Genomic DNA, 126,172 nt, shown 5'->3' with positions numbered 1-126,172 from the left:
GAAATACAGTAGAAGAAGAATGGGTAGCTTTGAGGGATGAAATAGTGAAGGCAGCAGAGGATCAAGTAGGTAAAAAGACGAGGGCTAGTAGAAACCCTTGGGTAACAGAGGAAATATTGAATTTAATTGATGAAAGGAGAAAATATAAAAATGCAGTAAATGAAGCAGGCAAAAAGGAATACAAACGTCTCAAAAATGATATTGACAGGAAGTGCAAAATGGCTAAGCAGGGATGGCCAGAGAACAAATGTAAGGATGTAGAGGCTTATCTCACTAGGGGTAAGATAGATACTGCCTACAGGAAAATTAAAGAGACCTTTGGAAAAAGGAGAACCACTTGCATGAATATCAAGAGCTTTGATGGAAACCCAGTTCTAAGCAAAGAAGGGAAAGCAGAAAGGTGGAAGGAGTATATAGAGGGTCTATACAAGGGCGATGTACTTGAGGACAATATTATGGAAATGGAAGAGGATGTAGATAAAGATTGAATGGGAGATATGATACTGTGTGAAGAGTTTGACAGAGCACTGAAAAACCTGAGTCGAAACAAGGCCCCGGGAGTAGACAACATTCCATTAGAACTACTGACAGCCTTGGGAGAGCCATTCCTGAAAAAACTCTACCATCTGGTGAGCAAGATGTATGAAACAGGCGAAATCCCCTCAGACTTCAAGAAGAATATAATAATTCCATTCTTTACAGATGAATGGAAAAACTGATAGAAGCCGACCTCGGGGAAGATCAGTTTGGATTCTGTAGAAATGTTGGAACACGTGAGGCACTACTGACACTACGACTTATCTTAGAAGAAAGATTAAGGAAAGGCAAACCTACATTTCTAGCACTTGTAGACTTAGGGAAATCTTTTGACAATGTTGATTGGAATATTCTCTTTCAAATTCTTAAGGTGGCAGGGGTAAAATACAGGGAGCGAAAGGCTATTTACAATTTGTACAGAAACCAGATGGCAGATATAAGAGTCGAGGGACATGAAAGGGAAGCAGTGGTTGGGAAGGGAGTGAGATAGGGTTGTAGCCTCTCCCCAATGTTATTCAATCTGTATATTGAGCAAGCAGTGAAGGAAACGAAAGAACAATTTGGAGTAGGTATTAAAATTCATAGAAAAGAAATAAAAACTTTGAGGTTCGCCGATGGCATTGTAATTCTGTCAGAGACAGCAAAGGACTTGGAAGAGCAGTTGAACGGAATGGATAGCGTCTTGAAAGGAGGATATAAGATGAACATCAACAAAAGCAAAACGAGGATAATGGAATGTAGTCAAATTAAGTCAGGTGATGCTAAGGGGAATTAGATTAGGAAATGAGACACTTAAAGTAGTAAAGGAGTTTTGCTATTTGGGGAGCAAAATAACTGATGATTGTCGAAGTACAAAGGATATAAAATGTAGACTGGCAATGGCAAGGAAAGCGTTTCTGAAGAAGAAAAATTTGTTAACATCAAGTATAGATTTAAATGTCAGGAAGTCGTTTCTGAAATTATTTTTATGGAGTGTAGCCATGTATGGAAGTGAAACGTGGACGATAAATAGTTTAGACAAGAAGATAATAGAAGCTTTCGAAATGTGGGGCTACAGAAGAATGCTGAAGATTAGATGGGTAGATCACATAACTAATGAGGAGGTATTGAATAGAATTGGGGAGAAGAGGAGCTTGTGGCACAAATTGACTAGAAGAAGGGATCGGTTGTTAGGACATGTTCTGAGACATCGAGGGATCATCAATTTAGTATTGGAGGGCAGTGTGGAGGGTAAAAATCATAGAGGGAGACCAAGAGATGAATACACTAAGCAGATTCAGAAGGATGTAGGCTGCAGTAGGTACTGGGAGATGAAGAAGCTTGCACAGGATAGTGTAGCATGGAGAGCTGCATCAAACCAGTCTCAGGACTGAAGATCACAACAACAACAACATGCTATATAGCAAGAACAATACAATTTACGGAACTTAGTACTTTGTAGAGCAACACATAAGATACAGTAAAGTACAGGTTGTGCGTAGCACTGAGAACATTGACTGGAAAACAGTAATACAGGTTACAAAATACGCTGAGCACTCATTTGTGATCACTTCATTAATAGTATTTCTTTGGCAGCTGACCATAGTGCACCAGGGAGCTGACCCAGGTGACCTCTATAAGCGGGCCTATGAACTATACAGTCATGCAATCTGTGAAATTGCATGCGTCATGAATGAAAGTACATCATCTTACATACAGTTGAATAAATGTTTTATTGAATTAATAAATATATAAATGTGTTCCATACTGTAGACAATAAAAGAAAAATATGTTGCACTATGAGGTTTTGAAATAGGCAAAAGAAAATTCTCTCAGATCATTATGATCCAAAGAGTGCTCCATCCAAGAATGCAGTTACAGGATTTAAGAAACATAACAGCTGTGTCTGTGTTGTAATCACATATCAACTAGAAAATCTGACCTTGAAAGAAACTATAATGCAATATATGTAGATCAGTACATACACTCAGCTACACATTTTGCAGAAAAACATTTTTTTTAGTCCAGTTGGTCCTAAACCGGATATATCCTCCATCCACAACCCAATTTTTCTTTATGATTGCAGTGCCTTCACTCATAAAGGATCAGTTTTCTCTATTTTATTTTACACTCTCAAATCTCTACGTAGCATCAAATAATAATAACAGCACGAAAACCTGCATGGCACACCCAAATCACAAAAACAGTTTAGTGACTGACAAGCTGTGTTAACAATCCACACTGCACAAAAAAATAAGCAATTCATTGATGTCAGTGTCTCAAGTATATGGAAGAATAATTTTTTTACATGCAATTTTTTAGTGATGAAATGCATGTACACATGGAAAAGGGTCAAGACCTGTCCAAACCCTCTGTACTTGCCAACCTGCGTGTGCGGTCACCTTACCATTTGGCTATCCGAGCACAACTCACGGCTAGACCTAAACTTCCATATGTTTCAACCATTTGTCTACAACCTGTACTCATACAAGCATTATATATATTCCTAAATGCAAGAGACATTTTAGTTGAAAGTTGCTTGCCTGTCATCAGCAGATAAATACAATATTGCAGTGCTTGTGTTATTCGAAAATACAATGCAATGTTCTTTCAGACATGCGTGCCCCTCTTACTTCTCCTTCAACCCTTCTGCCAGAAGGAGGAGCCACTGACTTTGAAAGCTTGCAAACTTTAATACATTTTATACGTGTGCTCTCCTGCTGCCACTTGGTGTGTAGATATTTTGTCTATCCAATTACATTATATTTTCAATTATTTAAAGAGCTGTCTACAAGAAATTCTAGAATTAAAACCACATATTATCCTCAGTACACACTTTTATGCAACAAACAGTCTCTCTCTCTCTTTTTTTTTTTTTTTTTTTTTTTTTTTTCAATGACAAGTTACATGAATATGATGTCATAAACCATACCCACAGTTCTGGGTAAGTGCAATGCATACATTAGTTCTAAAGAAAACCACCTTGTGTTATGACAAATTTGTGAAATGATTTTACATTGCAGTTTATCTCTCCACTAATGAGTGTAATGGAAGCCTATTAGTCCAAAGGATAAATGGCAGTGATGGTATGTTACGTTCTGGCAAACGGAAACAACCATGCTGAAAATATCCAGAATGCAGTATACCATCTCCACAACTATTCAGCCATGTTTCCCCTGTGAGTGAAAAGCTCCAACAACGACAGAGTGTGGAAGACCTCACACCATTCATACTCCCAACACGCAGATGAAGAAGCAAGGCATCAGCACCAGTTTTCAGTTAATGTATGGGTGGGAATGATTGGTGATAGACTAACAGGACATTACACACTATTAAACAGGTTGACTGTTGCGAGCTATCACATGTTCCAATAAAATGACTTGCCTATCTTGCTTGAGTAGGTACCATTCCAGCAGCTGGAGCTGTGGTTCATGCATTAAGGAGTCAGCCCACTTTCTCTGAAATGTTCAAGAACACCTCACTCTGACATTTAATGGGCAATGGATTGGTCAGGGAGTTCCATTTTGTTGACCAGTACATTCCCAGTTTTCACCCCTTAGATTTTTGTCTGTGGGGGCACTTGGAATCTCTGGTGTACAAACACTAAGGAATGCATCGTCAATGTGTGCAAGCGCATTGATGCTCAACTTGGAGTTTTTCAAGTGAATGTGATTCCCTAAGGCATTGGACAAAAGCATGCCTTACTATGAACGGACACTTCACCGAGCCCTCCTTTAGCATGGCTCACAATTGCAGGTTATATGTAATCACAAGCCGATAACATTAGAAGCTCTGCTGTTTCATAGTAGCAGAATAATGTGCTCATTTGTTTAATGCATTCTGTAGGTCATTCATATTACCAGGAAAAAACCTTGCAATATAAGAGATGTGTTTCACAGTAGCAAAGATGAACAAGGATCATTGTTGCTCTTAAGATCAGCATTTTACAGGCCATACTTACTGGACTTTTTTTCTTGCTTTGGTCCATACTATCACCTCATAGAATATGGAATATTTTATTTCAACACCCAGTATATAACAAGAACAAGAGCAGACCCAGTATCAGTCCCTGTGGTACACATGTAGTGCTTATTCTGCATTCTGTAAAAGCAATTTCATTGTGTGCACTCACTGAGTTTCTTAATGCAATACTCTGCATCCTTTCTCTTACATAGGATGAAAAACTGCTATGAAGATCTCAGATACCATGTTATTTGAGCTTCTATGGGAGAATACTGTGAAGTCTGACAACAGGGCAGCAATGTGTCTGGTTAATTATCTGGCTTTTGTTTTACATAACAGTGAAACTAACATATGCTGTCAATACTATAACACAAATTAATGGATAAGAAATATTCCTGGGTGTCAGAGTGGCTGGTTCACCCATATTTAGTCCAAGTTCAGCCAACAATGTTTATCTTAATTATAGTTTTACAGTTTTGACTGCTTGAGCATTCATCTTTTAAGTTTTAATAAAGATACAGGTTTTTCATAAACATCAGACATCAGACATCAGACATCATCATCATCATCTACATATTTACAGCTAGCTTTCAAACTAAGAAAGGTAATGCTGTGAAATGAGTGCTAACTTCTTGACAGCAGTAGATCAAGCAGAATTGGCATTAATGAGGACTGAGAGTCTCAGCATTTCTTGCACATTTAGCCTCGAGTAGCAGCTGTCTTCACCTTCCTAATCATCAATGTTGCTATGTAGTCTCTAAAATATGCTGCTATACGAAATTGTTAATGTGATAAATTTTAATTGTTCTTAAACATCTTGATTATCCAGTCCTCACTGCAGTTTTGCTATTGGTGACACAGAGTTACGAAACTACAGTGCTACTACTGATACCACTACCACTACCACCACCACCACCACCACCACCACTCTGACACCTCTGTTACAGGCAGTGTTGGCATTGGTAGGATTTGAGATCGTCAACTCTCTACGCTGTTGTCTAACAGGGGTGCATGGCTTCTATACCAACATGGGACACAGTCATAGCAATGTTGCTTGTGAGAAAACTCTTCTTTGTTCAATTTACTAAATTTGCATGCACATCATAGGGAAAATGGGTCAATTCCAGCACAGTGTCTTAAATACCATCTACCTTTTTCACATTGTATCAGCTCCTATGCTTCATCTTAAGTATTTTCTCTCTAGCTGCTTCCAAGTCAGACAGGTTGTATACAGCATTAAATAACTTCATGGAATATAAAGAACTTCTTCTGTCATCAGAGGAGTATCATTCTATTAATCCCAACTTATTCATGGATTTTCATGGTGTTCTCTGTGATTTGCACCTTTCAGGGGTGTCAGAAGGTAGGGTGTTCAAATTTTTATACAATTCTACATCTACATCCATACTCACAAGCCACCACATGGTGCATGATGGAGAGTATGTTGTACAACTTTTAGTCACTTCCTTTCCTGTTCCACTCACAAACAGAGTGAAGGAAAAATGATTATCTATAAGCCTCTGTACAAGTCCTAATTTATGTGGTTCTTAAACAAAATGTATGTTGGCGGCAGTAGGATCGTTCTGCAGTCAGCTTCAAATGTCAGTTCTCTAAATTTTCTCAACAGTGTTCCTCAAAAAAATGTCTCCTTACCTCCAGGGATTCCCATTTGAGTTCCCAAAGCATCTCCGTAATACTTGCATGCTGATCGAATGTATCGGTAACAAATCTAACAGCCCGCCTCTGAGTCACTTTGATGTCTTTCTTTAATCCCACCTGGTGGAGATCCTAAGTACTTGAGCAGTACTCAAGAATGGGTGCACTAGTGTTTTATGTGCTATCTCCTTTTCAGATTACACACTTTCCTAAAACTCTCCCAATAAAATGAAGTCACCCATTCACCTTCCCCACTAAAATCCTTACATGCTCATTTCATTTCATATTGCTTTGCAAATTGCACCTACATGCTTAATTGACATGACTGTGTCAAGTAGCACACTACTAATGCTGTATTCAAACATTATGAGATCATTTTCCCTACTCATCTGGTTTAACTTACATTTTTCTACATTTAGAGCACGGCATCATTCATCACCCCTATGAGAAATTCTGTCTCAGTTATCTTGTCTCCTACAGTCACTCAATGATGACACATTCCTGCATGCCACAACGTCAGCAGCAAACAGTTGCAGATTGTTGCTCATCCTATCCATCTGATTATTTATTTATATCTAAAAACAAAGATGATGTGACTTACCGAACGAAAGTGCTGGCAGGTCGATAGACACACAAACAAACACAAACATACACTCGAAATTCAAGCTTTCGCAACAAATGGTTGCTTCATTAGGAAAGAGGGAAGGAGAGGGAAAGACGAAAGGATGTGGGTTTTAAGGGAGAGGGTAAGGAGTCATTCCAATCCCGGGAGCATAAAGACTGACCTTAGGGGGAAAATAGGACAGGTATACACTCGCACACACACACACACACACACACACACATATATATATATATATATATATATATATATATATATATATATATATATATATATATATATATATATATATATCCATCCGCACATACACAAGCAGACATTTGTATAGGCCTTTACAAATGTCTGTGTGTGTGTGTGTGTGTGTGTGTGTGTGTGTGTGCGAGTGTATACCTGTCCTATTTTCCCCCTAAGGTCAGTCTTTCCGCTCCCGGGATTGGAATGACTCCTTACCCTCTCCCTTAAAACCCACATCCTTTCGTCTTTCCCTCTCCTTCCCTCTTTCCTAATGAAGCAACCGTTTGTTGCGAAAGCTTGAATTTCGTGTGTATGTTTGTGTTTGTTTGTGTGTCTATCGACCTGCCAGCACATTCGTTCGGTAAGTCACATCATCTTTGTTTTTAGATATATTTTTCCCACGTGGAATGTTTCCCTCTATTATATTCATATGATTATTTATTTATGTAGAGAACAACTGGGGTCCTAATACATTTCCCTGGGGTACTACAACTGTCTCTCATGAACACTCACCATCGAGGACGACATACTGGTTCCTATTACTTAATAAGTCTTTGAGCTACTCATGTACCTGGAAACCTATTCTGTATACTCGTACCTTTGTTAACAGTCTGCAGGAAATCTAGGAACTTGGAATCTGCCTGTTATCTTTCATCCATAGTTTTCAGGATATCACGTAAAAAAAGGGCACGCTGAGTTTCGCATGAGCAGTGCTTTACAAATCCATGCTGAGTTGTGGACAGACACTTTTCCATCTTAAGGAACTTTATTATATTGAGCTGAGAATATATTCAAGAATTTTGTGACAAACTGATGTTAACGATACTCAGTTGTAATTTTGTGGTCAGTTTTTTTACCCTTCTTATATACAGGAGTCACTTGCACTTTTTTCCAGTCACTTAGGGCTTTGTGCTGGGTGATATTTTCAATAAATGCTATCTAAAGTAAAATTCTATGTACCGACTTGACAGAAAATCCTAGGAAGTTCTGGTCTTACGTTAAATCAGTAAGTGGCTCGAAACAGCATATCCAGACACTCCGGGATGATGATGGCATTGAAACAGAGGATGACACGCGTAAAGCTGAAATACTAAACACCTTTTTCCAAAGCTGTTTCACAGAGGAAGACCACACTGCAGTTCCTTCTCTAAATCCTCGCACAAACGAAAAAATGGCTGACATCGAAATAATTGTCCAAGGAATAGAAAAGCAACTGGAATCACTCAACAGAGGAAAGTCCACTGGACCTGACGGGATACCAATTCGATTCTACACAGAGTACGCAAAAGAACTTGCCCCCCTTCTAACAGCCGTGTACCGCAAGTCTCTAGAGGAATGGACGGTTCCAAATGATTGGAAAAGAGCACAGGTAGTCCCAGTCTTCAAGAAGGGTTGTCGAGCAGATGCGCAAAACTATAGACCTATATCTCTGACGTCAATCTGTTGTAGAATTTTAGAACATGTTTTTTGCTCGAGCATCATGTCGTTTTTGGAAACCCAGAATCTACTATGTAGGAATCAACATGGATTCCGGAAATAGCGATCGTGTGAGACCCAACTCGCGTTATTTGTTCATGAGACCCAGAAAATATTAGATACAGGCTCCCAGGTAGATGCTATTTTTCTTGACTTCCGGAAGGCGTTTCATACAGTTCCGCACTGTCGCCTGATTAACAAAGTAAGAGCCTACGGAATATCAGACCAGCTGTGTGGCTGGATTGAAGAGTTTTTAGCAAACAGAACACAGCATGTTGTTATCAATGGAGAGAAGTCTACAGACGTTAAAGTAACCTCTGGCGTGCCACAGGGGAGTGTTATGGGACCATTGCTTTTCACAATACATATAAATGACCTAGTAGATAGTGTCGGAAGTTCCATGCGGCTTTTCGCGGATGATGCTGTAGTATACAGAGAAGTTGCAGCATTAGAAAATTGTAGCGAAATGCAGGAAGATCTGCAGCGGATAGGCACTTGGTGCAGGGAGTGGCAACTGTCCCTTAACATAGACAAATGTAATGTATTGCGAATACATAGAAAGAAGGAGCCTTTATTGTATGATTATATGATAGCGGAACAAACACTGGTAGCAGTTACTTCTGTAAAATATCTGGGAGTATGCTTGCGGAACGATTTGAAGTGGAATGATCATATAAAATTAATTGTTGGTAAGGCGGGTACCAGGTTGAGATTCATTGGGAGAGTGCTTAGAAAATGTAGTCCATCAACAAAGGAGGTGGCTTACAAAACACTCATTCGACCTATACTTGAGTATTGCTCATCAGTGTGGGATCCGTACCAGATCGGGTTGATGGAGGAGATAGAGAAGATCCAAAGAAGAGCGGCGTGTTTCATCACAGGGTTATTTGGTAACCGTGATAGCGTTACGGAGATGTTTAGCAAACTCAAGTGGCAGACTCTGGAAGAGAGGCGCTCTGCATCGCGGTGTAGCTTGCTCGCCAGGTTTCGAGAGGGTGCATTTCTGGATGAGGTATCGAATATATTGCTTCCCCCTACTTATACCTCCCGAGGAGATCACGAATGTAAAATTAGAGAGATTAGAGCGCGCACGGAGGTTTTCAGACAGTCGTTCTTCCCGCGAACCATACGCGACTGGAACAGGAAAGGGAGGTAATGACAGTGGCACGTAAAGTGCCCTCCGCCACACACCGTTGGGTGGCTTGTGGAGTATAAATGTAGATGTAGTAGATGTAGATGTAAGTAATGAGCCTGTGGCATTGAGTACTCTCTGTAAAACTGAACTGGGTTCCATCTGGACCTGGTGACTTATTTATTTTCAATTCTTTCAGTTGCTTTCTACACCAGGGATCCTTACTATTTCCTGCTCACCTTAATTGGCTTAACACTTAGCAACAAGTGCTTCACCTTGTGGGGAAAAGGAGGAGTGGAGGGGGGATGGGGGGGGGGGTGGGGGGAAGCAAACATACAAACAGTTCGGGGTTACAACCCCATGGGAACCAGGATAAGTCCTTCCTAGGCCAACCTTTTCATGGGTCACCTGTGAGGGACAGGGAAGCGGGCCCTTTCCTGAGTTCCATAAGCCATCAGTGCGTGGTTTGGTTTAGATACATTGATGACATTTGCGGTGAGACTGACCTGTTAAAATTCCTGAAATCTCTAAATACTTTTTCCTGGTCCTATTCCAAATCCCATGCCATTTTCATTGATGTTGAACTCACTGTCACCAAAGGCCAGCTACACAATTCTGTCTGCAGTAAACCTACTAACAAACAACAGTACTTAATTTCAACAGTTCCCATCCTTTCCATGTCAAACGTTCCCTACCATACAGCCTTGGCACTCAAGGCAAACGAATATGTTCAGATGCAGACTCTTTACAGCATTACACCGACACTCTCACTTCAGCCTTCACTGGATATAGATTTCCCGGGCCATCACATCCAATCCTGGTACTGCTAATCCCTCCAAAAAACAACTTTGGAGAACACCACTTGTCACCCACTGTTATCCTGGTCTTGAATGTATCAATCGGCTACTTCGACAAGACTAGGACTTCCTAAAATCATACCCTGAAATGAAATACATTCTGTCTGAGATTTTGCCCACCACTTCTAGAATAGCTTTTTGTCAACCTCCGAATCTCTGCAATATCCTGGTCAGACCCTATGCTACTTCTGCAACAATCTCCCTACCCTGAGGCTCCTACCAGTGTGACCTCTCCGCTGCAAGACTTGCCCTTGCCTACCACCACCTATTTCAGCCCTGTAACCGACAAAATATACACTATCAAAGGGACAGCCACCTGTGAAACAACATGTCATATACCAGGTGGTATGTAATCAACATTTGGCCTTTTACATTAGCACGACTACGACCATGTTATCATTTAGGATGACTGGGCATAGGCAGACAGTGTATACAGGTAACACACAATATCCTGTTGCAGAACATGCTCTACAACATGACAGCCTTGATCTTGGTGCCTGTTTCACCAAACACACCATATGGATTCTTCCCCAGACACCAGTTTCTCAGAACTCCACAGGTTGGAACTAGTGCTACAACATGTCCTTGGTTCTTGCCACCAATCTGGCCTTAATTTACGTTAATTTTGTCTGTTGCAGCATTTCTTCACAGTAACTACTCCTTTCTTCACTACATTTCGGTTTTCTACATCTTTCATGTTCTATTTTAGTTTTCTACATCTTTCATGTTCTGACCATTCTGTCGTCCCCCCTCCCACCTCTGTTACATACAATGCACTCAGCTTTTCACTCTTATTAACTCATGCACTATGTTTTAGCAGTAATCTCTGTCTTGTATACTACCCTGCTTTCCACCTTTAAGCTCTCAGGTATTCAAATCTTGTTCAGTGCAGTCCCCAACAATCAGTGTTACCTTCTCATCCCATCTGGTAAGTCTCCCTAGACCTGGGGTTCTGGGTGGCTTTTCCGAGCTCTACCTCTTTTTCTAAACCTCTCCAGTCCTTTTCCTTCACCCCTCTTCCTTCCCCTTCAACCCTTCTGCTTGAACAAGAAGTCATTGGCTCCAAAAGCTTGCATAGGTAAAACCTTTCTTTATGTGTATGTTTTCCTGCTGCTGCTTGGCGAGTAGATTTTTTTATCTATCCAATTATAAAAAACAGTTCTAGGATTATTTAATGGAATCCCTTAAGTATAGCAGAAATAATTCTCTTCTTTGTAATTTTATTACATACTAGTAACATAAAATTTGCTCTATTACAAGACTACTGGAGCGAATATGCATTGTTCGAAACTAGAAGAAAAGTGATCAGTACTAACAGAGAGACATGTACAAATTATGCTCTTTCACATTTTACTAAAACGCTGTATCTAAGATACCCAAAACCATACTGCATTATTCCAATAAAAGAATGTGTCTGGTTCATTACATGAGGGGCAACCTATTGTTAGATAGACCGATTCATTAGAAAGGGACATTTATCATTTGGGCAAGTGTGTCGTATAGAATATGGAACTGAGTACCAGTAATGAGGTCAAGGTCGTAGAGAAGGACTAACACTTCCCTTGGAATGTTCATTGAGTGTAGTCAGAAGTACAGATGGAGCTGGGTTGCCTGCCTCAGTAGTGTGTGCTGCTAGTTATGTATACATAAAATGTTTTAGGATAGCAGGCTCTTCCCAAAGTTATTTAATCTGTATATTGAGAAAGCAGCATAGAAAATCAAGGACAAATTTTGAAAGAGGATTAAACTTTTGGGAGAAGATATAAAAACTTTGAGGATTGTTGATGACACTGTAATTCTATCAGAGACGGCAAAGGACATGCAAACTTGCAAGATCAGTTGAACAGAATGGATAATTCCAGAATGAGATTTTCACTCTGCAGCCAAGTGTGTGCTGGTATGACACTTCCTGGCAGATTAAAACTGTGTGCTGTACTGAGACTTGAATTTGGGACCTTTGCCTTTCGTGGGCTAGTGCTCTACCATCAGAGCTACCCAAGCACGACTCACACCTCATCCTCACAGCTTTACTTCTGCCAGTACCTCGTCTCCTACCTTCCAAACTTCACAGAAGCTCTTGCCTGTGAAAGACAAAGGTCCCGAGTTCAAGTCTTGGTCCTGCACACAGTTTTAATCTGCCAGGAAGTTTCACAATGGATAACGTCTTTAATGTCTCAAAAAGTGATTATAAGATGGATAGCACAATAGTAAAATGAAGGTAATGGGATACAGTCAAATTATATCAGGTGATGATAGAATTAGACACTAAACATAGTGGATGAGTTTTGAGTTTTGTTGTTTGGTACTGAATTGAATTGGTGGAGGGTGGAAAGGAAGAGTGGGTGGGGCAGTGGGGGGGGGGGGGGGGTATTTGTGGCAAAACCCGGCTGAAAGAAGAGGATGTCCTGAGGCATCACGGGATCATCAATATGGTAGTGGAATCAAGCGTAAGTGTTAGAAACTGTAGGGTACTTCCTGAACAATCTGAATAGTTTTATGAATAATTGTGTTGTGTACTAGGGGGATTGCTTCATAAAATCATGCAGGAAACATTATTTTGCAATTGTAGTAGGAAAAGCTGCATATTGGCCATCATAAAGGTTGGCCTTTTGTCATCAAATAAGATACATCTGGAGTATATACACTATTGCTCAAAAGTTTTTGAACATTAGGGATTCTAAGGAAAAAATGCAGGTTGGAACTAGAAATGGTAGAAATATGCTTACTCTCAACGTAGTCTTCTTTGGCTTTAATCACTGCTCTGCATATGACACATTCTTACTGTCAGCTTCATTAGGGGTTGCTCGGTGATATGCTGCCATTCCTCCTGTTGTCTGGTCCAGAGGTGATGAACATTGGTAACAGGCCTTAGTTTAACTGCTCTATCCAAGTGATCCAAAAGCAGTTCAATAGGATTCCAGTTGGGGAATTGGGGCAGTCAGATCATATTTTTCAGTTCTTTCTTTTTTTCTAAATTTTCCAAATACACCTTACACAGTTTTGAAGCGTGTTTAGGGTCATTATCTTGCTGTAGGACAAATCCCTTGCCAATTAATTGTCTTCCACTTGGTTATGCATGATACCATAGATTGAAGTGGTAATCCTCATTTTTCATTATTCCATTTATTTGTACAAGATCACCAGTCCTACCATCTCCAAAACCTCCCAGATCATGAGGGAACCCCTTCCTTGCTTTAAGGGGAGTTGGAATGCTCTGTCCCAACAATGTTAAATTTAGTGACTTGGCTTCCCTGTATTTCAGGAAGGACATTATACTGTATGTTCTGAGTCTACTGAAGAACAATAATTGCATTTCAGCCACTGCTTTCAGAAATACAATTTTTTAACTACATTGTTAAAATTTTGTGTACTTTTTTTGTACATTATCCCAAATAATTTTAATTATACATAACATTATGTTCTTCTTTTAGTTCAGTGGACTCAGCACATGTATGTTATTACTCCCTGAAAATTTGAATACTGTACTCGAAGTGGTTTCTTAGATTTAGGGAGAATGCAACAGAAAATGTAAATTTTCAGGAATGGCTTCTAAAGTTTCAAAAGACTGTAACTCACTTAATATATGCTTAATTTTTTATTTTTAGTCACTCAGAATCGCCCTGCACGATACTTTATATCATCCTCTTGATCTTTTTCCAAGTTTTTTCTTCTTTTCTTCTCTCTGGACTACTTAGTGTCCAACTGTGCTGCATACTCTGCTTTATCAATGCGAACCTTGTCCATCCGTTCGAGTTCTCTGATGCAGTTTGCTCCAGGATTAATTCCCATATGCTGCAGACTTTCACCCTACCAATGTTGCCATTATTATAACAGCATCACTGACCCCCCACTTTAGTGTCTTCATTCCAACAAAAACATTTTTTGGTAAGCGAGTACATATAAGATTATTGAACGACTCATTGGGGTTTTGAGTCTGACCATGCACACTCTTCTTCAGTAATTCAGGATTTGCCAGGTCTCTGTAAATAGGTTTTATGATATCCATGACTGCTGCTGGGATGGAATGTTTATGGCTGTATAAACTGTTTGAGTACTGGGCATTGACATAATTGCACCATGGATCAGGTCCAGGAGGGCACAGGTGGTGTACTGGTTTTTCATCAGTTGACAGTCTGTAGAAGAAGGGAGCCCATACTGCCTGCTTCATTTTCAACAAATTCTCAGTATTATTTCTAATGGCCATCCCATAATACTGCTGTAGTTCATTTTGTCTGTCAGCCTGCCTCTTTTGTTTTACCATCAAAGTTTCTTGTCTCTCAAACTTTGTTTCAACTTCCTTAACCTGGTGCCCATCCTCTTCTGGACATGACCTTTATAACACAGCAATCCACAGCCTTCTATATAAAAAATTACCGATTTTATTGGATCTTGAAGTAATGCACGTAAAAATTTTAACATTTTCAACCGGTGTAGATTAAATTTAAAAAAATAAAATAAAATGCTTCCCATGTGAGTTCCTTACTTCCCGAATAGTCCTCGTACTATGCTTATTCTAACAAGGAAGACGTTGCTTGAGAAACAGTTATAAACTTTTAATGATTTATTTTCATAGAGAGAAACAATTTCAAACACTGCATAAGATCCAGAATGAGATTTTCACTCTGCAGCGGAGTGTGCGCTGATATGAAACTTCCTGGCAGATTAAAACTGTGTGCCAGACCGAGACTCGAACTCGGGACCTTTGCCTTTCGCGGGCAAGTGCTCTACCAACTGAGCTTCCCAAGCACGACTCACGCCCCGTCCTCACAGCTTTACTTCTGCCAGTACCTCGTCTCCTACCTTCCAAACTTTACAGAAGCTCTCCTGCGAACCTTGCAGAACTAGCACTCCTGAAAGAAAGGATATTGCGGAGACATGGCTTAGCCACAGCCTGGGGGATGTTTCCAGAATGAGATTTTCACTATGCAGCGGAGTGTGCGCTGATATGAAACTTCCTGGCAGATTAAAACGGTGTGCCGGACCGAGACTCGAACTCGGGACCTTTGCCTTTCGCGGGCAAGTGCTCTACCGCAGAAGTAAAGCTGTGAGGACGGGGCGTGAGTCGTGCTTGGGTAGCTCAGTTGGTAGAGCACTTGCCCGCGAAAGGCAAAGGTCCCAAGTTCGAGTCTGGGTCCGGCACACAGTTTTAATCTGCCAGGAAGTTTCACTGCATAAGATATCAGGTTAACTTAAAAATATCGTTACCTGCATTTATGTGCTGATACTGTATTGCAAATTTTATAATGAGATAAAAATTCGAAAATGTATTTTTTTTTTTTTTTTCGTTTTTTGGTTCTAACTCCCCTTAATGTTGGCGATACACACTGGTGTAACATTCATTCACCTGGCAACCAGCGAACAAACTTACGTCACTTTGCGCAAAAGACCTCAGATTTGGATTTGGATCACAAGCTCGGATTACTAAAGAATGTAGAAGGTAATTGGCTATGCCCTTTACAGAAGAACCATTCAGATATTTGTCAGGAGCAATTTAGGGAAATCATGGAAAATGTAAATCTGGATGGCCAGCACTGACTTAAGTGTCATCCTCCAAATGCGAGTCCAGCATGCAAACCGTTGTGCCACCTTGCTCGATTACATTGAAAGTGGTACTTAACAGTTTCCACATACTGGTTGTTCATCACGCTCCATCATAGTGGTTACTCACCAATAAAATGAACCACATTGTTGTATGCAACACCACATATGATGCTTCCACTACATGGTTCCATGGCGTTTGCATCATTTCCCTGTATTTCAACATGTCCTGGTATTCAGCAGATTGGCATCCCTTTGCCTTGATTTTGTCTCTGCTGTATACTACCATGGATACCCTGTATCATTATCTTTGACAAGATCGTTTGCTGCGTTGATTTCACAGCACCAAGTTAAAGAAGGTAATACATTTTGTGTTGTTATGGGTTCTCGGGGGGTTCAGTGTGCAATTGTGGCGAGAAACTGCTTATACATCAATGTCATAAATTGTAGGTGTTGACGAAGATGAAATGTGAAGACATTACCAGGGAAAACAGTGTAGCAGTGAAAAGTTTTTTCTGTTCTGATCCAGCTCCATGAGACGTTCTTCAGCATGATTTTTACTTGATTGCACATGACCGATTTCTGAACATACACTCAAAAACATTTGGATAGTCAACCACTCTAAGCAATGCTAATACTTTCAGGTTTGTCTCATCAAGAGAAAGAACAGCTGCGTTCCGAACAGTTGTTCTCAGTCTCTGTGAACCACTAACTAGACTAATAGCTTTTTGACACCATGAAGCTTTTGCAGTGTATAGCACATAGTATCCTGAGACAGAAAGTATGTGCTGATATGTCTTTCCACATACTTTTATTAAATATGTGAAAAAAAACTCTGTGGCTAAAGTTTGTCTGCAGACAACTTTTATAGTATTCAACTGCTTAACTCACTTGATTCTCAAGTTTTTCAAGTGTGGTAAGCAGGTCAATTTGATCCAGAAATCTCACAGATTAATAACATTTGCCCCCCCCCCCAAATTCAGACCCCCAGACGATTAAAATTGCTGTATGAGTAAATAAAATCATTTCCTCAAATGAAAATCTCAAGCCAGTTTTTTTTTTTGCCCATTCTTCTAAACCCTTTGATGGTCATCAGTAACGGGCAGGATTTCTTATTGCAGGTTAAATGATGTTGACCATTACAAATTATTTTCCACTTAAAATGCTTCCTTGGAGGATACCCTCCTCCAGAATAAAATGGTCTAATAGGTCCTCACCAGTTATGTAGTGGAAGTAACACTCTTCTTAGGTCCAGTTATGAGATTGGCAGAGATGATATAGCATCTCAGTGCTATCACATACCTTTTCCAGGCAAAAAACCACACCACCAAAGAGATTTAAACATAGTACAGTCTTGTTGCCTCCCCCAAATAGGATTAGGTAATCTCCAAATGAAGTGACAGTTGAGTATTAGCTCAAGAGCTTGCAGATGAGAGCATCAATCCAGTAACTTTGGAATGGTATAGCCTTGTTTTTATGAAGGAAATCATTACCACCTCACTCCAAGTGCTGAGATATTAACTACAAAACCAGTTTTAGTTAAAATAATCAAACGTATGTCTTTTGAGTCCAACCATAGACGACACACCATAACTGCAATGAATTTAATCTGGTCCTAGTGCCGTTTCTCATACTATAAGTAAAGCAGATTTTCTTGTTATTGGAGAAGCTGCTAACATTTTCGCCTTTACGGTTCTGGAAATGGCCTCCAGAGTAGAAGTTTGTTTGCCAAGACAATGATGTTATAAAAGTGCTCCACCATTGTCTGGGTCATCTCTCTACGTGTATCACTGACAAGGGAACCTCCCCATCGCACCCCCCTCAGATTTAGTTATAAGTTGGCACAGTGGATAGAACTTGAAAAACTGAACACAGATCAATCGAGAAAACAGGAAGAAGTTGTGTGGAACTATGAAAAAAATAAACAAAATATACAAACTGAGTAGTCCATGCGCAAGATAGGCAACATAAGGAATATAGTGACGTCAGGAGCACCGTGGTCCCGTGGTTAGCGTGAGCAACTGCGGAACGAGAGGTCCTTGGTTCAAGTCTTCCCTCGAGTAAAAAGTTTAATTTTTTATTTTCAGACCATTATCAAAGTTCGGGCACTCACGCATAATCAACTTCGCACTCCAAAATTCCAGGACATGTTCAGATTTGCTTGGACATATGCAGGATTTGACGGTCTACACACAGAAAAATTTGAAAACGTTAAAAACATATGTTTTGAAAGAGCACAGGAAAAACTGTGTGACTCTGAAACTGTTGCATTCATTTGTTGCAGTTTATGTGATGAACCATCATGTTTTCCTCACTTTTTTGGGAGTGATTATCACATCCACAAGAAAAACTAAATTGGGCAAGGTAGAAAAATCTTTTTACCCATTCGCCAAGTGTACAAGTTAGGTGGGTCGACAACATATTCCTGTCATGTGACGCACATGCCGTCACCAGTGTCGTATAGAATATATCAGACATGTTTTCCTGTGGAGGAATCGGATGACCAATGACCTTGCGATCAAATGTTTACGTTCCCATTGGAGAGGCACGTCCTTTCGTCTACTAATCGCACGGTTTTGGGGTGCGGTCGCAAAACACAGACACTAAACTTATCACAGTGAACAGAGATGTCAATGGACGAACGGACAGATCACAACTTTGCGAAAATAAAGAATGTAAAACATTTCAGCTGAGGGAAGATTTGAGCCACAGCTGCTTACGCTATCCACGGGACCACGGCGCTCCTGAGCTCACACTATCCTTGATGTTGCATATCTTGCACATGGACTACTCAGTTTGTATATTTTGCTTATTTTTTTCATAGTTCCACACAACTTCTTCCTGTTTTCTCGATTTATCTGTGTTCAGTTTTTCAAGGCCTATCCACTGTGCCAACTTATAACTAAATCTGAGGGGGGTGCGATGGGGAGGTTCCCTTGTGAGAAACTGTTTGTCAATGTGGTCATAAGAGAAGATGGACTTTGGCCAAGACCTGCCTCATCAACTTTCATATCTGTGTAGTTTGTGAACAATTAACACTGGAGACACACAATGTAGTTTTAATGTCACATGGATTCAACTCCAAAAAGACAAGTGACATGCCCAGAAGCTGAAAAAAATGAACTTCTGTTTGCAGATGACACCATGTGTTGTTTGTAAAACAGAAAAACACTATGCATATTTCTTTTGACAATAAAACAAAACGAATGCATCTAATATCAATGCCTGAACAAAATTAGGAATGGTAGAGAAGATGGAACTCAACTGTATTTTGGATTATAAATAAAACAAAGCTGATGCAGACCACAGTGGCCAGGTAATGGGCTACTATACTTTTGAGTGAATTAACTTCCACTCAAAATAGTTCCATCAGCACCCAGACTCCATGGAAAACATTTTCCTAGTTTATACCAGTTACATAAATGTCAAAATGGTCTCTTAGCAGGTGTAAGACTTGTGCAGAACAAAGCAGAGCAAGATATGGGAAAGTGGCAAGAAAAGATACAGGTCCTACCGTGAAAAATGTGATGTAGGCTTGTTTCTCAAAAAGCTTCAAAATTTTCCATACTAAGCCAGATGTAACTAAATAATTACCAATAAAAGAAACATATTTTCAATCAGTTTTATTTTTCATACTAACAACTGGTAATCCTATCTACATTTAGGAAATGAAAGAAAAAATAAATTTCCTTTGTCGTGAAAAGAACACATTTTCATTTCAATATAAAATAACTGTCACTTATGTAATTCTAAGTTTCTCTGCAGTATTTCATAGAAAAAGATCCCTCTCTGAACTGCAACAGATTGATTTTACTTTGTGTGCTGTAGAACCTGCAACACAAAACTCAGAAAAAACTGTGAAAAATCTTGGTATCAGTCAGTTGAAGAACACCCTATTTGCCCAGTAATTAAAAGTGTTAATGAAATTTAGGAATTCTTTCCAAGATTGCTTCTTGCTCTGCATTATGACAGATTTGGCCTTTGCTCTTGCAATACGAAAGGTTATGAGATTTCCTGCTGGTGAGCTACATTTAAATTTCAGTACAACTATATGCCTGCCCCGATAGCTAAGTAGCATTTCCTGATTTGTTAAGGAATCTTCTCAAGGCAATTATAATTTGTTTTTCCACATTGTCTCCTGCTTTGTAAATGCATTTGTCCCAGCGTATGTGCAGCTTTTTTATGCCCTCATCATAAAAAGAACCGGGTCATGTCACCAGCCACTTGTGCACGAAATCTTACACACTCACGTCATCTTCAAGTCGTTGCCCTCCTAGAGCTTCTTTAAATGGTCTGAATAAATGGAAATCACAAGGTAATAAGTCCAGGCTGTAAGGAGGATGATCAAGTGTAGTCCAGTGCATTTCCTGGAGCCTGGAGACAGTTAGAGCTGCAGTATGGGGTCGCGCATTGTTGTGTAGGAGGATAACCTGTTGAATCAATTTGTCTTGTCTTTTGCATCGATATGCAACTCTCACTTTGTTCAACAGTTCGCAGTAGTAAGCAGCATTGATTGTGTGTCACTCGTGCAAAAAACCAGTTGGAAAAATGCCTCACTGATTAAAAAAAAGCAGTTTAAAGAACCTTGCCAGCTGACACTTGAGTCTTGGCTTTCACTGGTGCTGCCTCCCCTTTCCTGCGCCACTCCTTTCTGGTTTGTTTGGATTCTGGAGTATAGTGGTGAACCCATGTTTCATCGCAGGTGACAATCTGACTCAAAAATATATCTTCTTCTTCTGCAAACCTTGCTGTAAGCCTCTGACATACCTCCAAATGTCTCAACTTCAGATTTTCGGTCAAAAGTTTATGGACCCATCAGGAACACACTTGGGTACGAAACTGTAGGTAGTTTGTGATTATTTCTTGACAGCTCCCATAACTGATTCAGATTTTTTGTGAAATTTCTGATACTCTCGCCTGGCAATCGTCATCAATAATGTCTTTAACTGCATGAATGTTTTAGTCCGTAATGCTGGTCCGAGGACGGCAATCATGTGGCTGATTTTCCACACGTTCTTGTCCTTCCTTGAAATTTTTATGCCCAGCAAACACACGCGTCCTTGATAATGTTTTATCACCAAACTGCACATTCAATCTATGACAAATTTCCGCAACTGGAACTCCTGCGCGAGCAAGAAATTTGATAATTATGCGTTGTGCAATTTTGGGGGGGGGGGGGGGGGGGCACCTATTGCTCAGACATCTTGAGCGTTACTGACAAAATGTCAGTAAATATCTAACAGCATGCTCTCCTCACTTCTAACAGTCCCACGTAAGCACAGAGAAGCGCAGGGCCAGTCCTACCAACTGTTGATGTTCAGGAACAAAAGTCTCGTTTATATTTGATCCCCACTCATATATTAAATACATGCAAATTCAGGAAGAGCCCCATGTACTTGACCAAGTCTGGTACAACTGGGGAGTGGTAGGCACCCTGTAGATTACCTAATACTGACTTAATTTGCCTGAAATGTCAGCCACAACACCGAGGAGAAACTCACCCTGATTGAAGCAAAATTCAACCTGATGTTGGGGGATTCTTGACAAGAGGTTTGCAAATTCTTGGCAATCCAGGCAATTAAACCCAAATTTGCCACCAGCTAAGATACTGATAGAATCTTGTAAGGCATCTTATCAGAGTTATGAGCACACACAGCAGTGGCAATGAGGCAAACTAGAACTGATAATCACTCATACTGACAGTCTTTGAGATAAGAAAGAAAACAATTGAAAGTAAATTGATGAACAGCTTCATCCATGAAGAAAAGAGGAGAAGAAAAACTCTGAACTTCCTCCCCTCCCTCTGAAATTTTATGTCACGTTTTATTTACCACCACTGTTGGTTTGATCTGATGTCTACGAGGAACATACATTCTAGAACTGTCATTTCCTACCTTAGCAGTCGACATTACATGTATTAAGTAGACCCAGTTTGGCAAGAGCTGTTTACAGATGTTTGGCCACAGCTTGAGATCACATCTGTATTATTAAATAGCTAACCCGGTGCACAGTCATATGGTTTTACTTGCAGTATGCCTATCTAGTAGCTTTCCGAGGCAACAAATTTTGACTTTCAATGTTTCATATGCCATTGATATCTTTTACAGCAACATCATTTTTAATGTTATTGAGACTTATCATATAAAACTACATATCTTTCACTGCATTTTCAGAGTAATTATTGGTTATAACGTCCAACGTTTATTTTTACTTGATACATTTTTGGGATTACTAATGACAATGTAATGCTTGTTTTCAAACTCTTAGTTTTCTGCAGGCTATTGGTTTCAAATCAGATGTTAAAACGAATGCATCATCAAATTCAAAATGCATATGCACATCTGAAATGCAAAAAGCAAACAAAGATAACTGATTACCTTAAGTAGGACAGTAGTATGCATTATTGTACTGCATTTTAAAATTAAAGTAACTGATTTAAAAACCGAAAACTTCTTTGCTGTGATTGTAGAAAACTAGAAAATTAAATTCCAATATTTTTTCAAAGTACAGAAGTGGAATAAAAGTGTATTCATTACTGGTGTTTGGGATTGTGTGTTTGAGCTATTTTCAATGTGTTAGGTATAGTTCATCACATTTGTCTAACATCTTGAAGAGAAAGTGTACACCTTCATGTAGAATACTGTCTTTTCATTTCACTACTTTTGATTAATTTTTGTGATACAGTAACTGGCACAAAGTTGTGACAATCATTACTGTTATACTATACAACACTTACAGTAAATCTTATACATGTTCAACACTATCTCTTTCATTATCCAAGACAGTGTTCAACATTACTGAACAGTTTACATTGCTGCTATTTCTTTCTGCACTTACTGCATTTTGCTGGCAAGTAATTGCAGTACGTACTGCATAAACATAAGAAAAATTCCTCTTCAGTCCCTCTCCACTAATACTGTATCTTAAACACAAAATTTTTATAAAATAAAAAAAAGAAAGAAAAACCCTTGGTTAGTGAGACTATCACTTGCAACAACCATATACCATCAGTCCTTTCGACATTTTTATAATCAGTTTTGATTGTACTTATTGCCCAAATTTAACAATTTAAAAAGTTGTCATAATCTACCAATGAAGAAGTATTCCTCGTGCTAATGGTTTAAAACATTAAGACAGGTATCACAATTAGAAACTGGATGCAGGTCTCGAGCCAGCATAGCGCACAATATGTAAATCACCCAGGCTTGAGAATGACAGCACTTAGTACCTTCCAACCCACCTTCCTAAACTATCCCCCCCACCCCCACCCACCCACCACCACCACCACCACCACCACCACCACCACCAATTGATGAAAGGAAAAAAGTTTGTCGCTTGTATTTTCACAGTGCAATAAATCTTCGGCATCATTACTATCTTGTAATATGGGTCCACAGCTACAATAATTTTTTTTTAATAGTGTCAGGTTGCTTTTAGCAGTTATTGCTTTTAGTTTACTATTGCATTTCAGCATTTGTGCCATTTTCAAGCATAAGATTTTTTTACATACATACCATAATTATGAGTAGAATTTTGTGATCAATAATTGGTTGACACCGCTGACTGGTTGCTCTTTGGTTTATAGACATATTACATTGTAATCTCTGCTTAACATTAACCTTCATGTAAAAAACTGCTTGAAAATGGCACAAATGCCAAAATTGTGACAGTAAAATAAAAACAACAACAGCTAAAAGTATATTATCATTTTAAATACTTCAGCATCAGGCACGACATTTTAATGTATTACGTCTTTAGTACTAATCATATCTGTAATACATTTTGCAGACGGTATCCAGATACACCACTGAATGTACCAGCAAAATTATACTACTGCATGACTCTCAATACAGGGGATATGATAAACATTGAGAGGCACATTCGTTTATAACAGAGTGTGAATTACATTGACTGTAATGAGAGCACTTTGTGACTTCCAACAAGCTTTATACATACCTTCAAACATTATCTTAATTTTTCTCGCTTACATGGGTAACGTGAAATATTTGACACATTAAACAGAAGTTTGAAGTTATCTTCTTATAATTTCTTCATATTCTTTAAAGAATAGGGGGTTTACTGGTAGCTTCCTAAGGTGACACTTAAACCTAATCTAAGGTTTAGGTGGAACCTCCAGTCATCTTCCACTGACATGTTTGCTTTGCATGAGAGTACAACATTGAAAATTACTATTTACATTGGACTATTTCTTTGATTCTTCTTATAGATCTGTTTCTGCTGATCTCGCCTGATGACACAACAGTAAGAGCATTACTATTTTCTTCTGAATGTCACTCCAACATCTTGTGCGTATTAGTAGCCACTGTTGCTAACAATGATGAACTGGCAGCATGCATAAAATAAAATTGTTTGGCTTAATCTGTTTTTGGTGAGACAAGCATGTGGTTATAATTTTGTAATAAGTTGTTTGCAACTGTCTTTTAAAGCGAAAAATACTCCTGCAATTGAGTGAAGAGAAACTTAGGTCTACATGTTTGTTTGTGGGAGTACCATGTAAATTGAACTGCCAATTTCTGCAACACTGTTTGGTGCGATACTGAGAATAGTTGAAGTGGTTATTAACTACATACTGGACACAGAATGCCCCTGCATTTCTTACAGAATGTTTGTAGCATAATAAATGAACAAAATGCATAGGTTTTGAAAGATGTAAAGACAGAATTAATTTAGCAATTAGACTGCCCCAACTTCTTATTTAGTTTCACTAACAGTATCTTCCAGAAGCTCAAAAAATAAAAATTCCAACTGCAGCCAGCTTCAGAATAAAGTACATGGACTTGGCAAGTATGTTAGCTGCTTTGAAACTGGTATACAATTATGAGAAAATAATTACAATCTCTTTTTGTCTGACAGGTCTTATCATACAATCAGCTTGCTGAAGATATTCTGGGAGTTCCAGGAATATAAACAGGAAACTCTATACACTGAAACCTAATGAATTATAAATAAACATTTATATCCATGTAATAAGAAATATGCAGTTACAGGTAATTATGTAGAAATACATGGATTATCAGTAAATTTACAAGATAGTATATATTAAAACTTTTTACTCTGTGATTTAAACAGTATAATTAAAATGTTTACAATATACCATTTTTATTACCTACATCAACATTAATGGTATTTAAGTATTCAATATGTACAGTGTTTTCTACATATCATATTTTCTGGCATAGTTTCTTGCTTAACTAATAAAAGTTTTCTGACTAATATTTAAAATAAAAATACTTGTATACACACAGTTAACAGTAAAGCATGTTTTATATTATTTAAATAGTGTTCACATGAACATACATAATATCACAATGAATTCATCCTTTCTCTTAACACAGTGGAAAAACGCTGATCTCAATGTACGAGGAAATTTGTCAGATCCTTAATTATCATTTCAATAAAATATACACATTCCTGTAAATTTCATTTTAACTCACTGAATACTGCAACATTTGATGAAGACAGGACAAAAAAGAAACAAACAAAATTTGATCCGACATAGAAACACTAAAATTATTTACAATATGACAGATAGCTGAGACACTACTGTATATAACAAAACTTTTTGGACTTCCATCCACTTTCTGGAAAATGCATCATCAAATTCCAGCTGAAAAACACCCACTCATGACTACATACATTCAATACAACACACACACACACACACACGTCTATATAAATCAGATGCACAACAATATTAGCTTGCCCGAATTGGTCCACTTCAGGCAAATCTAAGACAAGCAATCTTTATCAGTTGTCACACAAAACCTACGCATGCAGCAAGTATTCACCACTTCTTGAGGCAGATGATTTCTTACGACAGTCAGGGCAAAACCATTTTCCTTTAGGTGGTACCATAATTCCCACACACTCAAAGTGAAACCATTCAATTTGACAGTCTTTGCCATCACAAGCAATCATTTCAGAAACCTCATCATACGGACACTGACAATAACAGTATAAGTTCTCACTCTTATTTCCTGAGTTTTCCGCCTCTGCTCCTGCAGTGCCACCTGTTCTTGGAACTGTCACACTACCTACACCAGCACCAACCGCACTGCCACTGCCACCCCCTCCACCACCACCTCCACCTCCACCATCTGAAGCACTCTCATAATTGGAGTCTGCATCGTCACTTCCTGAAGATGAAGAGGAGCTTGATGAGGTACTGTGACCCATTGTCTCAACAGGTCGTCTTCCTGCAGCAACACTTCGAGCAGAAGACAAAAGGGCAGCTGCTGATGGTAATGTTACCTGCAGAGCACACAGTCAATAAGGAACTGATAAAACACCAAGCACTTTGAAAATGTACACACACAAGCACACACAATAAATAAATACATGAGCTGATAAGTCACTTTTCAATACTGGAAGTAAACTGGAGAGTGAAGAGGGACCAAAAGTGTAACATCTTTGATATTCTTCTTTGTGTTTGGTTCCACAGCCACCACGAATTTATAAAAAGAAACTGTTTTCTCACAAATCTGTATTTTGATGAACAATTTTTCAGAAAATAAAGGGTGTTGTTGCGAGAAAATAATTAATTACGAGTGATGTTCCTCAAGGTTCCATCTTGGGTCAGTTGCTTTTTCTTGTGTACATTAATGACCCCTCATCTGTTACATTTCCAGATGCTAAGTTTGTTTTGTTTCCAGCCTGATTGTTTGAAGCCTGAATTTTCTGACACATCAACTATTACACAGCCTGTGACACGATGCACTGTATTCACATAATCAGAACTGAGTTACCAGGTCCTGTGCCCCAGGCACCAGGTAATTCAACTCTATGCAAAAACTGGCTTAGTGCTTCCACAAGTGATCACAAGGAAAGCACTTCTGCTACTGCAATGCTGGCATTCCCCAAAACGCTGTATGGAATATTTGAAAAGGTTGCATTCAAGTGTCTTCTTGAGCATCTGATAGCAAATAATATACTATCCACATCACAGTTTGGGTTCCTTAAGGGTTCCAATATAGAGAAGGCTATTTACACTTAAGAGTGAGAATGTACTTAATTCATTACATAACAAATTAGAGGCAACTGGTATTTTCTGTGACCTGTCAAAAGCCTTTGACTGTGTGAATCACAGCATTCTGTTAAGTGAATTAGAATATTATGCAGTCACTGGCAGTGCTGCAAAATGATTAGTCTTACCTAACTAACAGAAAATAAAGGGTGTTGTTGCGAGAAAATAATTAATTACGAGTGGTGTTCCTCAAGGTTCCATCTTGGGTCAGTTGCTTTTTCTTGTGTACATTAATGACCCCTCATCTGTTACATTTCCAGATGCTAAGTTTGTTTTGTTTCCAGCCTGATTGTTTGAAGCCTGAATTTTCTGACACATCAACTATTACACAGCCTGTGACACGATGCACTGTATTTACATAATCAGAACCGAGTTACCAGGTCCTGCGCCCCAGGCACCAGGTAATTCAACTCTATGCAAAACTGGCTTAGTGCTTCCACAAGTGATCACAGGGAAAGCACTTCTGCTACTGCAATGCTGGCATTCCCCAAAACGCTGTATGGAATATTTGAAAAGGTTGCATTCAAGTGTCTTCTTGAGCATCTGATAGCAAATAATATACTATCCACATCACAGTTTGGGTTCCTTAAGGGTTCCAATATAGAGAAGGCTATTTACACTTAAGAGTGAGAATGTACTTAATTCATTACATAACAAATTAGAGGCAACTGGTATTTTCTGTGACCTGTCAAAAGCCTTTGACTGTGTGAATCACAGCATTCTGTTAAGTGAATTAGAATATTATGCTGTCACTGGCAGTGCTGCAAAACGATTAGTCTTACCAAATGGTTCAAATGGCTCTGAGCACTATGGGACTCAACATCTTAGGTCATAAGTCCCCTAGAACTTAGAACTACTTAAACCTAACTAACCTAAGGACATCACACACACCCATGCCCGAGGCAGGATTCGAACCTGCGACCGCAGCGGTCCCGCGGTTCCGGACTGCAGCGCCAGAACCGCTAGACCACCGCGGCCGGCTTAGTCTTACCTAACTAACAGAAAATAAAGGGTGTTGTTGCGAGAAAATAATTAATTACGAGTGGTGTTCCTCAAGGTTCCATCTTGGGTCAGTTGCTTTTTCTTGTGTACATTAATGACCCCTCATCTGTTACATTTCCAGATGCTAAGTTTGTTTTGTTTCCAGATGATGCAAACATTGTAATAAACAGCAAACCAATTACAGACTTAGAAAGGGCTGCTAACCAAATTTTCACTGACATTAATAAATGGTTTGAAGCTGAGTCACTGTCATTAAACATCGAAAATTTCCTCTATATGTAGTTCAGAACATGTAAAGAGATTTCCTTCCAGCTGGTATATAACATATGAAGACATGCAGATCGAAGAGGCTAACAGTGTTAAATTTCTGGGATTACAACTCGATAATAAATTCAGTTGAGAAGCTCCTAAACAAGTCGGTATTCGCAATGCGAATGATGTCAGATGCCGGCCGCGGTGGTCTAGCGGTTCTGGCGCTGCAGTCCGGAACCGCGGGACTGCTACGGTCGCAGGTTCGAATCCTGCCTCGGGCATGGGTGTGTGTGATGTCCTTAGGTTAGTCAGGTTTAAGTAGTTCTAAGTTCTAGGGGACTTATGACCTAAGATGTTGAGTCCCATAGTGCTCAGAGCCATTTGAACCATTTTGATGTCAGATGCAGGAGATAGAAGTATTAAAAAACCTTCATACTTTGCTTGCTTTCATTCTATTATGATCCTATTATGTCATATGGAATCTGCACTAACACAGACCTAAAATCACTTACCTTGGTCGAAAAAGGGGCCAATATTCAGGAACACACATTTTCAGAACACACATTTTCAATAAACTGCCAGCAACCAATAAAAACTTGGTTTCAGATAAAGCACAGTTTAAACAGAGTTTGAAAGACTTTTTGGTAGGTAACTCCTTTTATTCTATAGATGAATATCTGCTGGACCAACTTAAGTAAAAGTATCTGTTGGATTTCAGTTTTCATAGCACTTTGTGTGTAAAAAATTTATTAAAACTCCATAAAATGTATTAATTTTGTAAATATTAGCAGTTCCAGTTTACTGTAATGTATTAACATATTTTGACAATCTCCTAACAAATGATCAGGGAAGTGGTTACTATAATCAAATGTTCTATGTTTTTTATGTTATACTTTCTGACATGTTCCATGCACACAAGAATCATCTCATTTTTTGGTCTATGGAATGAAAACTGAATCTTATCTCATCCTGACTCATTCCTGCAAACTGACTGCTACCAAGACAGCCAGAGGTCACACCTACAAATTTCTGTCAGCCCCCTAATGTTTCTGAAAGTGGCAATTCCTTAATTTTTGTATTCTAGTACAAAATCTGCATTTTAAAATAGAGTGATTGTGCCCAAGATGACAATTAATACAAAAACTAGGCCTTCACCTTGAAAAAGATAAAAGCTGGAGCTAATTCAGCAAGAAAACACACAAGGAATGAGTGAGTGAAAGTTGACATACTGAACTGAGAAATAAATGACTTTCTTCTTGCGTAACTATAGTATTAATATCCTCTCTGCAAGTTAAAGCTTACTTGAAGTCCATCAAATGACAAATATACAAAGGTTTAATTACCTTAGAGGCATGAGTCAATGCAAAATACATTTAAAACATGATAAAAGTTTGCCCCTACAGTTGTACAGAACATTAAACTATGTAAAATTACAAGGGCTTACTTAGCAAACTGAAATGTTCCATCTATCATTAGCACTGAAAGGCATACAATGGAAAACATGAAAATAGAATTTAGCTTATACTACAAACCAGATTTTATATCTGGATTGGTGTACAGCAATTACCACATATAAATAAGTTAGTAACACTAACTGTCTGCAACTATTTATTACTTATCCTTCGAATTTTGTGCTCAGCATAATGGCAAGAAGTGCTGTACATCATGTATTGTTCATTGACTTATGGGGTACTTATGGAGATGTATACTATGAAAGAATACTAGGGAAGAGAATCAAAAAATCGATAATTTCTGTGTGTGTGTGTGTGTGTGTGTGTGTGTGTGTGTGTGTGTGTGGTTCTAATAGAGAACAAGTTTTCCTTTGGAACACATTCTTGGAACCATTTTACTAAGGAAAAGAAAAAAAAGGGTGTAAATGGCTCTAACCAATTAGTGAGTCACTTAAATTATACAACAAAGATAGCTAGTTCTCCATTTCATTTCTTAGTCCACAGTCTCTAACCGGCTATCATCTACTCAGTTTCAAGGAACAATTTATGCTGGTAAAATCCAATTCATCACAGCAGTACCAATGGGTGTTAGCAGAAATGTCCCAAAGTATTTTCAAGATTGCAGCATCTTGCCTATCAAATGGGTGTAAAGGCATGTACCTACTCCATGAGTAGAAATGAGGTTTGCAATGGTGTTTACTACATAATTCTGTAATGTCTGGGAAGCAGCAACTAAATCTACAGCAGCCAGGCCTATGCTGTAACTGAGCACCAGAAGTTGAAAAATGATATGTAAGGTGATGCTGTACTATATTTACCACTATTATCTGAAGATACAGATTCTTTTTTTCTTTCTTGGTAGTACAGAGTGTTTGTGTGTGTGTGTGGGGGGGGGGGGGCGGAAGTTTGAATAGTGATGCCACTTAGCCAGCATACCAACATTCATCTTCCATCCTGTTGTCTCACAACTGACTGCACCAAGAGAAAAACTGTAACATTAGATCTACATATAAATTATTTAATCTAACACTATGTACAACTAATCTAACTGAATTACATAATAATTAATAATACATTACTTAAATTTCACAATCACATTATTTTTTATTTCACTGGTCATTTTGTGCTGTAGATACTATCTCTGGCATGTGTAGTAATTATCATTTGAATGTTTGTGTGTACTAATTTTATTAATAGTTGGAAACATTTTATTGCTGTATGCCTGATTAGTTGTGTCTGTAAGCATAATTTTGTAACAACACACAAAAAAAAAAAAAACAGTATTTCCCATTCTACATTTACATTTATACTCTGCAAACCACTGTGAGGTCATGGCAGAGGGTAAGTCCCTTTGTACCAGTTATTAGGGTTTCTTCTTCCTGTTTCATTCACATATGGAGTGCAGTAAGAATGACTGTTTGAATGCCTCTGCGCATGCAGTAATTATTATCTTATCCCAAGGTCCCTAGGCGAGAGATACATAGGGGTTGTAGTATATCCCTAGAATAATCTTTTAAAGCTGGTTCTTGAAACTTTGTTAACAGACTTTCTCATGGTAGTTTATGTCTGTCTTCAAGAGTCATCCAGTACAGTTCCTTCAGTATCTCTGCGACACTCTCCCATGGATTAAACAAACCTGTGACCAGTCATGCAGTCCTCCTCTGTAAACATTCAATATCCCCAGTGAGTCCTGCCTGGTATGGGTCCCACACACTTGAGCAGTATTCTAGAAACATTTGCACGAATGATTTGTAAGAAACACTGATTGAATTTCCCCTGTATTCTACTAGTAAACCAAAATCTACCACTTGGTTTATCCATGACTCAGCCTGTAGCCTATGTGATTATTCCATTTGCTACCCCTAAAAAGTGTTACATGAAGATATTTCTATGAGTTGGCCAGTTCCAACAGGGACTCACTGATTTTACAGTCGTAGGATACTATTTTTTTTTTCATTTTGTTAAGTGCAAAAATGTTACATTTCTGAACATTTAGAGCATCACGCTGAAATTTTATCAAGATCAGACTTAATTTTTATGCACCTTCATTCAGATAGTACCGCATCACAGATAACTGATCATCTGCAAAAATCCTGATTTTTACTAAAATTTTGTCTCCAAGGTCATTAATATAAAACATGACCAGCAAGGGTCACAACACGCTTCCCTGGGGCACACCTGAAGTTACTTCTACATCTGACGACGACCCTCCATACAAGGTTACATGCTGTGTCCTCCCTAGTCCATTCCCAAATTTCAGTTCATACCCCATATGATCGTACTTTTGACAATAAGTGTGTGTGCAGTACTGAATCGAAATCAAGAAACACTGCATCTACCCAGTTACCTTAATCCAAAACTTTCAATGTGTCATGTGAGAAAAGTCTGAGCTGGTTTCACATGATCAATGTTTTCGAAACCAATGCTGGTAGGCACTGAGGAGGTCATTCCATTCAAGATTAATATCACTGTATTGATAACCTTTAATTAGTTAGAATTTGTTGTTATGCAAGTGTCTGGTTATTCACAACAGAAAATAAAATGTGAACTGCTTACTGGTATGAACTTGAGAACAATTATTTTCGTTATGTTGTGTCTGTGCTCTAATTTGTTTAACACTAATACCTGGCATAGTCCGTATCAATTCAGGTAGGCTAGGGAAAAATCTTACCTTCATAGTCTCCAATGTTATTGAGTTTAGCGTATGTTAAAATGAAGGACCAACAAGGGGAAGGCCTCAGACACAGCCAACCGATTCAGCTCAAATTTGGTAGGCCGCTTGTTTACAACCTAAAATGAAGGACTCTAAGATATTTTGGGTCAACACCCCCGCGTTTTTGAGAAAATCACCCCTAAAAGTTATGAAGAGCAATCGACTCAAAATTGGCGGGATCGATAGATAATTGTAAATAGAGCATTTTTCATCATCGGGTATGGGATCCTAAAACGCATACTATTCCAGAAATCAAGCAAAGAAACTTTTACAACTGTCGCTTCTGTGCCTACATGGTAAACGGTTTTTGCCGACAGCACTGATAGCGCAGCGGCTAAGGTAACTGGCTGGGAATCGGAGAACCCGGGTTCGAATCTCAAAGAAACCTAATGGATGTTATTCTTTTCGTTTGTATTTTTCCATATCTCAATTGATAGGGATAGGAGGGTTAATAAGGTAAGTAAATCAATAAAGAATGATGATAATAATAAGGTAAGCAAATAAATTTCTCAACCCTCTTGGGTTATTAAACAACTAAAATGTTACTCCAGGTCACTTTACAATGGCTCTTCCAGTCACTGTTACGTGTCCTCACTTTTCGTCGAACATATAAAAATTTGAAACAAATATACTCATGGCACCAAGAACATTTAATGAATGCAATCTTTCGAAAGCTACACTGTTCCTTCCGAAAAGTCGGTGGAAAACAAACTTGGTTTACATTTAAAAATATATCTTTTTCGGGAATTAATTTTGATGCGTACCACGCATACAATATCATTGCCTGAAAAACTGGTGCTGAAAGCTGGTTATGAACTATGCTGTAAATAGTTATTGCATCCATGTGGTTGTGCAATTCCCACTGGGTTTCCAGAAGCACACTGGAAATAAAGTTTTCACCTGGCGATAGAAATTAACATCACACGGCTGGCACACAGGTGTGCAGTTTGGAAGTATTACTTGTACTGTGCACGTCGGCTGACCCTCGCCATCTATAAACATTGTGTCATGTATTGTAGTATTACTTTGTCCACTCCAAGAATCCAATACTAGACAAAACTTGTTATCAGAAACGTATAGTTTTAAAACATTCTCAAGAAATGTTCTATAAATCGCATTCGTCAGTTTTGAGCAGGTAATGTAAACATTTTTCAACGAGTCTGTTAAACGATTGACCTCTTCTATAACCCGAGGACCAAATGTAACATTCGTTTCTTGTAAACGCAGGAAAACCTTAGGCAACACTTTTCCAGGGGCTGTAATGGCATATTGCGCCGTGTACGAATGTGTTAGTATGTTTTTACTAGCAACTGCGACAAGGATTTGTTTTTCTCCCTTATACGATAACGTGCGTCGAATGTTCACCCGTTACTTGCATCAAGTTTTATCGGTGTTGATCACGTAATCACGATTAAAACCGGTCATCAATGACGCCGTTTGCGTGTTGAAAAGAGCCGCTACTTTCTGTATATCTTCTATATTTTGTAACTCCTTATGAGAGACGTATTTAGTGAGGTGCCGTTGATGAATTTTATACTCTGATTTGAAATTTCTTGCCCAAGATAATGATGCAGCAAACTTAAAATCCTTGTTGGCCGTATACTGAAGAGCTGCACCTGCAGCACACTCCTGAAGTATTCTCGTTGTTACATTCTCGTTACGTCAACGAGACTCGACAAATTGGTCGTATGTCCACTTATTTATCGCCTGGTATTTGTCGTATCTTGTCCCTCCTTTAACGATATCACTTTCCCACAATTTCAAGTCCTCCTTCCATTTCAGGGCTGTTGTTGCTCCGTTCTTTTGCAGTGTTTGTAAGTTCCAATTTGGATGATTCCTGGCTAGCGCTACCACCTTAACTTTTGCTTCAAGGGCTATAGCGCTGTAGTTAAATCGTTTAGTAACCGGTTCGTAATACTCATCGCGAACAGATGAAGCACATATTCCCAGGGACGTGGAGATTTCCGAAGTGTTATGACCATTTTGCAACTCACTAGTCGGGATATCTTCCACTGAATCATCATCTGCTTCATCTTCATGGTATAGTACTTCAGTATCAAGAAAAGTCATTTCGTTCGTTAGCTCCAAAAATCTCTCGACGATAGCCGTTCCTATCAACCTGCAATGCCGAGAAACAGACCTGGCTGCTTCCAGTAGTGCATTGATAATGCATCTGCATTGCAACACTTTTACAAACTAAAACACAGCGACGGTAACTTCCCGCTTGCCATCGTCTGTGACAGGCTCCCAACTATATATTACAGCACTAGTAGAAGGGTGTACATCCTCCATTATTCAGATTATGCACCTGAAAGATATGACAACAAATAATAACTAGTTACTGCGGCATAAACAGACGAGCTAATTACTACAAACTACATACAGTACTCGTCATATGATACTTACCGAATAACACTGTATTCATTCACAAAACTTACTTCATTCGGCACATTAATGATGGAAAAATCACTACATGTATCCACGAGGTTCGCGGCAGCCTAATGACTCAAAACAACTCTTTCCGATTGACTTCTATAAAGCTCGTGCTGGACACCTTCTCTCTTCCAGATTCACAACTATATGACAAAGAGGCAACCGGGACAACATAACTCTCCCCACGTGCATTCTGTCCTGTGCCTCGCTGTAAACAAGCATCGCGCGGTTGGCTATCTGTGATCCCTCGTGAGGAATTTGAAGCACTCTTATTCGTAGTAGTTGTCATGTGACAAGGCTTAAAAGTTTAATACTTTATTAACTCACGGCGTTTGGGTAATTAGTTTGCCTACCTTATTATTATCATTCCTTATTGATTTACTTACCTTATTAACCCTCATATCCCTATCAATTGAGATATGGAAAAATACAAACGAAAATTCCCAGCCAGTTACCTTACCCGTTGTGTTATCGCCGCTGTCGGCGAAAAGCGTTTACCATGTAGGTACAGAAGCGACAGTTGTAAAAGTTTCTTTCGTCGATTTCTGGAATAGTATGCATTTTAGGATCCCATACCTGATGATGAAAAACGCTCTATTTACAATTATCTATCGATCCCTCCAATTTTGAGTCCATTGCTCATCATAAACTTTAGGGGCGATTTTCTCAAAATTGCGGGGGTGTTGATATTGAGTCCCTCGTTTTAGGTTGTACACAAGCAACCTGCCAAATCTGAGCCGAATCGGTTGGCCGTGTCTGAGGCCTTCCCCTTGTAAGTAAGGAACACCTATTTTTCGTCTTCCCAAAAAAAAATTCTGCTCCAAGATATAGCCCTCCAAAGATGACAGTGCGCATACCATTTAGAAGATGAGAATTTTGGAAAAAATTTTAAAATGTGTTATCTCTGGAACATTTCTAGATATTTTGTTGGGTTTTTTTTTATTTGAAAGATAATTGCTTTATTACAAAGAAATCTTCCATTTGGACTTATCTGTCAAAGTTCTTTTGCTATAGCATTCTGAACTTTTTTTATATATAATTTATGGAATTTTTTTTTCCAAAAATGCCAATCCATAAAATACTGATTTTTTTCTGCTGATTAGTACCATATAGATTTACATTCCCTGAAAAGGAGAGCTTCCACTTTTAGGTCATAATTTTAGTTTTGAAAGATGAGTAAGAGACTCATTTTCCAAGCATTTTAAATGGTTCCAAAATGTATGTGATATGTCCAAACACTTAAAGGTTTCAATTTATACAACTTCTGTGCACTTTGTTTTGTACTGAAATTAGCCAGTCAATGGACTAAAAATATATTTCACTGCTTCAGTATCTTCGTTTGATATAGAGTGATGCCTGCCTGTTGAACCAGTACGAATTTGAGCACTTACAATCTTCAAAACAATGTGAACAGGAGGTGAGTCCTGACGGTGTTTTTGCTGTCTTTCAGCTGGAAACCTATATCCAGCAGCTGGTCCATGTGGAAGCATAAAGTTCACTACAATTTCATTTAACTCATAACTGGTGTCTATAGTCTCTCTGCAATACAGGAGTCACACACACACACACACACACACACACACACACACACACACACCACAAATGTCCCCCTTCTCAGGTTGTGAATCGGAATATTATCCTGCTATTTCTGATGTGTTGGTCGAATGAACAATATTTCTTCTTTCTTGCTCTTTAAAGTGCGTGAAATATGAGTTCGCCCATCACTTTGTGTTCAAAAATGTGTCTTCTGAATTCCTTCCACAGGAGTAGTTTGTTTGGACCATTCTTCATTTTTCTTCCCACGGAGTTTTTCGATTTCCTCTTTGGACAAAAGAATGAGGGCTGTGGATGAGTAAGATTTCACGACTCTCGTAAAATCCTTAGCATTCTGAATCGCAGCTGTATTTGGTCTGGAAAGATTCTTTTGTAACATGGTGCTTCAGCAGGCCGCCTACAGCATCCCAAGGCCCCTTCCCGTGACCAGTAGCACTGTATACCCAGTCATTTGGCACAAGCGACTTACTCCATTCAAACAGCTGGTAGCAATTTTTAAAATGACTAGGAGCACCATCAGAAATAATGATGATCTTCTCTGCCCCTATTTGCAGTAGAAGAATTTTGCACATCACTAGCCCCATGTGCTGACTCATGTCCTGTGTCATCACTTACAACTGCAACACTTGCGGTCTTGTTTTGAAAATATGTCACTCCTGTAAAAATTGAAACCTGGTCACTTCTCCAATGATATCCTTGTACTTCTTGTGGGAGAGTTACAGACCAGTTCTCAGCAAAATCACAGTGAAGCAGTTAACATAGTTCTTCAGCCTGTACACACTCTCTCACTTTTGCAATGTGGTGGTGTTGCAATTTCTTCAGATGCTGGTGTGCTACTGCTTCCACTGACCATTTACCAAGTTCATCAATGAAACTGTCAAAGGCAACAGTTGTCTTAGTTAGTTTATTTTCCTCCCATGTTGTGTATGTAATTTTGGCAGAGTTATCTGTCACGTCTTCCACGCCAAGCGTCTGTTAAGACAGTCCTCCCTTTCCAGGGCAGTCAACACATTCTCGAAAAATACAAGTCTTTCACTTTACATCAGAGACTACTAATGATTTCACACTCCCAACAAGGTTTCATCCAAAGACTCCTTTTACAGACCTCACATTTCTTGATTTGTCTACAATGTACTTTGATACTGACGGGACGTGGTTCAAAATTGTTTTCTTTGAAAATTTCTCTGGAATAATAGTTGAAACTTGCACCTTTTCACTGTAGGATGCACAATATTCAACAGCTGAATTGACATTTGTGAAAAATTTCTGGCAAGAGGTGCAAGATTATTTTGATTAATTTTCTTCTGAAGATGGAATTTCTACTTTGAAGAGTGTGGTCAGTTTTGCTGTGGTGTATTCATCCATAGCTTTAGTAATTTCTCTGCGCTTTTTTGATGCATAGAGCTTATACTCGACTTCGTTGACCATGGTTTCTTAACAGGATTAACAGGACTGACACCTACCTCTGTAGTAGTTGACACATTCAGGGTATATCTACTGATGCAAAATCTGAGCCACAGGAGGCTTTACATTGTTCAAATACCATCATTGTTTTTCTGTCAAAACATTTAGAACACAAAAAGTCATCACTGGAAACATCTTCACTTTGAAACAGGCTTCAAATGAGGACACTTATCCCCAACCTGAACAAAGTCTGTTTTTTTGTCTGTCTTATATATCACTCTTTTATAGGTATGCAAATAGTCAGCACACTTGACTCTCCTGTGGCCCCAGTCAGAAGACATTTCATTTCAGTCCTTATCACAAAACACAATGCAACTGTGTCAACTGGCAAATTCCTCATGAAAACACAGAACTCACTGAATGGTCTCAGGTTTCTAAGAAACCTCTTCAGTAAACAACTAGCATTAACAACTACAATACAGTAATCTGCGATGAACAATCATGACAAAGAAACCGACACGAAACTACAACAAAGTGTAAGAAATATCTGCAACAAAGACAATGGAAACAAACACTGTAACAAATAAATTAGTAAGAATCAACTTTCTTACCCTTGAAAGTTAAAAAAAATGTGACTTTTAAAAATAAAACCTGTCCAACTTATCTTCAAAATGGTGTTCACAATGTCATCTAAAATAGTGTTCACAATGTCATCTTTGGAGGCCTGTATCTCAGGGCAGGATTTTTTTTTTTTTTTTTTTAGAAAACAAAAAAAAATTACATATTTCTTACTTACTCCTAAATTTTAACATATGCTAAATTCAATAACATCCAAGACCATGAAGGTAACCCCCCTGCCTGAAGTGATACAGATTTTGCCATCTATTAATACCTCTACTGCTTTTGGTGATAAATGTGGACACCATTGTAGATAAGTGGGTGAGTGGGTGTACTGTAGTGATAAATTTTGGTGTGATATGGGTGAATGCAGTGATATATTCTGGTGTGATATGGGTGAATGCAGTGGAGTAGAAAAAGGAGTATCTGATTAGGAATGTAAATTCTCTGGAAAGGAAGCTAGAAATTGTGACCTTCATGCAGAACTTGTGGCCACAAATTTTGAATTAGGGCAGTTAGAGGAAACAGAAACTGGTACATGGGAAAATATTACAGGCCATGGCAAAGAGGGATTAGTCTGCAGAGCTCATTCACTATCAAACTGAATAACAAACATGAGTTGTTTCACAGAATGAATATTCACTGTGCTATGGACTGTACATCAATTTGAAACTTACTGGCAGAGTAAACATGCCAGCTGCACCAGGCCTCAAACTGAAACAATTATCTTTTATGGGCACATGTTCACTGATTGAACTATCCAGGCACGATACATTTTAAAAAGTCACAGAATTGCATATGTGCTGTAGTCCTGACCTGGAACTTGGCTTAAAGGTATAAAACAAATTAACTGGTAACTTAGAGAGTTGCTCCAGGCTTTGAAGAAAGCCAAATGAGAGATGCCCAGATGGTGCTACTGAGGGGTTAGAATACACAAAATGAAGACTACATCTCAACAGGAAGGAAAAGAACAACTTAGCTTAAAAAACGCTGGGGAAAAAGGTGGGATGTATCACACATGACAAATTTCTGTAATTGACAGTGTGAGGGGGACTCCCATTTCAGGCTAACTTCTTCCTCCAGACAGACAATAGTGAAAGAGATTAAAGTACGTAATGTTCCAAATACTGTAGAAATAGATAAATTGGAGAGTACATTTAGTTGCAGTCACCATTATAGTACAGCTTTGAGAAACAAGGTTTATAATATTACAATACACCTAAGTGAAATATGAAGTGAAAAATTTAGTAGATGTACTTTATCTAACTGAGCGTCATGTAAATGGGGGAATGGAAATGTTGCATGTTGAAGACTGTAAATTAGCTGCTTTCTATTGTAGAAGCAATGTGGAAAACGCAGCAGTTGTCCATGTTATGTGAAAAATTGCAAATTCCAAACTATAGCCACATGTAGTTTTTATGCTAATCACCACATGCAAGCATTTACGTGTGAAGTCATAATGCCTAACATAACAGCACAGCACAGCATATGCCACACCCCGGCGTGTGTGCTCTCTCTCTCTCTCTCTCTCTCTCTCTCTCTCTCTCCCTCCCTCCCTCCCCCCCCCCTCCCCCCTCCACACAGATCACTACTGGGAAATTTACAGAAGTAGTTAGAAAATTTTGAAACCGTGTTATGTCTGCTGAAAGAGAGCAAATAATGATTTGTGGTGATTCCAAAATTAACTTTAAGGAGTCTGAGCAAAACAATGATACAGAACAACATTATTGACTATAACCTCTTTTCTGCTGAGCCCGCAGCTTGCAAAAGGTCATAATATGACATCTTCATATTTTTAAAATATTAGCTGATAGTTTAATTTTTGTTGTTTTCATATAGGTTCGTGACAAGGTTGGTTTTTGTATTTGTGTCATTTTCAAGTGTTTCTGACGACATTGCATTGATATATCATTTTATTCTGCATCTATGTAACAACACTATTATATTTTTATCTTATACTTAAATCTAGATGGAGTCATGTCCCGTAAAACATCTTGGAACATTATTTCTTTTATTTACTATGTTGTTAGTATAGGTCACATATTTATCTCCTATAGAAATTTCATGTTTTTGTTTGACACTTGTCAAATGACAGATTGTTCCATTGGTGCACTATGTTTACAAGTAAATTATATCTTCGGTAGTCAGAAATATTTTTTATCGGTGATATTTTTCATTATGTAGTTGTGCAATCTTAATATTGTCTATTGTTTTCTGTTTTATATGTTTTGCTCATCCCTGTTTTTCTGTTACATTACTACAGTTCTCAAGATAGTTTTTTTGTTTGTGATCAATTTGTTTGTTTAGGATCTCACTTGGATAACTACTTGTGTGTGTATAAATTTCTAGTTCTTCCAAATTGTTCATAGTTTGACTTTTCGGTACCGTATGTAGAATTTTTAAAGCATTTTCGATTGTGTACACTCTGTGGTTTTTATTTTGTTAGTGTAGCCAATTACATTTTCACCTATACTTCAGAAATAAAAACCGTAGAGTGAACACAATCAAAAATGCTTTGACAATTCTACACAGGATATCAAAAGGTCAAAACATGAACATTTTGGATGAACCTAAAATTTATAGACACACAAATAGATATCCGAATGACACCCTAAATGAACAAATGGACCTCAAACATAAAACTATCTGTAAAACTGAGTTAATATAATAGAAAAGAAAAGGGTTGAACAATACACAATAAACAAAAAACAATAGACAACATTAAGATCACACATCCACATAATGCAAAGTATCTCTGGCAAAAAATATTTCTGACTACCAAATATATAAATTACATGTAAACATAATGCATCAATTGAACAATCTTGTCATTTGACAAGTGTCAAACAATGACAATAAATTTCTATAGGAAGTAAATACGTGATCTACATTCACAACTTAGTAAGTAAAAGAAATAGCGTTCCAAAAAGTTTTATGGGTGTCACTCCATCTACATTTAAGTATAAAATAAAAATATCATAGTATCGTTACATAGAGCTAGATTAAAATGATATATAAATGTAAAGTCATCAGGAACACTTGAAAATGGCACAAATACAAAAACAAGCTTGTTGTAAACCTATGTAAAAACAACAAAGAGCAGCTAATTTTGTAAAAGTATAAAGAAGGTGTCATATTATTGACTATGTCCTCATATACAAAAAATGTTCATCACCATCTAATTTTACATGAGTACCAGATCTTGATGGCCAGTTAGCCATAGCAGACTGCATGACAACTACGACTCTTATTAATTAGATAAACAATTAACTTAATTACAGTAATGAGCTCACTACAGGTACCTTTAGAAGGAACCTGTAAATCATCAGCACAATGGATGTGAATGCTAATTTAATCTATTTCTAAATACATTTCTATGAAAGAAATCTTGGGCAACAAAAGGTAATCTGTAGCAGAAAGACAGAATTACACAGAATGGTCAGGATAAGCACAGATGTACACCTGGTTCCATATAAATATGTAAAGCCATCACCAATCTGAACATTGGCTTGACACCACAGTACTTTACTGGGCATAGTCTTATTAGCATTGTTAGCTGTAACAGGTAGCCTATGCGCTTTGTTGGTGCTGCATATTTTAGCAATTTTGGTTGAAATAAACTTATGCTGCAGTGTTGTTCTTCAGCTTGCCAGGGTAGAAGTGTGCATAGAATCACCTAAGTGAAAAATCCAGCAATACACACATTTGTTTACATATAAAAGGTGACAGGAATTTTCCCTTGTTTGAGACCGCATGTATAAGATTGTGTGTCAATTTAAAGTTCTAGATTCGCATATTTTACTGTTTGCATTGCTTCTGCGTAATCTTTCATTGATTGTATCAATACCCTTTTGTATTGTGATATATTGTGAAATTTTGCGAGTGCCTCGATGACCTACTGTCAACTGTAAGCTTAAACTGAATTGTGCTCTTTTAAAAGTTTTGAGAATGGTAGGCCTATCCTCAAACATGGGATGTGTTGGTTGACTTCAAAAGTAACTGGAAATCGCTCCGATTACTGTCAAACGACTGGCAGCTGCTGCATATTGGTGTATTGGGAGAGCTCCCAAGGGTCATGTACCTGTGATACCTGTACCAGAGATACATGTACTAATCTCTCCTGTGGATCCTGTCTCCTTTGCAGAAAGCACAGGATCTGTCTTTACCCACCCACTTGATTGTAAGTGGTGTGCCAACGATAGATCTAGGCAATCAGGGTGGACTGGCACCAGGAAGGACTCAAGAGTGTTGTACTGAACTGATCACCCTAACCAACAAATTTTAGGTGCTATCTTTCACTGAAACTGAGCCAGTGGAACTCACCTCATCTGTCTTGGGGAAAACCTCTTTTGTCCGGTGTCAGGAGGAGGCAACGTAAAAGGGTAGTAATCTATTAATCATCAGCAGTTCAAATGTATGGCAAATGATGTACCTCTTAGGGAAATGGCAGCAAGGGACAGGACAGGATACCAGGCACACTAAGTGCATATGCCTCGGGGGCTAACTCAAAATGTTGAAAAGGCTATTTTGGCCTTACCGCTTAGTTAACAAGGTGCAACCAACTGCAGATTATGGGGCACATTGGAACGAACAATGCCTGTCATCTGGGTTCTGGGGTCATCCTTTGATAATTCCAGAAACTGGCAGAGAAAGTTGAGAAGACCAGCCTTGCATGTTGAGTTCCAACGAAGCTCTCACAATTTGCAGCACTGTCCACAGAACTTATCATTGCCATTTGGCTCTGAGTCAAGTGGAAGGGCTGAACCAGATACTTCGAAAGTTATGTGACAAGCTAGGCTACAACTTGCTGGACTTGGGCCATAGAGTTGCGGGTCCCCCAAGATAGGTCAGGTGCACACTTCACATCAGAGGCTGCTACTCACGTAACCGACTGTGCATGGGGTGCACAAAAGAGTTCTTTTAGATCAGGCAACTCCCCATCCAATCCAGATAATGATAGCTGTAGGAAACCTAGAAGTACCAGAGTAAGATCGAAAGAAATGCTTACCACAGATGAGAGTATTCAAATCCTAACGGTAAACTTCCAAAGCATTTTCAGCAGAGTGCCAGAGTTTGAACCACTCTTAAAAAGCAGTGAGGCTCACATAATACTACATACAGAAAGCTGGTTGAAACCCAAAATTGACTGCAGTGAGATTTTTAGGGAAAATTTAAGGGTACATCGAAAGGATAGGTAAATGGGAAATGGAGGTGGTGTATCTGTCGCAGCAGACAAACTCAAATCCACTGAGACAGAAATTCAGGCAGCATGTACGACTGCTTGGGCAAGACTCAGTATCATGGGTGGGCATACAATGATAACTGGATCCTTCTATTGCCCACCAGACTCATCTCCTGATGTAACTGAATACTTTAGAGAAAACCTCAGTTCACTTGTATATATTTTCCCCAGTCATACTGTAATCAGCAGAGACTTTTAATCATCCAACAATTATCTGAGAAAAATACAGTTTTGTTAGTGGTGGGCATGATAAGACATCCTGTGAAACTTTGCTACATTACTTCTCTGAAAACTACCTAGAACAGATAGATAGGAACCCCACTCATGATGAAAATATATTGGATCTAATGGCAAAAAATAGACCTGATCTCTTTGGGGATGTCCACATCAATACTGGTATCAGTGACCACAAAACAGTTGTGGCAACAATGATTACCAAAGTACAAAAGACATATAAACACAAGCAGAAAGGTATTCTTTCATTAAATCACTATTTGTGAAAGAGTGCAAGGACTTTGCTAAAACTAGTGCAGTTCTGTAGCTCATCCAAATTACACATTAACTTTTTCTTACTCTTCAAAGTGTTCCTTTTAATATTTAAAACTCCTTATACATGCTCAGGCCCTTCATATTTTGCATCTGTGTATTCTTTGATGTGATAAGATGTGTAATGCCTTTGGAAACTGAACTTCCTGAGAGTACTCAGCATTTTACGATACACTATACATTTTGTTAACCCATATTTTCTGTACAATGCACTGCAGACTGGAGTGCAAAGATGGTGTCAGTGCTACACAATGCCGACTTCCCATTGCTGCTATTAGAGGGCACCAGTCTCAAAAGTGATCCTCCCTGTTAGCATGTCTCCTGAGTTGTTGAGACCACATGATGTCTGCACATTTCCCTCACTCCTCACCACGCCGTAACTGCTCTGCTCAACTCATCAGCAAGTTGTTAAGCCCTGATTTAGAACAACCTCAGAAGTGATAGGTCTCTGCCACTGACTATATCTGGAATGTGCAAGCTCCACTGCCTTGACTGTCTATAACAATTGACAATAATTTTTTGATACTGGCTGAAACTATCATAATAACCAGTTACTTTGGCTCCCTTTTAGTGCCTCAGTAACTGATAAAAAGCCTGATTTCCTGGCAACAGAAACAACGCTAAATCACCTGAATAAACACTAACTTACCCAGTAATTAATCTGAAGTGTTACAAAGTTTCTACATCTGTACATTAAAATTAAAGATTAAAGAGAAAAAAACCTCAAAACTAATTTGTAACTTAATCTTTTTAAACAAGTACAATACATCTAAGTATCAGACAACATAATATTTTTGTTGCACAGCTACTCCATTGCTCAGCAGTGCAGTCTAGAATTACAAAAGATTCTCAGAAGGACAAGGAATCTTCAAACACACACACAAATCCAAACCCATAAGCAATACTTCCTAGAAATTCAATCAAGATGTTATAGGAGCTGATTGAAAGACATAACCAGCTGCAGTTCTCTAAAACTAATTGCAGAAAAGGTTGTTTCTATGACAAATTAAAAAAAAAAAAAAAGTGGATAATGGGTTGGTGAACGGACATTCCAACCACTTTTACTAAGTGAATAAAAAGCAAATGTCAGGGTGGAAATAAAGAGCTTGGTGAAGCAAAAAAAAGTAAACGCTTAATGAGGTCTACTGTGCTTGGAAAATTCACATAGCTAGTGTGTTTTTATTGAACTCAAAAAAAAAAAACTCAATGGTGCTAATGTTGTAATAAACACTATGTGAGTCAATAGAGTATGACCATATCACTGGCTCAATGGTCTGGAATAGTTTCTCTCTGCCTTTGATGGCAAGTGAGTAACAGTTTGATTTAATAAACAGAAAAACTGATGCACAAACTGCAAAACTTGCACAAATTGAAAGACATGCACCGGGCAGGGAACCAAATGACATACACTGACTTAAAAAATGATAGATTAGGCATAAAAAATCTATAACCAGGCATTTATGCAGCAGAGTTTACAGTGATACAAAATTAACAGGTCTGAGGCATGAAGATTCCTGATTCTAGAAAACAGTGAATGTAGCCTTAGATCAAATATCAAAACTCACAATCTGAACTTAGGCTGCTGTGAGAGGCTGGGTGGCTGGGGCAAAGGGAAATGGAGGAGGGAGGGGAGAGAGGGTGGGGGAGGGAGGGGGAGGGAGGGAGGGAGAGGGAGAGGGAGAGGGAGAGGGAGAGGGAGAGGGAGAGAGAGAGAGAGAGAGAGAGAGAGAGAGAGAGAGAGAATTAACACATGGAATTCAAAGAATTTAAAAGATATATTTCCTTACTTATTGAGTAGTTAGAATGAAAAATGGAATACCTGTTGTCTGATTGGAAGATGCGGTGGTTCAGGTACATGAGATGGCGTATGTGGGGCACCAACGGAAACAACAGATGCACTGCTACCACCAACACCACCACCACCACCACCACTACTACCAGTCTTACGCCATTTTGGTTGTGGTGTCACAGGTGTCTCGCCGTCCTCATCACTAGAATCTCCATAGAAGCGCTTTGGTACACGTCGCCTCTTTGACAGTCTTTTATTTTCACCCTCTGAACCACTGCCTCCAGTTGTCCGAACTGCAGAAGTTGTAGACATTACAGGAGTGCTTTCAGATATAGGAGTCTGAGTGACTACACCAGATGAGTCCCGATATGTGGTCGATGCCAATGTACCCAAAGGTCGCACAGCCATCTCTGAACTGGCAGCTAAAGACGTTGACCCTGTTCTCGCATCTGCAAGCACAGCACGCTTCCTTTTCCTGGTCCTGACTTTCCTTGAATCTCCTGAAACAGTACCAGACCCTATTCTTACATGTTGTTGTGGCTGCATCTGTTGCAATGTCTGCTGTGGTGGCACTTGCTGTATCTGCTGTTGGTCGGGTTGTTGTTGTTGTTGTTGTTGTTGTTGGTGATGGTGATGGTGGTGGTGGTGGTGGTGTTGCTGCTGCTGCTGCTGCTGCTGCTGCTGCTGCTGTACCTCTTCTTGCCTCTGGTACTGATGCTGTTCTTGATGCTGATGCTGCTGCTGTTGCTGATTCAGTTCTTGTAGTTGTTGTGCCAACTGAGCAGTTCCATTGCTGGCTGGAGCAACAGCTGCCAGTAACATCAAGCGGTTTCTTTTCTCAGCAAGTAGTCTATTGGCTTGTCGCTGAGGATGCTGGTCGTAGAAATCCTCATCTGTCTCAGTCTCGTCCGTGTCGAGATCAGACTCATGAATTACGCCATCTGCATGTTCTGTGGGATAAAGATCAATATAAAAACATAGTTAGGGAATGTTGCAGAAAAATGTAGTTGCAGCTGTATCTGCACAATATAGCTATAATCAACTTATGACGTGCAAAACATGGCATGGTTGTTTTTGTCTAAAAGTTATAAATGAAATGCGTAGACTGACTAAATTAATGGCCAACATTAGTCATTTCTTATTTTTTGTTGCTGATGGATTTCCAGTGACTATGACAGTACAATAATGCTTTTATGGATAGTGAGGAGAATGTATAAGTATTTCATGTTTGCTTTGTAACATCTGGTTTTGAGGCATAACTTTTTGTCTCATGCTTCATCTTATACAGTTTAAGAAATTGTTAGAAACTTCAGGTGTAGGTGTTTACATTACAAACTCTTACGCATTGTTCAAAATGTTTACTACAAAACAGGTCTAATTTCAAAACTGAATGAATATTTTCTGATCAAATTATTAGGGCTCTCTCACTGTCAACTGTTTAACCAAGTATCTTCATGACCTCTTAACTATGTTTCAAGGAAAATGAAATGTTATGGAGAAAATTGTATCCAACACTACAGCTTTGGTCCTAAAAAATTTGATACCAACAAGAAAGTAAACGAGTGCTGTGAAACCCTACTTAACATTGAGATCGATTACCAAATCGGGTTAATAGTATAGGAATGTTTCCTGTGTATCAAAGAAAAAACACCAGCATTTCTTTACATACTATCTCATTAGTTTATTAGTCTTTACATGAGCAAATGGGAGAGTTATTCTACAGTCACTATTTTGACAGAGAGCATGTTCAATGAGAAATGGAAAATCAACTATTTTTATTAAATTTAGGCTGCTCAAGACCAGGCATTCCTGACACATTAATGAAGACAATTTCTGAAGATTACGAAATTAATAAAAATGTAAGGGGCATAAAACAAAAAGAGTTCACACAATGAATGTGTGTCAATCTGTTGGTGTTTGAATAATTCCTTAGATTATATAGAAAAGTTATGGTAGAATGTTAACATTTCAGGAGCAAAGAAGACCAGTCACTGAATAGCAGAAGCACTGGCTCATGCACAGGCACGCACAAAAAGGAAAGAAAACCTGCTAGCTTTTTAAATATATTCTTTGCCGAGCTGGAGTGTGTACACACACACACACACACACACACACACACACACACAAATACCACACTCGAGCCCCTACATCATGCAAGCTGAACACACGATGGCGGGTCTGCATTTTGCAGATGGACTGGGTGGGGTGCCATGGGGTGGGTAGAGGGAGGGAGATACAGGCGACAGGCAAAAGGGTTTGGAGGGGGGGGGGGCATTTGGCTAGTGGCTCAGAGGAAGGCAGCAGGTTTGCTGTCTAAAGAATGCAGGAAGGAAGGGCAGCAGGTGCGCAGGCTAGGCAAATGATTAACAGGTGATGGAGCCAGTGGGGTGCGGCACTCGAAAGTGGCCAGGAGATGTGGACTGGGGTGGGGTGGGGAATGGGAAACTGTTAGCTGGAAGGTGTGTGGATAGTAGGTTAAAGGAGATTGATACCAGGAGGGTTCCGGAAGATAACAATGTGTGGCAAGGATAAATCTCCATGACACTTTACTGCATGCCATATCCCACCAGCTACAGTACCCATGCATCACATGTTTGGACCATGCATCTGCCATACTTCCCTCCTGAATTTCTAACCAGAAAACAGCTGCCTCCCTGCGAGAAAGCTAGTTAACCAACTACTCAATGATTCAGCTATTGAGTGAGTGGTTCCCTTTAGTCCTATACTATTTATGTACAGATTACTATAGTATGAACTCTTCCAGATTATTCGTATCGTATAATATGAAATACAGCCAAATGGAGAGAGTGAAGGGAAATGTCACATCTTCTGAAAAATAAATATGCTTCTTCCATCACAGAATCACAAAAATATTCCGTGCATTTGAAGCATATACAGGGTGCAGAGCAGGAACTTCCTTATTTGAAAACGCATCACACACACAGAAGCCATTATGTATTATTGTGTGAGGTTGAGTGCATTCAAAATGGCAGCACTTTTTTTTTTTTTTTTTTAAGTGAGTTTAATAGCAATAATGCAATGGGTGAGAGAAGAAAAGGCTTCCGTCATAGCAATTTACTTTTTCAATGACCCTTCAGTCATTGCAGCCTAACACGCATTCAGGAACAATTCAATATTGCGCCTGCAAGGCCTTGTTCCTGATCAAAAATCTATTGCTGTAAGTGGACACATTCATGAATACTGGTAACACGCAGAAAATGAAACCAGGACCTTCAGAAACCACCAGGGCACCAGAAAACATCAAGAAAGTAAGGCTGATGCTCTTGAATTCCCCACCAAGTGATCTGCGAGCAAACCCACAACAGCTTTTGCTATTTCTGATCAATAGTGAGACAAATTCTTCATGAGGGCTTGAAATTTCATTGGTACAAACTGGCAGTGGTGCACACATTTAATCCATGTAATTCTGTTCCGTGAAAAAATAGATGTGAAGCCTTGGTTGAAAACCTGCTTCATGATGCCCTCTTGTTCTTCAGCAATGAGGCACACACATACATAGATAAAATGTAAACAAAATTTAAGTTTGGCACCGAACTCACTGGTGAACAAATGAACACTAACTGGGCTGGGAGACACAACAACCACAATTACACTGTGTTTTGGTGAAGTGCAAAGTGCTTTTACGGCCTTATTTGTGAAAATATGTGTTATATTTATGTGTGCATCACAACACCTCACCATGATGCTGAAAATAAGAGAGCTTGCCACACGAAAACATAAGTAAAAACGAATACAGGTGCGAAATATCGCAAAAAACTAAATTACGTTTAGATGATAGGTTAACTCCCAACAAAATTTCTCATCAACATCGTTTGGTTGCAGATGACAAGCTACGTGTAATAAATAATACACAATTGGTCCTGAAAAATCATGCACACCAAGTGTAAAGGTATTAACAAAAAGAAACGAATTATTGTTTGAACTAAATATCCACATAATTTTTGTAATCCTTTAGGAAAAATGTTTACATTACAGATTAAATAAAACGGAAACCCACTCATGATGGCACAGTGGTGCTGAAACATGTTCGGGAACTTGGAAAAAAACGGTGTTCTGCATAATTGGTAGACCTTACATCCTATATTAACTCAACCTCCTGCACAGCCACAGGGTCTAAACTTAAAAACAAACATTTTTCAATGTGAAAACTGTAACAAAGGCAATTTTCTATTGAGAAAATTTTAAAAATTACAAGGAGGAAATGTCTGATCAATATTTAGCTTAAAGGAGGCAGAATCTCTCATATTGTTAAGAAAAACTATGTATAAAATACTAATCCTGGGCTTAAAATTACGTGATCATTCTCGAGATGAGACAGAGGGATTGGTTGGAAAAGATTCGAAAGGGCGCCAGATCATTCGGATCTTGCGCTGAGAGGAACCTATTTGTGTGTAAAATGAGAGGCAAAGATGTAGGAGAAACTGAAGATCACTCTTCAGTTTCAGTTTCGAAACGATAGATCACACAGAGTGAGAAGTAAAGATGGATTACAACAGAAGAGAAAAGAAAGTGGAAATAATAGTGCTATTAAGAAACAGAAAGTAAGGAAAGGAGGAAGCAGAAAGAAGATTTTCTCTTCTCTTTCCTTCTTTCTCTTTCCTTATTTATTTGTTCACTCCATCTTTCGCTTCTCTTCTTGTTTCAATCCACATTCTCTGATGCTTTTACAACAGGTGTTTCCTCCATCTAGTAGCTGAGTGACCTGCTCCTTCTCTACGTTCCTTTCAAACCTCCCCAACTAACGCTTCTTTCCTCCCTGAAGAGGTATTATGGAATTCTGGTAAATAGGATTAATACTTTCTGCTTGAAGCGTTTCTATTGGCAGGAATAGAAATTCTATCACCCAAATATAAAATATTGGCTAGTTGTTCATCCACTTGAAATGTGAAGAAAAGAAGATAAAGTCATTAATGAAAAACAAGTCAAGTATGTACTATCCAGACAAAGCACCAAATCGCTGTCTTTTACTCCCAAACTAAAACTTTCAAGTACTGGCAAAATGAAGAAAAAGTAAACATACTGGAAAAATTGTTGACTACAATGACTATATTCAAATTAGAATAACACAAGCAACTGAATATACAATAGTAACTAAATATATCTTAAATGTACACATTTCAATAACACTTACCGCGTTCTGTGTCACATGGTGCAACTGGTACAGAATTTGCAGTTGGGGTTCTGCTCACTTCTGCTGTTGCTTCACCAGAAGTAGCAGCCACAGTGGCTGCTGCTGTTGCAGCTGTAGCTGCAGCTGCAGCAGCAGCAGCAGCAGCAGCAGCTTTCTTCCGTGCCCTCTCACGCCGCCTCTCTCGTCTCGCAGCCTGTCGTCTGCGTCCTTCTGATGTCGAACTATCCGAGTCTGAACTGCTTGAAGAAGAACCTGAGCTGCTTGAACTGCTGCTGCTACAACTACAGTTTGTTCCACAACTACAGCTAGACGAATCACTATCACTACTGGAGGAACTAGACGACGAACTAGCCCCTTCACGTTTCTGCCGCTTACGTGCCTGTTTTGTCCGCTTCTTAGAGGATGCAGTGGTAGATGGGTTGCTGGGTTGTGGTGGGGTTCCGGATGCAACTGACGAGGTGGCCTCTGTTGTCCCGCCAGGTAACCTTCCTGTGTCTGATAACTGTGTTAATGTTTTCTCAGTGCCTGCTAATACTCTTAATCTTCCAACATTAGTGGGCACTGCAGATCCACTGTCAGCCGCTACAACCTTTGATCTATTTCCGTTGTCTGTGGCTTCCATAGTTTCAGGTGAACTGTCTGTATTCGATCCTGAATCTTTATCTCCCTCCATTGTCTTATCACTCACATTGGGTCCTTCTGCACTCGTTAAACCACCAATAGATGCATCAACAGACCCAATATCATCTACACTTCCTAAGTTACTGGGCTTGCTAACCACACAGTAGTCATGATCTGACATAATTACTTCAATGGCATGCGAAGTGCTGTATGATCCCGTTGCAACAGCTGCTGCTTCTTGTTCTTTGCGCTCAAGACTTGCTTTGTAGTTTTTAAAATTATCCCAGATACCATCAATTATTTGCACAGGGGCTGGTTCCTCCTCTTCACCCACAACATTGTCAGAAACTGGTGGCTCAGGTTTTACTTCTGTTTCAGAATCTTTCACCTCTGGAGTAGAAACAGCAGCACGAGGAGACGTCAGAGTTTTACTATCTTTGGTATTTGGTTCATCCGAATCATCACTGTCCGAAGAGAGATTCAATGGCGGAAGATCATATACATCCATAACCTGCAAAGAAATTTCAGTGCTCTTCAATCACCACTACAAGACAGTATACTAACTTTTAAGAGAAGGAAATGCAAATTTCAGAAGGAAAGTAATACTACAAAGTGATACAAGAATAAAGAAATAGACAACATTTTCTTCCTCTATATTCTCAACCACACACAAAATCTGATATTCTTACGTGATGTGCATTCCTGTAGCAATGAAAAATAAATAAATGTACACAATTATCACTCATGACAGTAAATTAGATCATACACAGTAAGGAGAAAATGTATACTTTGCATTCACAATATTTAAGGGTCAGATTATATTGTTTCCAGAAGGAACAAATATTACGGTTTAACATCTACTCAAAATGAACTGCTACCCACAGGAAATGTAAAAAAAAATGCCATTTCAAATGATTTTTCAGGACGAAGAAGAGAAATAGCTAAGATGGAAAATTGCCATGAATTAATCAAATTCATGTATGCTTCTGAAAGTGTTTTTGGATAAATGGGAGGCATTAGAATACTTTAAACTCCTGTGAGAAATGAATCTGGCACCTCCTCAGTCGCAGCTGGCTTCAAGATCTATATTCTGAATCTATCTAAACCAGATGTTACACGATGTCAGACAGTAAGGCAATGTATCTGTACATCAGAAGAATACCTCTTTCATGATTTATGAAGAATACTGATTGAAATAGTTGGTTTCAAATGCTGCTACTGAAGACACAAAGCTATTATACTATAAAGAAAAAGCAAAAAGAAATTCACACACTGATTATGATAAACTGATTTTCTGATGTATATTCCCTTCAGGTATAAAACTGCAAACAAAGCAGTCTTCTTCTTCTTCTTTTCTTCTCATATTTTCTCTCTCTCTCTCTCTCTCTCTCTCTCTCTCTCTCTCTCACTCACTCTCTCTCTACCCCCCCTCCTTTTTTTTACAATAAGATGAAAGCAAAAGCAATATAAGAAATGTGACAGAGGACTTAAGAAATAGAGGTGAAATAAATACATTGAAATACAAGTTAGCTAATGACAAGAGTCAAATCCATGATGAAAACCACACCCTGCATATCCTCTCTCAGCATACTGACCATTGCCAGGAAACACCAATATGTTCACAGGATTTAATGCTGTAATCATCGTAGTATCATACCAGGATACACTGCTAGAGAAACTTTGCGTATCAGATTATGACAGCATGGCTACAGGTGACACCTCACTTTGAAGTTACAATCCTGATCCTGGTCACATGGAGTTCATGACAGAGGGTAGCTTTTTGAGAGTATTCACCTTTTAGCAGAGATTCTGAGTCACAGATAGGCACAACAAAAAGATTCTTTTTGTTGCGCCTATCTGCGACTCAGCATCTCCGCTATATGGTGACTAGCAACTTTCCTTCTCCAATATTGTTACATTCCATTCTGGATTTTCCATTGTTTGATTTTTGAAAGTATTTACATACAAGGACAACAATGATATGAGAAAAAGTACATAATAAAGACTCTTTTTCTTCTTCTACTACTGCTACTGCTGCCACTACTACTTCTAAAATTGTTTTCCTCTCTCTTTTTTGTACATTGTTTATGTGAAGTTTTTTCCTGATGTTCTTATTTCTGTAGCTTTCTGTCCTTTAATAGCTCTCCAAAAGTTTCATTTCATGCTCTGTAAACGTTTTTCTTGTTTCTTATTAAAACCCATGATTCACTTTGATATGACAAAGTTGGGAAAACACAGAAAAACTTAGAAAATTGTTTATGTTGCGGAGACTGTGTAAATAACTGAGGGGTACACTGATATCAATTTAAGACATGAGCTAAAGATGCCTGTAAGAACTGTTCGGTTGACTCCAGGTTAGAACGCTGTCCCTAAAATGTATTAACAAGCTTTCCATGTTTTCAGGCATGGATGGTGTCGGGAAACTGATAGCCTAGTAGTTATTAACCAGCATGGATGTGAGTCAATGAAAGAGGGATTATTGTAAGGGAGCTGTAACACTTAACATTCAGTTATCTTTTAAACTGCAGTAGTTAACAAGAGGAATGTTTTTTGCATGCTGCACATTAATAAATTATTTTATTTATGCAACCAAATGCATTTTGCCTTCTTAACTTGGTACTTCAGTGGCTGTCCTGGCTCAGAACTGGCTTTTCACATTAGTGAAAACTGCATCGTTTTCAAATGATAAATTAAAAGCTGATGTGTAAGCACCGTTTCATTTTATTATAAAAAAACTTTCATGGGCTGTTTCAAATCTAAAACCACTACACAACAGAAAAATCATGTAATACTCTAGGACATCCACTGATGCATTGTTATGAACGTGAAACACCATCTGAGTGCATGTGCAGCATGCAAAAGATATTTCTCTTGTAAAACATTGAAATTTATATACAGCTACTTGAAAATGGCCACCACAAATAATCTGTTTACTTTTATTGGCAGGTTTCCGCATTTAGTGAAGTGAGAATGTGCCACTCTAGGCACTATTAAGAGCAGTCTGAATTTTTTCTCAACTATAATAATAAAGAAACATGTACAACTGTAACTTTTATTTTCTTATACTCCTCTTGGTTGCCAAAACTTCCAGAATTATGGAATTTGTGTATTTTACAATACAAACAGAAGTTCTTGTATAACACTAATTTCCCATTTGTTCCTTGTGCAGCACTATGATGACTCTGGACATAGGAAATCATGGCAATGCAAGTAAAACTGACCACCCGTATAGTGCAGTTATTTCAGCAAAACATTGTGTGTCATTGATATTTTGCATAGTGACTGCAAAGTAAATACAATACCAATTACTGAAACGCAATATCAATTACTGAAAATTTTATGTACGTTCAGTGCCACAGTTTTGACCAGTCACTACAGTCTTGAAGGAACAGTATCTGCTAACTTTTATCATTAAAAGATGATATGAATTCTGAAAGATGTTGAAATTGACAGTGTATAGGATGCCATCAATCTCATTTGTGTAAAAGGAAAAACCCAAATGCATGTGATCCACACCACAGATTGCTGGGTGCATCTTCAGAACATAAAGTGAATAATTATTGTAAATATACTATTGTAACCTAGTTGTTTATTTAACAATAAATATCTTATTTAATTAATAACTGCATTATGGTAATATCTGACACTTAGACAACAAATTTTAGTGTGTGCATAGCAACAACTACCTCAAAAATGAGCACAACTCATTTCTCTTTGGTTTATGATTGTTCTGGTGATGTAATTTGAATTTCTTTCAGCTACAATAAGCAGAGCTAGATTCCAGCCACTTAACAAAATAGTAAGACTTGATGACAGAGGGACTCGAAACGAGCACAGGTGATATGACAAGTTTATTGCAATATGAGAAGTATTTGATAAAATTAATTATTTATTGTGGAAATAATATTTTGGCTGGGATGCTCACTGTTACTGATGAAATGTCATCGTCGTCATACTATGGTAGGTGTCCTTTTCAAGGCCTTCACGAAGGAATAGGACTGATGCTGCCACAGTTTAAGTAAGCATGCGCTAAAGGTGAATGATGAATAGTTGTGAAGCATAAAGCCTTCTCAGTCGAATGTGACACCTCTGGTGTCTGTAAACAAATCAATGTGGCCCTGGCCTCCATTTGTGTACGAAATGTTATTTAGTTTTGCCAGAAAAATGATAAGCATAATAACAGCACAACAAACTGTCATGAAGTTTCACATGAAACTGGAAAAACTATTACTGAAACCTATCTTTTACCAAAAGAAGGTATGGCAAAGACTGTTTGTCATGTACGCAAGTTTTTGAGTGGTCCAAGCATTTCCAAGAAGGCCAAGATGACACTGAAGATTACTCATGCTCAGGACACCCTTCAACATCAAAAATACTCGATTGATGTTGAAACTATAGGAGTTGACAAAGAATGTGGAAGGCAAATTTTATATGACCAAGTTAACATCAGAAAAGTGTAAAGGAACAAACAGAAACTTGTAAAAATGTCTGTACTGACACTCACTGAAAAAGATCCTAAGTTCTTGTACAGAGTGATAGTGTGCCAAATCTTGGTTTTTCACTTATGATCCAGAAACCAAGCACCAATCCGTGCTTTGGAAGAGCCCAACTTCACTGGACGGACACACACACACACACACACACACACACACACACACACACACACACACACACACAAAAACCTGAAATGAGCAAACCAAGATTCAAAGTGACGATGTTGCCACCCCCAAATATTGATGTCTATCTTCAGTGGGTTCCTGAAGATCAAACTATTGATCAACATTACTACCTTGAGGTTTTTGCTCAACTCCAGGAGAAAATAAGAAAAAAGTACCCGAACTGCGGAAGAACAAGTCATGGGTTCTGCATCAAGACAATGCACCGGCTCATACAGCATTGTCTGGTAAGAGGTTTCTAGCGAAATACAGCATCACAGTGTCAAGTCTGCATTAAAAGGATACAAGATTTCAGTCTGTTGAATCAGTGGAAGAAAAAGTGGCATGAGTCATCAACGAGCACACAGAGGAAGATTTCCAATACTGTTTCCATAAATGGAAAATTCAAATGGAGCATTGTACGGATGGAGGAGGAGAGAGTACTGAGGGTGACAATAACTAAACATGTTTTTGAAACAAAATTTTTTACAGCAATGGCTCAATTATTTTATAGCCACAGCTCATGTGCGTGCTCACAGACTCTGAAACACAATAAGTTACCAATATGGAGCCAAGTGCAGTCAAGAAAAATGATGGCACAATCCAATTCAGCTGCAACTGTGATTATATGGCTGGTAGTTCCTAAACATAATTCAAGACACAGTGTCACCACAGACAGATATTACACTTCAGTTCATTTGGTCGAAGATCTATAGTGCAGTCACAAGCTAATTCTTGTGAAAACATTACAAGCTACATATACTTAATGAAGTAAAAACTGTCTCAAGAAGAGAATTATATTCTAGTAAATTTGTTTTCGGTGAGTCTAGTATTGGAAATATTCCAATCACAATTGCTTCTTATATCCTCCATGGAAAACACAAAAGAAACCTTCTATTGCTATTGTCTCAACATTAACTGTAATGGGTTACCTGCCAACGTGCAGAAGAAATCCGTCATAAATTTATATTATGAAGACAGCAAGTGGTATTGACACAATCAATCAAATGACGAAGAAATATTCCACTAAGAGGACAACAAGAAGATAACCATTGTATTTTCTGTACTCTTGTGAATATACAAACAGTGAATGGTTATACATTATTTCTACTTAACTTATTAGTATAAACCATGTTAGTGACGACTTTTTTGTCAAGAACTGGGACCACAGCTCACAAAACCACACACTGAATAAACAGCTACAAATACTGCAGATCTTCAGAAGTCTGCAGTTCGGTATTTAAGTGTATTCTCGAAGGGAGAGTCAAGCAGAAATTAGATGCAAATGACGCTCATGGAGGTTAAGATAGGTGTCACTTGTATACTAGCAAAAGCTGGGCAACAGCAGAAAAGTGCAACAAATAAAACAACATAAGAATAATCTGTCACAACTGTAAGAGACACAAACGCGGTAAACACAGCAAGAAATGTGTTTATATATAAACGTCAGCTTCCGCAGCCTGTGTCAATAAAATTTTTCTGGGTTTGTGACCACACTGTCAATATGTGAAACTACTGACGTTTCAGTCATTATTGCGAGTGACCTTCGTCAGGATACTTTTGTTACTGTGTTATACTTTCCAAGTGTGAAGTAGATTCTGAATGAACATTTTTCTCGGAAACTATGTTAACTATTTCAATTTCATCTTGAATATCTGCAATATTTAGGAACTGCTCCTAGTTTTTCTTCTATCTGTAAATAAATGTTGCACAACATATAATACGAGTAAATAAACTATAAATGATTCAGTAAGTTAAAAATATAAAATGTGTTTTTGAAGATAGTGCTAAAAAAATATTAAGGTTCAGGGACATTTCTATAGAGCATTGAAATTAATCAGAGATGCAAGTTCAAAATTTATAAATTTATGCTGGACCAGGACTCGAATCCAGAAGCTCCACTTCTGCAGAACAGTTTCTTTAACTGCCTTGGCCATCCATACATGCTCTCTGGCTAACCCACATTTTCAACTCCTCATACGCCAATGCAGCATCCCTGTCCATGTACCCCTCACCGTAGTGCAAACTGTATCCCTGCAAGAGGAAATGGAACCTGATGTGCATTCGCATTGAAGGAATCATACTTGGCTTGGCAGAGGTGTGTGTGTGTGTGTGTGTGTGTGTGTGTGTGTGTGTGTGTGTGTGTGTTTGAGAGAGAGAGAGAGAGAGAGAGAGAGAGAGAGAGAGAGAGAGAGAGATTCTGGATCCTACTTACACATCAGTACTTCTTCAAAAACAATGATGTTAATAAAAGTTAGTGACAATTAAAGAAATCCATATTTTTTTCTTGGCAGTCGTAAAGTGTCCAAAAGCTAGTAGTATAATTTACTGAAAATGCACTGGTATTGCTGCAGTTAATGACTGAGGAACCAAAACAAGAGCTTTTACTGCAAGGGAATGGTGCATAAAAACTGTAAGGAATGACAGTGATTACTTTAAATTATAGAAGCATTAAAGACAATTATCAGTTATCACCATTTTGTACAACTGTCAGCTGCTTTTCTTGCAAAACAAAGGGGGTAGAGGGAGGGGAGGGCTTTATTTTCTGTCTGGTCCTATCATAAATGTGTAAAAACAGTCACAATAATCTGAAAAGAAAAACTTTTAAGGTATTCAGAAATTAAATCATATTTGTACATTGTATGCCAAAGCTCTGTGTAAGAATTAAAGTAGTAACTAATAATTCTGGGACTAGGATAAGTGGGATGTATTTTTTTTGTAAATGGTTGGGTGCTTTGATATTTCTGTAGATAGACCTGAATTCCAACACAAAAAGGACATCAGACGTCAAAGGCTTCATGAGGGTTGCCCAGAAAGTAATGTACCACATTTTTTCCTCAGCCGAAAACAATGCTATGAAACGTTACGTATGTATTATTTGACATCTCCTGAATGAGCGTGCAAAGTTTCTGTCACTTCTGACAGATAGCATAGCTGCAGGACAGTTTCAAAATGGCATCTGTATGTGATGTATGTTACAAGCAACGTACCATCATTGAATTTCTCACTGCAGAGAAAGAAACTGTGGGGAATATTCACAAATGCTTGTGCAAGATCTATGAAGCATCTGCTGTCAACAGAAGTACAGTTAGTCGCTGGGCATGGAGGGTGAGGTCATTAGAAGACAGTTCAGCTGAGCTCCACAATTTGCAGCAGTCAGGGAGACTATCCAAGGCTGTTGCACCTGACATGTTGCAGTGAGCTGATGTTGTCACTCGTGAGGACAGACACATCATGGCTCGGCAGTAGGCGCTGCATCTGTCAATCAGCAAATGAAGTGTGGATGCAATTATCCACACTCTTGGATATTCAAAAGTGTGTGCAAGATGGGTCCGGTGTTATCTAACAGTGGATCGTAAATCACATAGAAAAAAAAAATTGTCTTGATTTGTCGCAATGTTTTGAAGCTGAGGGGGATGCCTTCTTGTCCTAGATTGTGACAGGTAATGAAACTTGGGTTCACCATTTTGAACCACCATTTTCAACTCGAAACAAAATGACAGTCGATAGAATGGTGCCATTCCCACTTCCCACAGAAGAAAAAATTCAAAGCAGCTGCTTCCACCAGTAAGGTCATAATCAGTGTATTCTGGGACTGTGAAAGTGTGATTCTCATTGATTTGATGGCAAGAGCCGTACCATTAATTCAGAAGCGTATATCAACACATTAACAAAACTCAAGACTTGCTTCCGGTGACCTCGGTGCCACAGCAATTCAGGAGATGTTTCGCTGCAACTCCTAATGTGGTGAAAGAGGGGATGAAATGTTTTATGAAATATATCATTACGAAAGAATTTTTAAAGCTAAATCTATGAAAATTTGAATTTGGCTTCTTGAGTGCAAATAAAAAAATACAAGTTTCACTGTTTTTAGAAGTTCAACCCCTAAGGGGGTGAAATGTTTTCTGAAAAAATTTCATTTCATTGTGTAAGCATTTTTAAAACTAAATTTATGAAAGCTGGTATTTGGTTTCTCATTCAGTAATTAAAAAATATGTGTCACTGTTTTTAGAAATTCAGCCCCTAAGGAGGCGAAATACAGCCAGACTGATTCAATGACTCATCACTGCCCAGCTCAAACTGCTAAGGATAGAAATTTGGAGATGGTGTGGATCTTATATTGTAGGCATCGCTTAAGAAGGAATTGTTCGAAATTCCACTCCTAAGAGAAAGAAAGGCTTTTTAAAAACAAGTCACTATTAAGGCAATTTTGAAGCCACAACGATGATAAGTAGTATTTGGTTTCTCAGTCAAAAATAAAAAAATACAGGTTTTGGCATTTTTGGAAATTCAACCACTAAAGGGGTAAAATAGGGGGAAGTTTTTTTTATTTTTTTATAAATAAATCATTATGAAAGAACTGCTACAGCATATTTAAAGCTACATAATAAAAGTTGGTATTTGACATGATGGTTTGAAAATAAAAAATACATATTTCAGTGATTTTGGAAATTCAGCCTCTTAAGAGAGTGAAGCAGAGGATGAAAAGTTTTATGAAATTATTTCATTATGAAAGTATTTTCAAAGCTAGCTCTATGATATTTGTATGAGACCTCCCTGTTAGAAACAAAATATACGTTTTTCATTGTTTTTGGAAACTCAGCTCCTAAGACGATGAAACAGTCGATGAAAAATTTTAAGAAAACATTTCATTATATTAAAAAATTTTCAAAGCTAAATGTATAAAATTGATATTTCTCCTCTTGGTTAGATATAAAGGAATATGTGTCAGGACATGATAGTTTTTATGGAAATATCACCAAAAGCACGCAAAAGGCATAATTAACGGGAACCTTGGACTCCATGCACCAGAATCGCTTTTAGGTTAGAAGTAAATTCGGAAAAGACCATTCTTCTATGGCCTTAATTAGCATGAAAATTTTTGAAGGTATTCTAATTTGTGAAGAACATAAAAAATTGATTAAAGAAAAACAAAAGAAATCTGTGCAGAGCGTTCAGTCCATGAAGGCAAAGCAGCAGGCAATAAGCTAGTACAATATATCCAGAAAAATAAACAGTTTACCAATGGTGGCAGCATAGTCAATGGCATAAAAATTTCTGTGCTGAGGGGATAAATACAGAAAGTGGGTCAATCTGAGACATGAAAATCATCAAAAGTATGCCCAAAATACTAGCCAGAAGTTTCTACTAGTCCCACGTATCAAATATTAATGTGGTGGAATGCTTACAAAGTATTGTGTATAAATTCCTCAATCATGCCACAATAAATCGGCAGCTGTGAGAGGGAGACGAACTGGACTGGAGGCTGAGAATAAGCTTAACGCAACAATGTGTTAAACATTACTTCTGAAAATTATTTTATACAATTGGTTAGACAATCCACCGTTGACAGAAAATATTCTCTGGTCTGGAAAGACAGAGTCCCAAAGCTTTCAATTCTGAGCAATATAGTTATAGGAATCACCATCATGTAGGCTGATGTCTAAGGATGTGTCCTATTAACCTATTCTTTTTTCTGGTAAAGTTGTCACATAAACTGCTTTTCCTCCAGTTTGGTTCAGTACCATCTCATTTGTTGCTATAAATAAAAGTTTACATTTCTTCAACCTATTGTCTAAAATAAATTGTAGGATCAGTATTGCCTCACATGTCCTTTATTTCTCTGAAACCAAAACTGATATTCCCCAAGGTTGTTTCCTACCAGTTTTCCCATTCTTCTGTAAATAATTTGTATCAAAATTTTGCAATCCTACTGATTGTTCAGTGGTATTCACACCTGTCAGTACTTCACTTCTTTGAAGTGGTATTATTACATACTTCCTGAAGTCTGACGACATTTTGCCTGTCTCAAAACTTACACACAATGTAGCATAATTTTGTCATAGCTGGCTCTCCAAGAGATCACAATAATTCTGAGGGACTGTCATCCTATCTAGAGGCCCCATTTCCAGTAAGGTCTTTCAGCGCTCTTTGAAATTTGAAATCCTTCTCACAGTATTATATCTCCCATCTTGTCTCACATACTACTACTATTTCTACAATGTTCTCAAGTTTGTTTCTCTTATATACCCCCCCCCCCCCCCCTCTCTCTCTCTCTCTCTCTCTCTCTCTCTCTCTCTCTCTCTCATTACTGACTTGCCACTTGAGCACATGATATTCATATAGCTACTTCTCTTTTCTTCTACAGCCTCTCTCCTTTTTCTACTGTCTTTCGCCTAGTTATGTGTGTTTCTGCAGCCATGCATTTGTCCTCTAAACCGTTCCTGGTTAACCAATTTGCATTTTCTGTCAGTCTCGTTTTTTAGACATCTGTATTCCATTTTGCCTACTTCATTTCCTGTACTTTTATATTTTCTCCTTTTGTCAGACAAATTTGATACATCCTGAGTTATCCTTGGATTTCTACTAGCCTTGTCTTTTTACTCAGGTGATCCTCTGCTTTCTTCCCTCCTTCATCTCTCAATGCTGCCATTCATTTTCTAATGTATACCTTTCCTCTGTTTTAGTACAAAATTGCATAATGTTATATCTGATACTCTCGACAGTCTCCATTTCCTTACATTTATCCAGGTCCCATCTCCTTAACTTCCCATCACAAAGCTTTTTGTGTACCCAGGTCTCTTCCACGTACACAACCTCATTTCAGATTCTTAAATGGACTGTTAGTAATGATTAAATTAAGCTTCGTGCAAAATTCTACCAGGTGGCCTCTTTTATGCCATTCTTCCAGTTCACGTTCTCCGACTATTTTTAATTCTCTTCTTTCTGCTACTACTGAATTCCAGTCACCCATCGCAATTACATTTTCATCTCCATAACTATCTGAATAATTTCCTTTAAGGAAGATAGAAGACGTGTATTTAGAAAATTGAACAAGAAAATTATGATAAACTACTTGGGCAACCCACAGAAGACATTCAGGTCTGGGGAAGAGACTGGAGGGTCTATGGGTTCAACCATCAGTGCATATTATAATATTGCGATGGCAGTGACATGAAAGACTCTAAAATTCAAGTGAAATACTAAACTCTGTCATGCAAAATTGTTTCACTGAAGAAAATGACAATACAGTTTCTACTTTTGATCATCAAACAGTTGTCAAAGTAACAGAAATAGAAATACTTAACCATGGAATTGAAAAATAACTGAAGAAAAATAGTAGAGGAAAAACATTAGACACAGTGACATATGCAACAAATTCTACAATGAGTATGCTCTAGCACTGGCACGTCTCTTGTAGCAACAACAAACCACCATAAATGATTTTTAAAAAAATCAAGTGGCTATGTCATACATGGGGGCCGTCAGACCTGTTAACCTTAAATTTTTATGAGTCTTAGCTATGTTGTAAATGGACCTATCCTGAATAACTGGCTAGTGGCTTTTCATGCGACAGCTCCTAGTTTCCAAGAAAACTTGCTAAAGTTTTATGCGTACTCCCTATATCCATAACATTAGTCAAGTTTCAACCAAGTGAGCACAGTGTAGCAGCTCAGGCTCATGGTTACCACATTCACAGTATGGAGGGGGAGCAGTGACAACAGTTTGGCTGAGAATTAGGGCAAATGAGCAACTAAAATAAGTATGAGACAACTAGCGTTCAGCTTAAATCAGACACATTTCATCATGCTGTAAACCATGAGAATGTATGCAGCATGTCTTGGCTTTTTATGAACATCTAACATAAAAAAATACAATCTGCCTCAATAAATCTGTAGTCTGAACTGAATTGACTTAAAAATTGGACAAATACTCAACAATAGTATACATTTCTGCAGGAGACAGTACAAGTCTAGCTAGGGGTCAGTGGCACAGTTACGTGTTTTGTGCAGAAACGCTGCTGAACGCTCGCTACGAGGTATGACGAGGACATAAGGGGTTACGTCAGTTCTGATGCTGCACAGCCTACAAGAGAGTAGCAGGGCAGACAACATGTTTGGAAGCAAGAGATGACAAAATACCATCAAATTCTCACAGCAATATAGATTCGAAATACATTATGTATTCGGAAAAAAAAAAATTAGCTGCTCTCAGGTACCAACATAACCATGTCATAAATCGCAACATATTTAGAAGAAACAGGCAAATATTTGTGACAATTAAGATTATACATTTCACTGCTGCTCCTATGGAGACATACAGTGCTGCTTTTTTCCATCTCTCATTGGTTACATGAAAATATCAAAACAGTTAACCTTTTAAGTGGGTATGACGGATATATCCGTCCATGCTCTGCTATTGCACAGTGGGTTCGATGGATATATCCGTCCACTGCGTTCTGTGGATAGTAGCTAGTGGGAATGACGAGTTATCGGCCTGCCATTGACAATGTGGTATTAGTTGTGCTTCGTCCACTAGATGGCAGCTCTTGTCATGCAACACAGCGTGTTCTAGGCTAGTTATAACATTGTCCACCCGAGCGCGTCGAGAAAATGCGTCCTGTGAAGCAGCCCCAAAAGCACGCCTTCTTCGTCTGTGTTTACCGCAGCATTAGTGAGTGATCTTTTGCAATGGCGAAAAGAAGTCGTTTATCAGATTCTGAGACTGAGAAGCTTCTTTTAGAAAGTAGCGATAATTTCAGTGATAGTTCTGAAAGTTTTCAAGATACAGATGTTGAGTCTAGTGAAAGTGACTTCGATTCAGAAACATCTGACGGCGAGACACTACTGCAGCAGACGGTACCTAGTGAATTTATGCGTGCTAGTTCAGTTAGTATTCAATATTTGTTCAGTGGTAATAGTGGTACAGTTGTGCCTCTAAAACAAAACAATTTGATGAGTTGTTTTGTGTGTTTTGCAGATGATGCTTTGTGCAAATGATAGCTGAACAGATGAACTTATATGCAGAACAGTTCATAGCTTCTCATCCCAATTTAGCAGCACGCTCCAGGGTTCACAGTTGGCAGAATACTACACGCAACGAGGTAAAAACACTTATTGGAATGCTTGTACTTCAAGGAATGCTTCACAAACCAGACCACAAAATGTACTTTTCAAAGAGGGAATCTGTTGACACACCTTTCAGGAAAGTGATGAGTGAAAAGCGGTTTCATCTTCTACTGAAATTCCTCCACTTTGCTGACAATACCTCATATGATCCACTAGGCACTATCAGCAGAAAACTATTCAAAATTCACCCCATTATGGAGCATCTGTGGCGTAAATTCAGATCAGTGTACATGCCAGAAAGGAACATCACCTTTGACGAATCGTTGTTGCTCTGGAAAGGACGGCTTGGATGGAAGCAATATATTCCATCAAAGCGTAGCAGATTTGGCATCAAATTGTACGAACTCTGTGAAAGCAGTTCGGGGTAAGTATGGGACTTTATTGTTTACACTGGAAAGGACACTAATTATGGTAGCCACTATCCAGATGAAAAAATAACCTCTCGAATTGTTTTGGAGCTTGCACAAGATCTACTCGGGAAAGGCCACTGTATTTACCTTGACAACTGGTACACCAGTACAGATTTGGTGGACAAACTAACCAGCAATAACACGATGTTGACGGCACAATGCGGCAAGACAGGAAGGGGTTCCCTGACGTTGTAAAAAAGGAAAATCTGAAGAAAGGGGAGTACATAACAGGGTACAAAGGCGAGCAGATGGTAATGAAATGGAAAGACGAAAGAGACGTTGTTATGGTCAGCACCTAGCACCTTCCATGACGATACATTTGTAAATGTAAACTCGAAGAAGGGAATCGTTCAAAAGCCACAAGTTGTCATTGACTACAACAAGAATACGGGGAGGGGGGGGGGGGGGGGGGTGGATAGGTGCGATTCTCAGTTACAAAGCTACCAGATGGCCAGAAGCAGGCTGAAAAAATACTATCAGAAGCTTTTCCGCCACTTGTTGGACACTGCATGCTACAATGCATACATTCTGTACAAGAAGCATGGTGGCGAACAAAGTAGAATGAACTTCCTGATTAGTCTTGGTGATCTTCACCACATCAAGGGGCATCAGTAGGACGTCCACCTCGAACACCAAAAGCAACACGCCTTACAGCCAGGCATTTTCCAGACCTTCTGCCACCCACAATGAAGAAAAGACCAACAAGGAGGTGTGTGGTGTGTACGAGAAAAGGCCTTCACACAGAGACTTCATACTGGTGCGCAGGATGTGAAGTTTCCTTGTGTGCAGCATCTTGTTTTAAAATGTTTCACACTGAAAACTATATGTAATATTGTGAAAATACAGTTTTGTTAGCTTCTGCAATATATTTTATTCATTTCCACCCAATATCAATTTAAATTCAACAATGAAAACGCGAAGGAAAACTTGAGAACAGTGCACAGCACCACCGCGAACGGGCGCGCTGGCGTATATTACCTACTGTGGTAGAGGCGCGCGCGCAAACTACCCACCTAACAGGTTAATGATACCAATGATGATGTGGATTAAAAATAGTGATACCACAGATGACCTGCTTAGATAATTAGCAAAAAAGGAAGTGAAGATAAAAAATAATGTAAATCATTTATTTCTGTTTATTTTATCAAAATGTAAGGAATCAAGAAATGACAAAAGTTTAGAATAAGTATAATGTTAACTTTTTTAGGCTGATATTTTACAGTTTGTAATTTTGATAAGTCAGATCACATCAAAAATAAAATTTCTCAAGAACCCTTTTAAAAAAGGGGGGAGGAGGAGGAGGGGAAGTCTTCTATTCAGGGTCATCTTATACTCAAGTAAATACAGTAAATATTTCTCTCAGTAATTCTGCAAGTCATATTAGACTGTATTAATAAATTAAGTGGGCAATGGGCAACCAGCTCGGCATATACTTCCATAGAGCACATGAAAGTAATCTTCTGCTGTCTCAGTACTTTGTATGCTACAACCGGTAGATCTGATGGATATCACGCTACATTTACTTTCAAAAATTTCACCAAGCTAAGCAGGTAAAATTAAATAAATCTGCAGCACTGCTTGTGCTTTTTATGTACAGGATCCTCAAATCAAGGTGAAGGAAGGTAACTTGCACGGGCTAGTGTGAAAGGGGGGGGGGGGGGGGCACCAGAAATCAACAAGTAAACCAAAACTGGTAGAACACAGCCCGCATCTAATTTCAGCTGTTTCATTTACAAATATACGGTTGGTAAATATAATTTTCTAATCTTCTGTTAGAATATACACTATAAATTCTAGCAGCGGGCCACATTATGAAAAGTCCAAAATGTTGGAGAAGCAAAAATCAATTTCATCCTTTCTCCTGGAACCCTACTTTAATAGAATTCTTTGATGATGTTCGGTTAGTGGGGTGCTAAACTGCGCTGTCATCAACGCTGTACAAAGTCCCAATTTTTTTTCTACATGCCCAATTTTTATACAATCCAATCCACTGTCACAAATAATGACGACGACGATGACCCCAACGCAGCCAGGAATCGGAACTGGGACGCCGTGATCCAGAGGCACCAATGCTAGCCACTAGACCGTGAACTGTGGACTAATATCATTGTGCAAGACCTTTTGTGGAGTGTGGTAGCTAGAAGCAACGTGAACTGTTTCAATCAGTGCAAGCGTGCCCAGATGGCTCAATTAGAACTGTACTGCCTGTAAATGTAAGTGCATGGGTTCAAGTCCCAGTTCATCACACAGCTTTAACTTATCACAAATCCTGAATATGGTATATACTCTTCTTAACACACAAATCTTGATTACAAAGTATGCTAAACCTCACAGAAGATTTGCACATAAATGAACAAACATTGCTCAAAAAATCACTTTACTTTCAAGCTCTGGTATGAATCTTTTTCTACTATAAGCACGCGCACACATGCACACACACACTGGTAAGCACTGTGCTACAACAACATATGCAATTTTCTGATCTTTAATATGGGCCCATGAACCAAATGTCATTCCCCTTTTTTGCCTTTTTTAAGTTTCATTTGTTGTTCCTATCCTGAAATTTCTGTAATCTTATTAGAAAAGTTGGTTCATTAGACATTTGGTCTATTTTGTAAAACTTTGTTACCCGAGATTTTAAAAGACAAAAGAATTACAGTAATTGCAATACTACAATTGTAAACAATTGTGAACTGGGGCAAGTACCACTGTAAAAATTGGAAGGAAGAAATAAAATGAAATGAAATGAAGTGCATCTCCAGTCTTACCTTGTTTTTCTTTACTGCAACATCACTTTCTTTTTCTCCAGGGCCAGACATTTGGTTATCAGTTCTTTTATCTAAATTAACTGATGTTTTGTTTTCCAATGATGACTGATTTTTATCTGTTTTAGCATCTCTAATGGAGCTGTCCTCTGCATCTAATGTAGCTGGAAGTTCTCGCTCACTGTGTGTAATAGCATTCTTCTCCAGTGATGATGGCAGTGGAGGTAACGGTTCAGGTGGTGCATGTTTTAGACGCCGGTGTCGAGCCAGTAATTTGCGTGAAATAAAAGAATCCGAACAGTCTTCACAAGTATAAGGGCGATCACCAGAATGCAGACGACGATGTACCTTCAGTGCAACTGCTCGCGCAAAGCTAGTACCACATTCTTCACAGTTAAATGCTGTTGGAGGAATGCAGAAATGGTATACATGAGGCCATTTTTTTTGCAAGCACTTCTTGCAAAGTACACTCTCAGTACCATGCTTCCAAAATAGATGCTTGGTGATATCAGGTTTATTTCTATATGCAATTCCACACCTATAGCACAAGTGGTGAAGCTTGTGTTTCCAAACGTGGTTTGAGAGACGTTGTTGGTCACCTGTCGCCTCCAGACAGACATCACACGCATGATGGCGCTTCCGAAGATGCACCATCAATCGAAAAGCTGAAGGTAACTTGTCTACTGAGCAAAGACAGCAGCGGAATGAGATATCAGCATCAGGTGCATATAAACCGGGGCATATGTGGCACAATAGTTCACTGTAGCTATAGAAGTTTGATTTGCACATAACACAAAGCAATATTGTTTTTTGATGCATTTTACGATTATGGACATATAACTCTTTGTGTAATGTTGTAACAAAATGACAGTGGAAACACTCATAGCTACGGTCATAAACATGAGAACTATCACCATGCTCAGCAGTTGATGTTTCTGACGGTTCAGCTGTACTATCATATGAATCAGTATTGAAGAATGCTTCATGGAGATTATGCACAGCCTCTTTAAGCCTTGCTGTGAATCCATCAGCAGGTACTGGTTTCAGGTCAGCTGTATCTGTACAAACAACTGGCTCAAAACGGTGCTCAGCAAGTAAATGGAGAGCGAGTTGTGAACCATTTACTGCAATTTTCTTTGCATGATTGCAGAACACACAGGAGTTGCATGACACTCTCACACATTCTTTCACAAGTGCTTGTAAGGTCATAGCTTCAGGTTGTTCTTCCAAAGTTAGCTCAAGAGCAGGGACATCATCTCCAGCAACCTGAATTTCACCACCTTCAGCTATTGTGGTGGGCTGACTAGTTCCACTCCCACTATCCTTCTTACCATCAGCAGCTTCCTCATCTACAACAAGTGCAGGTGAATCTTTACTACTTTCCTCACCACCTGACTCAGGTTCTTCGGCTGTTCCTCCCCCATCATCTGACATATCTTCAGATTTCTGCTTGGTTTCAGCTTCTGGAGGTATGTCTTGTTTTCTTTCTTCACTCGAAGACACCCCTTCTGCTTCTGAACTGGAGCTTGAGTCTTCACTCTTGTGGCTCGGAATGTCATTTGGTGATCCTGAAGATTCAGAGTCAGATTCAGAAATTCTATGCCTTGGATGTTCAGTTTTTGTAGTTGTAGGTGTCGGCTGTTTCTCAGAAGATGAATTTTCTTCTGTTCTATCTGCATCAGTGGCTTCAGGGTCCTTTGCTGCATCTTTCATTGCTGTATCATCTTCATCTGCACAACTTTGCCCGTCAACACTTTCTGACTCCTGTGTATTTATGTGCAAACGATCAGAGTCTTGGCTGTGGCTGCTTGAGCTATCTGACTCTGGGACTGGACTCGAAGTTTGGACTCGAGGTTCCTCAGTGTCTTCACCAGGTTCCTTTATTTGATCTTTTAACTGATCAAATTTCGGTTTCTTCCCTTCAGATGTGGGCACAGGTGAACAGGACGCACCACGCTTTCCTGACTTTATGTTTGCCACTGTTGTAGATTCTGTAGTCTTTTTTGGTCTTTGGGACTCTGGTACAGCAGGAGTCTCTTCTAATTTACTGTGAATTCCAGATGTATCAGATTCTTGCTTCACCACTGACACAAAATTTTTCTTTGTGACACTGTTATTTGAAAGAACAGCTGTGGTTATATTTTTTGTCTTAAGTGTCATCTTTGGCACTGGTGTCAATGATGAGGTTTGGTCAGAAGCTTTAGGTTTATCTGCTGGTGTTTCATGAATGTTGATCTGACAGAAACTTGCTGCATGACTAATATCATAATCTTCATCTCCATCCGCTTCTGCTTCAACGTCTCCACTTGGAAGTGTCTTTGAAGTAACTTTCCCCTTCCCAGAGCGTTTCCTTATTGTGTCTGTCTTTGTAACTGGTTGTCTCTCTGACTGATGCTCACCATCTAGAGGTGATAGTTCCGTAACAGCCCCAGAACCATCCACAAGAGTAGTAAGGGCATTGCTGTTGGATGAAGCCCGGCGGCATGTTGGAAAGTGAGCTCCACGCAATCCACACAGAGAACACATTCCTTGTATATGCTGGTTACTTTGTTCAAGTTGCTTCTGTTTTTGTTGTTGTCGCCGATGCTTCTGCAGCTGTTTTGGGTCTTGTGGTTGCTGGTGCTGCAGGTGTTTTTCAACAGATGGTGGTGTCGGGCAAACATGCTCATAGAAATTATCAGTATGAGCAAAAATTCTTTCACAATCACAACAGACAAGAAAGCATGCCTCATCTGCGATTTCTGCACGAAAACCTTCCTGTGTGTCATACAAGCGATCAGTCACTGAATGCTCTCCAGAGAGATGGGTGGCCAACATTCCAGCGTCAGTAAACATTGCCAAGCAGAAAAGGCAGATGAATCGCCGGTGCATCTCCTTCATATGAAGAAAAAGATTCCAGTTTTCGTAGTATGTACCACAGACAGAGCAGAGATACACTTTGCGTGAGATTCTAAAGTTTGTTGAAGGTGTTCCAGAAACATCAGCTGGGTCTGCAGCTGCAGCTGCTGCCATTCCAACAGTAGGACACTCCCCTTCTGCTGTTACCATGTCTGGTACTGCAGGCTGCTGGAGGACTGGTCTTGTTCCTGAGGTCTTTAGACAGCTACACTGGTGCTCCTGTAACGACAAGATCGATGGAAAGCCAGTTTCTCCACAGAGATAACATTTGAACTTTACAATTGGCTGCAATCCAAGATATTGTGCGTACTCTGTGAGTGGAGTGCTAAACGAATCTAACAAGTCTGGCTGCAGCTCTTCAGGCTTTGGTAGTGTCTGTTGCTGGTGGTGCATCTGTTCATCAGCTACTTCCAAGGAAGCTTGTGCTAGTATACGTTTCTTAAAGCCTTTGAACTGAAGACTGCAACCCTCTTTCAAAATGGGCTCATCTTCTGGTGATGAAGACAGTTTCCGCTTTCTCGAATCATTATTTACTTGGTCTCCATGAGACACATAATCACTTGCACTTTCATTTTCCAATATGCTGGCCTTCTTCACTATTTGTTCTGACTGTATATCATTCACTATATTTCCCTGGTGTGATTTTCTCTGTTCTGTGTGTGTATCTGTTAAATCACATGTCTCCATAGCACCACCTTCTACCATTTGCTGACAATTGGTGCCATTAGTCAATGGTAATTCTATTTTAGTTGGTTTTTCAGCACATTCTGATTGAATGCCCACATCAGCTATTATATCATGGACTCCAGTTAAGTACTCACTAGCTACATTTTCAGCTGCTATTTCTAGCCCATTTCCATTTTTTACTGGCATAGTTTCCTCACTTTCTCTTACTTTCGCATCCTCAATGTGATCTATTGTTTCATCTTTGGAACGCTTTTGACAAATGTCAACATTTTCTGATTTTTCAGCAGCAGAGTGGGAAGCTGTATCCTTTGAAATTTGTCCAATAATTATTTTTTCATTTACATTTGTACTCTCTTCTTGGATTAATTCTCCTTCACATTCAACACGAAGACCAGATGTTTCATGTGCAGGATCAGTTGAAATCTCTGTGCAGGGTAACATTTCCTCATGAGATAAATTGTCTTTAGAAGTGTGAGCGATAAAATCCTTCTGTACAGACTCTTCCACAGGATTCTGAGAACATGAATTTGATGCATTGTCATATTCGTGATGGGTAGTGGCAGCTGGCTCATCTCCAACCCTTGTTTCTTCATTTCTTACCACCTCCTCCTCCTCCTCCTCCTCCTCCTCCTCCTCCTCCACCTTATGCTCCTCCTTCACATCCTCCACCTGCTCCTTATCCACCTGCTGCTTTTCCGCCTGCTCTTCCTCCAGCTGCTCCTCCTCCGCCTGCTCCTCCTCCGCCTGCTCCTCATCCACCTGCTGCTTCTCTGCCTGCTCCTCCTCCACCTGCTCCCCATCCACCTGCTGCTTCTCCGCCTGCTCTTCCCCCAGCTGCTCCTCCTGTGCCTGCTCCTCATCCACCTGCTGCTTCTCCGCCTGCTCTTCCTCCAGCTGCTCCTCCTCTGCCTGCTCCTCCTCTGCCTGCTCCTCCTCTGCCTGCTCCTCCTCTGCCTGCTCCTCCTCTGCCTGCTCCTCCTCTGCCTGCTGCTTCTCCGCCTTTTCTTCCTCCAGCTGCTCCTCCTCCACCTGTTCTTCCTCCACTTGCTCCTCCTCTGCAATCTGCTCCTCCTCTGCAATCTGCTGCTCCTCTGCAATCTGCTGCTCCTCTGCAATCTGCTGCTCCTCTGCAATCTGCTGCTCCTCTGCAATCTGCTGCTCCTCTGCAATCTGCTGCTCCTCTGCAATCTGCTGCTCCTCTGCAATCTGCTGCTCCTCTGCAATCTGCTGCTCCTCTGCAATCTGCTCCTCCTCTGCAATCTGCTCCTCCTCTGCAATCTGCTCCTCCTCTGCAATCTGCTCCTCCTCTGCAATCTGCTCCTCCTCTGCAATCTGCTCCTCCTCTGCAATCTGCTCCTCCTCTGCAATCTGCTCCTCCTCTGCAATCTGCTCCTCCTCTGCAATCTGCTCCTCCTCTGCAATCTGCTCCTCCTCTGCAATCTGCTCCTCCTCTGCAATCTGCTCCTCCTCTGCAATCTGCTCCTCCTCTGCAATCTGCTCCTCCTCTGCAATCTGCTCCTCCTCTGCAATCTGCTCCTCCTCTGCAATCTGCTCCTCCTCTGCAATGTGCTCCTTCTCTGCAATCTGCTCCTTCTCTGCAATCTGCTCCTCCTCAGCAATCTGCTCCTCCTCTGCAATCTGCTGCTCCTCCTCAACCTGCTCCTCCTCCTCCTCCTCAACCTGCTCCTCCTCTGCAATCTGCTCCTCCTCTGCAATCTGCTCCTTCTCTGCAATCTGCTCCTTCTCTGCAATCTGCTCCTTCTCTGCAATCTGCTCCTCCTCCTCAACCTGCTGCTCCTCCTCAACCTGCTTCTCCTCCTCAACCTGCTGCTCCTCCTCAACCTGCTCCTCCTCCTCAACCTCAACCTGTTCCTCCTTGTCCACCTGCTCCTTCTCCTCCGCCACCTCCTCTTCCTCTTCCTCCACCTCCACCTCCACCTGCACATGCTGCTCCTCTTTCTCTTCTTCCTGTCTGGCATCCTCTAATTTAGTGTCGTCTGAACAAAACTTCCTGTCATTAACTGTGTCATCATTTTTCATATGATCTGGAGTATTTGATTTAATAGGGACAAAGTGTTCCACTTGCCTCTCAATTGTGTTTGGAGGCACAACTTCAGGCACATTTTCTGGGTTATCACTTCCAAATAAACTTTTCTTTGATTCATCTGCATCAGATTCATCTGTCTCACAAGATATATTGCCAGTGCTATCGGCAGAATAATTTTCTGGCTTATCATTTCCTAATAAATTTCTCTGTGAATTATCAGCTTCAGATTCACACGTCTCAGAAGATATAAGGCCAGAATCCATTTCCCCCACATCAGCTTTATCTTTCAAATCATAAACTGCTAAATGAGATGCAGATGGCATTTGATGACGATCTAATGCCACAGCAACACTATCTTCAACAAATATTGTCTCCTTGTCAGTTACCAAACTATCATGCTGACTGCAGGACAGAACCCCTCCTGCTTTTTCTTCAAGTGAAATGGTTCTGCTGCTTTCAGTACACAGTGATTCCATTTTCAAGTCAGACAGAGCATTACTATTACTTCCTTTAAAATTAACTTCCCTATTCTGAGTTTCTCTACTTCCTGTATCACTTTCCTTGCTTTCAACATAAACTAAACTTTGAGTTGTTTCACATTCCTCTCCATGCTCTTGAACTGCATCTCTATTAGTCTCTTTTTGTTGTTCGAACAGTTTGTCATTATCATAAATAATTTCACCTTTTTCTTTTCTTTCGTGTTCACCTGCATTTATATCTTCTGAGGTCTCAGTCTCACGTATCTCATCAAGGGATGCTAAATTTCTGACACTGTTGTCTGACTCATTATTTGCCACAGACTCAACACCAGAGCTAAACAGATCACCATCATCATCATTCCATGCAATATTTTTAATATTTTCCACTTGAACCTGTGAACTACATCCGTCATCTGAACGATTATCTTGTGGTACAATTGACAGATTAAGACCTTCCAAACCTGCATCCTTCTGTTCATTATCGTCCAAAATTTGACAAGGGCTGTCTGTGTTTCTGTCATCATCTGAAACATTAAATACAGAAGACAAAGTATCTCCAGTTCCATCAGTACCCTTCCCTTGTACATTATTTTCTTCACTATCACTACTAGTTCTGTTGTCTTCATGTTTCAATTGTTCATGTTCTGAAGATTTATCTTTGGAAAGGCAGTTAAAATCTTCTAATTTTACTGATTCATCTTCAGGCTTTAATGACTTTTCTTCATAACTGATCTGACAATTATTTTCATTTTCTGGTTTTCTGGTGAAGGAATTTTCACACATATTTTCCTTTAAAACATTTTCATAAGTCTGATTTCCCATGCTTCTTTCTTCATTTAAATCTGGTGCTTCTTCCTTATCTTCACATTCAAGTACACTCTCACCATGGAGCTCTGTCTCAGATAAAGTCTTTGATTCTTCGCCAAGGTTAGCTGCAACTTCAGAGCCTTCCTCTTCTGAAATTTCACATTTTTTATCTTTATTAGAAGGATACATATCAACATAATTCTCATCCCCTTTGTTACCTACACTGGAGGAACAACCCACCATTTCTGTGTCTGTGTGAAATGTGCCCCTTTCATTTCGTCTTATTTGTTCTCTCATGTTATCAGTGGTTACCAGGTTTGAACTCTCATCTTCAGCAGCAACTGTTGCCTGAGTGCCTCTCCTACATTCATCATTATTTGTTTCAGTCTCCCCATCATTTGCCTCACAACTCCCATCCTGTGAAAGATGCATGTGGGATTTTACATCTTCTGAACCACTGTTCACAGCTTTATCATCATATGAATCTTCACTAAAAGTTTCAGTTTTGCCTTTCCTGACATCCATATATTTATGTCTGTTTGGAGACAAACTGCACTCTGTTGTTTGATGTTTGAAGTCATGACTACGAGAAGACTTCTCTTCAGAATCTATCATAGAAGCTTTATCAAATGATTCACTGTCGGATGAAGAAATATGTTCGTCTCGTGAGGGTTTGACATGCTCGTCGAAGCCATAGGAATCATTCTCGTGGGGAGTGGAATAATCTGATGAATCACCATCACTCTCATTACCTGAAGCATCACTCTTTTCATACTCTTCTGCAGAACTGCGCTGCAAGTCACCATAAGACAAAGTTTTCCTCTCCAAGGAATCTTCTCTTACTCCGAGATTGCTTTTTATGCTCTCATCTTCTGAAATTTCATCGTTATTGTGTTCAGAAGATGCATTACATTTTTCGGTGCCATAATCATCATCTAATGTGTCCCCAACAGCAGATCCACCTTCAGAAGAATTGTCTTCTGAGATTTCTTTTAGCTGTTTACCTTCTCGTATAGCCTCTTTAGGATCATCATCTTCAGAAGTATCCCTCTCAATTTCGTGTAATTTTTCATCTGCAGATGTACCTCCCTTGGCAGTCTCATCTTCAGAAGTAGTCTCACTGGATATTCCTTTAAACTGTCCGTCTTCTAATTTGCCTCCACCACTTTCATCATCAGAGACAACTTTAGAAGTTTCTTTGTCTGATGAATTTTCATCTGAGAGATAGTCTTCTACAATTGAAGGTTTTGTGGTCTTTTCTGTCTTATTCCTCATTTGACAGTCATTATTTTCATCACCACCATCAGTGCAATAATCATCACACAATCCACTTTTTGATGCCTCACTGGAACACAATTTCTTTTCCATCTTGTCCTGCTCATTTGTCACTGCATTTTCTTGAATTACATTTATTTTTGGATTACTACTATCTTCATCCAGACCATCACTTGTTGCTTCATCTGAAACAGTGTACTTTAAAGCAGCAATAGGACCATCACCATTGCCATCACCACCATCCTCACTTTCTGATATTTCATCTTTCAATCCTAGAGATTTTGGAACAAAATCTTGCGAAGAGAACTCTGTACCAACATCACAAAAATCATCAATAGAATCCTCATCTTTGTTCATTCCATTTCTTGGCTCTACATTAAAATGGGCATCTTTAGATTCTTCTTCTGATATTCCATCTTTTGATAGTTCCGAAACTCCGTTTACAACTTCATTGTGTGGAGAGAAATTACTGGTAGATATTTCACTGTCACTGTTATTGTCATCTGTATGCATAATTACATTAATACCACACTTCTGTTCAAAGGCATTTTTCCTCAGAGATATATCCCTGTTAGAATCCTCAACAGTAAGAGATTCATCATCTGAGATAGCCCTCAGACCAGCTGCGTCACTATTGCCATCATCCATGCTACCTCTGTGCAGAAATTCTGGCATTTCTGTAAACAGAAAATTAAAACAACTTTAAAATATGCAAAGAAATAAATAGTTATCGAAATACAGAACTATCAACAGAAAAAGATAAACTTAACTTTATCTAATGAACTAATACTTTCTTGGTAATCACATATGACAACATATTTCAGTTCTTTAAGGCACCTTTATTGTTAATGACTTTTTAAACAACTGAAAAGATTTAATGGTTCTACCAATGTCTAAAACATGGTGACTAACCCACAACAACAAGAAATAAGACGTTTCACTAAACACTAAAACACCTTTGAACAACCAATTATCTTGTCAGAACACACCATGCGAGACAAGAGAGCGTACCATGGCACTCCTAGAACATTACTGTACTGAGACTACCTTGACACATTGGCGGTTGTTTGTGTTTACAAATCGCGAAGAAATCTGCTTTTGTTCTGAGTCCTGTCTGTTGCTCAGGCCAGCACTGAATGATATACATAAGGTTATGAGGGACCATCCTTTCTTATAAAAATACAGAATATAGTAGCAGTATTAAACAACCAGTAATGATAGTATAGTTAATTAATGACAAAAGCAAAATTAATAGTGGATGTTCTTGACAAAGGTCATATGAAAAATTTTCCATACTACTGAGGACTTAAGGATATTTAGAAGGTAATAAGTAGAACCTATTAAATTTATTCTTTGTGTCTTGCTTTGTTTGTACGTGACAAATAACATCAAAAACTCTTTCTCCTTCACACATGTGAATTTGTAAATAAGAAATGGGATTTGAATAAACAAATAAGAAAAACTTCAGTTTTGGCTAAAGAATTCTGACCATATTTTCACTTTTCACTTTCACTTTTGCTAAAATAAATGAGCAAAACATTAGATAACTATGCACAAAAATTAATATATTTTGCAACAGATATGCATTAATCATTTATTCACCTGTGATCATCATTTTTCAATGACATGATCTGTCAGCTTAATACAAGGAAAATATGAGTCAGACATACAAACATATGAATCACACACAATTAATGAGGAGAGGACAGGTAGTCAACCATGGTCGCACACTTATGTAAATTAGTAGAAATGAATGCGTTTAAAACTTCTGAAATGTCAAAAAGTAAGTAGGAGGCAATCTGATATAAAAATTTCTCTCTCTCTCTCTCTCTCTCTCTCTCTCTCTCTCTCTCCCTCCCCCAATATAACCCACTGTCAACCACAAAATCACACTATCCCAAATGCTGGAAGATAGAGTAATAATGGTCATATGTTCTAAAACTATCAAAACACAAGTAATATAAGAGAAAAGTTAAAATAATTACAAAGATATATGTGCTGGTTGATCAATTATAAAAAACATGGGTGAGCCAGCCACACTGATAACACATCAAAAACTTCTACCTAAAACTTTTTCCTTAAAGTTTGACATTTCACAGAAACTTTAAAGTCATCCACATTTGTGTCATAGTCAATTAAAATAAGGAGCAAATCTATCAGTAAATTAGTTCTTGCTCTCTTCTCTAAACATAAACACAGTAAATTCAAATGTTGTGCACCGTTATCTATATGCCAAAAACACAAATTTAATGGTTCTCTCACTGGATCAAGAAGCCTTGCTAATCTCATTCCATATGCATGACTGGAAGGAGGCATGCCACGGCCAAGGTGTTGACTTTGTTATTCACCGTTTGTTGCTTCTTCCCATCAATGCGTGACTGAGTACCTCATCATTGAAGTGATAGTGTGTTAAGGGATGCCACAATGAACTACCTGACAATCACAACACTTCTTGTTGGCTGCTACATCTGTCACTTTGTTTCATTTACTACCCACGTTTCCTGACACCCAGTAGAAAGACCTTTTGTAGGTGTAGGAGGGCATCCTGGATATTCTGGTCTTCATTAGCTGCTAGGTACAACTGTTATAGAGTGTTAAGAACACTCAGGGAGCCGGCACGTACGAGAAATTTTGCAGTTGCATCACATCTAATCTGCTCCAGTGCATTCAATACTGTGTACAATATAGCATCAAATACAGTGAACTCTTGAGGTAAGTAGATCTTGAGGACAAGTTCAGAGGAATCAACATAGCAAACAAAGGAGACTCTTCCATTAATACAGTGAAATACATTTAAAACATTGTAAAATTATACACCATTCGTTTTCTCTCTCCATGTGCAGGTGACTTAAGTATCACAACTATTCTGTTGCAACTACATTGCCACAAAAATCATTGCTACATTGGAAAACAGATTACTGCTGGCAGATAAATGTTCATTGGGAGGGAGGGAGGGAGGGAGGGGGGGAGAGAGAGAGAGAGAGAGAGAGAGAGAGAGAGAGAGAACTTCCATATAGTGATGAAGTCCTCTGACATTTTCTTGAATTGAAAAAGAGAGAAGAAACTGAAGGAGAAGGAATGCAAAATGGTATACCCCTAAAAAGACAGAAAGAACACAATTTTCAAGTCTCTACAATAATACAGGTGACACACTGCTATAGTCCATGATTTAAAATGATTTTCAAGGTAACTGTGGATGGAACAATGGTTGATCTTGCTGTTTCATCTATTAACTCGAAAATCATTGAGCTTGATGTGGTGCAACAGATACTCCCCATTCTCTATACTGCTTATTCACACTAGATAAATCCTTGAAATTACACAGCTCCAGTACATAGGAAAATGTAGCAACATCTTAATGATATGTCACACTTCACCTACAAACACTGTACACTGCTGTCCAAAGTTGCCATTATACTGGACTACAGCTGTGGTTTTATGCAAATACTAGCATGTAATATTTGTTCTCCTGCACGTGAAATATTGTCGCAGCATGCAGAAAGTGGAGTTTCCCCATGTCTTGATTGATTTATTGCAATCTGAAAGCCTGCCCTCTCATATATTTAAAGCCTGTCGTATAATATAGTGAATATTCACTATATAATCAACAACCAAACTCTGTGAAAAGAGAACTTCAGACTCAGGCATCATGTCATCCTTGGCCCATAGGAGTCACTGGATCCATATATGAAGCAGCATGCGGTCAACACACTGCTCTCCCGGCCATTGGCAGTTTTCATGACCAAAGCCGCTACTTCTAAATTATGAGGGTGGTTTGAAAAGTTCTTGGAACCACCATGAGAGGTCAGCGCTAGCACAACAAGTTGTTCACGTGATATTCATTGGACTGTTCCCTCTAAACAAGTGCCACGTCAGTGCTATTGGAAGAAGGCTGTGGCGGTGATGTTGCTCTGTTGGTGTTCCCATATCGTGATTTGCAAAGATGGAAAAAAAAATTCCGAGATTTGAGCAGTGATTAAATACTTTGTGAAGAAAGGTATGAAAGCAAAGGACATTCATGAAAATTTCCAGAATACACTGGGGATTCTGCTCCTTCATATTCAACTGTTGTCAAGTGGACAAATGAATTTAAATTTGATCGGGAGAGTTTAGATGATGGTCCGAGCAGTGTCACTACTCCAGAAATCATTGGGAAAGTGCGCAAAATGGTCATGGAGCACGCCGATTAAAAGTGCATGAATTTGCTCACACTTGCCAGATGTCTATATCACATTTTAACTGAAGAATTACAAATGAAAAAAATTATCTGCAAGATGGGTGCCGTGACTCTTGACGCACGCCCACACATGTGCTGTCGCCATGGCAAAATTACATGAACTAAGGTATGAACTGTTGCCACACTCACCTTATTCACCTGATATGGCTCTGTCCGACTTCCTTGCATTCTCAAAACCGAAAATTTTTCTTGATGGACGAATATTCACTTCAAACCAAGAATTGATAGCCGAAGTTGACAACTATTTTCCTGACCTGTAGGGAACTCATTTTTGATATGGGATCAAGGTACTGGAACATCGCTGGACCAAGTGCACTAATCTACAGGGAGACTACATTGAAAAATAAAAAAAGTTTCAGTGATGTAAGCACTTTTTTTCTATTACATTATGAGAACTTTGCAATCCACACTCGTAATCAAGTAGTTCCTCAATTGGTCACATAAGAGCTGACTGCATCTTGCTAGCCAACAGTGCATGCCAGATTCAGTCACCCATCCAAGTGTTACAAAGTCTAACTGTGCTCAACTTCATTGATCTGAAGTGGACCAGGGTTACCACTGTGCAAGGTCACCGGAATTTTTTAAAAACAGACTTTTTTATTTCTAGTTAATAAGGTAAAAGTGGTGAGAAATCACTAAAAAAAGAGAAACATAAATGTATTTATTAAGTTGTTTTTAAAGTTTTCAACCATATGCGATTCTTTCATGTCCTTCAGGTTGCAGCTACCTCCATCTCAAGTTTTGCTCGCACACAGTGGGAAAATCTCCAACACTTGCTTCACATTTGCTTTTTCTACGCACCGTATCCATAAATAACAATATTAGTACTTTTGTAGTGTGAACAGCCCTCTGTCCAAACCAGCTCAACTCCACATAGGTTTTACACATGAATATATTTGATACTAACTGCCCAAGTAGCATTCAATATTGTAATTATAATTATATGTATAGTTATTGTGTGACTCAGCACAACCTCAAGACATCACACTTTTGTGCAGATAAGTAACAATCTCCTATTTCTTGTTGGGTCTTTCCTTGAGAAGTGACACAATGTGGATGATGTTTCCAGATGTATATTTTCAATGTTAATAAAACTTATACAGAATATACCTAAGAGATCTGCATGCACATCTGCAAAGATTTGGCTTGATCTGTAACTTCATGTAGGCACTAGAGCCAGTTTCACAATGACCCCTCATTTGGACTGGAATCACCATAGAATCCTCAGATTTGGAGGGCCATTGTGCCTAGCCTAACAGAGCTAGGATCCTGCAAATTGAAATCCTGACAACTTTTTATGCAGTATTCAGAAACAACAAAAATGAAAATCAGAAAGCAATGGCCAATGCTTGACCTCTTTCCAACCACTCTGAAACATTTTGTTGAGAGACATTTTCCCAGTTTTCAAGTGGCAATAATTAGTGAGAAAATGGCTCTGAAGTAATGATTACTTGACAGTGTAACTGCAGGTTATGCTATCAGAAAATCAGTCTATTATAAACTTTCTGACAAATTTATTTGCTATCTTATCAGCAATTAAATTTACAAACAATTCCAAATTTTGTGACATTTGACACATATCCTAAAATCAACATATGATTTTAAAATCATTTACACCACTGAAGGGAGCACATTTGAGCCTATCAGAAACAAAGATTTCAAATGAGTCTACCAGAAACAAACATTTCAAATAAAGAAAACTCCAGGGGGCCGATCAACAATATAAGGAATTATATTGTAAAAACAAATATTTTCATTTTGGTGTCACATCACTAAACATGCAAAATTTCTGTTTATATTTGTAAATAAATTACTCAAACAGCATACTGACCAGGTAGGAGTACAGTAATGTCAAAATTATTCTTATGTTGCTTTAACAGACTGATCAACATTAATTCACGACGGATAATTTATAATTGAACACTCCGTTAATACAAAGTTTATTTCATAAACTGATATCAAACAATGATGATACCTTGTGTGCCTATCTGTACATTTATTTACAAGTCTCTTCTCCTAATGACTTTTGCTTTTTCAAAGATTTCTTTTCTGAAAAAATAAATCCCACACTACATACATCTTATTTGCAATATTCAAATAAATATTCAAATAAACATATCGTCCCTTAAATGATGACTTTTTTGCTTTTGACTGTAACTGTTTTTATTTTGCTATTGCAGCTCCAGCTCCTGTACCACAGTCAGGCATCTACAAACTTTTAGTACATTGCACAAAGAAAAAACATAATCAGAGAATAACAGTCGGAAACAAATTTATAGTCTGTAACATTCGCACACTTACAAGATTTGATGTATATTAAGGCATAGAAACAGGTTAAAAATAATGTTCGTGTAGGGCTAAATCACTCTTTATTGTCTGTAAATAAGTTATAGGTACATATGAAAATATTATGAAAAGGATAGATCGTTGCTCATCACATAGTGAGGATAGATCGTTACTCATCACATAGTGAAGATGTTGAGCTGCATACAGGCACACCAAAAAGACTGATAAACGTGCAAGCTTTTGGCCATAAGGCCTTCTTCTGAGTTAGACAAGCCTTTTGTCTGAGAGCTTACTTGTTTAGCAGTCTTTTTGGTGTCCCTGTCTGTGACTCAACATCTTCACTATAATGTGACCAATAATCTTATCCTTTTCATTGTATTGTCGTTATTCCATCCTGGATTTTTCATAGGTACAAATGTCAAATATAGTGCCACAGATACAAACTGTATGTGAGCCCTGAAAAGTCACTGCAGCAAGAATAGTCAGCAGTACATCAAAGAGTAACAAGTCAGGAGCACATTATGATACTCTCAACTTAGTTGACTAAAACTTTATTCCCGAAGGAGTAAAAATAAGATTAAAATAGAAGTGCTCAATCAATTTGATGGGGCAAATAGTCAGGCAAACCACCCACCCACTGAAGAAAACCATTTATGAGATCAAGAATGTACTGAATACAATGGGGCACATGTGACAGTTTGTGCATGAGGTAGGGGAGGTGTTTCTCTGCTAGATTCAGAGAGCACACAAACACAAGCAAGACAGCGTAACCTCATTTAGAACACATGTGGGTGATTACAATCTCAACACAGCAGCATTGAGGACTCTTTGAAGGTACCGCATAGGAGGGAGAAAGGTAGACTGATGGGCAATCTGGAGGAAATTGACATTTATAGTGCTTCAGAGAAATCAAAATATATACTCAGAGAACAAACAGAACTCAGAAATATAGAGTTTTACTTCAATGTTCTATAGGTAATACACTGCTAATACACACTGACCAACACAGTTTTAGACCACGAAGTTTAATTACCATGATTGACAATGTGCTGTTGACTAATTATTCTTTGCTGTAAACTGTGATGAAACCTGGCTGCCACAGAGATTAACTCCAAGTTGTGGCCAAGTGACCAATAAAACTGGCCATCCCATAAAATTCTAAGTCCAGCCACCTGCATGACCTGGCAACATTGTTTGATGCAGAAGAGCATGGAGGAGGTGCTGTCTTCTGTTTGAGCCATTACAGTACTGTATCTTCTCATGATCTAGCAGTAAACATCATGCAATGTAGGTTCTGCTTCATATAGTGGTAAATATCATTCAAGGTAGATGTAGAATCACAAGTTCGAGTCCAGTCCTCCTTTTATTTTATCTTTTTTTAACTGCATTTCAGCTGCCTGCTAAAGATATCAGTCTGATGAAACCTCAATTGTCATTTACTTCACTTTCTAACCACCAGAACTAGCAAAACCTTCGGCAAAATAGCTCATGGCTGCTTCAAGATCAGAACAGCTTATGCTCAAGAGATTCCCAAGAGCCACTTGACACTAGTTGCCCTCTGACCAGTTGAAAACAGCAAATCTTGGGCACATTTCTGCTGACAATGGTAAGCTTATTGTAGTTTGTTTTCCCTGTGAAATAACTTTTAAAAAAATCAAGCGAGCACCATGCATTTATATAACTTGTAGGTTGCTATGAGTGTATTGAACAACTGTCATTTTCTTATCTGAAGTTCTAGTATATGTCTTGCTGTTATTTACTGGCCTTTGCATACCCGAACATTATGAGCTTTTTTTTATGTGTTATAAAATAGAGTTACAAGCATCTAACGTAAGTGACACATCGTTGCTTTGGGTTTGTGCCTTGTTTGGGGCATGTGCTATTGGACAAATCACACCATAAAAGGATTTTCTTGTTTCAAGAGAGATCATTCTAGTGCAAATTATTTTCCACATTCAGGAAGCCTCAATAATTGACATACGTGGTGAACTGCAACCATTTAACCTTCATGCGATGTGACACCTGCATTAAAATGGCAACGATCAGAAGTTGGATGTAGGATTACTACATGCTCTAATTTAAAGCAACAAAAACCAAAAGGGTGATCACTATTGCAGTTTTGTTTGAATGTCACAACACCGCTCATTGAGCATTCCTATGCAATACTGTGATGTAGAATATTGTAATGTAGAAGAACAACCAGCAAAACTGCATTAAATGTTGCTACTACGTGATAATTCTCTCTGCTGATTTCACAAACAAAACTAACCTGTGGTTTTTTTTTAGAACGTCATACATCATTCACTTATTCTTTTGGTCTTATTCCGTCAAATATTTACCTTTCCCACTCATTATTGAACAACTGTTGGTAAAATTCCTTTCGGGATGGAATTGCACTTCAAATTTGGCTTAATGACTGATATCTTCAATTCCAAAAGAGTAGGTTTCTACATGTGTGGAATCATTAAACTAGCTGAACATTGTCAGACTGGTTTAGATTATGTCAAAAAATATAGTGTTGACGATTAATTTCTCTCTTATGTTTACTGTCGTGTTCAATAAACTAACAGAAAAACACTATTATGATATGCACTGTACTAATACAAATGATTACAATTTACCACAATAACCTTATGATGAAAACCTATTTTAATAAAACATATAGTATCCGTAACAGGAACATACCTAAACTAGCAAGAATTAACAAGATATTATGCACTCTGGACTTACACTAAACATCTTTGGTACAGGGAAAAGTTATGACAGTTGAATAAAGATGCAAATAAATTTTTTTTCTAATGTGAATTGTGTTGTGAATTGAATATGAGCCACAAACTGCCACGACATATTCCTTTTCAATAGATATTGTCGTTTTTATTGTTACACAGAGTGTTCAATGCAATGTCAAATGACAGATATATTCTTCACCACCACCACTACCGCCGCCACAATCACAATCACAATCACCACCACCACCAATGTTAATGATTTTTCCTCATCGCCATATAGAGATTATTTTGAGACTGATAATGCAATGTATTCTACAAATATTTACACGTAACCTTTTATCCACAAAAACAAAGGCCCTGAGCTCTGCATCGCTTCTGGCAAACTTACTAAACCCAGCATTGCTATTGCCAGACTTCCTGGAAGGTATAAATTTGACTGTAACAGGCAGCTCTAGGGCTTCTAAAGGCTGACAAATGAATAATTACAAACCTACATATCACCTCTGTAATAATGCACAAGCAGTTGCTAATTTCTAACATATTGCAAGTAAAACTTCCGTGACACCTTTACAATAGACTACTGATATCAAATAAGGTTAAATTTGTCATGCATCGTGGCAATATAAATTTATACTGTAGCTAATGTAAACACATACTTAGAGATCGTAGCTGCAATTTTTCCATGAATTAAGTACTTGCGGTAAATAATATTACTCAACACAGCTTGCTTCACACTTCGTTTCACCTGCATTTTGTACTCCTTATTCTTCATTCTAATGACAACTGCATCCCCTTCCATGTTCGTAGAAGCTGGAATCAAACTTGCCCTGGACCCAATCATTGGTCTCATTTTCTTCACAGTTTTTGGAGCCGGCTTTTTCAATCATTGTGTATGATTTCCTTGGACAGTAGACTCTTGATTTTGAATTTTGTTACTTGTAGCATACAGTCGCTCTGCGGATGTTCATATTTTGCAGCTAATGCTGTGTTGTTTTTTCATTTGTGTCCCTCTGTTTTGGCGATAGCATCAATGACAGAATTCTTAAGAAAACCTTATCTATGTCCATACTTATCAAAATATGTGTTGCACAATCATAAGGTTTACAGTGTGACTAGAAGAACTGCTCCAAATATGTGAAAGAGCTTTCCAGTTTTCAAAACACTTCGAACTAAAAGCAAAAATAACTGTGTTATGTATTTATGATATTTGACAGTCAGTGCCTCCGAATATTATTAATAACTATGCTATAGATCCTAAACGTAACTACAGATATTGAAATATAACTCCTCAGCTTGTACTTTTGGTGTTCTGGCTCTCCGCGGCCCTGTCTTTGAGATGCAAGCTGCACCCACTATCGAGCCGTCCTGGGGACTATATTGGTTATGGAAACATATTTTTCCTGCTTGTAGTATAACTGAAACTAGCCAATCATGCACAATATGTTTGGCAACTCTGTGAATGCCAAGTTACTTCCTGGTTGGCACAGAACTCTCCTGCTAAATTCACTTGTTATTCTTTTGTCATTTCCACTGAACAATCTGAGTAATTTTTAATTAAGGTGTGACAATCAGTTTATGGTTCTGAACTCAGGATGATCCCTCCAAGTGGAAATCTCAGTTACTCTTGTCTTTTATGTTGTGATTTATCTGTCTTAGTCACCACCAGGGTAACAAGGGAGGGAGGAATGCTGCAGCTCTTCGCTACCTCTGATGTAACAAGATCAGACAGTTAAGTGAAGGCTGCACTGGCTCTTGGTTCTAATCACACTGGCGGTCTGTTTTTTTACTCACTTACTGACGAAGCTATAAGCAGCCAGCTCGAATATCAATACGGTGCTCTTAATAAAAAGACTCCATTGTAAGCCTTCTCGCCGCTGCCATTACCCCAAAGCGTCAGGGTGAAAAACTTATGGTATTGCACACTTCATCATGTCTTTCTGTTTCCGCTGGCATTTTTGGTTTTTGTGAATATACAATTTTAGTGGCACAAAATAACTTATCAACTCCAGCTGTCTCTTTTCCACACTACTTGAGTATGACACAGAACAGCATGTAACCAGACTGTACTGAAGTCAAAATGTGTAATATCTTACTAATGTATGCCAATTTAGGCACACTTGTATTACAGATACTTTATGTGTTATGAAAAAACACTTTTGTCATAGGGTTATAGTGGTAAGCTGTAAATTATTTGGATTAGTACAGTGCACATTTTAATAGTGTTTTTTTTTCCATTTGTCAACTGAACACAATAGTAAACATTAGAGAGAAATTAATCGGTTCGGTTGTTTGGGGGAAGAGACCAAACAGCGAGGTCATCGGTCTCATCGGATTGGGGAAGGATGGGGAAGGAAGTCGGCCGTGCCCTTTCAAAGGAACCATCCCAGCATTTGCCTGGAGCGATTTAGGGAAATCACGGAAAACCTAAATCAGGATGGCCGGACGCGGGATTGAACCGTCGTCCTCCCGAATGCGAGTCCAGTGTGCTACCACTGCGCCATTTCGCTCGGTTTGAGAGAAATTAATCATCAACAGTATATTCTTTCACATTATCTACAACAGTATGACAATGCTCAGGTAGTGTGCCAATTCCAAACATCTAATAACCTACTGTTTCTAAGTGAAAGATGCTGTCAAGCCAGGTTAGAAGTGCATTTTTATCCAGAAAGGGCTATTCTTGACAACTGTTCGCTAAAAAGAAAGGTAAACATTTGAGGGCACAGGATAGAAGAGTAAGTGTGTGACAGATGACTTCCTTAACAAACTCCTGGATAGCTTTTTGTATTGCCATTTAGTAGCAACACTTAATGCAGTTTTCTTGATCATTTTTCTTTCACTCTGATCAGAAGCCGCCTCTCAAAATTTTGAAAACAAGGAGATTGCCATAGACGACATTTGTTTCACAGTATCAAAAATGAAGTGCTCATGAATTTTAGTCTCAAGTTTACTGGACTTTTTTTGGCTTTAATTACTGTTCTTGTCACATCCCTAAGTACTGACTCTTCCCCCTGGGACATCCCCTCTAAAGGCACTGATAACATCACAAAGTATCAACAATTTTTTGCACCTCCCTGGCAGATTAAAACTGTGTGCAGGACCGAGACTCGAACTCGGGACCTTTGCCTTTTGCGGGCAACTGCTCTACCAACTGAGCTACCCAAGCACGACTCACGCCCCGTCCTCACAGCCGCAGGAGAGCTTCTGTAAAGTTTGGAAGGTAGGAGGCGAGGTACTGGCGGAAGTAAGGCTGTGAGGACGGGGCGTGAGTCGTGCTTGGGTAGCTCAGTTGGTAGAGCACTTGCCCACGAAAGGCAAAGGTCCCGAGTTTGAGTCTCGGTCCGGAGAACAGTTTTAATCTGCCAGGAAGTTTCGTATCAGCGCACACTCCACTGCAGAGTAAACATCTCATTCTGAAATTCTTTGCACCTTCACTGAAATGGCAGCAAAATTAAAACATGTCTTTCTAATCGATACATAATTATTAAATTAAAGCTCCCCCTCCCTCTATGCTGCATTTTTCTGTTTGTATGTGACTGTTGATCTCAGGAACTATGGTAGGGATTTTGAAATGGTTTTGATTAACAGAATGATTTACAAAGACGGTTTATGTTTATAAATTATTACTGCTACACCAGACAAATCATCTGACCATAGATACTTAGTGCTGCCTGTATGGATCTGGGTTAGGTTGTTAGTAAGACTCACACAAACCCTTCAGTGTTGTGAACGATTATAAAATCAGAAGAGTAAATTCTTAAGATATGTGACATCAAATATACGCAAAATTTCATTGTTGAAGTAACTTTGGGGGCTGGTAACATAGTGAATACATTGTAGGAAAGTTCATATTACAAACATTTTCTCACAGGCAGCAGACATTTCACTGACAAATGACTAAGTCCCATTGTAATTTACTCACTAACCTCTCAATATTAAATAAGGGGAAAATGTGTCACAACAAAAATTTTAAGTATGTTTCAAAAGAGATTGTGAATTCAATATTGGTTTCTGATATTGATTTATGTTATTTCTGTGTTTTGTGAAAAATGTTGGTTCAAGATATCAAGTTGCAGGACCCTAGCTAGCTCTATTCAGTTTACCAAATTACAGATAGAGCTTGGCAGAAGTTCATGCATATCAATTAGGTGTGTTCTATACAAAATTCAACAAAATCAAAGTTGGTTGAGCTGATAGCCCAAGGTCACTTGATATGGAATGGCCCAGTTAGCAATGTATTTGTATCAAACTAAATCACACCTGTAGCCATGAACAGTCCCTCTTGAAATATACCAATGGTCTCACTGAGGTTTTCACACACTGTAAGTACAAAAACGTATCCATCTTATCTTTCCAGTCATGCACCACCTCCCAAAGTCCCACCGTCTGGCCACAGAGGAACATTACGCTCATGACTCAATGCTATCCAGGACTGGAGCAACTAAATTAGATTCTCCGCCAGTGTTTTGACTACCTCTCATTGTGGTCTGAAATGAGAAATGTCCTACCCACTATTTTCCCACCACTCCCACAGAGGCGTTCCGCTGCCGACCGAACCTACACAATATCCTCCTCCATCCCTACAAAACCCCTGCCCCCAACCCCTTGCCTCACTGCTCACATCCCTGTAATAGACCTAGATCCAAGACCTGCTCCACACATCCTCCCATCACCACCTACCCCAGTCTGGTTACAGAAATCACCTATCCCATCAAAAGTAGGGCTACCTGTCAAACCAGTCACATGATCTAAAAGCTAAGTTACAACCTGTGCCATCTGGATCCTTCCCACAAAAACCAGGTTTTCTGAACTGCACAAGTGGGAACTCTCCCTGCAATATATCCAGCATTTCGTAACCCTCCTGAACTTAACCTTAATTAGTCATTGTCCTTATCCATCTAGCCCCTTCCCTGTTCCCACTGCAGCCCTCTATTCCACCAATGCACACACTCTTTTTCCTTCTCTCTTTTTCCGCTATCCTCACCCCTCCTCAATCTAACCTCCCGACTGCACCTAGCTGCCCTGCGCTCTCTGCACCTCATTCCTGCATGCTCCAACAGGCAGCACTTTACTGTCCCCATCCCTACCCTGCAATCCCTCTCCCATCCCGCCCCAGCCTCCTACTTACCTCCACTACCCAGTTGCCTATCCCATCAGGTGCTGCTGCTCGCATCTGGCTTCAGCTGCTTGAGACTGTGGTGTGGTGTGGTGTGTGTGCGTGTGTGTGTAGTCTATTATAGACAAGGGCCTCGTTGGCCGAAAAGCTCACTCTCCAACAGTCTTTTTGTTGTGCCTATCCACAACTCAGCACCTCTGCTTTATGCCGAGTAGCAACTATTCTTTTTAATATTGTTAAATTACAGTCACAGTTGCTACAATTTTAGAGGTTATTTGAACAACAGACAACACTTCATTGCTCTTCCAGCTTTTCTAAATTACTTGTGATAAATACATATATATATACCAACATTAGCAACTTCAGTGTCACTTATGCCATCTCTTCTGGTAATTTCTCTAAGACCTTTCTGTCTGCCTCTGTTGTAAATTGTTAACATGTACTCTGAGCTTTTTTATTTCATTCCTATATACACTGCTTGTTACTAGGTGCAGTACGATAAAGGTGTTGGTATTTCTAATTGAGATACATTTTTTGCCCTGAGGGTTTCATGTCACCTACACTGAAGCACCAAAGAAACTGCTATTGGCATGGGTATTCAAATACAGAGGTAAGTAAATAGGCAGAATACAGCGCTACAGTTAGCAATACCTACATAAGACAGCAAGTGTCTGGCGCAGTTGTTAGATCAGTTACTGCTGCTACAACAGCAGGTTATCAAGACTTAAGTGAGTTTGAACGCAGTGTTATAATCAGCGCACGAGCGATGGGACACAGCATCTCCGAGGTGGTGATGAAGTGGGGATTTTCCCATGCGACCATTTCACGAATGTACCGTGAATATCATGAATGCAGTAAAACACCAAATCTCTGACATCGCTGCAGCTGGAAAAATATCCTGCAAGAATGGGACCAATGATGACTGGAGAGAATCGTTCAACGTGTCTGAAGTTCAACACTTCTTCAAATTGCTGCAGATTTCAATGCTAGGCCACCAACAAGTGTCACTGTGCGAACCACTCGTGTTCCCTTGATGACTGCATGACACAAGCTTTACGTCTTGCCTGGGCCCGTCAACACTGACATTAGACTGATAATGATTGGAAACATGTCTGTTTGAAGGAGTCTTGTTTCAAACTGTGTCGAGTGGATGGACATGTAAGGGTATGGAGACTACCTCATGAATGCATGAATCCTGCATGTCAGCAAGAGACTGGTCAAGCTGGTGGAGGCTCTGTAATGGCGTGGGGCGTGTGCAGTTGGAGTGATACGGAACCCCTGATATGTCTAGATACAACTCTGATAGGTGACACATACATAACCATCCTGTCTGATCACCTGCATCCATCTGTGCATTCCGACAGACTTGTGCAATTCGAGCAGGACAATTCTGCACCCTACACATCCAGAATTGCTACAGAGTGGCTCCAGGAACATTCTTCTGAGTTTAAACATTTCTGTTGGCCACTAAACTCCCTGTGCATGAACATTATTGAGCATATCTGGGATACCTTGCAACATGCTGTTCAGAAGAGACCTCCACATCCTCATTCTGTTACGGATTTATGGACAGCTCTGCAGGATTCATGGTGTCAATTCCCTCCAGCACTACATCAGAAATCAGTTGAGTCCATGCCATGTTGTGTTGCGGCACTTCTGCGTGCTTGCGGGGGCCCTACATGATATAAGGCAGGTGTACCAGTTTCTTTGGCTATTCAGCATAGCTTCCAATTAAAGAGGGCATCTGAAAATCACATTCTCAGAGGGATCCTAGACCACCATAGTCACACAATGCTGGTGGTTTCTTCCCTATTCCATGTAAGTATTGAATGTGCAGACTATGTCCGATCATAATATGAACCATATCCAAGCTGAAGATGTGATTCATTTATAGTTATGGAGTGGCTGGCTACTATAAATTTCTGTAGTGGAAACAAGTTGTTTGTAATAAAACAAATGGAGCTAACAGCAAGGCTTTGCTAAGTATGCTTGAAACAAAATATTGAACTTCAGAGACCGACTTGTAAATCCAAACTGCAACTGAGTGCATACAAGTGAATAATTCCAAGCTCCAACTGAAACACATGGCTCATTAGCTGCACAGAATGATACAGATCCTGCTCTCTAGTGTGGTGCAAAACTGGGCCCCACTCTCCAGCATTGTGCGGGCCCTTATATACCCTTGTGCACAACTTTCCGAAACTACAGCCAGCTAGCGCAATCTCTTGTACTCAATAAACAAACTCTGAATACACAGAAAAACAAAGTACAAAATGATAACTAATGCTGCATTTTTATATTTTAAAGACAGATTGCTACTTACTGTAAAGAAGACACGTCAAGTTGCAAACAGGCATAATTAAAAAGAGACTTACTTAAAGCTTTGGGCAACAGCCTTCATCAGTAAAAGAGAGACTCACACCACACAATTCACACACACAAGCAAGCACACCTCATGCATTCTGGCCCAAGATGTTGGAGTTGGTGGTTATGTGTGCTGTGAAATGTGCTTGTTTGCTTGCTTGCTTGGTGTGTGTGTGTGTGTGTGTGTGTGTGTGTGTGTGTGTGTGTGTGTGTGCGCGCGCGCGCGCTAAAGATGAAGGCTGTGGCTGAAAGCTTTATGAAAGTGTCTTAATTGTGCCTGACTGCAACTTGACATGTCTTCTCTACAGTAAGTAGCAATCTGTCTTGCCCTACATTATAGTTAATTTTCAAATACACAACAAAATATAGCACTCATTGTTTGGAAATATTTTTCTTGGACAAGCTATGGGTACTATAAAAAAAAAGTATCATTTTGGATTGCAAAACTGATTTCTCATGGAACCTCGGACTTCCCCAAGATGGGAGGCATATCTGTTGAGACCTCAAACAGAGCCTCGGCTCCTGAATATGTGTAGTTTTCAGTAGTTGCAGGGACAACAGTCTGGATGTTTGAGTGATCTGGCCTTATAAAATTAATCAACATATCCTAGCTGTAATGGTACTGCGAGCAGATGAAAGCACAGGGAAACGAAAGCTGTGCCGCGCCCCCCCCCCCCCTCCAAGGGGATGGAGCTCTATTGTACAATTTCATCTTATGGCATCTTTTGAGAAAAAAAATTAAGGAGTAAAAATAGGATCCCAATCAGATCTCTGGGCCTGCACTACTCAAACGGATGTTGACATCAGAGAAAAAAGGCATTCTACAGGTCAGATCATGGCTTGTTAGATCTCTTAACCAAGTATATGGGTTAGAGAACTTAAAACTGGAAATGGATAGGTTGAAGTTAGATGTATTGGGATGGTAGGAAAAACAAGATTTATGGTCAGTTGAGTACATGGTTACAAATACAAAATCAAATCAGAGTGATGCAGGAGTATGTCTAATAACAAAAAAGAAAACAGAAATGCAGGTAAGATACTATGAATGGTGTACTGAACACATTATCATAGCCAAAATACACATAAAGCCAACACTCACGGCAATAATACAAGTTTATGTACCAACTATCTCCATAGGCAACAAAGAGAGTGAAAGAATGAATGGTGAGATAAAAGAAATAATTTAGATAGTTAAGGGAGAAAAAAATTTAATGGTGATGGGAGATTGTAATTCGATAGTAGGTCAAGGAAGAGAAGGAAAAATAGTAGGCAAACAGACTGGGAGAAAGGAATGAAAGGGGAAGTCATCTGGCAGAATTTTGTGTGTACCAAAATTTAAACATAGCTAAGAAACTGTTTGAGAATCATGTAAGAAGATTGTAGATGTGGAAGAGAACTGAAAACACAGGAAGGTTTTTGACTGATTATATAAGACATTTCCAGGGGTAGATGTGGATAGTGACCATAATTCACTGGTTATGAATTGCAGATCAAAACTGAACAAACTGCATAAAGGTAGGAAATTAAGGAGATAGGACCTGCATAAATTAAAGATAACAGAGTTTCTTGAGAGTTTCAAAGGGACTCTCACACAACACTTGACTAAAACGGGGGAAAGGAACACAATAAAAATTGAATGGGTAACTTCGGGAGATGAAACAGCAAAGGCGACAGACAACCGAACAGTGAAAAAGGCAAAGTTTAGTAGGTATCTTGGATAGTACAGGAGATATTCAATTTATCTAACAAAAAGAGAAAATACAAAAAATGCAGAAAATGAAGCAAGCAAAAGGGAATACAGGCATCTAAAGAATGAGACTGACAAAAAATACAAAACTGCTGAGCAGAAATGGTTAGAGGGTAAATGTAAGTATGTATATATAAGTAAGGGAAAGATAGATACCACCTACAGGGAAACTATGGCCTCCGTAGAACAGACAAGCAAATGTAGGAATATCAAGAGCTCAAATGGCAAGCCTATACTTAACAATGAAAGGAAAGATAAAAAAACAAAGAATTTACAGAAAGGCTATGCAAGGAAGATGAGTGCAAAGGCAACATTACAAAAATAGAAGAAGAAGCTGGTGAAGATGAGACAGGAGATACAATACAGTGGGTCTAATTTGGCAGAATGCTGAGAGAACTACATTGCAACAAGGCCCCTGGAGTGGATGACATTCCCTCATAATTACTGATATCCTTGGAAGAGTCAGCCATGATAAAACTGTTGCACCAAGTGTGCAAGATATATGAGACAGGTGGAATACCCTGAGACTTCAAAAAGAATGTAATAAAGTGCGAATATTACCAAGTTATGAGCTTAATAACTTAATGGTTGCAAAACACTGACCCAAATTATTTAAAGATTGAAAAACTGTTAGAAACCAACCTTGGGGAAGATCAGTTTGGATTCTGGAGAAACTAATAAACACATAAGACTATTTTGGCCCTATCTTTTACCTTACAAGATATGTTAACATAAAGGTAAACTTACATTTATAACATTTGTAGATTTTGGCAATGATGACTGGACTATACTCTTTGAACTGTTGAAGGTACCAGGGATAAAATACAGATATAGAAAGATTAATTACAACTTGCACAGAAAACAGACTGTGGCTATAAGACACCAAGGGCATGAAAGGGAAACAGTGGTGAAGTAGAGAGTGTGACAGGTTATATCTTATCCCCAATGTTAATCAATCAGTACAGTGAGCAAGCAATACAGTAAACAGAGGAGATTTTGGAAAAGATATTAAAGTTTAGTGATAAGAAACAATGCAATTCTGTCAGAGACAACTGAAGACATGGAATAGCAGTTGAATGGAATGGTTATTGTCTTGAAATGAGATGATCATATTAACATCAACAAAAGTAAAATAAAGGTAATAGGTTGTAATCACATTACATCAAGAAATGCTGTAGGAATTAGGTTATGAAATGAGACACTAAAAGTAGAGTAGTACATGAGTTCATTATTTAGGCAGAAAAACAATTGATAGTGGCCAAAGCAGAAAGGATATAAAATACATTGGTAACTGCAAGAAAAGAACTTCATAAAAGATGAATTTGTTACTACTTTAAATTTAGGTGTTAAGAAGTAGTTGCTGACAGAATTTGTCTTGACTAGCCTTGTATAAGTAAAATATGGATGATGAGCAAGGTCAAATAACTAATGAGCAGGTACTAAACTGAATACGGGCAGAAAAATGATATTTATGGCACAACTTGACTAAAGGAATGGGTGAATGAGAGGAAGCATCCTGATGCATCGATGAACAGTTAATTTGGTAATAGAAGGAAATGAGGGAAGTGGACAATTGAAGAGGGAGACCAAGGCTTGAATACAGTAAGCAGGTACAAATGGATGTAGGTTGCAGCAAGCAGTTATCCAGAGATAAAGAGATTCCCACAGGACAGACTAGCATAGAGAACTGCGTCAAACCAGTCTTAGGACTGAAGACAACATACCATTTTGAGAGAAACTGAAAACAGTCACAAGCCTCAATAAATGCCCAGCAAGGTTAAAATAAAGGCCTGATGAAACGAGAAGAGTTGCTCAACGGCTACCAACACATCAAAATTTTAAAATGACACATAGTCACAACAGTCACTAATGTACACAAAAAGCACTTATCAGTCTCAGAGATGTTGACAATGAAAAACTCAACGTAAGGTTTTGCATGTGTATTTTTAACAATAAAATAAAGCACACTTTCATAGATGCAATTATATCTTGCAAAGTGACAAGCATTTAAAAAAATCTAAGTTGAAGTTACATTGGGTATGATTCAAAGTACCAGTATCACTTAAGAGGCGCCTCTGGAGGACATAATTTATAACTGTGTGTGTTGAACAACACTGAATGTATATTTAAGTGTTAGGAAGTCTTTTCTGAAGATATCTGTCTGGAGTGTAGCCATGTATGGAAGCAAAACATGGGCAATAAACAGTGCAGACAAAGACAGAATAGAAGCTTTCAAAATGTGGTGCCACACAAGAATGTTGAAGATTAGATGAGTTGATCATGTAACTAATGAGGAGGTACTGAACAGAATTGTGGAGATAAGAAATTTGTGGAACAACTTGACCAAAAGAAGGGACTGGTTGATAGGACATATTCTGAGACATCAAGGGATCAACAGTTTAGCACTAGAAGAAAGTGTGGGAAGGTAAAAATTGTAAAAGGAGAATACAGCAAGCAGACTGAGAAGGATGTAAGTCGCAGAGATGTAAGTCACGGAGATCTGCATCAAACCAGTTTTCAGATTGAAGATCACAGCAGCAGTAACAAAGTAAAACAAAAATGAGAAAAGGCAACAACTCACCTGCAGGTGATTTGTTGCCTGTTGTTCACTCAAATGTAACAGCATAGAAAATTTCTCTAGCTCTGTTTCAATTACACACACACACACACACACACACACACACACACACACACACACACAGAGAGAGAGAGAGAGAGAGAGAGAGAGAGAGAGAGAGAGAGAACTGCAGAGTATGCAGCAGGAACATTCTGATTAAGGGGCAGAAAGGAACTGATCAGGCTCAATGAACCCAGTGGAGAGGAGGTAAGTTGGGAAGTGTGGCAGTTAGTAAGAAAGCCAGAAGAAATAGAACACAATCTAATAGTTCTAACAAAGACCAAGGACAGGCATAAACTCCTGTTAGAGTTAAGTGGAGAAGAGCCTTACATAGGAATAGGAGAAAGAAATGTGCAGTACAATACAACCACGATCAGAAAAAACTAGCAGCATGCAAATGTTAGAAAGAGGTAAGTGCTCCTCCTAGGCTGTGACTGTGGGTGAGGTGCAGGTCCTTGGTTACAGGAAAATTTAGGGGCAGCTTACCAGAACATTAGCATATTCAAATCAAACACATAGCTAAGTCAAGTGAAAGAGGACTTGGGGACTTTACATAAACATTTTACAAAAGAGGATCATGTAATCATAGTGGTGAGAGGGATATAGTTATGACATAGGTGGTGACCAGGACAAGATAGCCACTCAGACTCGTGCCACCAATGTATAAACTGTTGAGCTGTTCCAACATAATGATTGGTCACACCAATTTGCTCTAATACCAGTCAGGTCTGTCAATAGATGGGGTTTCATTGTGCATGGCCTACATCTGTACAGGACTAGGAAGGGAAGATTGGCACAGCAGATTCATGAAAGTATAGGGGGCGGATCTTGGGACGTGCATGGTCAATTACCTGTTGTCATGGGTAAGACAAATAGGTCTTTTATAGGATAAATCTTTGACAACAGGTTCCCTTGCCTCACTCAGCTATTTTTTTTAAAAAAAAACCTGCAGTAACCATTCACTAGAGATAGACTCTGACACATCACAAAAGCCACACTCTCACTACATGTCATAAACAAAATGAAACAATTGGAAGAAGTAACATTAGGCATTTCGCAGACCTAACAATCCATAAATATACAATCTGAAGCTGAGCTCCCATCCTTGAACTGCTCCAGAAGCCAAAATGAAAAATGTTTCTCAAGAGAACTAGAAAATCAAAGTTGTGATGAAGTGCATAGAGAACCCACAAATATAGGGATAAGCCTCTAAGCTTTCCAAAACAAGACTTACACACAAAATTCTTAAATATATAGAAGGACTTAAAACTATACGCTGGATTCAAGAGGTCAAAAAGAACCTGCAGAACAGTCAGATAAATTATATATTTTAGTCAGGAAGGTGTTTAAGCACGAAGTTGACAGATGGTAAGTTAAGTCAGAGAACGAAGCTCCGAGGAAAGTAGGAACAAAATGGACAGAGGAAAGGAAGAGAGCCCATGCAGAAAAAATGAGAGCAATGTGGCAAAAAAGGAAAAAGAATCAAAAAGCTTTGCATGATCCAACAGGGTCTAATCACACATAAAAATAATAATATAGAGATAAGGCAGAGTGGATAAAGTAACACAAGAATGATACACACCAGGAAGTTAATTTTATGAATGAGCATTTTTTAAGTATTGGAGACAAACCACAGCAAAAAATCCCTACAACAAATGTAATACCTGTGTTTAATTATCCACTAACAAGTACAATGACATTACCAATCAGATCATAAAGTTAATAACACTGTACAAAACCTGTTTAAGACAGCAACCTTAGATTAACTAATACTCTGCAGGCTGAAACAATGTACAGGGTGGTTATAACTAAAATTTGAGGCTGTGTAGATGGAAAACTATTTACCGTATGGGTGCATAACTTTACAGCAATGATGTTCAGACTGTGTACTGCAGGATTTGCATTATTAGTATGTTAAGCCAGGTTTACACATGCAACTAGAGTGACATCACCAGTGGCACCACAGCTGCATGTGTGAACACACAGTTTTTAGTGGTGGCACTCATGGGATGCAACTTTTGTCATGTCACAAAGAGGTGAACTCAGTTGTACTTTGTGACACCATTAGCCTGCTGCAACCATTAAACAGCATCATTCAACTGCTCCCTGGTGGCTGTATATTGGGGGGAGGAGGAAAAAAAAAAAACGCAAGCGTTCTGTTCTAGTTGTCATAGAATAATTGCTGTTGTACTCCATTTGATTTCGGAATGCTTTCACCTTCTCTCTGTAAGAAAACTTGAAAGCGGTCTGCAGGTACACTTTTGCAGCTTCTGGAACTACACAGCAACAATCCAATTACTGTTAAATTTTCTCAGCAACTCTCTCTCTCTCTCTCTCTCTCTCTCTCTCTCTCTCTCTCTCTCTCTCTCCCTCCCCCCTCCTCCATGTCCTTCATATTTTAGAATCCAAGTACTACATAAATTGTTGATTGTATGCAGGAAATTGTCCCCTAGTGTGACGTGGCTGTTGTGAAACTAAAAATTAGAGGCACTGTATTTGAAATGCTCATATTAATGAACAAAATACAATTCTGAAAGTTTATTTAAATGCCATCTGTTGGTTGATTTACCATAACAGACAGCAATTCGTCTTCTAGTGTTACTTCTTTTACATATGTGTTTGCTCCTCCTATTTCACACCTGCATGGAGTCTATTTTTAGATAGGATATATGGTTTTTCTTTCCCATGTCTTTAACTCTTTTACAGCTCTAATGCCATAATCTGCACTATAACATTAATATCGGCCCTTATGATTTCAGTTGATGTCATATTGAATACTGTAAGTACGCATAATTTGTTCCGTCCTCTGTGAACAGTAGCTCACAATGCCACTACTGAATGCTACAAGCTGTGACATCTCTTTAGCTGCAAGTGTCCTCTTTCCACACTGGACTTTTAAGTACATGATTCATAAGTCCAAATTAAATGGCAATTTGGGAATTGTTCCTAAGAAAGGCTGACAGCCAACTGCATCACAAATTTTCAGAGAAGTTACTACTACCATGGCTGAGAATGCTGGACGCAATGTGCGATCTTTAAGCAGTGCATGGGCTCACACGGTACCTGAACACTCCATGGTCAACCATTCGAAAAGTACAGCGAACAACTGTGAAATGGTGTCTGTACACACTTCCAGACTATCATGGATGCAGATGGTTGTCACAATGAGCAATGTCTGTAACTTGGGACGTAAATGTGGTACGTAAATAACAAATGTTGCCCTCTCACGTGGACACTAAAATGTGTTTCTTTCAACAATTTATTCATTATTTCTCTTTTGCATGTCCTTACAAATGTTTCCATAAAGTATCATCATCCTACTTTCACTTGTTTTTCATTGGGGCCCTCTCAAGTCAAGTAGCAAAAGTTTTATCATAAACATCCTGTATACAGAGCGCGCACGCCTGTCCACACACACACACGCACGATTAAGAAACGTAATAAATGAGCCGTTCACTGCAGGGAACTTCCCAGAGCAATGAAAACATACAAGAATTCTGCCTCTGTTAAAAAACAATAATGCACAAAACATAGAAAACTACACAGCCTGTTTTTCTGTCATAAAATCAGTTAGAAAAGAAATTAATTAATTAGATGAGTAAGTACCCTTCAATGTGAATCACAGGTCGAGTTGCTAAGTGGCAGAATTACAGCATCAGCTATAGTAAAATTTACAAAAGCAGTAGGCCTACTTAATAATCTTTACAAAGGTTAAGTGTGCCACAGGCATATTGTTAGATCTTTCTAAAACTTATGGTAGTGCTGACTGTCAGATTCTACTAAATACGCGAGAATTCTAAGTCCGTCTTACATGGTGTAAGGTTCTATTTAAGTATGCAAGTGTGTGTGCTTGACTGTTGCCTAGCAAGCGGAGATCGCTATTTCACAAGTCAAACTTATCACACAACATAATATTTGGCGCACCAGGTAACACACTTGCTAGACTGTGTGAACAGCTGTCCAAGCAAGTCGGTTGTTCTAAGATCTTTCTCAGATGATTTTAAAGATACTATTCAGTGAAAGAATTTGATTACCTCTCACCTCACATCCCCATTCATCAGCTTCATGATGTACAATCATTTAATTGTAATTGTTGTGAGATACTTCAAAATTAAGTAAATGCGCAACATTTGCACAGTTTGCAAACAAAAATAGAAGGCACTATGAGATTGTGTTTGGTGTGTGTTAGGTCATACTCATACATTGCTGTGTATGAAATATAGCTAACATACTGAATTATTCTTTTAACTTGGGAGGAGATCTAAAGCTATCTCCAATCTCAAGAAAACAGATTGTTTGTAGCATACTTATTTCCACTCATACGCACTGATAATAAAGCCAGGGGAAAAAAAAATAAACAGTTTGAGATATCAATACAAGATTCTGGTAAATGATAGCACGTGAAAAGGAGAGCATTTTGCAATATGGTTAATATGTGCAACTTCCTTATCTACCACAAGATGCAAGTAATTACAGACTTTTTCAATGGAATAATGTAATTTTTAAGGAACATTAATAGTTGAGGAAACAAGAATTGTTTTAGGTATTGCAACATCATAAACAAAGAAATTACAAATATACTTTTGTGTTGAGAATAGTCTTTTTCTTGAACTACCGAACTGTTCTGCCCTCACCTGCTAGCTTAGTACTGTATTGTTTCAGGATTCTGCTGCCATTTAAACTGCATTAGTGTGTTAGTGGGATGAATCTTTGTAAACACTACTGTATTTTGGCAAAAGAAGCAAATTTTAATGTGGCAACAAGAGAAGTAAGTAAGGTATCGCTCAAAAACTACAAGCTGTGACATCTCTTTAGCTGCAAGTGTCCTCTTTGGTGTGACATCATAAGCGAGTGACTGCGTATGAGATCGCTCTCTAAGTTTTCATATATTTTTAGGTTTCAGATACATATTTTAATGGTTTTTGTGATAATATTTACTATATAAGTGACGTATTAGTGGTTTCATCATTCACCTCTGCCTTTCTTGTGTTGTGACCTGATATTTGTGAGTGTTTCGTATCGAGCAACTTAACCTCTTGCCTGTGTTTACATTCCGCGCTGACCAGTTGCAGCTGTAGTGGCGCATCGAAAGCTAAGTACTAATTAATTGTTTGTGTATAGTGGTTTATTTAGGAACTTTAGTAGTCTTCAACCGGTGTTCTTGGTGTTTTCTGGTGAAATAATTTCAGAAGAACCTTTTGGGAACCGTTTTCAGCTTTGTTGCTGTGTCATTAGACGTTTGATTCTCTTTCTGTATTAGTCTTTTGTTATATTCACATTTGTTGTTTATTAATACTGCTAATAATAGTAGTTACTTCCCTTGTAGAGTAAGTTTGTGATTATTGTAGTCAGGTTTTTAAAATTTTCTTATTGTAGTAGCGGAACTTAGAAAAAGTAAAATTTTACCATGAGTGAGAAGTGTGGGCTCTGCCGTAGGTTCGTGAGTAGTGGATTGCGGTGTGAGACTTGTTCGAAGTATTTTCACTGGGGGGAATGCAGTGGGGAAGCCAGTGGGCATTCTGGTGAGATCCTCTCCTGGAACTGCAGGTTATGTAGCAAGGGTAAGTTGATAGAGGAGCAGGAGCGTAAGATATGTGCCCTTCAGGTGCAGTTGAAATACGCACAGGAGGAGCTAGATAGGATGAGGAGGGAGAAGGGGGTTGGGGAATGGGAGCTGGCTGTTGGCAAGAGATCTGCTAGGAGAAGAAGATTTTCAGATAGTTTTACTATTGGTGTTTACAATAGATATGACCAACTGTCAGAGTCTAGTGGAGAGGAATCTCTAGTAGCTGTAGACGTAGGAAGTATGCAGCAGACCTCAGTAGTTACTGTGCCCAGAACACTTGCAAAGTCGAAGAGGAAGAAGAAGGTTCTGCTGTTAGGTAGTTCTCATGGCAGAGGTGTAGGCCAGCAGTTGCAGGAAGTGCTGGGGAGTGAGTACCAGGTCACCAGCATTGTGAAGCCTAATGCAGGGTTGGCTCAGGTGACTGTTAACATAGGGGGGTTATGTAAGGATTTTACTAAAGAGGATCAGGTAGTGATTGTGGGTGGGGCTGGTAATAGTATTGATAGGGATGGGGAGTATAACATAGATGGTGACCTGGAAAAGATAGCCACTCAGACTGGCAACAGGAATGTGCATTTCTTGGAACTGCTTCAGCGTCACGATCGGCCTCATCTTAATACAGCCGTCAGGCGTAATAACATGAGACTTGGGGGTGCGCTGATGACAGAAAGCATGGGTCACATTTCAGTGGTGTCGGTGGAGTCTATCAGCAGGACAGGTTTCACTAGACACGGCCTGCACCTCAACAGGTATGGGAAGGGGAGGTTGGCAAAGCTTATAGGTGACAGCATAGGTGGAGTTGGTGGGATCACTCATGGGAAAATTCCTGCAGTAGTGGGTGTTAGAGCTGCACCTTTTTTAGATTGAAGTCAGCTGATAGGTATTTCTGCTGAAGGGAAGTCTCTCTAACAAGGGAATCACTTTTGACAAAGCTTAGGTATCCGAGTAATGAGGGAATTAGTATATTTCATCAAAATATACAAGGTATTAGAGATAAAGTTAGTGAACTGCTTATAGATGTTGACTCTGAAATTATTGGTATATCTGAACACTTCTTAAATAAGGAGATAATTCAGAGGCTTCCTTTACCAGGATACAGGTTGGCTGGCAGCTTTTCGAGGAGCTCTTTGCAGTGTGGGGGAGTAGCCATGTATGTGAAAAATGGCATCCCATTTGAGTCAATTGATGTTTCAAAGTACTGCACTGAAAAGGTGTTTGAATGTTGTGCAGGTGTGGTTAAATTTAACGGAGCTAAACTTCTAACTGTTGTTATTTATAGATCCCCAGACTCTGATTTCACAACATTTTTGCTAAAGCTAGAGGAGGTTCTTGGTTCATTTTATAGGAAATACAAAAAGTTAGTTATATGTGGTGACTTCAATATTAATTGTATAAGTGATTGTGCAAGGAAGAGGATGCTGGTAGACCTCTTTAATTCATATAATCTTATGCAAACCGTATTCTTTCCAACGAGAGTGCAAGGGAACAGTGGAACAACCGTAGACAACATTTTTGTTCATTCCTCATTACTAGAAGGGCATTCTGTTAGCAAAAAGGTGAATGGCCTTTCAGATCATGATGCACAAATTTTAACTTTAAAAGATTTTTGTGCTGCAACACGTGTTAAATATAGTCATCAGCTGTTCAGGAAAGCTGATCCAGTTGCTGTAGAGACCATTGTAAACCTTATAAAGGAACAAGAGTGGCAAGATGTTTATAGCGCTGATACAGTAGATAATAAATACAATGCTTTTCTCAAGACTTTTCTCATGCTCTTTGAAAGTTGCTTTCCGTTCGAACGTTTAAAACAGGGTACTAGCACAAACAGGCAGCCTGGGTGGCTGACTAGAGGGATAAGAATATCTTGTAGAACAAAGTGGCAATTATATCAAAACGTTAGAAACAGTCAAAATCTAAATGCAGCAGCCCATTACAAACAGTATTGTAAGGTGCTTAAAAATGTTATTAGGAAGGCAAAAAATATGTGGTATGCAGATAGAATAGCTAAGTCTCAGGATAAAATTAAAACCATATGGTCAGTCGTAAAGGAAGTTGCTGGTCTGCAGAGACAGGTCGAGGATATAGAATCAGCGTGTAGTGGGAATGTCCGTGTTACTGATAAGTCGCATATGTGTACAGTATTTAATAATCACTTTCTGAATATAGCAGGTGAACTAAATAGAAACCTAGTCCCAACAGGGAATCATATAGCGCTCTTAGAAAAAAGTGTTCCGAGACTGTTACCTGAAATGCTCCTCCATGATACTGACAAGAGGGAGATTGAGTTAATAATTAAATCACTAAAGACCAAGAACTCTCATGGATATGACGGGGTATCTAGCAGAATACTGAAGTATTGTTCTATGTATGTTAGCCCAGTTCTCAGCCATATCTGTAACTTTTCCTTCAGGAGTGGTCGGTTTCCTGACCGATTAAAGTACTCGGTAGTGAAGCCACTATATAAAAAAGGAGACATTGATAATGTTGACAATTTTAGACCTATTTCTATGCCATCAGTGTTTGCTAAAGTTATCGAGAAGGTTGTATATACAAGGTTACTGGAGCATTTAAATTCACATAATTTGCTGTAAAATGTTCAGTTTGGTTTTAGAAATGGTTTAACAACTGAAAATGCTATATTCTCTTTTCTCTGTGAGGTTTTGGGCGGATTAAATTAAAGGTTGCGAATGCTAGGTGTTTTCTTTGATTTAAAGAAGGCTTTTGACTGTGTTGACCACAAAATATTACTGCAGAAGTTGGACCATTATGGAGTAAGGGGAGTAGCTTACAATTGGTTCGCCTCTTACTTTAAGAACAGAAAGCAGAGGGTGATTCTCCGCAATATTGAGAGTGGTAGTGATGTTCAGTCCCAATGGGGCACTGTTAACTGGGGCGTTCCCCAAGGGTCGGTGCTGGGGCCACTGCTGTTTCTTATTTATATAAATGATATGCCTTCTAGTATTACAGGTGATTCAAAAATATTTCTGTTTGCTGATGACACCAGCTTGATAGTGAAGGATCTTGTGTGTAATATTGAAACAGTAACAAATAATGTAGTTCATGAAATAAGTTCGTGGCTTGTGGAAAATAATTTGATGCTAAATCACAGTAAGACTCAGTTTTTACAGTTTCTAACTCACAACTCAACAAGAACCGATATTTTGATCAGACAGAATAGGCATATTATATGCGAGACGGAACAGTTCAAGTTCCTAGGCGTTCGGATAGATAGTAAGCTGTTGTGGAATGCCCATGTCCAGGATCTTGTTCAGAAGCTAAATGCTGCTTTATTTACCATTAGAACAGTATCTGAAATAAGTGACACTTAAACACGAAAAGTAGTCTACTTCGCATATTTTCATACGCTTATGTCGTATGGTATTATTTTTTGGGGTAATTCTTCTGATTCAAAAAGGGTATTTTTGGCTCAAAAACGGGCTGTACGGGCTATATGTGGTGTCAGTTCGAGAACCTCTTGTCGACCCCTATTCAAAAATCTGGGAATTCTGACATTGCCCTCGCTGTATATATTTTCTTTAATGTCGTTTGTTGTTAGCAATATTAGCCTATTCCCAAGAGTTAGCAGCTTTCACTCAGTTAATACTAGGCAGAAATCAAATCTGCATGTAGAATGCACTTCCTTGACTCTTGTGCAGAAAGGAGTGCAGTATTCTGCTGCATCCATTTTCAATAAGCTACCACAAGAACTCAAAAATCTTAGCAGTAGCCCAAACTCTTTTAAGTCTAAACTGAAGAGTTTCCTCATGGCTCACTCCTTCTATTCTGTCAAGGAGCTCCTGGAAGAGCTAAAAAATTAAGCAAATTCCAGTGTTACATTGTTGATTTTATTCATTTAAACTTACAACTTGTCACCTGAATGTTTTTTTTTTTTTATATTTCATTTTATCTGTTTCTAATATCATGTTATGATTTAATGTATTGACTCGTTCCATGACCATGGAGACTTCTCCTTAATTTGGTCCCACGGAACAATAAATAAATAAATAAATAAATAAAATTGACAGTGATGGTACTTCTCACAGGAAAAAGAAAAAGGAGTAAGAACCCTAGTGAAAATAAACTGTGGCTTCTGTTGTAATGTTGATGAAGTCCCATTCACCAGTGTATTTTTAATAATGAATGGCTGGGACTGAAACTTGACAAATTTTTTGAGAAATACAAAAAAACTCAATTCGCAGAATCTTGTAAATTGTCTGACAGGGTGAGACCACATTATCAATATCTTTGATGAACTGAAAGATATTTGAGATGAAAAAGTATTGTCCTTCACTCTGTATAGAGTTGGGAATTAAAAGATGATACACTGTGTGCTGCGAATTGTTTCCACATTTCTAAGATCATTGAGATACTGACATTGAATCCTTTGGCAAGTTTCAATCCCAGCCAATAATTATTAGCAATTCGCTGGGGTACAGGAGACGGCTGAAACTGCAATAGCAATGGCAGTTTGTTGTCCCCAGACTTCTTATTCATTTTTCTTCGGGGAAGTGTCATCAATGACAAGTTTTTATTAATACCTATATTGTCTTGGTGGTATGTAAAAGTTGCTTCCTTTGCCAAAAAACAGCAGAGTTAACAAAAATTTATCTTACTAACATTCTTCAAGCAAATGATGGACTGGTCACAGGTGACGGATTACCTATCCCATGTCTGTCAAACTAGGCTTTCAAGTCTATAAAACCCGCACATGTGAATTATGTTTTAATTTGTTTGCTCTTAAACTGTAATACTCCAATATTTTTGTAACCATGATTCACAGATGAAGAAAACTACTATAAACCATTCCCCTCCCCCACCCACCCACTTACGCATGCATATGTGCACGATTACACACACACACCTACACCCCTGGTGCAGATTGAACATCCTTTAAGCTTTCAAAGCTATGATGTTTAATTTCTGGATCTTGCATATTGACGAGTGAGAATACCTACCAAAAGTAGGAAAAATGGATTACTGATAAATACATAAATTAATACAATTTGAAGTTGTAAATCAAAAAATGTGTAATTGTAGTGTCTTTTAATAGTATAAGATTTTCCTGTGGTTTAGGGAAAGTAACTATGGTTATAAGAAGTGTTTTTTACATTATTTTGCAGTGTAGAATATAAATATAATAAAACCTCAGAAAGTGCCCTCAAGATTATAAAATCTAGAAGATCATAGTGGAATGTTATGTTGCTTTCGAAGGTTTTAACCCTACAATGCATTGTCACTCAGTTTCCATTGGTATTTTAAAGCAGCAATAGTTTTTTTAAGGCTCTATCCTCACAGCAGTGAGATACATTGCTGTATCACCACTTTCAATGGCTGCTTTCATTATTGGAAATTTTCGCAGTGTCAGTCTTTTGTGTGGTGTAATCTTTGATCTTGACACTGTACAATCTTAGTGTTGAGTACTGAGTGTTTGAATAATCAGTCATCACTGTTGTAGCTGAAGGTAAGCACTAAAACAGTATGATTTGATAGCCTAATTTGTATATTTTATATAAAAACAACACTGAACATTGTCTGAAGTCATCACCATTCTATCATGGCAAAAGGGAACTACAATCAGTTAAGGAAATGTCACCAATTGACAAGGAGCTCCTTCAATGTGGGTCTGGGCTTGGTTTTATTGAAAACGCCCAAATTTGTTCAGACCAGAATGCATTGTGGACGATAAAATTTCAATTCCTGCAGAATTTCTGCAACCCATTTGGTAAAGAAAAACATATAACCAAGAAGGATTGAACACCTGTAAACACTGCAATGTCTAATAGGTTGAAGTTACTGACTAATGAAGTTCTGACTGGTCAGAAAATTTGTACCAAATGCAGACATGAAATGCCCAATAAGAATCATCCTGCTAGGATAAGCAAGAATCACCATCCACTGAAGATATCGATGTTGTTGATGCTTGCTTTACTGCTAACACTTCATTATCATCACTTGGAGAATCACTACTAAAGCTTCAACGGATCAGCGAAAGGGATTCAATGGCATACATAAAGTGCAAAGGTCTGCAAGTCGAAGGCAGCATTACTAAGGTAATTGACACAGCTGCTGGTGTGTGCCAAGTAGTTATTGCTCAGATACAAATGGAAGAGGGCCATAAATGTAAAAGTATGGACATCTTAATTGAACAACTTAAGATTAAACTTCAGACTTCAAGCGATAGCAGTAAAGTTCAAATTTTGACCTTGGCCCCAAATAGCCGCACTACTGAAAAAATGGCTAACGAATTTGCTGTTTAACTAAAATGGTAAATAAGGCTAGGAAACTAAAGATAGAAGATGGGATTTTGGCAACATCTGCAAACCGAAAAGAGGAAAAAGTTCACTGATGAAATAAAACAAAATGTCCTCACTTTCTTTGAAGATGATGAGTTTTCTTGTTTATGCCCAGGCAAAAAGGATTGTGTTGCAGTAAGAATTAATGAGGAAAGATTCACAAGGAGAAATGCCTGCTCCTTTGAACCTTAAAGAAATGGTCTTTGCTTATTGTAAGCAATATGGAAATGAACTAAGCTTCTTAAAATTTTGTGAGCTCAGGCCAAAATGGTGTAGTACCGCTGGTGCTTTTGGATCACATTCAGTATGTGTATGTGCAATTCATCAAAATGTCAAATTAATGTTGGCTTCAGCAACATCCATTCAAGATGACTACAAGGATTTGATGAAAAAAACTGTATGCAATTTGGAATCAAAAAATTGTATGCTACGACACTGTGAGGAACGTCCAGGAAAAATGTGACTAGAGGCTTTTCTTGAAGACTCTTTTAAAGACTATGACCCTGAAGAAACAATGGAACATGAGCAATGGGTCCGTCCTTGCATATGCACATTGGGGACTTGTCAGAGAACTGTCGAAGATTCCATGGAGGCACTGATTTTGTAAATTACTGGTTAAAAAAGCCATCACTTTGTGTCAGAACACCGAAGTTCATATCTTAAGCAGCTAAAAAGAAATCTTGCAGAAAATGAATTAATTATATTGATAGAATTTGCTGAGAATTATTCATTTGTTGTTCTGAATACTGTGCAAGGATTCCAGTGGGAGAATAGTCAGGTCACATTTCATCCATCTGATGTCTATTTCGATGGCAAAGAATGTTAAAGAGTATTGGCATTCGTATGGTCAGCGACTGTTCTGTCATACTATCACTGCTGTCCATGCCTTTCAAATAAAGTTAACAGCATATTTAAATACAAAGACTGAAAACATTATGAACATTTATTACTTTAGTGATGATTCAGCTGCTCAATATAAGAATTTCAAAAATTTCATCAATTTATGCCTGCACAAAGAGTATTTTGGCATCACTGCCAAATGGAATTTTTTTGGAACAAGTCACAGTAAATTGCCTCATGATGGCATTGGCAGACCAGCGAAAGGACTCGCAGCATGTGCTAGTCTGCAGAGGGCTTTAGGTAACCAAATATTGACTCCATATGATTTATTCAAATTCTGTGATGACAGTATTCCAGGCATAAAGCTTTTCTGTGCACCAAAAGAAGAAATTGAAAAAAATCCACCCAGATGAAGAAACAAGGTTTACCATGGGGCATACAGTATCTGGAACAAGAGAAAACCAATAAATTGTAATCAGCTCAGACTAAGCAGAGTTTCCAATGACGATACAGCATTCACAGTTAACTCCTTCGAAGCAGATGAAGAAATTCCAACAGTCTCAATTCCAGGTTTACAACCAGGACAGTATGTTATTTGTATGTCGGCAATTTTTCGTGGGTTGGAAACTTCTGAAGTTTCATATGAACAATAAGACATCCTCATCAGCTTTATGCACCCACACGCCCATACTCGTTCCTTCCACTGGCCGACTGCTAAAGATACCTGCTGGATTCCTGAACAACAGATTTTCATGACTGTAGAAACCCCATCAACATCGTCACCAGGAGACAATACAGTTATCCACAATCTATCAGTGATGAAATTGGAAATGACTCTTTAACATTTTTGTTCTGGAAATTTGCTGTGTTTTGTACTATAACTGTTTTTATGTCATGTGTTACAGCAATGTCTGAAACTGACTTATACACTCAAATAAAAATAATTAATTATGGGACTTAATGAGCAAAATATTTGACTTTTCAATCTTCTCGAAGCGCTAAAATAATAACTTTTGAAATGTATTCTTACTTGTCAAACTGAAAGATCCAGAAATTAAACAATATAGCTTTGAAAGCTTAAAGAATCCTCTATCCAGCTGTGACAAGGGAAAAAAAAGGATTGAAGAAGAGACAGTTGCGATATTGCCCCCAAAAAATACTCTAAAATTTGCAGGTAGAAAATTTTGGCCAACTTTGCAAATGCATATCTTTCCATCTGGGCATCCAATGCTAATTAAATTTGTTTCATATATAGACATCATCCCCCCCATGAACCATGGACCTTGCCGTTGGTGGGGAGGCTTGCGTGCCTCATCGATACAGATAGCCGTACCGTAGGTACAACCACAACGGAGGGGTATCTGTTGAGAGGCCAGACAAACGTGTGGTTCCTGAAGAGGGGCAGCAGCCTTTTCAGTAGCTGCAAGGGCAACAGTCTGGATGATTGACTGATCTGGCCTTGTAACAATAACCAAAACGGCCTTGCTGTGCTGGTACTGCGAACGGCTGAAAGCAAGGGGAAACTACGGCCGTAATTTTTCCCGAGGGCATGCAGCTTTACTGTATGATTAAATGATGATGGCGTCCTCTTGGGTAAAATATTCCGGAGGTAAAATAGTCCCCCATTCGGATCTCCGGGCGGGGACTACACAAGAGGATGTCGTTATCAGGAGAAAGAAAACTGGCGTTCTACGGATCGGAGCGTGGAATGTCAGGTCCCTTAATCGGGCAGGTAGGTTAGAAAATTTGAAAAGGGAAATGGATAGGTTAAAGTTAGATATAGTGGGAATTAGTGAAGTTCGGTGGCAGGAGGAACAAGACTTCTGGTCAGGTGACTACAGGGTTATAAACACAAAGTCAAATAGGGGTAATGCAGGAGTAGGTTTAATAATGAATAGGAAAATAGGAACGCGGGTAAGCTACTACAAACAGCTTAGTGAACGCATTATTGTGGCCAAGATAGATACGAAGCCCACACCTACTACAGTAGTACAAGTTTATATGCCAACTAGCTCTGCAGATGACGAAGAAATTGAAGAAATGTATGATGAAATAAAAGAAATTATTCAGATTGTGAAGGGAGACGAAAATTTAATAGTTATGGGTGACTGGAATTCCAGTGTAGGAAAAGGGAGAGAAGGATACGTAGTAGGTGAATATGGATTGGGGCTAAGAAATGAAAGAGGAAGCCGCCTGGTAGAATTTTGCACAGAGCACAATTTAATCATAGCTAACACTTGGTTTAAGAATCATGATAGAAGGTTGTATACATGGAAGAACCCTGGAGATACTAGAAGGTATCAGATTGATTATATAATGGTAAGACAGAGATTTAGGAACCAGGTTTTAAATTGTAAGACATTTCCAGGGGCAGATGTGGACTCTGACCACAATCTATTGGTTATGACCTGTAGATTAAAACTGAAGAAACTGCAAAAAGGTGGGAATTTAAGGAGATGGGACCTGGATAAACTGAAAGAACCAGAGGTTGTACAGAGTTTCAGGGAGAGCATAAGGGAACAATTGACAGGAATGGGGGAAAGAAATACAGTAGAAGAAGAATGGGTAGCTTTGAGGGATGAAGTAGTGAAGGCAGCAGAGGATCAAGTAGGTAAAAAGACGAGGGCTAGTAGAAATCCTTGGGTAACAGAAGAAATATTGAATTTAATTGATGAAAGGAGAAAATATAAAAATGCAGTAAATGAAGCAGGCAAAAAGGAATACAAACGTCTCAAAAATGAGATCGACAGGAAGTGCAAAATGGCTAAGCAGGGATGGCTAGAGGACAAATGTAAGGATGTAGAGGCTTATCTTACTAGGGGTAAGATAGATACTGCCTACAGGAAAATTAAAGAGACCTTTGGAGATAAGAGAACCACTTGTATGAACATCAAGAGCTCAGATGGAAACCCAGTTCTAAGCAAAGAAGGGAAAGCAGAAAGGTGGAAGGAGTATATAGAGGGTCTATACAAGGGCGATGTACTTGAGGACAATATTATGGAAATGGAAGAGGATGTAGATGAAGATGAAATGGGAGATACGATACTGCGTGAAGAGTTTGACAGAGCACTAAAAGACCTGAGTCGAAACAAGGCCCCCGGAGTAGACAACATTCCATTGGAACTACTGACGGCCTTGGGAGAGCCAGTCCTGACAAAACTCTACCATCTGGTGAGCAAGATGTATGAAACAGGCGAAATACCCTCAGACTTCAAGAAGAATATAATAATTCCAATCCCAAAGAAAGCAGGTGTTGACAGATGTGAGAATTACCGAACAATCAGTTTAATAAGCCACAGCTGCAAAATACTAACACGAATTCTTTACAGACGAATGGAAAAACTAGTAGAAGCCGACCTCGGGGAAGATCAGTTGGGATTCCGTAGAAATACTGGGACACGTGAGGCAATACTGACCTTACGACTTATCTTAGAAGAAAGATTAAGGAAAGGCAAACCTACGTTTCTAGCATTTGTAGACTTAGAGAAAGCTTTTGACAATGTTGACTGGAATACTCTCTTTCAAATTCTAAAGGTGGCAGGGGTAAAATACAGGGAGCGAAAGGCTATTTACAATTTGTACAGAAACCAGATGGCAGTTATAAGAGTCGAGGGACATGAAAGGGAAGCAGTGGTTGGGAAGGGAGTAAGACAGGGTTGTAGCCTCTCCCCGATGTTATTCAATCTGTATATTGAGCAAGTAGTAAAGGAAACAAAAGAAAAATTCGGAGTATGTATTAAAATCCATGGAGAAGAAATAAAAACTTTGAGGTTCGCCGATGACATTGTAATTCTGTCAGAGACAGCAAAGGACTTGGAAGAGCAGTTGAATGGAATGGATGGTGTCTTGAAGGGAGGATATAAGATGAACATCAACAAAAGCAAAACGAAGATAATGGAATGTAGTCGAATTAAGTCGGGTGATGTTGAGGGTATTAGATTAGGAAATGAGACACTTAAAGTAGTAAAGGAGTTTTGCTATTTGGGGAGCAAAATAACTGATGATGGTCGAAGTAGAGAGGATATAAATTGTAGACTGGCAATGGCAAGGAAAGCGTTTCTGAAGAAGAGAAATTTGTTAACATCGAGTATAGATTTAAGTGTCAGGAAGTCTTTTCTGAAAGTATTTGTATGGAGTGTAGCCATGTATGGAAGTGAAACATGGACGATAAATAGTTTGGACAAGAAGAGAATAGAAGCTTTCGAAATGTGGTGCTACAGAAGATGCTGAAGATTAGATGGATAGATCACATAACTAATGAGGAGGTACTGAACAGGATTGGGGAGAAGAGGAGTTTGTGGCACAACTTGACCAGAAGAAGGGATCGGTTGGTAGGACATGTTCTGAGGCATCAAGGGATCACCAATTTAGTATTGGAGGGCAGCGTGGAGGGTAAAAATCGTAGGGGGAGACCAAGAGATGCATACACTAAGCAGATTCAGAAGGATGTAGGTTGCAGTAGGTACTGGGAGATGAAGAAGCTTGTACAGGATAGAGTAGCATGGAGAGCTGCATCAAACCAGTCTCAGGACTGAAGACCACAACAACAACAACAACAACAACAACATAGACATCATGTGTAGGAATAGCCATCTGAAGTTTTGACACGATTGGCTCATATGAAAAGTAGTACTGGTCGGTCAAACCATGGCTCTCAGAATAGCACGATGAATTTTTTAGCCGCTTTAGAGGCTTGGATCTATATTTAGGTAAGGCTAAATCTCTAATTTTTACCACGGTGTGATTCAGCATAAAAAGTTGCCTGTGTGTATTAAAGCAAATGACCAAATGTTTGCTAGAACTTTTAAAAAAGCCTAGCAAACCTGGCACATTTGCACCTTCGTACACGATGCGGAGGTGAGTAGCTTCTCTTTAAAATCCCCTAAGAATTCAACCACTGAAGATACTGAACTGAAATTTGGTATGTAGCCACCAAAGACCATACACAACCTCCACACCAAATTTCATTAGATTTAGAGATGGTCAAGTGGGGACCCCTGGTCCCCCTGACGTAGAAAAAGGGAAGAAGAAAATGTTTTGTAAGAGGTTGGAGATAGCAAGACTGCAGAGACTAGCTTAATTTAAGTCCTAACATGTAGAATGCAAGAGCCAGTTACCCACTAGGCAGGCAGTTAGCACCTCCGCAGTCTGAGAATGCAAACATTAGATGCTAGATTCTAGATTATACAAGTGATGAAATAATATTTAAATTCTTGGGGTTACACGCAACAGTATGCTACACCTAAACAACAGTATTCTGGACTGTATGTAGCTAGCATTTTCTAATGAGTAAACACAGAAAATTAAACCCAAATGACAGATCACTCGTATAAAAGGTATGATTTGTCAGTGATGGGGTTGGAGTAATGCAAATGCAATTTTTGTAAAGAAAAACTGCAAATACAGCTTCTGTTATTATACATTAGCTTAAAAAAGTTCAATACTTTGTAAAATTCTTCTTGCTTACTAAATACTTGAATAATTTTAAAATTAATGGGGTAAATCAAACAGCCCCTTTTCTTCTTTTTTTTTTAACTGAATGATGCAAAATGCCCAATGGACCTAGTTATCCTGATTCAGGTTTCCCATGATTTCCCTACACTGCTTCAGGCAAATGCTGGTATGGTTCCTTTGAAAGGGCATGGCCGACTGCCTTCCACATCCTTCCCTAATCTGAGGAACCGATGACCTCGCTGTTTGATCCCCTCTGCCTAATTAACCAACCAAACCTACATCTGTATTGCTTTCATTTCATGCATCTACGATAGTTGCACATTTTACTATATGGACCGATTATTTAAAAAAAACTGTGTAGTTGAACAATTTCACGGCCATATTCGTCTCACATTCCACATGAATATAAAATCACTCGCACTGAATGTATCACAATTGACGCAATTGTTACTTTATGATTCAGTACTAGGTTTCATACTGTCGTACTCCAGCTCAAAAAAAGGATTTCCAAAAGCTAGCCAATTTTCATCCTCTTTTGTGTGTGCCTGTTGGCGATTCAATGAGAGGTCTCCTTTATGTGTAAATATTTCTATTCTGCCAGAACTTTCCTTACTGCATTGATACAAGAAACTAATGAAAGTTAAACACAACATCTGTAACTTGTCACACAGAAATTGTCTGGTTAATATGCACAAATGTAGTTTTACGAGTGACCTCCTAGGTTATGATATAGCCTCTGAAGAGTTGTCTCTATTGTCAACAGGAGAGGTACAAACTTCTCATTTCACGAATTCAGTAATCTGTACTAGGCAGTTTAAACATCTAACATAGAATAAAATAAATTTTATCAATCACTCATCAGCTCCCCGAGACTCAAAAATATCGCAGATACTTGGATCTTACTTCAATGATAAGTAAAATGTGTATCACGTGTTAAATATTGAAAAAGAACAAAAAAGTAAATTTTTTCGCAACAGTGTAACAGTGGAATTTTTGCTTTTATGCCAATTGCATGTATGTCCTCCACTAATTCTCTGTGGTCTACTGACATAATTTAACTGTGTGATCTAACTGAACAGAATTATACCCACTGAACTAAACCAAATGCTTGCATAACTGGCTAGCTGGGAAAGCTATAACTAGATTAGAATAAAAAACTGATGGACAATTGTTTATAGGACAGCTGTCATACTAACAAGCAACCACAGGGAATGAGTTTGATCGAATCATCTGTTTCGTTCAACAATGTCATCTTGTTCTGCCACTTATGCTGGTTATAGTCAACAACAGAGTACAACTGCAACTACAAATGCAGCTGACAATTCATTTTTGTTGCTTTTTTCCCTTTGCAGCATGTCTACTTCATACAATGTCTAAAGCTAGGGGTCAAATTGTGATGATATGAAACGGCAATGTGAACACAGTGTAGCTCATTAACAGGGAGACCATGAAAATTTCCGGAATGGCTGAAGCTGTTGCTGATGCAGGCTTACTGCACACTGGTAACAGAGAACATTGCTTGCTTTCTCCCTTCACTGTTATTTTGACCCAAGTATACATAATGTTTTAGAAAGGATCAGCTGAAAGGTTTTGATCAGTGGAAAGGGAGGAAGAAAAGTGTTTGCAGTCCTGTTTCTGATGAAGTCATTAAAGAAAGGGTACAACCTGGATTTGAAAAGAGTAGATAGCAAATCTGCCATTTCTTTTTTTCAAAGGCACCATCACATTTGCTTTAAGCAATTTAGGTTAACTGCAGCAAACCTACATCTCGATGGACAGCTAGGGATTTAAACTATCAAGATCACTTGAGAATTAGCACAAGCGAGAAGGGGGCCTTGCGGGGGAGGGGGGGGGGGAGTTCACTATGACACTTGAACCAGATAAGCTACACAAAAGTAAGCCCCTAAACAAAATTCATATCAACATTTACTATAATATATATACAACTAAAACAAAAAACATCCTCCAAACTGCTTGGACAAAAATTAATGATAGTGAGTGTCAATCTATAAGACAAACAAAAATAATTTTTACAATCACAATGTATCTTTCTTTCACACTAACAAAGTTACACATTAAAATAGTTCTACAATAATATCCCAGCAGCCAACAACTCATTGGGGCATTACATTATGCAGATCCTATATTAAAGAGACATGTCAGGTATGCAGAACTAATGAAACACGTGTCACAAATAATTCTTACAAAAAGAAAGACGCTTTACCACAGATGGTTTCACAGGAAACTAAAAATAAGAGGACTCATATACAAAGTAACCGGTACAGAAAGAAGTAAGATTAGTGTTTAAAATCCCATTGATATCAAGATCATTACAGATGGAGCATAAGTTCATAATATTTCAAGAGTCAGATAGGAAATTATTTGTGACCTTTCAAAGCAAACAGGAAATTGGTTGTGACCTTTCCAAGCAACCCTTCCAATATTTGCCTGCAGCAATTTAGGGAACACACAGAATAGCTAAATCTCTGTGGTTGGACAGGGATTTGAACCACCTCCCAAATGTGAAGCCAGTGTGTTAACTACTGCACCACTTAGCTCAGTTCTGATATTGATAACACACACACCACAGTTCACCTCCAACCTAGAGTGAGTATTTTACCATGCATTCTGATTGCTTTTAAAGCTTCCAAACTCATTTCCAATGATGAAAAATTTTAATGCACATCCTCATTCAAAATGACATGATTTTGAGAACTTTACAAGAAACCATCACTAATCTTATAGCCCAACCAGCCAATGGACATTTTGGAAAGTACTGTTAAGTTCCTTTAATTACTGTGCACTTTCCATCACAGGAATTCCATCATCATTCATCTCCCCCCCCCCCCCTCAAGTGCCAATGCTTCACACCTACTAACAACATCCAGAGTACCAAATAGCACATACAATCAAGATGAAATGAGAATTCAAACCCCCATAAGCTGAAGCTACAGAAACCAGACAATTCTCTCCCTTCACTTGTGAAGAAATCTTAACAGTGTTTTAACATGCCTAGCCAGGAAAAGTTCCAGGGTTTGATAACACCTGTCCTAAATTCCTAATAAACTGTGGAGCAAATATACAAAACTATAGGCAGATCACTTCTTCACAGACATTGTACAAACCCACAATATACCACAAAAATTTAAACACTAAGATAATTGCTAGATTAAAACCTGGAAGCCAGCTGACAGCCAATAGCCTAGCTATTGGATCTACAAGCTACTAAAACAACTTAATCATAATATAATCAGTAACTTGTTACTTGCAATCCCTGTGAAACAAGCAGGCTTCCAGCCAAAATAAAGCTGCTTAGGTCAAGTTCTGTACCACACCATTTCTATCAAGCCAGGATTTCAAAGAAAACTTAAAACAGCAGCTGTGTTCATTCACTTATCAGTGGGCTTATGATACAGCATGGAGAGAAATCATTATGTATAAGCTCCTTCACATAATTCCAAGCAAATTAATCACCCACCCCGTCAATAATATCCTAAATGACTGACAGTCCCAAGCGTTTATATGATCCAACACTAGAGCGTTTATATGATCCAACACTAGCTCTCCAAGCAAATTCACCACAGGGATAAGTACAAGCTCCAATTCTCTTCAGCATGTAAATTGCAGATGTGCCACAAAACAGAATCAATAAAGGTTATGCCAAAGACTAGGTACTTGCAACAATGTGCACTTCAATTTAACAGTCAGAAGAAATCCTAAAGTAGGCCTAGATGTACTGGGATAGTGCTTTCACAATTTCACAAACAGAGGCTCCAACCAAATGCCACCGAAATGGAGTTCTCCTGCATCCATCTAAATAATAAACTCGCTGGATGATCACTCAACATACAGTTTGAAAACACCACACTTACTCTTAAAACACAAAAGTACTTGGAAGTAACACTTGACTATACTTCATCTTACAGAGAGCATCTAACATGACAAACTGAAAAATTGAAAAGATGAGACACCATCATTCCAAAGCTATGTGGTAGAACCTGGGACGCATCGGCATCCATACTATGTCGTTCTACTCTGGGTTTTGTCTTCTCAACAGCTGAATACTGGAGCCCCAGTTTGGCTAACAGCCCATATGCACAAAAGATAAAAGTCCATCTAGATAATACCACAAGAACGATTGCTTGGGCTATCAAATAAACACCTACAAAATGCTTACCAGTAAGGGCTACATTCCACCCCCTCAAATATAAACCATAAATTATGCTCTACATTTCTTTAATGTATCCAAAAGCCATACAATAAATAAATACATAACCCCTCTCCCTTTCCTCTCCAATTGTAGTAAAAAAAAATTTATGGCATGCACCATTTCACTTTCTGTGTTCATATGTGAACAGACAAACTGACAAAAATTTGGTTGTCAATCAAGAAAATAAAATAAAATTATGTGTTCTTTATTAACTTAAAGTATGTCTGAGTTAAGAGCTTATAGAAGATGAAATGTATAGCTCTACAATATCTAGCATAGCTAACATATCAATAACAAAAAAGGACATGATACATTGTGTGTCCTCACAGCAACAGCAACCACAAGAAAGAAATGTTTCAGGGGTGTTTTCATGGCACCATAAACTAATTCTCAGGTGAATAACAACAAAAAGAATAGGCCTATCATAATCGGGTCTCATGGTAATAATGACAACCTGTTTCAAGTGTATTCTCATCGCCCCATAAAATTATTCTCAGGCGCATAATATATGCATTGCATTAAGACCAGAAAACAAACAAACAAACACAAACAAACACACACACAAACACACACACACACACACACACACACAGTTGCAGATCACAAATAATAATTCCACACACATCCCTAAAGACTGTGATACAATAAGAGTATGGTTATTACAAAGCAGCAATGAAATGATAATTATGTATTAAGCTGCATAAAACAATACCAGTGCTCTCCATAATCGCCAAGATAAGTTTCATAGGCCGCAATCAAATATTCCAGTCGTATTCATCTTACAGTCATTCTCTTTAATACGAATTACTTTCTCACTCCACGAAACAATTTCTTCTATCCAACAAAAAAGCATATCCCTGCAAAGTAAAGAACAAACTCTTAAATCATGTTGATTGACATGTTGACAAAGAATTAATTAATTATAAGAACTTCTTACTTTTGAGTCCGCTATGGTAGCAACAATCCTACTGCATTATCGAGCACAAAGGAAAATTTGCTATGTGATGTTAGGTATGTATGACTACACAACTTTCACTCGCACGTCCATCTATACTCGGACAAAACTATTTCACACCTCAGAAACACAACTTGGGTAGTATGCAGTGTACTGCGAGTCACACTGCGAGAGTCAACAACAGGAAGAACCAATTTTAAACACGCTTTCCACGGTTCCCTTCTTACTTCACTGGCACATTACGTTCAGTATTTCGTTACAAACACACGCACTCTTTCAGTTCTCAGAGAAAATTTACTCGCCACTCATCATCAATTATTATCTGCAGATTAGGTTTACTGCATTTACACCGCAATATTCGGCAGCATATTGTTATAATCCTATTTTCTAAAACACTTCCCCGCCTAAAAGGTTAGTAAAATGGCGTCACAAACAGCAACAACACATCTCCGACCGATGGTGGTGGCATCTTTTATCCAGACCAAACATCGCTTACTAGCAGGAAAACCGAGAGGAGAGAGGTGTTTGCAAACAATTCACTTGAGCTTGTTCGACAGTTTTTGGGTTCAGGATGAATTTCATACCCTATCTTTGTGACAGACAAAATAAAACAGGGAATTGGGTTAAAAGTTTCAAGAAAATACCCCAATATATTTTTTATCAATGAGCTAATGGCCAAGTTCCATTGCTATACCGTGATGCTTTGCGACAGTGGAATAGCGATAAACATCATATTAAACAGGTCATAGTTCCAGTATAAATATTAGATGCCACTTGCTATCGACATCTTTGAACACACAAGCTAATGACAGACTAAGGTTTATAAAAATATTCATTGCCCTGCGCGAGTATACGTGTACATATATGTTAAAAGACTCCACAATAGATATTCTGTATTGCACAAAGTGTGACACAATGTACAATAAACGCCACGGAGATAAATGTATATACAGTACGGCCAAAAAGTCGCTCAAATAATACGATAAATATTTACATCAGTAAATTTCTCGATATAACGGTAGTTAGTCAAATAAATACATGATAAATTATGGTTGTAGATTTTGCTCAGGGGTGCTACTGTAGAGGCAATCAATATTTATACATGATTATGGGAGGCTTTGTTTCTGTTTCCTTTTTCAACCTATGTAATTGCTGCAACGATATAGTGGGCTGTACGAATAAAAAAGAGAATAACTCCGGAGAATATTCTCAGAGCAAAAGAACATTGTCTGAGAAAGGGAATAAATAATTCGATTGGACGAGGGAGTTCCTTCTCGATGGGTCGAATGAATAAAAAATAGAACATTTTCTCATAGCAAACGAACATTTTCTGAGAAAGTTCTCAGTTTCATATGAAGAAAAAATTCAAAGCATATTCTCTCTTTCTTCCCTCCCTCTTCAGAAGGTTCTTTGTCTTTTCGTCGGCTGCCGTTCCGGCAAAGAACACACGCGCAGTGTTACATTTCACCCTCTCACCCAGCCAAACTATTCAGCGTGAACATAAGAATCTGGGATCAGTGTGTTCTTGAAGAGTTGCGCTAAGTTTCGACTTTACTTTTATGTACGGAAACACATTATTCATACTATTACCCACAGCTTATGAAAAAGCATTTTCTGACGATGTTACCGAATTATCAACATGTCGGGAACTTTTTGGCTACTGAAGTCATATGAACACAGTATGGGAACAAAATATTCAGAATACATCACATTTCCACCTACTCCACGTTGGAACTCTGTTAGAGTTTTCAACACGAGATAATTTTGGTTAAACATGACATATAGTGGTCTGTCCATGTAGTCCATCAGAGACCGCCCATGCAGTTTTGTTACTAGGAACAGGTAGCTAGGTTTGTAATAAATCATTTATTAATTTTTCTGATCCGTGAATTTATTTATAACAATATATAAGATTTATGCTGTGAAAAAACATTACGATGAACATCTGAAAATGTCAGTGACACAGTTGTCTGGTGTGTACCTAAGCCTTTTCATATGTCAGTCTGAAAATTTTGATCCGCTGTATAGAATAAAATTGGTTTTGATTTTCAGTTCATTTGAAAAGTTGCCTTCCCCCCTCTTTCATGATTTACAGGATGATAGTTCACCAGTCATATAATGTTTTATTTGTTAAACCCAAACAAACTTCTACAATTTCTCTCTTTCGTATTTCTTCATGTTACATAGACTTTATTTTACCTTCCAAGCAATGTAAAATCTGCTGTTTTTTACTAAAAAGCTTGGTAAAACTTGACTTTAACAGAATTTAGTTAGATCGAAGTACGCTGCAGAGCCCATTTCACAAATTGGAGAAAGTTCTTTACTTGTGAGAAGTTTCGCTACTTTTCTTTTTTTGAAATCTAAGAATGTCCTTTGTGTTGAGCAAGTTCCCCATACCCCCGGAGAAGAGTCTCAGAGCACAGATCATTCTCTGAGCAAGTTCTCAGCTAAGTATGGAAAAAGATTTGAAGCATGTACTCTGACAAGGAAGTCACTTCTCACTAGCTCCCTTCCCTCTTGAGGAGATCCTCGGTTTGTATCGTCTGCTGTGTCTCGCACAGAAGAAGCACATAATGTTACATTTTATTCAACTTGCTCAAATTGGCAAACTATTCAATTTACAAATAAGGATCTGGCATCAGTGTCTTCTGGAAGAGTTACACAAAGTTTCGATTTTGCATTTATGAGCAGCAACAAATTATTGAGACGATTATGGACAGTTTACAAAAATGCATTTCCTTGCGGTGTTACCGAATTTTCAACAAGCGGAAAACGGATTTGTTTTTGAAGTTAGATTAACACATTATCTGAACGAAATCTTAGGATAACATGGTTTCTTATCTACTTCAAAATGGAGCTCTGTCAGATTTTTCTAACACGAGATAATTTTGCTTAAATCCGATGCATAAAGTTCTGCTAGCACATGAAGCACATAAGTGGTCGCCATATGGCTCATTATGAGAAACGGGTCTCTAGATTTCTAATAAATCAGTTATTAATGTTTCTGATTTGTTTACTTATTTCTAACATAACAATATATAAGAATGATACCGTGAGAAATCAAGATGATGAACACCTGGAAAGCTCAGTGACACAATTGGCTGGTTTATGCCTAATAAGTAACCTCGCACACCAGTCTGGAAACATTGGTCTGCTAAACACCACAACATTTCTTTTCATTTTCGCTTCATTTGAAACGCAACACCCTATTCTTTCACCATTTTCAGAAAGGCAGTTTGCCAGGCAAATAACGGTTTTATTGTTAAAACTAAATAAACTTCTACGTTTTTTCTATTGAGTATTTCTTAAGGATAGGTATAACTTTTTCGTCTTAAAAGCTACATAAATTCTGACATTTTAATAAAAACAACTTGGTAAAACGTAACCTCAACAGAAGTTACTCAGCTCGAAGTATGCTGCAGAGCTCATTGAAAAAAAGGATGATGCTGCCCTATTGCTAGAAGCTTCTCGAGTTTTATTCATATAACACTGGAGAATATTTTTTGCATTCAGCAACTTCTCACACACTTTTTGTACTGTTGGGAACATTATCGGGTGAATTATATCCTCCAACCCGCTTTATTCATGCAAACCTGAGATTCGTCTCCAAAATTTCGAGTATAAAGTGTATTCTACAGTTTATTCATACGACACGTTCTCAGGTGAAGTACATTCTCTGACGCGTTTTATCCATGTGAATCTTAGATTGTTCTCCGAAATTTCGAATGTGAAGTATATCCACCATTTTATTCATTCGACCCATTACCTGTCCCTCTTCTTGAGCAAGTTCACGGCATGTCTCGTCTGCCATTTCAGCACAGAACACACAAGTAATCTTACATTTCACTCAGCTCGCTCAAACAGGCAAACTATTAGACGCACAAATATGGAACTAGCATAAGTGTGTTCTGGAAGAGTTGCACTAGGTTTCAACTTTACCTTTATGTGCCGAAAAATGTTATTACAAGAATTACCCACAGTTCATGAAATCGCTTTGTTTGACAATGTTACAAAATTTTCAAAATGTCCAGAACTTTTCTGTTATTGAAGTAATGTGAATACATTATGCGAACAAAATCTTGAGAATACATCATATTTCCATCTACTCCAAACTGGAATTCTGTCAGATTTTTCTGACACAACATAATTTTGGCTAAATATCACATATTATGGTCTGCCCATGCATCAAGTACTTAAGCTGTCGCCCATGCAGCTTTGTTACTGGAAACAGATCGCTATGTTTGTAGTAGCCTGGTTATTAATTTTTCTGATCTGCCTACTTACAGTATTTCTTACATAACAATGTACAAGACTTTTGCTGTGAGAAACCCTGATGAGGAACATCTGGATATGTCAGTGACACAGTTGTCTGGTTTACACATAAAGTTTATACCTAACAAGCATACTCATACACAAGACTGGAAACCTTGGTCTGCTAAATAGCACAAAAATGTTTCCATTTTCGCTTCATTTGAAAGATAGCCCCCTATTCTTTCATCACTTTCAGAAAGGCAGTTTGCCAGGAAAATAACGTTTTTATTGTTAAACTTCTACAGTTTATCAATTGAATATTTCTTTGGCTACGTATATCTTTTTTGCCTTAAAAGCAACATAAATTCTGCCATTTTAACAAAAACAACTTGGTATAACTTAACCTCAACAAAGCTTACTCAACTTGAAGTATGCTGCAGAGGTCATTTAAAAAAAGTGGAGGATGTTGTCCCATTGTGAGAAGCTTCTCCAGTTTTCTCATTACATAGCCTGAGGTACACTGACCAAGGGAAAAATCGTTTGAAATGAGTGTCAATAGTATATCTCTTCAATAATTTCATGTAATATATATATATATATATATATATATATATATATATATATATATATAGGTTGTACTTAAAGCCTGAGAACACTTTCAATTATTTATTGCACAAGAACCAAACTTTTTACAGATATCATACAAATGTCATTTGAAGAGAAATCCTGAAATTTTTTTTATCATGTATACTGCCACAGCATA

At 38.7% G+C, this 126,172-nt stretch overlaps 2 protein-coding genes across 2 annotated transcripts; both read right to left on the bottom strand.

Moving 5' to 3' along the window:
* Positions 1-25,090: 25,090 nt before the first annotated feature.
* On the bottom strand, positions 25,091-72,724 carry LOC126250804 (uncharacterized). Its single transcript, XM_049951589.1, has 4 exons — positions 68,558-72,724; positions 51,195-52,326; positions 46,073-46,992; positions 25,091-26,266 (listed from the first exon to the last, which is right to left on the bottom strand). Exons 1-4 carry the CDS (start codon positions 72,578-72,580, stop codon positions 25,781-25,783), a joined length of 6,561 nt encoding a protein of 2,186 aa, XP_049807546.1. The 5' UTR covers positions 72,581-72,724; the 3' UTR covers positions 25,091-25,780.
* On the bottom strand, positions 72,585-121,684 carry LOC126251899 (calponin homology domain-containing protein DDB_G0272472-like). The gene is made up of 5 exons (XM_049952656.1): positions 121,141-121,684; positions 120,916-121,060; positions 73,820-77,424; positions 72,639-73,669; positions 72,585-72,600 (listed from the first exon to the last, which is right to left on the bottom strand). Exons 2-5 carry the CDS (start codon positions 120,947-120,949, stop codon positions 72,585-72,587), a joined length of 4,686 nt encoding a protein of 1,561 aa, XP_049808613.1. The 5' UTR covers positions 120,950-121,060; positions 121,141-121,684.
* Between the last annotated feature and the right edge of the window lie 4,488 nt (positions 121,685-126,172).

This window comes from Schistocerca nitens, chromosome 1 (assembly GCF_023898315.1).
Source record: "Schistocerca nitens isolate TAMUIC-IGC-003100 chromosome 1, iqSchNite1.1, whole genome shotgun sequence".
Taxonomy (NCBI): Eukaryota; Metazoa; Arthropoda; class Insecta; order Orthoptera; family Acrididae; genus Schistocerca; species Schistocerca nitens.
The sequence above is the reverse complement of the archived record's forward strand: the minus strand, read 5'-3'. Positions and strand labels throughout refer to the sequence as shown.

What these genes read in the sequence shown, in the direction of transcription:
- LOC126250804 (XM_049951589.1), bottom strand. Translation starts at nt 72,580, where the DNA reads ATGTTACCCTGCACAGAGATTTCAACTGATCCTGCACATGAAACATCT. An exon ending in TTGCAGTAAAGAAAAACAAG is followed by an intron (nt 52,327 to 68,557) that starts GTAAGACTGGAG and finishes ATTTCTTTGCAG; the next exon opens with GTTATGGATGTATATGATCT. An exon ending in ATCTTCCAATCAGACAACAG is followed by an intron (nt 26,267 to 46,072) that starts GTATTCCATTTT and finishes TGTGCTCTGCAG; the next exon opens with GTAACATTACCATCAGCAGC.
- LOC126251899 (XM_049952656.1), bottom strand. Translation starts at nt 120,949, where the DNA reads ATGAAACTTATCTTGGCGATTATGGAGAGCACTG. An exon ending in GGCGATTATGGAGAGCACTG is followed by an intron (nt 77,425 to 120,915) that starts GTATTGTTTTAT and finishes TTCTGTTTACAG; the next exon opens with AAATGCCAGAATTTCTGCAC. An exon ending in AGATTGCAGAGGAGGAGCAG is followed by an intron (nt 73,670 to 73,819) that starts GTTGAGGAGGAG and finishes GAGGAGGAGCAG; the next exon opens with ATTGCAGAGGAGGAGCAGAT.